General features: G+C 38.9%; 2 protein-coding genes across 2 annotated transcripts in view; one reads left to right on the forward strand and one right to left on the reverse strand.

Annotated features, from left to right (window-relative positions):
* The first annotated feature begins 10,758 nt into the window (after nucleotides 1–10,758).
* Nucleotides 10,759–88,590, forward strand: LOC139723249 (uncharacterized). Its single transcript, XM_071634507.1, has 17 exons — nucleotides 10,759–10,926; nucleotides 15,580–15,669; nucleotides 25,656–25,734; nucleotides 31,066–31,145; nucleotides 40,562–40,679; nucleotides 48,705–48,842; nucleotides 49,363–49,754; nucleotides 53,570–53,678; nucleotides 61,396–61,961; nucleotides 63,638–63,821; nucleotides 68,484–70,303; nucleotides 74,287–74,410; nucleotides 75,278–75,351; nucleotides 76,169–76,195; nucleotides 82,740–82,825; nucleotides 84,830–84,969; nucleotides 85,696–88,590. Exons 1-17 carry the CDS (start codon nucleotides 10,831–10,833, stop codon nucleotides 85,986–85,988), a joined length of 4,416 nt encoding a protein of 1,471 aa, XP_071490608.1. The 5' UTR covers nucleotides 10,759–10,830; the 3' UTR covers nucleotides 85,989–88,590.
* A 9,199-nt stretch (nucleotides 88,591–97,789) lies between these two features.
* The window catches only part of LOC139723220 (codanin-1-like), a 63,746-nt gene continuing 17,356 nt past the window's right edge, over nucleotides 97,790–144,179 (reverse strand). The window contains exons 6-20 of the mRNA XM_071634480.1: nucleotides 110,697–110,769; nucleotides 110,148–110,245; nucleotides 109,217–109,324; nucleotides 107,563–107,614; nucleotides 106,897–106,959; nucleotides 106,139–106,282; nucleotides 105,521–105,687; nucleotides 104,295–104,388; nucleotides 103,719–103,866; nucleotides 102,933–103,060; nucleotides 101,916–102,190; nucleotides 100,711–100,853; nucleotides 99,985–100,142; nucleotides 99,302–99,400; nucleotides 97,790–98,464 (exon numbers count right to left, since the gene is read on the reverse strand). Of these exons, the coding sequence (XP_071490581.1) occupies nucleotides 97,790–98,464; nucleotides 99,302–99,400; nucleotides 99,985–100,142; nucleotides 100,711–100,853; nucleotides 101,916–102,190; nucleotides 102,933–103,060; nucleotides 103,719–103,866; nucleotides 104,295–104,388; nucleotides 105,521–105,687; nucleotides 106,139–106,282; nucleotides 106,897–106,959; nucleotides 107,563–107,614; nucleotides 109,217–109,324; nucleotides 110,148–110,245; nucleotides 110,697–110,769 (2,425 nt within the window). The remainder of the gene's footprint in view (nucleotides 98,465–99,301; nucleotides 99,401–99,984; nucleotides 100,143–100,710; nucleotides 100,854–101,915; nucleotides 102,191–102,932; nucleotides 103,061–103,718; nucleotides 103,867–104,294; nucleotides 104,389–105,520; nucleotides 105,688–106,138; nucleotides 106,283–106,896; nucleotides 106,960–107,562; nucleotides 107,615–109,216; nucleotides 109,325–110,147; nucleotides 110,246–110,696; nucleotides 110,770–144,179) is intronic.

The raw sequence follows: 144,179 nt of genomic DNA on the forward strand, positions 1-144,179 counted from the left end.
TACAGTGACACTGTCACTGGTACACTGTATAATCTAACCCTACAAACTACGATTTTTTAAGATCATGTATGGTAATTAGTGATTTAGGGGCCTGTCTTGCTCTGGCATGATTTGGACTTGGTTGTTTCTGTGATTGGAATGGGGTGGGATGTATGGCCTGGGAGGGTTGGGGAAGTGTCCCAATACAAACTAACGTTAGAAAAGCACTCTGAGAGTGCATCCCTCTGCCTAGCAGCTCATTTTCACCTTGATGACTGGACAAGTATGTCTCATTCCGCAAAAAACTTCTCATCTGTAATGATGACATTTTCTGGGTCAGTTTTTCGCTTCTTAGACAGACAGATACGCTATTGCAACAGTTTCAACCGTTCTGGTTAACGCAACTTCGACCCGGTTCCCCCTGCATAAAAATATATACAGGATTAATCAGTAAACATTTTGACTCGCCTCTTCCACTGTTTCCTCTTGTTTTCTGGTTGTTTCCTCCACTTCTTTGCAGCGCTCCCCAATTCATCGCCACCTTCGTTTTGAAAAATGACCGCACGAACGTCTATGGCAAGCCAAATGCTCCATACAATCACTATATCGGTACACTTACATTTATTGACTAAAGTGCTAGTAAGTTGTTCGAGCGCTAAATTTAACTTCGCAGAGACTCCAACTCTCCCGTTTTCGACGGGAGATCTCCCACCGAAAGCCCATTTTTGCACAATCTCCCGTTCTCCCGTTTGAGATTTGATTTCTCCCGCCCTGGCTCTGTGTCTCCCGGTGGAAAGGATTTCTTACTTATTTCTATTGTATGTTGAAAAAATAAGCCTTAGATAGCACCAGAGAACATGTAGAATCCTATGAACTTCGCGCTTCGCACACATCAACTTGGAGTCTCCCGTTTGCTAGGGGTTTCGGGCGGGAGAATCTCCAGATCAGAAGGTGCTTGGGGTTGGAGTCTCTGACTTCGTAATATTGGGAATGTACTCTCAGTTTTGACAAAACCAATAAAAAGAAAATCATGACGCAAAAAAATGAACTCGGAAGTCTGTATCTTGTCGTTGGGGATATGTTCCACGGAGACTACATCTAGCTTCACAGAATCCCCCCCATACAGACTGAAGGCCATCCTGGCCCCTGTAGGGCTGCTCTGCCCATTGTCATGCATGGACCGAACAACCCCATATTCATACAGCTTTTTTACATTCAAACAAGTTTGACATGACATGACATTTTATGCAGCAATATTCGGGGTAACTTTGTTGTGCAATCGAAATACAGTAACTAGCTTAGATCGCAGAAATTTGTATCCATATCGGTGATAGTTGCAGAGCTGTTATGATCGTATCGACAGGCTGGTAGTTGTATGTTCTTCCATAAAAATTTCACCCAAATCTTGGATGTTTCAAACAGCTGATGAGTGCATTGTATATATGAAATGTTGATTTTACTGTTAAAGTTCAAATTTGCCAATCTAGAACTGTGGATTAGATGCAGTTGAGAAGGGTGAGGTACCTTACCCAATTCTCCATAGGGACAGTGGTTAAGAGTCCCCTACAGTGACATGTACTGCAGGGCTCGATACTAACGGTGGCCTGGTGGCCCGGGACCACCAAAAATGAAAGTCAGGCCACCAAATTTCAAAAAAGTTCAATTTTTTTTGAAAAATAGGGGCCTATGTCAATAAATTGGTAACTTCTTGTGCCGGAAATGCATAAATGCATGCAGTGACTGTGTGACTCATTAAAAAAAAAAAAAAAAAGGCTTTTATTTTTTTTTGGGGGGGGGGGGGCACCAAATTTTTCTCTCGGGCCACCAAAAATTTGAAATTGATGATGGGGCCACCAAAATAAAAAGTTAATGTGGAGCCCTGTGTACTGTATGACATGCTTCCGTCTGTGTACGGAGGAGAGCCGTAGGAGAGCCGTAAATATCAGAAAATTATTAAAAACTTTTCTGGACAGACAGATTTTTCTGTCTTTTGTATTTTCCATCATCGGCAAACCTCTCAAATACGCACAGCTTAAAGGGATGGTGTAGTATTTGTTGTGATGGGGCTTCAGGTTTCCAGTATTTTTGTGAGATAATGAGAAATTTCCTATGAAATCTCCTAAAAGATATGAAAGAGCCTACAATTCGAAGAGAAATTCAAAGTTTATTTGATGAAAATTGGTTTTGAAATGGCTGAGATGTCCAGAAACAAAGAGATTCTAATAAAAGGTTGGACCCACCTTTTATTATTACCACTTGGTTTCACTTTGTCTCTCAATATCTCAGCCATGTCAAAACCGACTTTCATTCCTCTAGAATTGTATGCTCTTTAATAGAATTCATATGAGCAGTTTCTAATCATCTCCCAAAAAGTTAAAACCCAAACCCCATCTTAACCAAAACTATACCATCCCTTTTGGGATGGTAAAGTTTTTCCCATCCCTTGGGATGGTGAAGTTTTGGTTTAGACCTGGCTTCAGGTGTCTAACTTTTTTAGATGAGATAATGAGAAACCTCTTATGAAATATGAAAGAGTATTATATACATATAATTCCAAGAGGAATTCAATGTTTATTTGATGAAAATTGGTTGTGAAGTGGCTGATGTACAGTGTAGCTAAAACAGAGTGATCCTAATAAAAGGTGGGACTCACCTTGTATTAGGATTTTACTTTGTTTTTCAATATCTGAGCCATTTCAAAACTGATTAGAATGGTATGCTCTGTAGCATTAACATAAGTGCTTTCTATACATTGTAGTATCTCGCAAAATGTTAAGAGCTCAATCTTCATCTCCACCAATACTATATCATCCCGTTCAGGTACCAAGTTCAGTGACCTCATCTGGGAAAAGATTTTAAAAAATCTTTCAAAAATTCATAAAAATTCCCAGAGCACTACCAAAATTTCATCATCTATTCTAAATATCATTATCAACTCTCCTTTAAGTTTTGTTCAAATGCGTTTACAACTTTTTGAGTTATTTTGCACACGTACAAACAAATAAACAAACAAACCAATGCCAGCAAAAACATAACGTTCTTGGCAGAGGTACAGTGTAATTGTACAAATGGTTGCTTCATCGTGCGGGTTTATCAACATCATTACATAGTGTTTAACGTCATGCTTGTAGAATACGGGTCAAATTAAAAAAATGTAGATGAATATTGAATTGAAATATTGCAGGTAATGATAGAAATCTCTGTATGAGATCATTTATAAGTAAAGTCATTTCGATGATATTTAATCCGGGATATTAAGACTGAGCTGATAATTGTTTGACTGTTCGATATTCTAAGTTTAGTCTTTTTAGTGAGGTGTACTAGCATTTTAAGCTTATCTTGTATGAATAGTATATGGCTAAGTCATAATATGAATATTTTTGAGAGAGCGTTTTCTGTCACTGGAAAGGAAATATGGCTGTAAAATTTTACCTTGAGAAAAGATAGTTTAGTTAAATTTGGCCATAAAGTAGACTGAATTTGGCCGTGAAGTCTTGTGGCAATCTGGCACCCCTTGGTCGTGACAGTTAGTTGAAATGCACACAGTTGTCAGATACTGAACCACCAGTTATTCTCCCCTCTTCTGGATGAGAGAAAAAACAAACAAACAATGTACGAAGTACACACTCACAATATTTTGGTGACCCAATTTTGCCACCAAAACATATCATTTCTTCAAAAGTGGTGGCTCGACATCTTTTTCTTGGGGCCCCAGGCAACCTCTACAATGTAATGTCAGACCTTTCAATGTATGATAATAAAGTGTTGAAATTGTAATTTTTATGAGCAAGATTTTGTATCATTGAACATGAGTCTTTGTGTTTTTTGCTTGACTTCAGATTCAGATGAGATTGAATTGTCAGGTCCATTGGAAGTGATTAGATCAGTTAGCAGACCAAAAGTACATCTAGTACAAAGAACCCTCAAACTAATTCAATATTTAATCAAGTACGAGTGATCAGAATACTTAATGTGTAGTACCGTATTGTATATTTTGTGATGATCACATGTACATGTACATTGCAGTCGCAGATGTAGTGCAATAATTTTTGCCAGAAGATGTCCTTCCTGGTGTACTTCAAGCTGTATGTGAAGCTTCAGTGCTATACTTCACACACATCTGCCTAGAATAGCGTGTCTTGCTCTGCTTGACAGCTGTAAACCTCCACGTGTAAGTTCAGTGTGACAGACTGCATAGCACACAGTCTGTGCGGTAATGTAAAGTAGGAGGGTGTGAGAGAAAGGGTATTAGACAGAGAGGGAGAGAGAACGGGGGAGAGAACACCAACATTCATGATGTCCTGATTCCGAGGGGCCTCGCTGCTGAAGCAGGTAGTCGGTCTAGACTTAGCCTTTAGTCAAGGCATCCGTTGTAGGTCCATGGTTTTATCGTTTGTGTAACTGTGGGATGGTCAGAACCCTCTAATGACTGCTAGTAGTGAACGGCAAGCAACATTGGACTCCTTTTTTCAACTGCGTGCAAAAAGCATGTATTTAAACCAATCTCTTGTAATTGAATGAACTTAGGTATTTTGCTGAGAATGAATGTTGGCTTTTTACTCCCCTTCTTTGATAAAAGAAATAGATTATTTGAGTGCTTTGTACAGATATACATTGTATAATGAGATTGTGTTTGTAGTGTATTAATATTTCCAAGACTTCCTTCTTTTGTTGGTCAGAGGCTTGTTTGACCGAGCGCAAAATATATCGCTTTAAATAAGAAGTCAGAGGTAAGCAGAACTTGAGAGAAGTGGGTTTACTACTCAGCAGATCAGCATGTTTTAGCAGAAAAAGTTATTCAAATATACACTGTACATTGATATAGCTCAGTATTGTTTTGATCTGTTTAGGTCACTCACAAGTCATTTGAGATCCTCCAGGGCTCCATGAATATCTTTGACTGTACCTAGGGGAAAACAATCATGCAACTTATGATGCAAGTGTGCCTTGATAAAAGGCAAGCCGAGATTCTACTGGGTAGAAGAAATCGTTATAGCACTGCTGACGTCAAGCAATCACGTTGGAGTAGAGAAGGCTTAAAGAAGGCTGCTGGGAAGTTAAGATCTGATACAGTATGGAACCAAAAACAGGACTTATTTTTCACAAATATGCTGTGTTCATATTCCATGGCCCAGTGTTGATGCAGAGTGGTCGCACCCCCTCCCCCCAAAAAAATCCAGGGTTGATAAAATTGATGCTGATGATACGGGCTCTCTTTCTCTCGATACCTGTGCCCTTGGCCCCTTTTGCTTAGCCGATGCAGTGTGATGTCTTGTGTAGAGTCATGCTGGATTAGTTTGCCGACTCACGATATCGGTATGTGTTGTTGGGAGTGCTCAATGAATTCATGTGCAAATATTTACAGAGAGGACAGTGCGATGTCACAGTCAAATCATTCGTGCCCTGGCCCATGAGGAAGTGATGGGAAGCATGGTACATCAAGGCCTCGCATTACTGCAGTAGTATTGCACTACTGTACAACCCCTTGGTCATCGGTGCTGATGCTATGTAATCACAATATTATAACGCAAAATTCATGCCATAATGTTGCTGTCCATGCAGAGATACGAAAAGAAATGCCATTTTTAAATTATACACTGTATACATATTCTACCGTCATTCTACATTGAAATGAAGTGTGATTGTAATTTATGCTGTGGTTTGTCATCTAAAAAAAGATGCCAGTAATATCAAAACAAGTATAATCAATAATTGGTCAAAAAAAGCCACACACAATTTTTCTCCTAAAGGAGACCTCCAGATGATTTTCAGACTTTTACATTTGAACAACTATACATTAGTTATACTGAGTACAGAGTTTAAGAATTTATAGTGATTGGGATTAGGAATAAGAATGTTTTCAAAATTTATAACAAATTGCAATGAACAAGGATGATGACATGCCAAAAGAAGATATGCATAGATTCTACACAGGTGAATTTGTTAAGCAAGCAGTAGTGTAATGGAATTACACTGCTACATTTCTGAAATATGTGAGGCTCCTATGTCATCACCATTGTTCAGTGTAATTTGTTTTAAGATTTTTCAGAGTATTGGTTTCTCTGTTCAAGGACCACAATAAATTCCACAAATCTATACATGGAGCTGTTGATTTATGTACTGCATGATGAAAATCGTCTGGAATGCTCCTTTAATAGGTTGAATCTTGCATTACAAAGATTGATGGGAGAGGGCAATAGCAATGGATTATGGTTTCATACTGCTCTGAAATTTACTTGGTAGTGATAGTGGGAGTCTAATGTGTGATTGTAGCCAGTGAAAATGAGCAAGTTGTATTCTGTACACGACATACGAGGTAATAGGCCTATGTCTTTTGGTTGTCTATGACTGCAAAATGAATGTGGAATGTCATAAACAATGGGCATTTTTTCATACCTAGACTTGATATCATCCCATTTTGTAGTTACACATATATGTCTTGTTTTGTTGAGACCATGGTATGTTCTATATTTGACACTCTAGGTACAAGGTGTATAGACAAAACAACAAAATCATGAAATAGGTAATATGTTATTGTCAAAACAGCAGAATTTCATGAATACAGGGTTGAACCTAACAAGATTAAATGACGTGATAACTATAAAAGGAAGATTTTTATTTCGGCATGAACACTATACATATACCTGTATGTGGTAGATGTTAAAAATTGGATGAGCAATGGCTCAAAGTACAGTTGTAGGAGATGACTGAAAGTACCCATAACAATACAAAAATATTGAAATGAAATGAATGGGATCAGAAAATGTTGAGAGCAGTTGATTTCAATGTGTATTTGTACATACCTTGTTACCAATTTCAAACCTACTGGAAGCTGAATTTGGGAGTATTCTCCCAGTTTCACTTAATACTTTCAATTATTTCAAATAACATAAATTATAACTTAGAGAAAATATACAGAGACCACTGAAAAAAAGTTTTGCATGGTCATTGTAATTCATCAAACATTACTGTGACATACATTGTACACGTGTACAGAGTTTGCATGTTTTAAAGGGATTGTATAGTTTTGGTTGAGACCTAATTTCAGGTTTCTATCATTTTTTGGTGAGACAATGAGAAACCTCTTATGAAGCATGTAAGTCCATGAGGAATTCAGTGTTTATTTGATGAAAATTGGTTTTGAAATGCCTGAGATATCCAAAACAGAGTGATTCTAATAAAGTGTGGGACCCACCTTTTATTTCGATCACTTTGTTTTACTTTGTTTTTGGATGTTTCAGTCATTCCAAACCCGATTTTCATCAAATAAACATTGAATTCCTCTTAAAATGGTATGCTCTGTACTATATCATGAGTGTTTTCTTGGTATCTCGCAAAAAGTTAAAAGCCCAATTCTCATCTCCACCAATACTGAACAGTTTGTATCATCCCTTTAAGTAGCCAGTGCTCTCTTTCAAAAAAAGTGTTGATGCTTGTTTGATATATTTCCGAGGTTTCTGCGATCTTCCTTACATTCTTTTTTTGTGTGAATATGAGAAATGAAATGTTTTTAAAAGACCATTTTTTCCCATGATAATGATGACAATAAGAAGCATGTATGCACAATAGCAATTCACTGTAGATTAGGCATCTGGAGATGACATCATGTGATACTCCCATATCTCTCTGTCATGCATATGTCTGCAATATTGATCAGAGTCCAGATGGTGACCGGAGAAAAGCTTCTGATTCCGTTATTAGTTAGGGACGTTGAGCAGGGAGCAGGGGACAATGCCTCCACGTTGTGCCATCGTCGTCAAGGTGTATGCCCCCGTATGACTCATCAGTGATTCATGCAAGCAAAAAAGAAAGAAAAAAAGAGCTGTTTTGCGTACTGCACTTAGACTTGGTAGGTGACAATGGGGCAGCGTGCCAGTGTGGTATGTCGATGCAGTCACACGGCTGTTGTGTTTGCACATTAAACCCAGAAATGATGTGGAATGCTAAAAATATATCTGTCGATGCAGAAAATATGCACATTCCAGTTTTGCATGCGAGTTGACTAGAAACTTATGTCACATTTGAGATGGAATGACAGGGACAAGCAACTTGACTTGTGCCGGGAAGAGAAGGAATGAGTCTGCGATCTTGAGACTAGGCGTGAGTTCATCCTGTTAGGGCGTCTTAATGGAAATATATCGTGCAATTTGTGATGAAATGTGTCCCGCAGGGAAGGGGATTAGGCTAATGTGCTTCTTTTGGCAATAAATGAATGGGCAGATCCCATTTACATGCATTTCTCTCATAAAGCTCACAATTAATATGCAAGGAAGTAAAAACTGCGTGAGTCTCGTCATAACTTTCATTCGGATAAGGGAGGCTTTGTGAGGCAGTGCGACTTTACACTTTCTCCAAGCAAGATCTCCAGCTTGTCACTACGTGCAAAACTTTGCTGTCAAATGAAGATTTTATTTTTAACATATGACTGAGAAGGGATCAAGTATGGTGAGATATTCTTTGTAATCTTGCTGACATTGTCATTGCATACGTAAATTGTTTGTGAATATTAGCCAGGAAGTGTTATGTCACAACTGCGAGACATTAAAGTAATTTTAGTATTTTCCCTTTTTGCCGAGAGGGTTTATGGATAGCGTTGAGGTCCCATTGTTTTTTAATAAATCTGGCAAATGAATACTAATTTCCCTAATAGAGAGTTTTACTTGCCCTGAGCATGCAGGCATAAAGTGGGTTTGTTTGTAGGACCTTGAATGAATAAATTATGATTTGTTTCAGATTTGTATTCGTCATTGTTTTTTTTTTTTCATTTAGGTTTGCTTTTTGTTGTACGGCGAATATTGGACGTATGCCACTTAAAGATTTAAGATTTTGTTTTAAATAGAGGATTACCGGTATGTTTGGTGCAGTGATGTACTTTGTACAAGTACTGTACATCACTACACGTACATACACGCTTGCGTTTATCTGTGAATACAAAATTGGATAACAACTCATACAATGGTTTGAAAATTGTATGAAATTTGTTCTTCGGAAGGTTGAAGCAGATTCTCTATGCGTGCCCTCGCAGTATAGTATACCATATTTGTAGTTGTGTACAAGTCCTGTACATGAAACAAAAAGTGGTAAAATTGCTGAATTGTGCTATGTTTCAGGTATCTTGTCCATAGTGACAGACCCTATGCACTGGTCTTTGCCTTTTCCATTTTTTACATATATATTCCTTTATGTTACAGTGAAAAGTTGTGTTTTCGTAAATGTTTTTAAAGGTTTCTTTGTGTGGGCATTTTTTCATTGTACTGTAAATAGTTTAGTTTGATTCATCTTTTCTCTTTCAATGTGAGAGAAGCAGTTTACAAAGAGAGTGACAGTCTTTTCCTCTTTTTTTTGTGTGGAGATTCTTTACTGTATTTGTACAAATTATACAGGTATTGTAGTGACATACCATGTGTGATGATATGACATTCTCTACCATGATCAAAATGGAAAGTTGCTGCATATAACGGTCACTGTTAATATGTTTACACTTTATATGACCCTGTAGTGGTACAGGAATGTTTACAGGATGTTCAGTGTGGAAGTGGTATAGACCTGTTTGGTTTCGGTGCTGGTTTTGTTTTTTGTTTTTTTGCTTTTTTTTTGGTTTAGTTTTAATGTTAATGTCTATTTTACCAAGTCACATACACAAACTGGGGGCTTCAGTATGTCTCACGATAGTTAATTTATGCACGCACATTTACAATGCACCTGACTCATTGCATAACCTGTTGAATCATCTTTTCTTCTTTCGGAAGTCCCCTAGTTATGGCCGAGGTTTACAATGTAGGCCTTTACAAACTTGTACCGAGAACTTGTTCAAAACTGTATAATGCTTGTAGTGCAGCGTAGTCTGGTGCATGTATGAATCAAAAGGCATTTGTTTCTTTCAATGACATACCAGTCAATACACAACAAAGGCCAACATTGCATAATGTGAACACTTACAAGTAATACAGCATGACCTGCAACTCTGCTTTTAATAAAGTGCATTGTGCATGTTTGAGAATGAAAATGAATTGCATGTACTTGTGTAGAGATAGGTGACTGTTGGTTGTGTGCTTCAATGATGTGAGCATGTTCACTCATGGGTCACTCATGAAGTTTGTGACCAGTGTTGGTACAAGAAATAAGTTTTAATATCAAAGCAGTCAAAAGTCATTTGTTATTTGTACATGTATGTAGTACTTAAAATGCATGGCTAAAAGAATGTATGTTTTGTTTGTTTCCTGTCTTTGCATCACAGCTTGTTCTTGTGATTGGTGTATTGTGTAAGGAATGACAGCATGATGGCAACACTGACAACAACAAAGCTGACCCCAAAGATAAAAGTTCATTGACCTTGTGTGGTGTTGCCCTAGTTTTGGCCCCAATCTATGCTCTTACTAGTAGACATGCACTCTAGACATTCTGGGCCAGGATCAGCCGAGGGGGATTTCATCTGGAAATGCAGATCTGCCACAGTCAGCAGCGCAGGAAACAGCAAATCTGCACCAGGTCGCTGTAGCAGTAATCACAAGCTGAGGGCAACTATGTGTGGAATGCAAGGAGACTGCGAATAATGCATGTTTCTTATAGGACTGATTTCCATGACTTGGTGGCACACAAGTTTGGTTGCATATGACTGTTTAACCAGTCCCCCCCCCCCCCCCCTTGCATACTGTGTATGTGTGCCTAGATGTGTGCATCCATGAAAACTGTGCCATAGAACCTACACCATAGTCCCCAGTTCAAGCTAGCAGCACTGTTTGTTAGAAGTTTCGTGGAGTCCCCTAAAGGAGGCCCACCAATCCCTGTTCTTTTTTTTTTCCTCCCGCTTTTCCCACCCTCCTTTCCTTGGATTTGTGGCATGTCGTTGTCATGGCATGGTGCTTGGTTGCCAACACGGGGATGCTCCACATCCTCCAGCAGGACTTGATGCTGATTGGCCGAGGTGATTGTGACATCACTGTCCAGGTGAGTGCATGATTTTTGTCTTTTGAAAGAAGAAGTGCTAGAGATGTTTGTTTGTCTTGTCTGTGACTACTACACTGCACCCACTTTTAACATACCAAAAATGTAAGAAAGTACAATAGGGTAGAACTGTGTGCTCAGTAACATGTACGTTCTGCATGATGCGTGCCCACCACAGTGACTGTGAAGAATGTAACTAAAGATATGTACTATTGCCATTTTAAAGCAAAACTCCATTCTATGTGGAAGTTGACTGTAACCAGTAGAGTCAAGCCAAAGAAACATACTGTAACAACAAATCAACAAAGAGTCATACATTTTCATATACACTTGTATGCGTACAGCTGTATGCATCAGTTTAATCTAGCATGTAAGGTAATCTGATAGTGGATCAAGATGATATCAAACATAATGGATTTTAAAAAAAGATATGATTGAACTATGATGGATATTTGCACCTGTGGATATTCATACCATTTGCTGTAAAATCGCCTCCAATTCAGCCTGGGCTACAATGATTCTGTGAGAAAACGGCTTAACCAACCACTGAGCCAACACCTGAGACATGGCAGTGACAGTATTTCTCGTGTGGACTAAAATTGTACAAAACATAAAAATGATGCTCACTGAGGTCATACATGCACACAGTGGAAATAACATTTTGTTTATAAAATGCCAATGTGCTTTGTAATGATGCATACTGTATTGTATTCTGTCAATTGCATAGTGATGTCTTTATTGTAGATTGTGAAGGTGTTATACTGTATCGCAGGCATAGAGCTCGTGGGTCATGTGTTTGTCTGTGCGTGTGACAATTGACGCTGCACACATTATTCACCACCAGGATATTGAATATCCCACAGCTGTTGGTTTGCATACAACAGAAGCCTGCAGTGGACCCAACGTGTTTACAGCACTGCTGATTAGCAATGCCCTTATTGTATACATATGTATCACTCAGCAGTATACTCTAATGGTCTTGACGAGGAAACTATGGTTGTAAAATGAAAAATCATGGTCTTACGTCTGCAGTACTTTCTGACCATTCCTCAGTACTTTTATAATTTTCCCCCCACTAGCTTGTGAATTCAAGCAGTTACCCAAATTTCAAGTACATATTATACGTGTATATCAAGGTAGACTACTTGCTAGCTGTACTCATTCTTTGCTCATAATGACTTTACTTTTGTAGTGAACTTAAGTCACACTAATTTATATAATTTATTATTGTCATAGAACATTCTGTATACAGGTAAAACTTGCAAGATTTGTGTTTTTGTTTCTTGTAGGGCACTGACAATCATACCTGAAAATCAGCATAATTATACCCAGTATAATGTATGATGTAGCATTCTGTGGCCCATGATTTATGAATGTTCATGATATGATTGTATTGAGAAGGAAAAGAATATATCTAGATTTTTTTTTCTTTCCCTCTCTTTCTGTGGATGTAAAGAAGTCGCTTTGAGTGTATCCCTCCAATTCTTTTGAAATCTTAACTGGGCAGTCCTGGGTTTTAGGGGGCTAAATTATATTCAACTGTTGTAGAGTTATGTTGTAAGGGAATTACAAATGCATTTGATGGTGACTGATCTTTGATTTTCCAATTATGCTTTCAATTGTAAGACTTACAGGTCCATGTTTTGCACAATAGATTGCAATAACATGTAAAGAAATTGTGTTCATAGCATGATTTGACTGCAAAGATTTGTGAACCTGTTGAGGACAGGGCTGTTATGGCTATCCTTAACACACATTTTCCATAGACACCTGCTCAAGTATTCTCGGGACTAGTCTTCAGTGGGTTAATAAGATGAGTGGCAATGGACTCATTTGATTTTGGCAATGCCCACCTTAATTTATGAATGAGGAATTGTTACAAAATGTAGTTGATTGAGCAAATTGAGAAAATTGAGATTGAGAAAATGTGACATCTTTCTGTGCTTGTACAGAATTGAGTCATCCTGGCAGCAAGATAACCTTACTTGCACCTTTTACTTTTGAATGTGCATATCTATTCAGAAATGAAACTGTTCTTGTTAAGAGTTCGGAGTTTTCTAATAGCACGGAAGGGCTGTGGACTGGCGCAGACGAAGACTACGAAACATAATCCTGCATATTATCAGCTTCATGCTGCAGACACATGGTGCATCAACAAAACGCGCACATGAATCATGCTTCCGTTTCTAGCTCTTGCTCAACAGTAATTATCTGATATGCGGCCAACAAAAAAGATTTTTAATCTCATTCGATGATTGAATTTGCTCTGCAATGTCATTGACAGGAAAGCTTGTCATGCAATGGACTTAAGATATTAAAGGTTGGAATCTTCATTTGACAAATTTTTATGTTATTGGAGTATGCTGTTTGTTGTGCTGTATTAATATGTGTTTTATTTGTATTTGTCCAGTAACATTACATGTACAATGTATTTTAGTGTACTTCTGCAAATGGCTACCAAATGTCAGAGAATTGTACTTTAAATCAGTCATGATAAAGCTGCAATCATACTGTACAATCAATGTATGTTGTGTTTTCTCTGTTTTTTTAAGCATATAGGGTTGCTGTAATGTCTAGCATTCCTTCACAGAAATGAATTTTTCTTGATAGCAATGAAGTACTGTAATTAAAGGTGGGGCACGGCTGATAGTGTGCCAGTAAATCTCAATGTTGAATTGACATTTTCTATCCAACTTCGTATTTGTGATGATCTATTAGATGTTGAGTTATCATGATTTTGTAAATACAGTATGTATTATTCTCTGCAATAAAATACAGAAAGTACAGAAAAAATGCATTTAAACTCAAAATTGAATGAGCTGATATCCAAGTAGATTCTTGCAAATAATCTCAAACGCAATTTAAAACTGTTTAAGTATTCAGTTCTAAATTATTTCTGTGGGTTATAGCCACATGAATACAAAGTTTAACACTAATTTAAAAATTTCAGGGCAATCAAAAGCATCAATGTTTTGTTGATACAGCATGAATAATCTACAATATGGGCACTGTGTAACATCTGTTGACTGTAGGAACATCACAGGAACATTCTTAAGTCATGTTTGTTAAAAAATAAGATGACCCTTTTACTGTGAAAATTTCTTATCGCTAATTCCTCAGCTTCTATCAGTATGAGCATTTTATCATTTATCATGGAAACATTTTTGCCTAGTAATTCAGATTTGTGTATGAAAAATACTGTATGAGTATAGTTTTACATGCCAAGTGTTTGATGCCCATATAGTGGAGTATTGAGAAGTTAGCTGTGCCTTTCAATTTAACAACTGTTAAAAATTTGCAGAGTATGGTTCACTTTGCGGCATTTTGTTGTAAAGGGTTGGGCAGTGGATCAACTCACTCCTGAATGAAAAGTGTTTGTAGAAGCAATTAAATGGACACAGTGTTTGAGCTTGGCTTGACATTGTGTACAGACTGTCCCAATTAAGGCCAAAGTGTCAACATTTCCTGGGAGCCTTGTTCACATATGCAGATGAACGAGGTGTGCATACACTATACCTTGTGTAGAATGTGAAAGACAGGTATTAGGAACTGTGCAAGGAAGTGCAATGTATAATAGTCCTCATCAGCACAGAGACAGATAACGTTATGCTAGAACCAACTCAGTGATGGACACTTTACCATCGGAAGCCAACATGTTCAAATGTGGTGTATACGTGGGTCCCTATATAGGATGGGACCAAGTTCACCACATTCGCTAGTGTTTCTACGCATATGTAAGTTTAATTCACCATCATACGTTGCAACTCACATCAGTGCAATAGTGATACAGTAGTACAGAAATAGTGGTTTGGTAATAATTGCTGAAATAAACAGCCTGTAAAGTATTGCTCCATGTGCAATAAATATCACATGCTGGTCTCATAATACTACCACATTTGACTGTTTTTATGTTGCAGGTGTTCTTTTCACTGCATAGACAAAAAAGCTTACATACAGGTTATTACTTTGTAAATATGGATGCCTTTTGTCATACAAGAAGCTTTTAATGCCACATTTTTGTAAGATTCTTTTGTTTTCCACCACAAATAAAAACTGCAAGTATGCAATCTCATATTTTACATGTGTACAATATGCAGTAAATTTATTGGTTATGGTTAATAAAGTGCTCAATGGAGATTGATATTAATGTTGGGTCTGTACATCAAGTGAACCAGTGGGCATTCATATTAACAATTCATTTCTCTAGATGAATTTTGCAACTTTAAAAGATGCCTTGTTCTTCATACCAGGCTTTTATACAGAAAATAGGATTGTTATGATATGTTCTACAAGTGAGCATAGTTTTTCCTATCAAGTTTACACGTACGGGAATATGTAAGCCCTGTCACAAGACTTCAGCAGTTGTCTGTTTCATCAGTACATCAGCACTTATATTCATTACACTGTATGTAATATACCGAAAATGTATTTCAGATATTTCAGCATACTCCTGGTGTGCGTGTATCATGTGCGTGTGATTTGTTTTTCAGTCGTAACTTGTAGTGTTGATAGAGTTGACCTACTCTATCCTGTGCAATTATCCCGGGTGTTAGCGCTGATTATTTTCTCTTTCTCTCTACATTCTCTCTACATTTTCTCTCTCCTTCTCTGTCTGTCTGTCTGTCTGTCTCTCTTTCCTTGCTACCTAATTTCCAGTCAAGGAGTGTGGACAAGCAGCATTCTGTTATCGCCTACGACACTGTTGAGGGCACACATTCCATCAAGGACGTAGGAAGCCTGAATGGGGTGAGTTGAGAATTTTGCCATTTACCCTCACTAGACCACTACGAGGAAAACATTATCGACAATTCACGCTGTGCAGTTGCCTGTAGTAATGATAGAGTAAACGGCGTGAACTTTTTCATTGCAGTTATGCTTGTGTATCACAATATATCAACATTCTGTGACTTTTACAATGCGTATGTGTAATTAATTGACACTCAAATTGCTTTTTTCATAAAAACCTCTGTAAAAGCAGGTTGCACACCTTGGAAATTATCTGTGAAGAGCTTTATATGTATGATGTTATTCTTGAAGATGCAGACAGTCTTATATCAGACTGTGCAAGTGGGACAAATATTTCCTCTTTTGCCTTTTATAGCCTAGTATTTGATCTTTGATTGGGATCCTTTAAAATGTGACTGATGCTGTCAGCATGGTTGCCGGGGTGAGGGATATCTCACCACGGCCTGTCTCTCACACCTCTCTGGATAGGCTTCACAGTGGATAGAATTTCTGAGTTGCAGTGTGTCCCCTCCATGACCCAGGGGCTAGCTGTCGGGACTTGATGTTGTGATTTGCAACAAGCGAGGTGTTTTTATTCAAGTCTTTCCAGTATTAAATTCAACCCCCACGGTGTTTTCTCATGGTGTAAATCCAGTAATGTCTGTTTATTATGTGCAATAACTTAACACTTCTTTTGTTGTTGTTGTTGTTTTTGTTGTTGTTGTTGTTGTTACCGTCGTTGTTGTTTTGCATTTCATATAGTTCAAAAATTTGAACTCATCCTAACCCCAAGGATGAATGCATCATATCAAGCATACTGCAAAGTTAAACATTTTCTGGTTGATCACTAGCCATCAATGTGACTGATTAACTTACCATTAGAAGAAAAATGTGTGGAAGTTATAAAATCATAATGATTAAATATATATAGTTGTGCTCACACAATTTGTGGTTCAGGTGGGTTCATTTGAATGAAATAATTGCATATTCACAGACAGGATTGATTATCTTCAACTAGTGACATTGCATGTCTATATAAAGTGCCTTTAGTTATATAAGAATTACTGGATTCAAACTCTACAATAATGTAGACTGTTACATCTTATCATTGAACACTGTGAGTGTGATCATATAGGCCTATACTTTCCGTTGGGAAAGAAGTCTTTCATATACATCAGCTGCTTGATATCGCATTGGATTTTGATTTTGATTTGATTTATTCTCTGTATGACATTGCTTTACAATTACATCAATTTTTAGCAATATCAGTATTAACATAGTATTAGAAATGTGGCATTACACAGTATGGTTATTTTGTACAATTTCAGCAGTTTGTGTTAGATATACAATACATGTAAATCTGTAGTAAAATCATATAAGTGTTATATCTGAATTTCCATACAGAACAATTGCTGAGAATAAGCACAGAGCTTGACTATTTGGCAACAGATAATGCATAACATTTACGCAATAAAACAGGGGGTTCCAGCATGATGATGTGGATACACTATCACTATTTTCCATCATACCTACAGTGCACAATGTATAAAACATGATGCTCAGGCAGTACACTGTACCTCTTGACAATACCTGTGGGTAGCTATACAGTCATCGATTGTCATATTCAATCAGGATAATCGCAGTAAACAGGGATCGTCATATGTATAACTGTTGTTGGGCTTTTTTTTATTTATCAATGTACAGTATACTGTGGTTAGTTCGTCCGTGAATGATGAACATGAATACTGGTACAATGTACTTGCATGTCTAGCTTCTTTTATCACAGGAATTATGACTAAAGGGGCAGTATTTGTACTTTATCTTAAGCCTTATTGGCAAACCTCTCCGTTTTCGTTTTAATTTACAACTGTTTATCTCTTCTTTTTTATTGGGGGGGGGGGGTAGTAAATGCTTCCACACTACAATGAATAACCGCAATCTTACTGTAAAGCCAACACATGCTTGGATATCCGTGATCAGCTGTTGGGCTCTTTAATTTCAGTGAGTGGATGATTGATATCGATTGGAATAATTAAATCAAGGACAAGTACCTCCTAGTCTCTGATCTTGGACACAATGACATGATTTATGTGCAGTTGTGCAAGTGGCTTGCTGATTGAAAGTGAAGATTATTGTTGACACATTGATTTATGTAGTCTCAATTATGATGCTCTTCATTTTACTTCCTTTATTAAAGCTCAGTGATATCAACTGAACTGTATAGTGTTCAAAGAGCAGGCAATGCTTGTGTAGATGTTGTAACTAGCTTACTGGTAACTAACCAGCAGTAATGAGAACAAGCATTTTATTTGCTTTGTCACCTTGATGGATTGGATTGGGGGTAAAAGTAAGGAGCAAGTATAGGGGATGATAAATTTAGATTCAAATCTCTTTAAACTTATGATATTTTTCCCTACAGTGTATCTATAGGCATTCATGTACTCTGTCAAAATACTGGTCATTAAACTGTAACTGTAAGGGTGAGGCATAACTTCCTTCCACCTAAATATATTTATTAAAGGGAGATATGACTGACCACGTTCTAGGAGGTAGCCTTAACTCAAGACTGTATACATGTATTTACCCACCTCCAAATTGAACATCATGCAGACAGGGCAAAATAGCCCAAAGATTGTGAGCCAGGGAGACTCGTTTGTTAATGAGTGCTGCTGCATGTTCCTTCTTTCCCTTTATGTGTCTTTGTGGGAGGGGGTGTACCAGTACATAGGGAAGGGGGGGGGGGGTACCCATGCCCAGGGTCTAGTCCCACCTTGGGTACAGGAAATCACTGCTTTCCCATAGAAGTTTGATTTTTAGGCAGGAACCCAGCATTTAGCAGAACTCCTGCAGAATATTCATCCCAAGATGATTTAGAATGTTGAGTTCATTTCTGTTGTTATTGTTATCACTGATTCTTAGTACTGTAAAAGTGGTTTCTTTCGCGTACAGAAACTTTCGCGGTTTCCATCGGTGCCGAATTTTTCGCGTGTGTTTAAATTCGCGGTCGGTAATGATAGCGTTGTAACAAGCGACGAGTTCAAAACATTTTCGCGTGATGTTAAATTCGCGGTTCAACCTCAAAGCGCGAAAATAAAACCACCGCGAAAGAAACCACTTTTACAGTACATGTAGGCCTAGATATTGACAAGTTACAGTTCTAGAGCTGCATTTTTTGGCTCAATACACACATACGATACACTATCAGGCAAATCATAGATCAATCATGTTACATATAAGAGAGCTCCCTTTGTAGACTAGGTTCACAGTTGTTTGAGTGAAATAGTTGTAATCAATGAGAAATGCATTTTTAATTATATGACAAAAAGAAACATTTTATGTCTAATGCATCACAAATGCTGGCTGCCATGCAGAATATCAATATGGATGAAAAGATTTCTGATTATGTATCAATGAGGATAGTGATTATATCAATATTTATGATGATAATGCCAAAAGAATCATTACATAACTTATGTTCATCACTTCTCCTAAAAGTCCTCCTTGGCTTCATGTTGCGATTGTATTTACACCACTAAATTTGTGTTTAGCCTTCTGGGTAGTGTGTCATGAAATTCAGTGTAAACATAACCACATGAGGAGTTTTTTGCTGCCTCTTTTCATGGACAAATCAGCATTCACCATTGGTGTGTGGGTGAGAAAGGCACAAGGGTGGGTGAGGGAAAGGTGACAAATGTACTGCCTATCAAGGTCAGTGCACTTCTCACATCAGTATTATTTCATCAATGTCATCACTCTTGGCTGCACCTGAATGCATGCTAGTGTATTATAGCAACACACAGGCATATACACACACAAATACACACATAATGTACGATCCTTGTGTATTAGCAAACATGTGGGATGCTAAATGATTGTAGGCTGTGTACAATTGAACCATCATGAATATGCATTATTTCTTTGTGACATGTTGCGAAGAGAACAAAGGAAAGAGAATGGCCATGGTGATGATACCCTGATGACGTACATGTATTATTGTCATGGTTGACCAGTTCTGGCAGATTCAAAGAACAAAGCAAAAGGTTATGGGTTGTTATGGTGATATAAATATAGGTGTATGTGTATTTTTTTTTTCATAAACGAAGGACTTTGCCATGTCTGAAGTATATATTCAAGAACTTTTCTTCTGTGTATTTATTTTGTCATGCCTGGCTGAAGACAGTTGGGTAGCAGTCAATTTTGCATGCGATGGCAGAATACTGTATACAAATATTTCATGAGGTTTTCATTTCGCAAATTTTGCAAGTCATGTGCTATTTGTGAATTTAAAAACATGCAAAAATATTAACTGTAATCCCTACACAAATGTGACATGCACGCATACATTTCACCATTCAGTACGATACTCCAGACTCACTATTAGTGGGGCATTTACAACAGTGCGTATTCTATCTTAACATGTTTGAAACTGTTACATATTCCTCTAAGAAGAGGAAATATCTTTCAATCAATTCAATTCAATAACTCAAAAGCACTTTAAATAGAATTGAGTGAAATCTTCTGAAGTGTAAAAGCAAGGTCCGTAATCCCCATTATATCTCCCTAAATCATACAGCTGTGTGATCAAAATGAGGCCAAATTGAGATGCTGCACAGTGTACCAGCATTCTCAGAAGTTTCATTTGTGTGATTTACAGTTACAGTTTCCACCTATTTGATCTGATCTTGCAGACTGATAAAGATTTTCATTAGTTGCAGATATATGTTCACAAAACATACTTATGCACTGAAAGTTATGTCTCTCCAAAGATCCAGTAATTTGGGGGAGCATGGGTGGTCCAATTGATTATCAATTGTCATTCGCTGCCTGCCGGGATACATTCGAAAACCATAAAGAGCGCTCATCAGCCATGTGTCAACTTAACATGTGCACCAAAACATACGCTTATGGCAATGGTCAACTTCTGTTGACATTCTTGAGCTGTACATAAATGTACTCTATCTGTTCCCTGTGGGAGCGTCGTGGCCTGTGTATTAAGTCTATGGGGATTTCAAAATTCAGTATGGAACGGGTTATAAATGAAGATCAGTGACAGAGCTGTGCGTAATTCATTACAGGGATTCTAGAATGTATTCGAGCCAGGCCAGCCTGTCCACTCCCTGGTATCCCCACACTACCGAGTCTTTAATTCATTAAATATTCTCTTTGGAGGTGACAGTGAGACAGTGTGGCTCAGCCTTGATCCACGAAGAACATCCATGAGAAACTCTGGGGAATTCCCAGTTGATGTCATTAATACATTTTCCCAATATTGTGGCGACACGAATGATTGGGTGACTCACTTCTGTTCACACCCAAACATTGTGCTAGCTCATTCATACATGTGCTCTGTTTTCAATTAAGTTATCTTTTTTTCTTCCTTCCAATGTACCATCCAGTTGTTACTGGAAAAGAGGAATTATTCATCATGAGTTTGCAGTAAAAATAAAGATCCTCCTCAGATGCAAATTGATGTCTAAAGTCATCTTTTTTCTTTGAAGTCGTCAGTGAGGTGGAGAATAAATGACTATTTTAAAGAGAAGTTTCTTTTTTAACCTGATAGTATATTACTGAATTTGTGATTAACTTATGCAAACATATTGCACAAAGCTGCCAATATATAGATCTGTCACTAGGCTGTTTGCGGAAAACTAAGCATAAAAAAGAACATACAACTGACTTCGCCCATGTCGAATCCAAAGGGACCAGAGAAATTCCTTCAGATTATGTTAATTTCGACTTATACGATAGAATTAACACGTGAATGTTTATGTCCATCCTAGGAAAAATTTTTCCCTCGGCTTTGCCTATTTTTCGGCTAGAGTAAGGTTGACTTACGCGAGGTTGACTGTACGTTGGGTGTGGCTCAAAGAGGTAGAGTCTGAAAACAGACCCTCACAGAGGAGCAAAGCTTCTTACTTAATCCTGGCCAGATTAATAGATGTTTGTTTGGCCTTGTGTTCTGTATAGGCATAATAAGCTGGAATAAAGATAAGTAATCCTTGTACATTTAATGATATTCTAAACTTTGTATCAACAAAAAGATATTATCAGGGAGATTTTTTTATTCAGATCAGAAGGTCAGGAGACTAATCCATTTGAGGAGTTTTGTTGAAAACAAGGGATAGATGGCAGCTCTGCCCCCCCCCCCCCAAAAAAAAAAAAAAAAAAAAACCACATGTATGTTTTTATTGTATTTTGGTAGTACAATGTAACAGTTTATAGCTGTCTCCTCTTGCCCATGTAATGAAGTACATGTAATTTAAAGTACAATTTCCATAATTAGATAAATAAAATAAGATATTGAGAGGATTTTTTTTTTAGTAGATGAGGTTGCAAACAGATGTTTGAATTAACTCCCATTCATCCAGGTCAGCAAGGACTGCAAGCTAAGGCCAGAGGACACACCTACATTTTAGTCCATCATAGGATCTATGAGTCATACAGAGAATACCCTTCACATTGTTTCTCTCAGCTGAGCTATCAGACCAGTGAGTCTGCACAGATGCCACCTTTAATCAGTGGAATTTACTCCTGATTAGACATCCCTGCTCAGCCGTTATGAAGATGTCTCTTGTTTCTGAGGCCAGTTCCTTCCTTGTGAAATCAATCCGTTTTGTCTTGAGCAGCTACAAATGTACAGTGTGTTCCCCACCTGCCCCCCCCCCCTAAAAAAAAAAAAAAAATCCTAACCAACAAACTGAGCTACAAATGCATTTTACTCCTGCAGCAGTGCATATATTATTTTTCTTTGTACTCATGTGCTCTTAAATATCACATAGATGCCTTTGGCTATTCATATGATTTGATATTAGGGTGAAAATGCATGTACTCAAATACAACCTTGAAACTGTGAAAGCAGCTTTACAGGAGAAACATTACATAATTTGCACATCCAACGTTTGTATCTGCAGCATAAACCTGGTTTGATCATTACAGAGCAATGTGGAATATTACAAGAAATTTCAAAAGTATGACTGACTAAACAGACCATTTGTGACAGAAATTTGTACTGTATTTTGATTTTCAACCCTTTCCACATTTAATTCAGAGTACAGCAAAAATGTTTCCATAGAATTATTCTTGTTTTTTCTGATGGTCTGTCTGCTGCCAGCAGTATTAATTGTGATTTTGAATAATTTACAGTAGAATTTGGACTTTTTAACACCATGACTCTGATTGTATAGTCCCTCCTGTATGTGTAAGTGTGTTTTTGTGTAGCTCCGAGAAATGAGGCTATTGCAGAGTGATTTTTTTTTTTAAAGATGAATGCTTTCATGTTGTCATAGGGATATCCTCTGTAACCCCAGATATCTAGAGATACATTATGTTATCAGCTGATGTTTTATCTTGCAACTGTAATTAAATACAAAACTTGTCCTACAATCCTTGACATGAATGTCCTGTTTTGGCTTGCTAATAGCATTACACATCTCATGAATCCACAAAATATGAAATACTAGTGATCTATTAAGCAATAAAGCATTTTTACTTATATATTTAATGCAAAATATATTCTTATGATAGCTGATTAATTCTATGGTCACCAAGAAGTATTGTCTGTAAAAGTAAAAGCCTTTGAAGAGAATGTCCAGAATATTTCACTTTGTAGATTAATTCCAATATTTGTAAAATGATAGTAATAATAATGATAATAATAATAATAATAATAATAATAATAATAATAATAATAATAATAATAATAATAATAATAATAGTAATAATGATAATAATGATAATGATAATGATAATGATAATGATAATAATAATAATAATAATAATAATAATGATAATAATGATAATAATACATGCGATAATGATAATTGCATTTATGTGACGCTTTTATTTATTTATATTCCATGCATGTTTTTATGTCAAAGGACTACAATGGCAACCCCAACACTTGTCAACTTTCTCCAAGATGTGCCTGACAAGAAAACAGTGCAATATTAAAGCAATCTGTAATCCATGTATATGTATGAAATTTACTATTGTGTTAGTGCAAAATGGAAACAAATTCAATGTTTTTGTTACCATGTAAGGAAAGAAGGAAAGTCAATGAATTTCGGTACATACTAAAGTGGGATGTGTGTCTAAAAATCATAGAGCTTTCCTTGGTAGGTATTATGAATTTTGTACTCATATATAGTTACTCGTGTATGATATTTATAGTCAGTACAATCTAGCAAATTTTTACTCTAAGTTTTCTTTGTTCTTTGTACAAAATGTAGTTCTTCTATTAGTCGTAGTACCCCCCTCCTATCATATTTTTTCATTTAAAAAAACTATCAAAGTGTGTGTGTGTGTGTGTGTGTGTGTGTGTATGTGTATGGGTGGGGGATGGCTATAACAACAAAATGCATGACCCTGATTATAATGCCTTCTGCTCTGCATGGTGGTTGCAGATTTGTGAAATTCCTTTTCTACAGTCACTCTTGGAAAGATGAGTGGTGTAAAGGTGAGAAAGTCAAACCTTGCATTTTTAGACTCTAAAACCAGGCATGTTGACATCCATAGTCAAGACGAATACCCACATGCACTCTCTTTCTCTGCAGTGAGTAAATAAATACCAACACCATGGTAGATTATTCACAAGGACTGAGCCCTGAAGGCTAGGCCCTATTAGAGCTAGACTAACTCCCATCTGTTATGAAAAGTTTCCATTATGTCCACAAAAAGGTGTTGTTAAATCATGCGCGACTGCCAATGGATTCATCTTCGAAGCGACATTTTTCTCTGTCTGTTCTGATCATTTAGTGAATAGGAAAAAATCTATAGCACAGAGATTGTACATATTCTTCTCTAGTGACCTCTATTTTATGCGTGACATATCAGTTTCTGCCTTTTCTTCTGTGGAATTATGTGATTTGCCAAGAGTATTAGACATTCATCGCTGTTGGCAGCAAAGTCGTGATGTCCACATTAAACGGGCCCTGCTCAGTCACGGTAGTTGGCAATTCGGGGGGTAATGACTCGTCCGGAAAGGGTTCTTGAGGCTGAGCTGTTTTACCTACTTGCTATCAAATCCAGGTTTGGCTGGGGTCTGCCAAGAACCGAGCGTATGGAGCTCTGCGGTTTGTTGCAAAGCATTCAGAATCCACTGGACTCATTTTAGAATGTCCTTCCATGATTGTCTACATGTATGTCACCAGGTTTGAACATTGCAGTGAGACTGTGTGCAGAGGTGGAATACAGGGGGTGTTTTGGTGTACCCCTTTGGATGCTTTAACCAGGGAGGTGGAACCTACCCCCTCTACCTACAGCTGTATACATGGTACTGTAGATTGGTATGGAGCGCTGTTCACCTCGTGTGACCCCTGTTTATTGTCTGAAAGGAATTGAGTTCAGGTTTGTGTTTTGTTTTCTAAAGGGGACCACGCCTCAACTGTTCTGTGTTTGTTTCTCGAATCTGTGTATGCATATTTGTGTGAGTTTTTCTTTTTGTTGTGTTTGTTTTTAAATTCTACTCGTGATTCTTGACGTAAGAAAAAGGGAAATGGTGGGTGGCTCATTTGCATGCGTGACTCAGAATCTAACGAGTGTAATCACTGGAATGTGAAGAAAACATTCTGTGTGGTGAAGCTACTGTAGTGTGTGCTACTTCTTGCCCTGATCGATTCATCGGAAGACTGTAATTGTGTTGTGCTTGAGCTTGCTGAAGTGCAAGGAGCATAAAATGGTGCAGTATTTTCTTCTCTTTACTACCCAACCACTTTTTGTTTGCCATGAGTGGCTTTTTTTTTTCTCTGTATTTTACAGTTTTAAGGACACAAGTGCTCTGATGGTCTCTGTCACACTGGTGAAAATTGTTTCAGACTTAAGGCATGTTTGCTGTTGAATACTTTGTTACGATATGATACACAGAAGTGTAATCACTATAATGGTTGCAGCTGCTAACAATGCAGCATGTATAAAGTCAAGAACAGAATCACGGTATGATGGTCATGATGATGTTGATGGTGATACTGATGATTACAGCTTTCTCTTATTTTTCTCCTTCTGTTTTCCAGACCTTTGTGAATGAATCCAGGATTCCAGAGGAAACATACATCACACTGAAACAAGGGGATTCCATCCGATTTGGATATGATATCCTTTTACTCTGCTCATTATATAGTACATTTGTATGTCAACTATTTCTTTTTAAGTCCGAGCACGATTACTAGTAGATGAAAGTGCTGGAAAAAGTATGTACCTAGAACTTATTGTGTATGGTCATGAAAATGACCACATATAGCAGGTTAGATTTCAACAAGAAATCACTTGCAGATCATAGTTTGATTTATCTTACAAGGTGTATTTCTCCTTCAAAAGAGAAAAGTTTGCCTTCTTGCCTAGAGTGTATTCTTAGGCATGCTAGTACCATTAAGAGTTCATAGTCTATAGCAAATGTTGATGTATTTGTGTTATTTCATTCATCTACACCTACATTGTGTAATTGTGTATTGGAATTTATAGCCTGCTGTCAAAAAACAAAGTTTGGCCAGTTTCTCCTCCAGTAACTTGCATATTAATGACTTGAACACCTTATGACATCATCTGTTGCTTGTTTAGAATGAATTAAGTATAGAGCTCTGTTGACCACTCTTGATGTGATCGAATGGCGTAAACTCTTCACTTAAAGAAATCCCTACCTTTACATGTGATGGACCTAAGGAATTCATAGTCTCACTGATTTGGCTATTTGATTATGTTATTTCACTGATATGGCTATTTGATGTACTTTCTGTGGGATACCATTGTATACATACAGTGATACAATGATACAGTTTAGAAGCATTTGTGTGAATGAAAGACAGCAATGTAAGAGGCAATGTGTAAAATCAGCTAGTCATGTACTGCAGTTACTGTCCAATTAGCACTTCTTTTCACTTCGCAGCACATCCGCCTATTATTTGCTGCATTAGAAACATACTACATTCTCTTCACACAAATAAATGAAATGATCATGAGGTGACAAAGGTCTGCACACATGTATTGACATACACTGTAATGTGGTAGGTCATACACACACTGTCAGACACTGATAGGAGATACATTTGTAGGAATTGAGTTTATGCACCAGTCCATATCCAGGCATTGCTGATGTATGAGGATTCAAGGTAAAACAAAAAAAGAAGTGCAATGTACAATGTAGATTTTATCACAGGCATTCCAGTGTAAAAACAAACATAAATTCTACTCACAAACATAACCCTATCCCTAATCCTAATCTTCACATCAAACTAAACCTAAAACCCTATCACAACCCTAACCCTAACCACAACCCTAAGTCCTTGGAGAAAATAAGACTGGAGCATGTTGGTTTTTAAATTCACAGAGATAAACATCCATTATATGATGGCTATTCATAATCCGTATGAATGGTGCTTGCTAGTACATCCACCTGACAGCAAGCCCGGTATTCAGCAATATTGATATTAAAAAAAAGGCTGTTAATGCATTCGATACAAAACAATGAAATGGATTCATTGTTTGAACATGAATTCCATGAATTGTTACGTCAGACAGACATATGCATCATGCCACTTTGAAAAACCAGTGCCTAGGTGCTCGACCAACTGAGAAAAAAAGAAAGATTATTTGTACCTATGTTCACATGAGCTAATTGTGAACTGGCTTATTGTTGCAGTCAGTACATTGTGAAAGGAAGTTTTGGCATAGCCTTTCCCATGCACTTGCATTTTCCTTGTTCATTATGCTCACGTGCATCAACGATTGATGTGGATGTCATGTGCTGGATTTTCTCTTCCTGAGCTGGGAGCTTCAAATCTCAAATCTAGGACATGATTCTCCCGTGCAAATTTGCAGAGCTGATGTAATTGTTTGGGAGTGGTTGGACTCAGTGACATGTCTGCATGCTTCCAGATCTCCATTTTTCATCAGCGAACCTGAAAAGAGCCTGTGGCGTTGGGTTGCCACAGCGCTTGAGAGCTACATACGTTGTGTCGATGGATATTAAAACGTCAAGATCGGTCTATTTCACGATGCTGTCACCCCGCGGGGACCTGAAGATAGAAATATGAGCATTGGAATCTCCTCCCCCCCCCCAAAAAAAAAAAAGCCAATTTAATGAACGGCCTGACCAAACCAATGCACCTGATTTCTTGCTTTTCTTCATTTGTCAGGAGCAATTATTGCGAATTCCATGCCGTCATTGTTTTGGAGGAGGCATACTGGGATGTCTGCCTCCTGCGAGCCATACTCTGTAGTTTTGATTTTGGCCACACTAATAACCTCTATTTGACTGACTAACAGTCCAATTAAGCTTTAATGTCTATTTTGGTGCGTGCTTTGCGTAATTTATATTGTTAGGGTAATATGCTATTCTGTAAGAAGTTTACTGTTTTGAGTACTGTAATTGTGAATCAACCAATGTTTCTAGCACAAGTTTACAATAATCAATGCTGCACACTGGCACTAGTCCGACGGTCCCTGACCAGTAAAAATCACTGTCGGACCAGTAACTTTTTCAGGAATGGACCAGTAAAAAATAGGAACCTACTGGTCCGACAGACGGGTCAGACCATTAGAAAAAATGAATTAGTGGCAGCCCTGCAATAATAGACTGAGTGTATACAGTACGTCAAATGATGCCATATCTGGTGATCTGTCAACAGTTATCAAATCAAAAACAGTAATAAATCATTCATAATTGACTAAATGCAAAAGATTAAAGCATACAAAAGTCTCAGTTTTTACAATATGATTTAGTGTTTATTCATTTACCAAGTACATTTTCCAGTTATTTGTAGTGATGATGGCAAGATCTCAAAATTAGATAACAATTTGTCTACATGAACCAGTTTCTTCATACCTCTGAGTTATACAGAGAGTGTTGTTTGTGTTGATTTTCTTTTCTGAAATTTATCTTTGAAGAGGATTTGCAACCGGGTAATACATGTATGATGTGTAACACTGACTTACAAGTAAACTACTCAAAGATGTTACTTTTCATTGATAGAGTACCCATCTATCTGATACATAGTTTTTCTTTTATAAGCACTCAACAACTTTGTTGTTTGACCAGAATTTAAGTAATTGGTTGAGGACTTTTGTTGGTGTAAACAAACAAAAACATACTTCTTACATTCACTATCATCATGAACAGCATCAATATCATTGCATGTACACGCTGTTTGTATATGAATCGCTTAGACATAATATGTGCCTGCAATCAGTAATCTGAATTGCTCCCTTAATTCTTTTAATCTAATGCACTGGTGAGTTCATTATAGTGGCCTTGGGCTAATATGGGTGACAGAGTGCATAGGATTCTATTTGCTTTGCCAGTACCTAATAAAATCCTGGAGAGAAGTGTGATCAACACTGGAGAGAGTGTGATAGTTTGAAGGTATGCCTGTGGCAGGCAATTCGTATGACTGCAGGGCATGGCCAATTTGACACACTCCTTCTGTGCATGTGCCATATTTCGCGGCAGACTAAAAAAAAAACAAAAAAACAATGGGATTCATAATTGTTGCATCAGTGTAAAGGCAGTGATCCCAAACCAGTACTTCACAAAATAGTCAATTGCTTTGCAGTCGATGGCGATGACAGGGGGCTAAATGAAATATTCATGACAGAAGTGTTGCAAAATTGATTGAATAAGTAAATTCATGTCGTGCCTGAAATTGGGAGTGACTTTGGCATGCAAGTTAGTTTTATTAACCTTCCTTTCTTCTTTTTTCCCCCCAAAACAAGGCAATATTTGCTCTAAATTTTGGATTGGTGAATAATAGTATATTCAGTTATACTATGTATTCATATTTGTGTGCGTGTGCATAAAGAAATACATAGTCTTGTCTGATCTACAGTTGTAAAGCTATTCTCTTCCAAAGTACATGTTTATTTTTCATATATCTGAAATGATGTGATCTTTTATTCCATCATAGAATTTAGTTAAGTAATTAGTATGTACACCTGTATTTAGTGTATTATTTTAGAATACTTAAGGTGTTTTTGTTTAAATAAGCACCCACAAAAAGTAGTGAAATGGAAGAAATACATGCAGCAAATACATAGTCAAGAACTATTTGTAAAATAGTTTTACTGCATACTGTGTATTTGCCAAATAGTGTGAAAATATCAGGATAGGCTTATCACACACAATTTAATCTGCGAGGACAAATTTCAATGAGTGTGCATATGGTAGTCAATACAGTTTGCCTGCATGGGATTGATTCCCCCTTTAGTTCGTTCAGCGGGCCTCAACAGACTAAATATAGTTTACCTCCTTCCACAACAAAGTGGCATACTGCATGGTGTACAGAATCCCCCCTGTACAAATTCTGTGTGCCTAATTCCAACACTGGACTTGTACACTGTGTGTATGAATAAAACTTTTGTTTGTCTCTTTTGCTGTTTTTATGTTCGTTTGTTTGGTTTGTTTGTTTTCTTTTTCTTTTTCTTTCTTGTGACATAGTTTCATCAGTAACTCAATCCTGCATTCGCATTCGAGAGCAGATTACTTTTTCAATGCCTACAGTGCTGAGGGTATTTTAAGCATTTCTAGTTTTGGGCCATGCAAAATTTTGGAAATCAATCAAGAATATTATACTTCTAGAGTTTATGTCATGTTATACACCACTTTAAAGAGGATGAATTGAAATTTTCCACCATCAAAATAGTATTTTCATAAATTTTAACTGTTACTACAGTATTTTATGCCAAACATAAAATTTCTTATTGAAAAATGCCATAGTTTAAAAAAATGAAGAATAATATTTTCTAATTTTACTGTTAGGTTTTCGCATTTTTCCTCCTGGATGAGTAGATTGATATCTTAAGAAACCTATGCAGAAATTTCGAGGCCTTTATCTCTTTTCATTGCATATAATTATGAAGCATATCTGCAATTTCTGTGGTACAGTTGTAGGCCCTACTTTGTTAAAAAATGCATGATTTGACATCATTTGTAGGTTGTGAAATTTCATATCTATGGTTTTAAAGACTTATTTTGTCTGCAGTTATTTGATGTGAATTAATATGTTCCAGTGAAATATGAGTTTTCACCCAAATACCAGCTGATATTGTCAAAAAAAAGTATAAAATGTACCCTTCAGGCAACTAAGTGGCCTGCAGCAGTTTATGGGTAAAATGCGTCATTAATTTGCCAGTAAAGAATATTACAATGCTCTTGTATTTTTTTGTTGTTCTTTCAGGCATTTTAATTCAACCATTGCGAGCTGTGATTCTCTGCGAGTGCTTCTGCATTTGGCAGAACTAAATGCAATACTGTACCATGTATTACGTTTGATGTAGACAGACTATTACTTGACCTGTCACGTATGATTTCTGTGGTCACTTCACCATCCTGTGATTTAACCTTCATTGTGACAGTGCTGGAAATTCTTTCTCTCGATGCCCTTTCTATGCAAGTACCTTTCCTTAACTCTATGGCTGCCTCCGCCTGCCCACATCCCATCACCTATCGTTTTGACAGCATCCAGCTAGACAATATCTCTGTGGTCAAGGGTCCAGAGGGAGTCGTACGGAAGGTAAGTTGACCAGGGGGAACCTGGGATACATACCATGTACAAACCACGGTCAGGATAGTTACAGATCAGGGTTGGTGATATGGACAATTTGTATCATATGGATTAATGCCAAGGGTTCCAGAGGCATTAGTAGAAGTTAAATGGTTTAATGCCAAGGGTTCTGATCATGAACATATTTCTCATTGTCTGTTTATTACATATGTCTTTCGAAGCAATTATTTCAGAACATTATTTTGCATGTGTGGGGAATCCACGTATGGTTAGCAATTAGAATCCTCAGCAGTGTTGCATATTGTAATAAAAAATGCCCATCTAATGAAATTATCTTCTTACACTCAGAGACATATCTAAAAAAAAAAAAAAAAAAAAATGGTGATAACATGCCTCATTGATTTTGAACCTGCCTGTTCTGCCTCTATTTAATGTTGAATTAATATTGATGAATAAGAAATCATAAGTACATACAGACTAACAGAACTTGCAGCATGGGGAAATTGTCAATGGCATATATCAAAAAGTCACTTCTTGCTGTACCCTTATTGTATTGATTCACTTTTGATCTATTTGATGTGACTTAAGTGATAGAGGATAATGAATTAATACATCGTTTGATTGTACGTTACAGTGTTCAGCAGACTATGTCTGTAGCCTTTCTATGTAGGCAATTTTGGACCGCATTTTTGTTGATATTTTTATATTTCTTTTTTATATGCATACAAGGACAATTAAAGGTGGAAAGGAAGAGTTTAAATGTTTAAATGAAATGAATGCCTATAATTTTATTTGTTTAGATTTCATATGATGATTCAATAATACAAAAGAAAAATAAAGTATATTAAAAAGGACAGAAAATTAGTCTCGAGGAAAGAAATTTTTATGGCAGTGTCTTAATACATAGATTGTTCAAGTTCACTTAATAATATATATAAGAGCGAAATATCCTCACAGTCTGTGAGAGATGTGCATTGTTTTCTGTGTGCAAAGAAACAAATCACCAGCAGAAAAACTGTAACTCCCTATGTGCATGTGCTCTTTTTTCATGCTTTGTGCATCATCTTATCTGAAACAAAGGAAACGCTGGTAAAGTGTGATTTCAATTGTGTGCTGTGTCACAACTAATTTATTATCCATGTTTATTATCTTCAAATTTATGTGGATATCAGTGAAGTGTTTATTTCATTTTAAAGTGCATACTATCGTATAAAGGTTTAATATGGCAATGAAAATGACATGCTGCATGAGAGATGGAAAGAAAAAAAATGCCTGCAGAACCTGTCTGTATGGCATTTCTCTATGTTTTCTATATAATATTACAATGTGATATCATCACAAAAACAAGTCAGAACTGTGGAAAATTGTGCAAAACCACAGTCAGAGAGCAAGTATTGGATACAGGATTTATTTGGAATTCATTGAATGTCTATAATCAGACTTGCAGTGAACTAATTCCATGTTAAGCTCCATATTCTGAGAAATATTTTGTGGTGGAGTGTCGTGGTAAATAACACAAAAGCTGAATTATTTGTTTCAACTGCCTCCCTCTCATTCCCTGCATTAAATTTTCACCACATCTGAATTGCACTATTAACTCATTATCCATTCAAAGGAAAATTTATGTGAAGTAGAATATGTTTTGAATGTACTTTACAAAATCAAGCGCAATTGATGAATTAAATTTTAATGAAATTAATTAGGTTAGAAACTTTGACTATTTGAATTCCATTCCGGCAGCTCGGTATGGTATTCAAAGGGACTTGCATCATCACTAATTTTACATATCTTTGTTGTTTGTTTTGTGGAATTATGCAGAAAGTTCTACTTAAATGTACGACATTAATGCTGTATTATGTATACACATATACAACAGATGAGCTGCATTACTCATGGTGCTTCCATTAATTCATGATTAATAGTGGGACCTATATGTGTCAATACTTTGACTAACCTCTCTAATTTTTCCAAATCAGCCAAATCAAAGGTTTGACGCTTTTTGCACTTGAACTGTAACTGTTGATGAGTTTGCACCAAGCAAGTCAAAAATGGCGAAATGATTTGCAGTCATATGTGAAAGTCATCAAATTTGGGGATTTATTCCTCTCCTATTCAGATCTCATATTACTCTACAATGGAAGAGAGTCTAGCCAATAATCTGTCGCAGACAGAGAACTAAAATGCCCCAAACATTAGCAGGGTCAGAAGAGGGAAAGACAGACGGGGAGACCTCCCTGGGGGCCTTCAGGAGTGTGATTGATATGCAAAATGAAACATCTGCTGCCTGCAGAGCACAAAAGCGTTTAATAATGTCTTCATGCAAATTTAGCAGTCTGGCAGAGAGGAAGAGTTCAGGGGGAACATACATGTAGTTAACGACCCTACAGGTTTACACTTGCATTATTATTAGCTTTTGTTGACTGATGATGTTCTCACTCCGCTTCGTATTAATGTAGCCCACAGATGGTTACACTACATACCATTCATGCCATACATATATTGTTTCATTAAGATAATGTACATTTCATTAAGATATGTGCATGTGTATTTCATGTTGTGTAAGCTATATTTCATTGAAAATACATATGGTGTGTATTAACTTTAAGAATATCAACTTGAAAATATGTTTTTAACTTTCAAAGAGTTTGATTATGTCATTGTTTTGTATGCCACTTTAATGCTACCTATTGTACATGGAAAGGAGTCTCAGGGGCCCAAAGTTGGGTGTGGTTTGAGAGAGAATGGAGAACAAAATGGACAGGTGGGAAGTGGTCCCTTTTGTGCCCTTGGGTCCAACAAAAAGTTTTGTGCCTATTTGTCATATAGTACTTCATAAAGTATCTATGCACAATTATAGTTTGTATTAATACAATCGTATGTTGCTATAGTGAGTGTGACAGTAAATCTTTGACCTTCATTTCTCTTTTCTCGTAATGTAAAGTGCAAGTTGCATTTGATTTACTTTAGCAAAGTTTGTGTGGTAGGGAATACAGCTGCATGCTTAAATATGCTGGATACCTCAATGTTGCCCTTCTACATGTTGTGACATACCCCCTCTACTGTTGAGATGGTGTACAAGGTGTGGTTTTGTGGTCATGTCATGCTTCACTCCCTCTCTCTCTTTTTCTGTGGTACGTTGGCAGGTTGGAATCAATTGTAGTCTAATGTAATATGGAATGTACCCTATCTGTCATTGTTGTTTTTTTTTCCCCATCATCCTGTATCTGCAATGCAAAGCATAGATGTAAAAAATGTACCTAGAATCATTGTCCATATGTTGTGTTTTAATACTGAAACTCATCCTGTGTGAATAGTCCTTATTACTCAGTCATCATTCACACACAGTCATGCTATCATGAGAGCTCATGATCAAGTCCCTTGTTAACCCTTTGTGTGTTTTGAGTGCTTACTGACACAGAAAACTCATAGGGTTGTACACACCATCCAAAGTCCCTAGTACAGAAAGGGCTAAAGCCACAAGTATCCCCCTCCCTACCCCCCCCTCTCCCCCCCCCCCCCGAAAAAATAATGAATAAGAAAGAAAACAAATAAACAAGGAGAAGAAAAAATAGGCACTATGATTATAAATCATTGATAGCCTCAATTGTTGTTTTATCAGATGATTCATAATTTACAACAGAATGTGGTATTATATCAGTAGAAATCATTTGTGCACAAGTTTCTAATACACACATAGTGAACAACCATACATAGCGATGTCGTGTATGATATGTGGTGGACGTAGAGCTTTTTAGAACCCACTAAGACACGCATTGTCCAAGCTGTGAATGTTTGAAATATTAGTTTTTCTGATATTTTGATAAGATTATTTCAATCGTGATTTCAGAGTGGTAATTCATTTTAGATACGATGTAGAGAGAAATCTGACCCTCATCACCTGTATCAGCCAGCACTCTAGTGTAATTAAAAAAGAATTCATTAGGGAGGGATATCCTTGATTAACACTCACCTGTTCTGATCCAATTAGCATGAGGAAGCACGTAGAATGAATAATTCATGAAGATTTATTAGAGGCAACAAATGAATCTCAATACGCGTCAATCAAAAATGAGGTGTTCAGGATATTTGCAGATAATGGAATAGGGCTCTGGAGTAAGGCTGTATTTGTGATAGCGTCCACAACAAACAGCATGTTACCTACAAGATAGACATGACAATCTGCATTTTTTTTTTGTCAGTCATCACACCATTACCAGAAGCATGATCAAGACTGTTGTTGGAAAACAACCCTTTATAAAAAGCTTCATGCAATACTGTAAAAGCTGTTATTTTCGCATACTGATATTATTTGCAAATGAGGAGATCACGGACATTTTCACAAAATTTCATTTTCCTGATTTGATATTGAGGCTATCAGAAATGCACTAATGCCCGTCTATTCACAATATTATCGCATGTTCTTTTATAGATTCATGGCTCAACAGTGAATCGCGAAGTTGATGATAATTAAACTGTCGTGAAAATAACAGCCTACTGTATACAGGCACTCACGTTATAACGAACACGGTTATAATGAAATTCGGTTACAACGAAGTAAAAATTCGGGTCGCAACGTTATCCATGCTATGTATTTTTATTGTTTATTTGTTCGGTTATAACGAAATTTCGATATAGCGAAAGAAAACTGCTGGTCCCGAGGACTTTGTTATAATGGGAGTCCACTGTACAACATACTACATTGTAATTGTATGAAGTCTGCTTTGGTTGTGCCTCGTACAGTACTTGTGCACTGCAAGTGAAATCTTATGCTGTGAGTTGATCCCATTTATGGACAAATGTTCGGACCCTAAACGAACCCCTGCGCTCCCTTCGTCGAATCTATGCCGAAAGAGATCTAGCCATCTTCTCTCGCCAGGATGTTTACACATCGCTGTCTGTCGCTTCCGTACCAAGGGACTAGTTGCATTTATTTGAAGGAGTTGACCTTTGTGGTATATTCTATAGTATCTATGGCTTTGTGATACAGATGTCATAGCTTTTTACATGTTGCACTGTATTGTTTGCTTCTCAGTTACACTGTAAGCTTGTTGGATTGCTCTTAGAATTTAAATTGATACAAAACTGCCGAATTTGATGGTATGAAAGCATCAATGAGAAGAATGTGGTGTAAATATTTACTATTAGAAACAGACTGAATGCTACTCTTGCGTTATTCACCCAAAATACGAATTATGCTAACATGAAGTGATGGTATAACGTTGAAGATACATCTCAAAAGTAATGGAAATTACATGATCATATGTAGTGACAGATAGATGAATGTTATTTGAAGCAATTTGACACAAAAAGTTAAAAGTGTTTGTGTGAAATTTACAAGTATTTTTTTTTTAATGGAATAATGATATTATTTTTAGATTATGGTTTCATTGAGTCTCTCATATTTTAGTCTTTCAGTAATGTCTGCCAAAACCTAATCTCTATGTGTAGATTTTGTGAATGTGTTGTGAAAAGGTTTCACACAGTTGAGCATGGTTTAAAAATTAAAGTTATAGTAAATAGCTGTGCATTGCATTGTTTAAGTATAAATTTGTTTTATGTCCATATTTAAGCCACTGCCATGCAGTTTGCATTTTATGTGCTTTCCTTTTGCAGTGTGTGTTTGCATTCCTTCATGGTTCTTAGCAAAAATTAAAGCAAAAGGCCAAAACCAGAATAACAAACTTATAAACAAACAACAACCCTGCCTTGAGGTCATAATGTCTCCCTTCCCCTTCTTCCCCACCCCTAACTGTTTTGACCCCCCTTAAAACATGTGCCCCCCCCCCCCTCCCCTTGACGACTTCCCGGTACAGGAAATGAATGATTTGAGGGACCTGTATTATGATTACCCCGTGGAAGAGGAGGAGGAGGAGGAAGATGAGGAGGAGGATGTGAGTGTGTTGCACCGTGGACTAGACCCGCATGGTGACTGCTTTGCTGACTGCTTGCTGCATGCTGACTGTTAAGCTTACTGACTGACTACATGTAGCTAGCATGTCCATGCATTGTAGCTGGCAGGCACTCTTGTTATTACAGCATTGAATGGGGAAAAACATGGAATTTAGGCCTATAATAATTTGTGGACAGATTTTGCCATCTTGTTCCCAATGTCTGATATGTCAGTTGGGGCATAGAATCTAGCTTTGGGCATTGCATGTTGTATATTTAATAGCAATCATGGGGCATAGAATCTAGCTTTGAGCATGCACCTTGTATAGTAGCACTCATGAATATGAGTTGATGATTGATACCGAAAGAAAAGAAGAGAAGGAAAATATACTGGTAGAGATATATTTTATTGCAATATTCTTCTACAGTCTACTACTGTAGATCTGTTTGTTAATAGCAGGGTTTGTTTTTTTTACAGTATCTAACAATGGTCCAAGGTTTGTGTGATAATTATAAATTACAACTGTAGGTGGTGTATCAAGTGCATTTCTTTGTAATATACCAGAATACAGTTGTAGTATTACAGAGGCACAAAATACTAGGATAACAGATTTTTTTCTTTTTCAATAACTGTCAATGCATTGTATTGGCAACTGCATCTTCATGAAAGAGAGAATCAGGGGGGAAAAAATGATACAGGATATGCCGTGTGGAATATGTATCCCTGTGACTTTTTGGTTATTTGCCATGGTAACAGAATTCTGCTAGTGTCAGCCAAGATGAGTCAAAGAGAGGAAAACATGTGTTGGAGCTTGTGGTTCCTGTGTGCCTTACCCCCTGTCTCTGATTGTGCTTGTGGAACTTGTATTGACTGTTAAATGCTTGTTTGAACTTTGCATCTTGATTAGCAAAATGTAATTGTTTTCTATGTGAAAATCTATTGTAGTTGACAGAATATGCTTTTCTTAGGGTTATTTTTTCACATTGTATGTATTTTTGATATCCACAAGAGCACAAGGCATGAAAGATGCAAAACCTTGAAATGCATCCTGTCCAAAACTGCAATAAAAAATGAGACAAAAAAGGAGAGAAAATGAAATTGACTGAAATCACTGTTAATGATCATATCCCTTTGTTTGTTTGTCTCTTGCTTGTCATGGTAACGATATCTTGCAAGTGTTAGCCAAGATGAGTCAAACAGTAATGGACACACATGTTCTGGCTTGTGATTCCTGTGCTACCTTGCCCCCATCCATGATTTTGCCTTAAGAGCTTATGTTGACTTCCCCTGGCATGTTCATGCATCTTGTTCAGTGATATGTACTGTAAAAGTGGATATTTTCGCGTAACTAATTTTTCGCGCTCGGCCAGGCAAGAAGAGTTTCGCGTGTTTTTAATTCCACGGAATCAAGACGGCCACTACTGAAACATACAGCAGGCAAAAGTATTCGTGTGCTTTTATTTGTTGCGCTAGGTTCTGGTTGCGTGAAATGCGCGAAAATTTCAACACGGCGAAAATTTCCACTTTTACCATAATCATTATCTGACAGGGGAGGGGGTTGCTTTTTAGTAAATGTGCTTGAATTGACCAGTAGACAGACTAATGGTTAACATAAGGATAATAAAAGTTGTGCTACTTTATGCAGGTCCATAGGTATCTGTAGTACTAGAATAATAAAATAAAAGCTCAACACCAAGACATTCTACTTGAGTCACAACATTTACTTCATGAACAAATTGAAACTCACATGAATACAAATGGAAATTACCTGTTATGTTTTACTGTTGAGAAATTGACAAATTACTGCAAGGGTGGGAGATTAGCATATGTATATATAAACAAAATATTATTTGGCAGGTGCTTCCATCGCTCCTGAAGCTTGGGAGAGGCATGATGTAATTTTGAAATTCAAGTTATTCAACCTAATATTTGCAGGACTGAATTCCTCCAAAGTACTTCAAGGTTTCCTTGCTTTTCTGTTTGTTCCACACTTGTTTTATTTGCTGCATGAAATTCAGCCTTTGCTAAAAATTATTTTTCATTCACTGCAAGACTTCCATAGTGTAAATTGCAGTGATATTATATAGCATGTTACATGTCATGAATGGTGTGTCAATGTTATGTCTGTTTAAATACTTTTTCCCAGTGTTAAGTTTCCTGCATGTCATTAAGTATTCCAAGATCTATAACAGGAAAGAACTGTCAGGTAGAGCTAGACCTCTCTTGTATGATAGTTGTTATTTTATTCCTGGGTGGAATCAATAAATAGGAGGGTCACTTTTCAACACTTCATTTTAGTACTCAAACATTGATGTTATCTGTGTTGCTTAATATGTATCTTGATGTTTGTTTGTTTGTTTGTTTGTTTGTGGTTGTTGTTTTTTGTTTTTTTTTTTTTTGGGGGGGGGGGGTTTGGTCTCCAATGACCCAAACCGTAAGGTTTCTTTCTTTCAAAATGTTCACATTATGCTTGTTGCTGAATGATGTTAAAAGACAGTTGTTTAAAAAAAAATAGAGAGAGAGAGAGACAGTGGGATATCTCATAGTTGTCATGAAGATAGTTGTTATCAAGCAAGGGATCCTCTCAGACTTACAACATGTCAGACACAAACATGACTACAAGTATGACAAGAATGTCAGTGTTCAGTGTGGCATTTCACTTTTATTGTCATTGTGGTCCCGAGACAATACAACACTTGGCAAGGAGTTGAGACACTAGCATTGAAAAAGGGCAGGTGATGAAAGAGAGCCACTTCATGTTCATGTAGTTAAAGCCTCAATTTGAGCTTCTGAGGTCATAAAACTTGCAATCAGATCGGATTAGAAATTTGCATGTACTTTTAGAAAATTCAGACATGTTGTACAGTTTATGGAAATGTGCTCTTTTTTGGTCAGTTTTTAATTAGTCACTATTAAAGAAACAGATTATTGCTTTTTCTCTCCTCCACATCTTCAGACAAGAAGTATGCATGCCATTGATTGCATGGTTGAACAGTGTACTAGCTAGTAGCTAGAATGTTTTCCCCCATGCCCTAATGTTTTCAAATCCACACAATAATTTAAATGCATGTATGTATGCCAGTAGTTGAGAAGAACATTCAGGGTCATGAAGTAAGTGAAACATGAAGCATGTGCAAACAAAATTTGCTGGCAGGTGGTTAAGTTGACAGAAGTTAATTGACTAATCTCCCTGAAGTAATACCTCTTTGAAGTAGCATTTGTATCCAGAGGGATTTGAAGTGTTAATACCTGTTGTCTACTACCTTTAGGCAATTGATAGGCATACAAGCTACAAGCAATTATGACATCAATATTACTTTTTAAGTCAAAGCATTTTGAGATCAAAGTAGAGTTGAAGTTGACTGGTGAGTATCATGGTAATATAAATCCCAAGATTGTAGCAGAGTGTGCACTTTGTTTGTACAAAGTTGTCATATTCAGAAGGTATTTCATGGAAAAAAATTATTAGAACAAAAGAAATAACGTGTTATGATTAATTTGTATCTCTCTTTCTCTCTCTCTCATTGAACAATAGGCTTTCTTGAGTAGGAGCAACTCAACAGGCCACAATTATTCTCATCGGAGGGCGATGCAGCAGAGAAATGCGAAGGAAAGCAGAAATATTTACGGCCAACAAGCAAGCTTGCATCAGGGTATGTCCCACATCTTGTGCACATGTTGTTAAGTTCGAGTCATAATGATGCTGCTGATGATGATGATGATGATGTGATGATGATGATGATGGTTTTGGTGATAATGATGATAAGAATAATGATATGGTCTTATTTATCTAGCTTTGCCTCTTCAGTGTTGCCATTGTTCTTCCAGAGAGTCCTGCCATTATTAATGCTCTAGCATTGTCAGGTACCAATTTACACACCTGGGTTGAGAGGGACATGATAGATAAAAACATCTTGTCCGAGGATGTAAACACTTGATGGGATTTAAACTCAGGACTTGTGATTGAAGCACAGGAGTCTTACCACTATGCCACTGTGCCCCCACACAATGACTAGTCTGGCCATATTTGGAATTATTTGTGTACTAATACATGTTTGTATTACATATACTTTACAGTGTATATGTATGACTATTTACATATCAGTAACAGTTGGTTGTTAATCTCGGGGATGGATTGTTATCTCCTCAATTCTGATTGGTTAACTTTGAAAAGCAGGGTTTCTTTTGTTGTTTTTAAAGGCTCGCAACTAAAGTGATATTGGAAGTTTAGTCTCATTGCAAGGACCTTGGGAAAGATGTGTTGTCCTTACCTCTGTATCAATCAAAAGTCATACGTAGAAAGTAGGTCTTCAAAGCATTTATTTCATTTTTTAAAGAAATCCCATGGGACCAGTTCTGCATAATCTGGCTGATGATGTCAGTGGGAAACTGTAAATTAATGTCACAATGTATGTCTTACTAATGTGCTAGGAAGGAGGGAGAGAGAAAGAAACTCTTCAATTTTAATTTTCCACTTTCAGTGATACCGAAGGACTAACTTTCGGGGGGGGGGGGGGGGGGGGGGGGGAGAAATAAAAATTATTTACTATTGGAAATATGCACAAGAAAATTATTCATTTATCGCAGTATTTGGTTAGCAGTCTGAACCCGTTGCACTTTTAAAATAGACCTGGCAACCAATGTGCCATCAGACAGGATTGGCATAAAGGCAGAAGAAACCAGGAAATAGGTCTAATTGATTGTATGAGTGTAGGAAATGTGGACCAGATGAGATGGGGTTGGGTGGTGTGTGGGGTGGTGGGGGGGGGGGGGGGGATGGTGTACCATTGGCAACAACAGATACATAAAATTTGAATTTCTGCCTACACAGTGTTCAGTTGTTGGATAGGATGGACTAGGATTGTCAGCATATTATCCACTCGTGATCAGATGTGTCTGCTGTCATCCAATGGCAGAAATATAGACTTATACTGACATACTCAGAAGTTCATTGCAAATATAAGTCTTTCAGAACTTTGTGGTTTGCCTTTGAATGCATGCTCATCTACAAGATGGCATGTTCTATCTGTTTCCCTTGTTGTAGCCTGGCGTGTTCACATGTTTCTTTCCTGAGTCTAGAAGCAAAGTAGGGCTAAAGTGCAGGAAACTGCCGCGACAAAAGGAGTTTTCTTTTTTGTATGAAAAAATCCCAGCATCCATTCTTCTCGGCACTTCCTGCTTGGTAACTTGGTGCCTTTCACTTGCGGGAATGCCGAGTCTCGTCACTCTGTCTGCCATTAGTTAGTCATGCTTAGCTGTCGGACAGGTTGCAAAAAATTTGATGACGGGTCCACACCCACCCCCACCCCCACCTCCAAATGACTTTCTCCTATACCCCCTTGTGTGAAGTCCGGAAGGAGAATTTTTTTTAGGGATTATGCGTGATATGATAGAGCCTTGCGAAGTGTAGCAGTTGAGACGTTTCTTGTGGGGTAAGCCTTCCTTTCATTATCACATCGTGTGTTTGAATGTTTTCATCCTTGGTGCTGTAGGGAAACGGCAGTTTAATCTTTGTACTTGAAAATATGGACACATGTTGTATATGATCTACTCCTCTATCTTTGCTGTAAGATTAGAGCAGAGTTGACAGTATAGATGATGCCTGATTATATTGCATTCCACATAGGTTATGTATCAGAATGGGCCATTTCAGTTTGCAGTGTATTAAAGACAGACAGATATATAGATAGATATATAAGAGATGGATTGATAATATAGAAATAGATACATGTAGCTTACAGATAGATTAAAAGAGATAGAGACATAGATCATAGAAAATAGAAAGATAGATAGACAGATATATAGAAATAGAGACATGGAGCTGGAGAGAGGGAGAAAGAAAAAATATGATCAAAGGGAAGTGTGTATGACATGAAGTGACAGAAAAGGAGGGAATAGGATACTCGTGGATAAAGGAACATGTATGTAAAAGTGAGATATAGATAGGTATATTGATATGGATTAGCAGTGCAGTGATGAACAGTGTGGTAACTGAAGTTGAGATAAAGATGATTGGAAAGAAATGAAGTATAAATACTTTCTTTGACATTAATTGTTTAAATATGAAATATTAGGGTGCTTCTAGATGGATATACATTGTATCATTGATGGTTACATAGGTGTATTGGCAGGTAGAAATGATTTCGAAGATATTTTCAAGGGGGGGGGCACCAATTCAAATAATGTACATACGACATATACATGTATTTAGCGAGTCTAATTATTCGTGAATCGGAACTCCCCAACAATTTCATGAGTGGTTAAATTCGCTATCGTGGAGTACAGTACCAAAAGGAGGAATGTATGCGTGCACGTCACATTTATATTGGAATGAGAGTTAATATTTTCTCTCGCTTTTGAATATGCAAATAGCATCCCGCTCACAAAATTCACAAATATTATTCCGCTCACGAAATTCACGGAAAAAAAAACCCTCGCAAAATATTTGGCACATATATTCAGGGTTTACAGGGAAAAGTGCTTTGTAATAGATAGGCAAAGAGAAGCACATAAGTTCACGGGGGTGCCATTTATAGGTTTAAAGCTGGAAAAAGAAAGGAAAGGAACAGACTGTTTGACAGGATTGAATTACAGCGTGGAGTATGTCAAAGGTGGGGAAAAACAGATAGCCATATTTGAAAGTGTTAATAGCTTTATCCTAGCAGTGTATTTAAGCACATATGATATGATAAGAGTTTAGCATACAGTCTCATGGTGAAACCTTTTATAGGATGAAGTGGTTGTTAGAGCTGTGGAGTGATAAAGTGAAGCAGGCAGGTATAAGCTCATTAGAGGGGTGTTTTAAGGTGATTTATCAAAATCGTCAGCGTGGTATGAAAGGAAAGGGGTGAATGCCTTCTGCCACATTTACACTATGTTCTCAGTGGCCACACAGCCCCGTTTGCCTGAAACATAGTGCGTTATGGGTGGATGGGACATTTTCCTGTTTTTCTCCCTCCATATTCTAGTCTCATCAGCACTGGGACTGCCGTGGCAAATTTTTTGATAGTTCAAAAATCTGACACAGCATCCAAGGCAATCGCGGCTTGTCACATTTGCCTATTTGCCTATCCTGTCTCACAGCGTTTTCTCACATCCATCCTGCTTCGTCCACGGTGGCCTGAAACGTGACTGCCGTGGCCGCCTGGAACATGTTGTAAATGCAGCATTAGACAAATCAGACGATGCATTTGGTACACTGAACAGTAGAGGCATCAGACAGCTATTTGAAAGTGTTAAAAGAATAGCTTTAGACTGGTGATGCATGGAGGGAGAAAAAAAAACGAACAAGAGTTTATTTAAGCAATTGTGTGGTGAAACCATTGTCAACTGAAGTGGTCATTATTAAGGTCTTTGGAGGACAAGAAGGAAATGGGTATCACTCACTACAGGAGTGAAGTGAAAATTTTTATTGTAAGACGACAGCGTGATCTGTTCAGTGCTTCAATGGGATTATGTTTATAGGTTAGTAAGAAACTACAGAAATAGAAGAGAGGAATATATGACAAGAATACATGGAAACATAGAGTGCATTGAACACTTGAAAGAATGTTTGATTACACCCATACTGCTGAATATTGGAACAATGTAGGGCACTATTGATACGTCTAATACTCCAAAGGTGGAAATTTTTGCAGTGTGGATATTTTTGCACATTTCACAAAATAAATAACTAGCCTGCAACTTTTTTGCTTGTTACTCAGTGTATGTAACACTATTTTATGTTTTGATTCTGTGGAATTAAAAACACATGAAATATATCATTTGCGACCGTGCACCACAAAACAAACAAACAAAAAGTTGCACCCATTGCTTTTACGTGAGGACTCAAAACAGGTGAAATGGGTCAACTTTTCGAAGTCAATCTTGAGTTTTTCATATTTTCTGAAAGAGCTATCTTTCTTCCACATTATTTTTTGATTTGGGATCATAAACAAATGGGAAAGTGTGTTTTCAGCAGTTTTTCTACAACCCTTTTTTTTTGGGGGGGGGAGAGTAGAATGATCAGGTATGTCTTTGAGGTCCCTTTTCATTTCTTGAAATCCCTAGCACACTCTTCACTTTCAAGTCTAATAACTTTTGAAAGGATAGTGCCACTACTTTGTAAGTTCACATTAATCATGGACAGAATGTGTCCATAGAACATGCTAAATTCCAGCTTAATCTGATAATCCCTTCATTGTTGTTGCTCCAGTGGTTGACATTGTGTGTTTTGTCCCTTTCATTGCGCAGCTAGCGCGGCTTTGTAAAGATTAAGCACTTGAATAGACCCTGTACTTCAAAGCCCCTTTTCTCAGTTCACACTTTTCCAGAGTGTGTGCTTTCTTTCCAGTATTCAGGCAGGTTAGGGGAGTCCATTTGAATTGAGTTATACATAATTTTAAAGCTTAGAGTCTGCTCTTTCAGAATCTGCCCTTAATCAAAAATCCATGTCTGGCGACTTTTTGTTGGTTTTGTGATGCAGGGTCACATTTCCGGCCGAGCGCAAAAATTGCCCGTGCAAAAATTTCTGCTTTTACAGTAGACATTATATGATTTCCAAGGAAAAACATGTGTTGGGACTTAGCTTTTGTGCGGATAAATTTTTGTAGGAGGTAGTGGTCATAAGGACTCTATAAGACGTGAAGCACGTAGGTTAAAGCTTCTCACAGGGGGCGAGTACAACATCTAGAAAGATGACGGACTGTCTTATCACTTAATCTGTGAGTCAGTGTGGCTAATTACCAGCTAAGTGTGTGGAGCTGCGACGCTTTAAGTGCTGGGTATCATGTTTCGTCATTGTGAGAAGATTGTCTCATACACGATTTGTTCTGTATGCTCTATTGTGCGCATACAGAAAGCGTAATGTGAAGACAGTACAAATTTTCTCATCAGTGGTAACGTCATATCTAATGTGTGCATTTGATAGTTTAAGAATGTTACTGTGTTGACATTTCTATTAGAACTTAAAGGGATCATATAGTTTTGGTTGAGACCTAATTTTAGGTTTTTAACATTTTTTGGTGAGATAATGAGAAACCTCTTATGAAATATGAAAGAGCATGTAATTCCATGAGGAATTCAACGTTTATTTGATGAAAATTGGTTTTGAAATGGCTGAGATATCGAAAACAGAGCGATTCTAATAAAGTGTGGGACCCACACTTCATTATACGATCGCTTTGTTTTACTTTGTTTTTGGATGTTTCAGTCATTCCAAACCCGAATTTCATCAAATAAACTTTGAATTCCTCTTAAAATGGTATGCTCTGTACTATTTCATAAGTGTTTTCTTGGCATCATGCAAAAATTTAAAAGCCCAATTCTCATCTCCACCAATACTGTACCATCCCTTTAATTTTGCAAAGTGCCATAGGAATTGAGCACTATGTTTGAAATTAATCATTTATATAATATTCAGTTTCACTCTTTGATAGCTGTGCAGGATCCACCATTTAGGACACATATTTAGATCACATCCATGAATTCTATGTTCACTCTTAGTTAGCATTTGTTTAGGTTTTTGCAGCCCCCAGGGCCGAGATCATAATCAGCATTACATGTATATGTGACTGTGATATCAGTTTTAAGAGAAGCAGGCGAGAAAAAAAAAATACAGGACATTTGATGTCATGTTCCAATGACTCATGATGACTGATAAGAACATCCTTCCCTTTGATATGATTTTTATATGATATTCCTACAAGTGCACATCACTTTATGATATCTTTCAGTTTGTTGCAGTGTTCCTGCAGTATTTTCTTTTGTCTTCTCATAAAGACTTGATGTTAGACTAGGCAGATACTTTCAGTTCCAGTGTGCAAGGCATGGTTCTCAAGTATATTAATTTTGGTTCCATCTGAATTTGTTGGCTTCACACCTCCGTGTTCTGATGGTGTAACAAGTCAAATCGTCCAGGGCATCAAGTGTTCAAAAGTGACAATTCAAACCACTCCAGTTGCTATAGCGACAGGCTTGGCTCCTGACTGTTTGAGACAGTTGTTGAGCAAACAAGATGGGTATGACTGGGGGGGGGGGGGGGGGGGGGGGGGGGGGGGGGGTACCTGCATTATAAATTACTGTGCCCCTGATGATATTATCCCTCATGATTAAGTCTCCCCCTACCCCCTCCACAATACTAAATTATCTTCTGTTGGTAGTGTGTAGGCAGGCAAGTAGCATTGTCATTGCTTGCTTATTTCTTGTCTTTACCCTTTTGAAATGCAATTATTCCATGTTCCGATGTTTTGCCATGAAGAGTCAACCTACAAAATGTCTCTGTGCAGTTGCCATATATGACACGTGGCAATGTTTGCCTGAATAGGCTCCTACCCTTCAACAAAGCACATAGTGCATACTGTACTTGTCTAAATACCAGTAAGACTGATAATAGTCTTGACCTTTCACAGATCCTATTGAGCAATGCATTGACAGGATGTCAACAATTCTTGCACAATTGGAATGATCCAGGGCTGTACATCCTTGTATGCTGTGAGAAGTTGAAAATGGTCATGATCTTTAAGACTGTGTCATTGACTCTTTCTTCAGTTTTTAGAACGGAAGGAAACCCTGGCACAAAAAGCAAGTCCTTGTTTTTAATGTTCAAAGAAGATTCCCCTCGTTTTCTGGAGAATGTTAGGGATTTGAACTTGCAAATTGTTCATGGTGAAGTGAGTCAAGAAGCAGATGTTTAGTCGTCTGAGTGGAGTGTTGATATGACCCATGGGGGGAAAAAAAAAGAAGTTGGTAAATCATATTCTTTGCTGTGGAACAGACATATTTAGATGGTTCAATTGCTCTGCATGGATTCACAAAAATCCCTGTAAGAGCAACGATAATAGAGTCTTGGAATATCAATTAAGAAACTGTGCATATCAAGTGCAGATGACCCTAGCATTGGATGTTTGATAGCTTCTCCCTCTTGACTCTGTGTAAGGTGAACAATATCCCCATCATTGAAAACTGCCAAACATAGTTTGTATTGATGTCATGTTTCTGTATATTTATGGGCAAATGTATAAGACATATCCAAGTTCATGGATATTTTCAATAACTTTTAAGAAAATAGCTACTTATCACTTATGATATTGAACAAGAACTGACATAGATTTTTTTCTGTTTGCTTGATCCTGATTGTGTTACCAAAAAAAAAAAAAAAAAGAAAAAGAGGTACACCTCTAGTACTTCCACGCAATGTTAGGTTTGGGCCTTCTATAACAGTATGTTTAAATAGCATGTACACTGTACATTGTGTGTTCTGCACTGTACATAAACCTTTGAACTACAACACTGTTTTAGTACAATGTGTGTGTTAATAGATTGATGTGGATATCAGTTGTGTAATTCAACAGTGTAGCCCAAGATTTCTCCAGTTGTATCGATAAAGTGAATTTGACCTCTCCTCTCCTTGTCAAGCAGTTGTTTAGACAACAATCTTTGTAAATGTTCATTGATAAGGAGGCATTCGAAGAATCAGAGTATAGTTGCATTGACAGATTAAATACGTATGGAAGCAACTGCTTAATGGTTTCGTAAGAGACAGGACGTGTGTTAGAGAGTGTGTGGTGTAGGGTGAGGGTGGGGGAGATGAGAGTAGGGGGAAGTACCAAGGTCATGCTGAGTTATCAGTTCATCAGTGAGACATAGCTCTGTACGTGACATTGAGCCTATGTGCTGGCTTGTGATCTCTCCCCCTACAGATCCTAGACCCCAGTCCCATGGTTCAGCGCTCTATGGTCAACCGGCATGGTGGGGTGACCAGGAGGACCATCCTTCCCCAGAGGGCAGCGCTACGCCGGACGACGTGAGACCCCGAGCAAACACGTATTCCACTCAAGGTGTGTCTGTCTGTCTGTCTGTACGTGTGTCTGCATGCCTGTGCCTGTGCCTGTGAGCGTGTCTGTCTCTGTGGTGTGTGTGTGTACAGTCATAGGCCGTCCAGGGTTCAGAGTTTGTGTGCTGCCTTGTCGGATTTATTTGTTCTTCATTCAAAGTGTTAACCATGTGACACCAAAAGGAGAGGCTTGCACACAAAGATCTTGCTTCTCACATGAGGCTTGTACTTTTACAAATAGCATTGCTCTTTTCTCGTTTTGGTCATTTATATAGAATCTCAAACTAATCTGTGAATATGTTCAGTGTTTTTCCCTTCAAGCTTAATATGATAGAAGTTCAAGATTGCCGTCATAATGGACATCTCCGATTAGGTGTCAAACACCTAGTCCAGAGGGTACATGTGTGTCCTGTTGACTTTGTTGCAAGGATGCAGTAGTTACCTTCAGTAATTGCCTGTATAGAATTGTCTTCACCAGTCAGTGCCAGTCATGATGGATACTGTTGATCTTCGTCAATCTCCAGGTTCTTCAGAGGAGAACCACCCTCTTGGATCATCGTCCCCCATTGAGAGGCCCACGAAGCTCTCGGCTGCAAGCCACGAGCCGGAGCGCGACATCCCCGTCGTCATCTACAACAAGAAGTCGTCGGACCTCCGCCCGACCCAGCCCCCCTCCAGGACCATCCCCCAGCCCCAGGAGCAGGCGGAGATCACCCTCATGGCGGCCAACGAGAAGTCCATCGGCTTCACCATCGACTTCGGCTCAGACGACGCCCCCAAGGTGGCACGGCCGGACAGCCTTCAGAACTGCATCCCGCAGAATGTGCGGCAGAAGATCGAGAAGAGCACGCGCATGATGGAGGAGCTGAAGGCGGAGAGGTTGATGAAGAAGAGTCTGGAGGAAGAGACCATGCAGGTCAGTGGTTCAAACAACATCCATGTACGTCTCACCTTGACCCAGTCGAGTTGAACTCTTTCAGGCCCTGACCTCTGTTGGGGGGGGGGGGGGGGGGGTGACATGACATTTGCTCCTGTGACAATTTCTCCAGTCTTATTTTATCCAAGGACTTATGGCTAGGGTTTAGGGTTGTGATAGAGTTTTAGGCTTAGTTTGATGCGAGGATTAGGATTAGAGTTAGGGTTATATTTGTGGGTAGAATTTATGTTTGGCTAAGCATGCAGATATTTATGGGAGCAATTGTCGCTGGAATGATATTGACATTTCCTTTTGTTGTGTTTTATGACATATGTTAGAGTCATATCCCCTGGCAATTCTGATCTGCTACTGTTGCATGAGTTAAAAGATTAAAAGATGTGAAAAAAAGTTCTACTTGCCAAAGTGCCTCTTGCCATTTATACATGTTCGTTTTTCTGTCTTTCTATGTAGGAGAATGAAAAAAGACCTAGCCTAGTTGTAAGAAAATTAAGGTAGTGGAAAAATGAGCAAAGAAAATGGAATTCCATCGGGATTTCCGATTCGAACCTGAGACCTCCGGATGCTAGCCCGGTGCTCTACCAACTGAGCTGTAGAAAGCCCTAGTGCAGTGTTTGTCCCAGAAACCTTTAATTCTCAATGATCGATGGTATGTTAGAAAGGGACAGAGTACAGTGTATCGTTTTATGATTAATATTTTGAAGGTTAAATGTTTGTATTTGATTTACAATGAAATAGTGATTGTACCGGCCACCTGGAGCCAACTTGTTGTTCGTATAAAGCTGGTTACAAGATCACAAAGTCTTGACATTTTGTTGTAACTGACTGGATAGTCTATGTGATTTGGAAATGTGTGTGATTAGCCACCACATAGAAAATCAAACCAGTTCCTGACAAAATGAATCCAGCTACCAAATACACAGGCTTTGCTTTCTACAGGCAACAATGGCAGTTTCCTCAATAATCACCAACTTTCATCCACAAACAAATGTCATCAATGCACACACATTAATTCAGTGATTTTGCCATTAATGTCTTGTCTTGCAGGGGTCGCACTTAACTTTTTTTTTAACTAGCCAGGCGGACTACTTAGAATCAATTTTGATACTGAAGCGATTTTTTGGCTAGCCAGACGGACTAGTAACTTCAGAATTTTATGATTTTTAGCTAGTCCGACGTGATTTTGGGTGGCCAATGGCCAGCGGACCATCGCCAATTTCGAACCCTGTCTTGATACACTGGAAAATACCAGAGGGCTTGTCTCACAAAAGGCTGGCAACTTCCAACACAAGATACAAACGTATGCAGAGGACACTGATTGCATATTCTTTCTTGCCTAGTATGCAAACTGCTAATTGCTCCTTCACACATGGTCAAGCCTTTTCTGTATGTTCGCAGCTTTTCTCATACAGGATCCTTTGATCCTTTCTGTAGTAGCCCATCAAGGAGATGGATATACAGCCATTTTATTTATGGGTCATGTAAACTCACAACAGAAATGAAATGTGAATTCAGAAGCAAGTGTGAATTCAACTGTCATCACAATGTGAGGTGCCCTGTAAACCTCTTAAGGGGATGTATTTACATTATTTTTTTTATAACATTTACGAGTCATGTGAACTCACAATAGAATCAGAGTTAGTGTTGTGACTCATCAGTCAACTGATCAGTTAATAGCACCAATTGGATGAATATGAGGTGAAAGGAAAGTGCACACATCTTGTCATAACGTGAAGTTTGATGGAAGCACTCTGCAGTCTTCTTACAATTAAAGCTAATCAAGTGAGTAATTGATGCAATACGCAGTGTGTCGCCATGTTATGACTTGGTGAAAAACAACCAATTCATATTTGAAAATTAAACTTCCCCCCAAAGTTAAGCCTGCACCTGTTCTAAGTGCTTCCTGGCGAGTAAATCATTTGAAGACGTGCTATATACCCATCTGGATCTTACCCTGGCCTATTTCACAAGTCAGAATAAGGTGACAGATAGATTTTGGGGGAGGGGGAGGGGAGTTTAAGGGGAGGGATAGAGTGTCTCTTGTGTCAGAATAAGAATGAGAGGGGAGTAATTTTGGCATTTGCAGTCAAAGTGGGGAGAGAAACAAGTGCAACTTGGTGCTCCTAGTTCTTGGAAGGAGACATTCATGGATGCTGGAGAACTTGAGAATACTTTTTGGGGCCTTTCTGATAACAATCTGTGAAAAGTTCATGCGCCTCTTGGGTACTGCTGCTATTTGTCACGAATTGCATGTTGCGAGTTTAAGTCATGATGCAGATGTTTTGTATCAAAAGGGTAAGTGCTACTGATTTGTTTTGCCATTGGCCATTTTGTTTTTGTCAAGCTAGTGCATTGAAGTTTAGTTTCGGTAATTTGTGCTGGTATTATGTATTCAGATTTCCCAAATTCAGATGCTTTACTTGAGTTTTGTAAGTTGTATTTATTTCTTATCGACATAAGGGGGAGGGGATCATAGCCAGCTATGCAATTTTGTCATTTGTATCTTCCAGTTTTGTTTTTGTCTATCTTGGACATATGCTTGCAAAAACTTTCAGCTCAGATGAATGTCTGATACTCTTAGTGGTGACTTCATATCTATACATTGTCATTGGTGAAATTTAGTTTTAGGCATAGCACCATGTAATACACTGTTTAACAGTCTTTGAACAAAGAAAAAAAAAGAGTTTATAGCATGGAATGGTCTACTTTGAACTTCACATGGTATGCACGGAGGTGCCAACTGATACTTTTTGCAGTATTATGCACTTTTTTTTTGCCAGATATGCTGCAGGTTTCATGGAAAATACTGTCTTTGCAAAATTGTATAACTACACAGGTCTGTCTATTGTATGAGAGGTAAAAAGACTGTTTTCCACTGAAAGTACAGCTTTCTAGCTCTCAGAATGCTGCAGTGCTGTTCACAAGGTTGTCATCTCTGCATGCAACATGTACAAAGGGTATAGCCAGAGAAGGGCAGAAAGAGAGAAGATGGAAAAAAACAAAACAACAAACAAACAGTAGCAGCAGTCACGCATTATGAGTCATGGCCTAAAAAGCATCTTTAAGTTTATGGTAGAAAGATTGCTGGTCTGCGTCAGTTGGGCAAACTGAGTCTCACAATGTATTTAGGACACGGTGATGATGTTGTGAGCCATTGTATGTGACTGATGGTGTGACATACTGTACATGAGTGTACATGACTGTTATCACACATACAATGTAGTGTTGGGCCAGCGTATTGATGATGCACCAATACTGTAATGTGACTGATAGTATGACATAGAGCACATGATTGTACATGAACGCTAAATCACACACATTACTCACTGGGTATTGCACGGACGATACATAAAGGCCAGCGGTAATGTGACTGATGGTGCGACATAGAGCACAAGAGTGTATCTACTGTATGTGAATATACATCACACACATTACTGAGTCTGCACGTTGACAATGCATTGAGAATTTCTGGATTCAAATCACACATACACACACATACACACACATACACACACATACCAGTATCCTGAGCTTTATTGCCACTCTAGAATGTCCTCATTACCACTCCCCTCCTCCCCCCCCCCCCAAGAAAAATAAGGAATCAGTACTTAATATCAAACATTGTCATTTGTGATCGCGCAAAATATCTAATTTGTTGTGCAAACAGTGTGTAAGCAACATACATTGTATCCATGCATGTATTCAGTATACAAGGTATGCAGATTCACACATCTTTCATTGAATGTGGAACTCAATTCAGAAACTTTCAGTTGCAATTTGTTTGTGTCTTCCTACAGAGCCCCCGTGCCTCCCCACTGTCTTCCAGGAATGAAGCATGGCAAGGTGGAGGGGGTAGACGCACCCCCAAGCAGGCCACCCCAGACGCCCCTCCTCCCAACTACTATGGTAAACATACACCCCTCAGGGGTAACAATCTAATCCACCCCCCCCCCCCAACTAGAGTTTTGCTTTAAAGGGAACACAAACCCAAAAAGCAATGTGGATTGAGATGCTTGGTGGTACAAAACTTCAAAATTGCGTTAAACAAATACTCCGAACTTTCTACTCCAAAGAGTACACGTCGAAAACGTTCAGTAGCAGTATGTATTTGTTTACGCAATGTGGATTGAGTGAAAGCAGCAACATTAGTAGAATACATCAGTGAAAGTTTGAAGAAAATTGGACAATCGATGCAGAAGTTATGAATTTTTAAAGTTTTTGGTGTTGGAACCGCTGGATGAGGAGACTACTAGAGGTTATGACGTATGAGTGGACAACAATACAAAGAAAATATAAAGGAAATTACGAAAATTCATTTTTCTAGAATTTTGAAAGAGCACTTGACTAACCGCTTTCAGAAAGCAGAAGGAACGAGACATGAAAACTCGTCACATTGAGGACGAGTTAGGTGATACGCTTGTGGTCATCAGATGACGGTCATCTGTGATCGACAAGAAAAGAATGTGATATAGGCACCTTGAAGTTATATTGAGCGTGCATGCGAAACCGTTTCTGTAACCACTCGGCCACGGGTCATACACGGAAATGGTAAGACAAAAAAAAAAAACAATGTATAGATGTAACAGGGGGAAAGTCAATGCCCACTCAACTAACGTGGCCGTGTGACCATCTATTGGATTGCTAGACGGAAAAGCGGCCTTATAACGACTGAGGTCGCTATGCCATTTCTGGCAACTTGGGAAAAATACGTCCCGCAGACATCAAACCTATAATCGGCTGGTTTTGATACCTTGCCTTTAATCACAATTTTCAGTGTAATGACGTCATCAAATTACAAAACAATGACATCGTCTTGAAAGACAATTGTTCAAAGTACAACACCTCAGTCGTCGTCATTACATACTATGATCGGTTTGACAAAGTCAACCTGGAAAATTTTGCTGCAGTCGAAGCAATGTGGTCTCCAACACACAAAAAAGAGGGATATGGCGTGTGTGTGTGTCTGTGTGTGTGTATAGGTGCGTTTATATACGAACGTGATTTCTACATGGACGAATATGTAATACAAAATTGAAGAAAAAAAAAGTAAAATAGCTAAATATTTTGTTTCGTGATCTTGTGGGGTTCGAACCCGCAACCTTACGTCTCTGAGACGTCGCCTTTAGCCACTCGGCCATACGTCTCGACGAGAAAATATGGGGAACGTAAACTTATGTATGTGAAAGATACATGAGGAATCGTTTTGTCCACATTCCATTTTCATTTTCAGTTTTAAACTGCAAAATTGTCAATCTGATGAGGAGATTTCAAAGAATAAAATGCATGATTACTGCAGCTTATTGTCTCAGCTACAACATACTAAAGTTTCAGAGGAAATGAAGCAAAATCAGCTGAGATAGAGGTGCTTAAATGTTGTCAAGTCAATGCATGGTTTAAAAAAAAATCACCTCCAATAGACATAACACGTAAACTTGTCCGATTTTGTGTCTTTACTTTTATCACAATTTAAAGTATGATGACGTCATCAAAGTAGAAAACATCGATATGGATTTGAAAGACAGTTGCTTAATGTATAATGTATTAATCGTACGTTGTCAGTTTGCTATTGACATGACGATCAATCACACGAATATGAGGCAGCTATTAGTACCTGTATGAAATTATTATAGGTATGGTTATCAAATTCCCTTAAAATTTCCTTATTATTGCTTTATTTTTACACACAGTTAAGCTATCTCTTTAAACTCGTCACAGTTTAATGAGAATCATGAACATCATACATTAGTACCATATTCAGTTCCATAGCTGATCGCGTTTGCTAATTAATTAAGATTTATTGTCTAGAATGTGCCATATGGCCAACCTGTATACACACGTGGACACACAAACACAATGCTAAATGTATGTATCAAACCTCTGTAACACAACTTTGAACTAACTGTAGAAAGTATCGCTGCACTTATCATACATACTTTTTATCATTATCTGAAACTCCACAAAAACCACTAATTGACAAATAATCATCAATACAGAAGACTGACTTAAAGGAACAATTCAAATACCTTTTTTACAATGTATAGCTTCTTACATGTATAAAATCAGCACAAAGTAACCACGACTACATTGTGTTACTGAATTGATATGAACAAATTTCATTTTATTACAATATACCATGATCAGCTTGAAAAGCCCAGCCTGCAATATTTTGCAGCAGTCGAAGCAATGCAGTCTCCAACGATAAACAAAGGGATACTGTGTGAGTGTGTGCGTATAGGTGTGTTTACATGCGAACGTGACTTCTACATGGACGAAGGTCTAGTACTCCATTGAAGAAAAAAAGTAAAAAAAAAATTATTATTTTCTTTCGTGCTCTTGTGAGGTTCGAACCCGTACGTGTGCAACCTCACGTTTCTGTGACGACACCTCTAACCACTCGGCCATACGTCTCGACGAGAAAATTAGAGGAACGTAAACTTATGTACGTGAAAGATGAATCAGGAATCGTTTCGTCCGCATTCCATTCTCATTTTCAGTTTTAAATTGCAAAATTGTCAACCTGATGAGGAGATTTCAAAGAATAAAATGCATGATTACTGCAGCTTATTGTCACAGCTACAACATACTTAATTTTCAGAGGAAATGAAGCAAAATCATCTGAGATAAAGGTGCTTAAACGTTGTCAAGTCAATGTATGGTTTTTAAAAAAATCACCTCCCATAGACATAACACGTAAACTTGTCCGATTTTGCGTCTTTACCTTTAATCACAATTTAAAGTATGATGACGTCATCAAATTTCAAAACCATGACATGGACTTGAAAGGCAAATGTTCAAAGTAAAACATATCTGAATTTGGGGTAATATTAAGCTTAAACAACAGAGATACGAGCAAATGAATGTCAGAAACAGTACCTCAAAAAAATTAATTCCACTTTTTTGATTTCAGATGATGATATGATGACGTCATGAGTTTTCCTGGCAATATCGGTACTTGAAACGTTATTTCCAATTCATATGCTTTTGTAATATGCAAGAGAAATATAGGGTCAATGGACGATTTAAAGAGCTATGGCGAAATAAACAAAGACATGTTTTTTCACTATATTTGCAGAAAGACGCGCGCGCGGAATTTCAACTTTGACACCAGTGCATTCCTTTGTTATAGGTCAAAATCGATCGGAAATCAATGAATATTGTTACTCAAAGTATCAGAAATCCAAATCGGTCAAAAAAATTGCATTTTCATGTTAGTTACGCCCTCTGCGCGCGAAATTGCGCGGACGGACGCGCACGCGAGAAAATGTTTGAAACGCTTAAAATTGTCTGAAACTTCGAGATTTCCCATTGGGAAGTCGTTTTGAGCCTTTTAAAATTTTAACGCGCGCAAACGCGCGCGTAATGATGACCTGGGTAACTAGCGTTAAAATGTAAGATAGAGCGTGACCTGAACTTTATGTCCACCGAAAATGATACAGAAATGATATCTAGTTATGAAGTTATGATCGATCATGTGACAAGGTCCGAAAATCACAAAATGGCGCCTAGATGACGTCATAGATATGTTACTGTCATGAAAACCTTATTGTGGCTAGATATTGTTATGAGACATGTTGACTGAAAATGTCATGTTATTCCGTAATGTCATTGTTGAGATATTGACGACACAAAATGTGGCAGAAAGAAAGAAGAATAAAAAAAAAGAGAAATTTTGACAATCACAATAGGTGATACGCTGATAGCGTATCACCTAATAATTGCTACCCTTAACATATGTCAGTATCAAGTTGATGGAATTTGTAATTTTCATAAAAAGATAAATTTTCATGGAATTTTCTTTATATTTTCTTTTTATTGTTGTCCACTCATACGTCATAACCTCTAGTAGTCTCCTCATCCAGAGGTACCAACACCAAAACTTTAAAAATTCATAACTTTTGCATCAATTGTCAGATTTTCTTCAAACTTTCACTGATGTGTTCTACTAATTTTGCTGCTTTCACTCAATCCACATTGCTCTTTGGGTTTGCCTTCCCTTTAAGAGCTAGAAGTCTCCTTGGAAAGACAGTGACCTAGAATCAGGAGTTCAGATATATATATGCTTTTGGCATGACTGTCTACTTCCTTACTCTTTATATTTCTTCATTGCACAGTTTACTCTGATGTTGTCACTGAACAGAGAAGAAAAAACAAACACAAGCAAAAGTACGAATGAAAGAAATTGTTTAATTATCAAAGCATGTAGAAACTAGCATGGACAACATATTGCATTGTTCAAAGGAATGTCATTTACATGGGATTATACATTTAGGATATGTAGCAAGCATATGAAATGATAGGACAAGTGTAATAAATGTCAGGGTTTTCCTGTTAACAGCTGCTCTTCCGAATTTTCAGGATATATCCCAAAATATCATTGGGGAATCTTTCATGGTCATGTCTACCGATAAATGAAAGAATGTATCCCCCCTATCCAATGTGTCATCTTCTATCTCAAACGTTGAAAGGCTTGCAATGAGAATTCTAAGTTCAGATTGGAAAAAGCACCTAAAAATAAATTTCTGTAACACACAAACTTCACACTTTCTTTTGTAAGCAAATAAAAGAAAGCATGATGCAGTGTTTGTGCAAATGATGTCTGAACAGAGACTTTGAAAGTATGAAATGTTTGGAAGGGAATATCTCTGTTACTTTTTGTTCAAATATACATGGATATCACATACGGCTTTATATTCCCATGAAGGTATTCTTCAGATTATATGACCTTTTGAAAGTTTTTATGAACTTTGGTAGTGATATATAATGCAAATGTTTATAATATTGTGTTTTCAGAAAAAAAAATAAGTGAAAGCAGTTTTTGGAAGGCAGTTTACTTTCAGATATTGAACCGCTACTTTTAGTGAATGATTCGCGAAGGAAATGTATCGCATCATGTGAAATGTTGCTTTGATGACAAGTTGATATTTTATTCTCTTTATGAAAATCTAAAAAGAAAACAAAATGAAACAGTTTTCAAGAAATGTAGATTATAGATGCCTAATATTCCATTTTTAGCTCACCTGAGCCAAAGGCTCAAGTGAGCTATTGCGATCGCCCTTCGTCCGGCGTCCGTCGTGCGTCGTGCGTCGTGCGTAAACTTTTTACATTTTCATCTTCTTCTTGAAAACCCCAAGACCGATTTTCATCAAACTTGGCAGGTAGCATCCCTAGGGGGTTAGGAACTCAATTTGTTAAAATGGGCACCATGCCCCACCCAGGGGGCCCCCAGGGGGGCCCAAACCCCCCAAAATTAAGGAATCTGTAAAAATCTTCTTCTCTAGAACCAGAAGTGATAGAGCTAAGTTAATACTATGAGTTAGTACATTGATGACTGTAGTTTCAAGTTTGTTCATGGCAGAATCAGGGGTGCCCCCCTTGGGACCCAGGGGAGGGGGGTGGGGAAGGGTTCTAATGGGGCCTAAATTGTACATTTTCATCTTCTTCTTGAGAACCCCATGACCCATTTTCACCAAACTTGGCAGGTAGCATCCCTAGGGGGTTAGGAACTCAATTTGTTAAAATGGGCACCATGCCCCACCCAGGGGGCCCCCAGGGGGCCCAAACCCCCCAAAATTAAGGAATCCGCAAAAATCTTCTTCTCTAGAACTAGAAGTGATAGAGCTAAGTTAATACTATGAGTTAGTACATTGATGACTGTGGTTTCAAGTTTGTTCATGGCAGAATCAGGGGTGCCCCCCTTGGGACCCAGGGGAGGGGGTGAGGAGGGGTCCTAATGGCGCCTAAATTGTACATTTTTATCTTCTTCTTGAGAACCCCATGACCCATTTTCACCAAACTTGGCAGGTAGCATCCCTAGGGGGTTAGGAACTCAATTTGTTAAAATGGGCACCATGCCCCACCCAGGGGGCCCCCAGGGGTCCCAAACCCCCCAAATGAAGGAATCTTTATTAATCTTCTCTAGAATCAGAAGTTATAGAGCTGAAATAATACTATGAGTGAGTACATTAATGACTGTAGTTTCAAGTTTGTTCATAGGAGATCCAGGGGTGCCCCTCTTGGGTAGGGGGGGGGGGGGTGGTTGGAAGGGTCCAAATGGGGGCCTGAAATGTACATTTTCATCTTCTTCCTCAAAACCTCATGATGGATATTTGTCAAACTTGGCAGGTAGCATCCCTAGGGGGTCAGGATCTCAATTTATCAAAATGGGCACCATGCCCCACCCAGAGGGCCCCAGGGGGCCCCAATCCCCCCAAATTAAGGAATCTTAAAAAAATTGGGCCCTTATTGTACATTTTCATCTTCTACTTGAGAATGCCTGGTCAAATTTTGGTAGAGCTGTGAATAATATAGATTAGTGACTGCGTGAAAGGTGAACTTGCGATACTCAGGTGAGCGCTAGACCCGCGGGTCTCTTGTTATATCACAAAATTAGATCTGAATGTGATCTATTCCAAGTGTGTAATACCGTTGAGGACGAGTTCCGAGTATACTCTGGCAGGTGTCTATGGGAAATGTGTGTTGTAGCAAAATCAAACCGTCCTCAACGGGCTAATATGCATAGCCATGTACAGGCTTGATGATAGGGAAACTATTAGGGGTTATGAGAGAGGGTCATTACCTTCAAAGTATGGCTTGCTGTACTGCCATCCTTTTAAACCATGCCAATGGGGGCCCCAGTTCCTGTCAGAATGTTTTCAACTGGATGTTCTCAATGAGGGATGAATTATCCCGGCATGACACAGTCCAAAAGGTGATATCTGTTTAGAACAGTTGTGGTGTTGTGGTTGACACTCACAAACAGTCTCGGGTCTGCCATGAATTTTTCTTTGGCATGAGATTACATCACCCAGATATTCTGAAGACACACCCAAATCTGGCTCTTCAATTCCTGAAGGTCAAAAGGAACTGCATTTTTTGTTGTTGTTGTTGTTGTGTACAGCCTTTTAATCTGCCTCTTGTTTGTTTGTTTGTTTGTGTGTGTGTGTGTGTGTGTGTGTGTGTGTGTGTGTAAATTTCTACCTCTATGAATGTCAGTAATTTTGTCAAAATGCCAACAATTTAATAGCTTTAAATACGCAAACCTTCATCCATTACTTAATGATTCAGTCGCTGCTCTCCCCAGCATGATGAAAGTGATATTGTAAACATAGTTGTCTTGAACTGCAGTGCTGAAATTAAGAAGTGTGATTGATATGTTATTGACTTGACAGAAATAGGCTAGACCCTAAATATCTGCACTCTACTGTTGATTGAAAGACAACCACTCATGAGCATGTTTATTCTGAAAACATGACATTTCAATAGGACAAAGTGTAAGTTTGCAATTAAAATGTGAATCACAGACATTTTGCTGGACAGTATGATATACTGTACTTTACATGCCTGAAGGGAGGACATATTTGATTGCATCAGCACTTTACACTGTCAACTACAATGACAAATGGTTAACACATAGTACTACTAAATAAGCCAGTTTACATTTTGACAGCAGACTCCATTCTTACTGTAGCTGTAGATATGTTTGTAGCTGTACATTACACGGACGGTTAATATTACAGAAATCCGAGGATACATTCATATTTTTCTCAGAAGTTGTTTATCAGATCAAAGGACATAATAGAATATTTCTTGTCTTGCCCTTTCGCTTGTGACAATGATAAAGCAGACCCCAACTTTCAGCACCAGCAACGCAAGAACAAGGGTGCCTGTCTGTCTGAGCCATTGCCTCCCACAAACCTGCGGCAGAGGACGTTCATTAAGTCCACCCACAAGTCCAAGCAGACCCGAGGCAGCCCAAGTCCGACCACCCCTCTCAGCCCCCTGGAGATGGACACGCACGAAAACCCCCACTACCAGGAGGAGGAGGATATCGAGGGAGGAGAGGGGTGCGGGGACAACGTGAGCGAAGCGGGCACCTACACCATCGAGAGCGACTCCCAGTCCAAGGAGGTCCAGGAGGCGCGGGAGAAGATCGACGACGTCTTCGGCGTCGGGAGGAGCGCTGGGGAGGAGGAGGGAGCGGTGGATGGGGAAAAGTTGCCCAGCGACGACGACACCGACAAGGATGTCGGGGACGAGATTGAGGAGGAAGAGGTGTTCAGCGGGAAGCCGAACGGGAGGCGGAAGGAGGACGGGATGAGCGGACCGGGAATGAGCGGACCGGGCCTGAGGGTCAGAGGAGATGGGAGCAGCAGGACGGCCGTGGACAAGATTGAGGACATTGAAGGCAAGGTAGGAACTGGTGTCATGACTATGACATCACAGGACTGTCAAGCTTGTGCATCTTTGTTACCCCTTTCTGTGCCATTGAATCAAATGTGCAGAACTTTCTCATACATACCTATGGACAGAAATACATATGGCACACAAATTATTTGTCATGATTTATGTAATTTTCAGGTGAAATTAATCCAGCTAAACGTTTTGAAGCTCATCTAGTAGAGACACTGGATATTATCATCAAGATGCATAGTGTAGAGTCTTGAAATTGATTCATATTTTTTTGATATGATTGAAAATTTTGGAGTTGCTGAGCTTGACAATGATGTCAATTCGTTGGGGGAAAGGGGTAAAGCATTCATTTGTGAACGTGCGTGGGTGATAGATATGTTGGGGATGACTTTAGGGTAGAGATTATTCATTCTGATTCACTTTGTGCAAAATGTCAACACTGTCAGGGTCACTTTCCCATAAGTATTGTCTGCAGTTAACAGTTGAATTATTGCAGACACTTAGGAATGTTCAAGTAAGGGGGAAAGTTCCTCATACCGAGAAATGAGGAAGTGCAGAGGAGGACTTGATGTTAGGCAGGTGGAACTTCTGGCAAAGTCATCGTCTTAGAGGGTTACAATTGTAATGAACTTGGCACATATGGCATGACCTAGACCCGGCTCACAGGCGGCACGGGGGCATCATATGGGGGGGGGGGGATCTTTGGTTGGGAAGTGAGAATTTGTGCAGTGCTGTGCCAATGCACAACTGTAGCAGGCGGTCTTGCTTTGGACATTCGCCCATTTTTCTTCCCTTTCGTAGGGTGGGGGTGGGAAGGGAATTATTAATTTCCATATCACTTGAAGTTAGTATTGGCGAGTCAGAAAACTGAAGTGATTTATGCCTTCATCATTTTGTAATTTCAAGAGTACATACTTTACTCTCTTTGATTAGTTACTTTGTGCATTGTTTGTGATGAAAACCATGCTAGCAAAGTTAGGCAAACTGACAGCAAAAAGTGCATAAGCACTCTTTTTGAAAGGTTGCCATGAAATTATGCTTATTTTTGAAGTTTTCTCTACTGTCAGGAGACTGTCAGTTGTTCATTCCCAAATGTGTGTTTGTCATTCATTGCAAGTCTTGCATTCTAGAATGGGATATAATGGATCCAAGCAACAATGCAAGTTTAGAATTTCTCATTTTTGTATCTGTTTGCATGCATTTGTCTGGTCTACATTGTTGCAAGTTCTTCAACTTTTCAACTGTGGAAAGATATTATGGCTCAAAATGAAAAATACTGGTACTGCAAGCACAAAAACTGTGCATCAAATATCTTTAATCTTATTCACTGATCAATATCTTTGTGTAGGTCAGCATACTTCTGTTTACGTAGTCTGGGTGCTCTTAAATTTTTATGAAATGGGCGTAAATGGTTAATCGGTACCCAGTGCAGTGTAATTACCACTACCTCTTCGTTGATGGTATCTATTTGTGCATGATATGTGAATGTGTATATCATCTTACATGCTCTATGTATAGACAGTGTGATGTAAGTGAGGTATAAGTCTGAGCTGCAGAAATAATTGAGCTTCATTGATGTCTAGATGGCGTTTGGGGATGCCGTCCTGGTGACGTTGTCTCTTTAGTCCATTTTGCCCTTCACAAAGAAAAAAAATGTCTTTCAATTTTACTTTCAGCAGAGACAAGGGGGTCCAGGCACCCCCCACTGGGTCCACCAGTGGGCCTCCATGACCACCAACTCCACCCCTCACTCCACCAGCGGCGACAGGCAGCAGGTTCTCTCTCCCGACAGGCACGCCCCTCCAACCCAGATCGCGGCTGAATTCGAGGATGAGCATTCCTCCAAGATGAATGAGAGAGGTAAATGGGTTCAATTTTTCTCTTAGAATGCATAGTGCATGTTTCAAGAGTACATGCTAGAAAAGAATGTTTTACTCATAAAGTAGCCTTAGTGATACCAATTTGTATACTACACACCAAACTTACCAAATACTATGTATATGTGTCTGAATATAGTTGTGTGATGTATGTACGTACGTATGTATGTTTGTATGTTGTGTATATGTCTTACAATGTGTCTGCATGCATGAGTATATATATGTGTATGGTTGTTGTTTTTGTGTGTGTGTGCCCTTCTACATGACTATTTTCTGCTGAATTTACACATGATTTTCACTGGCATGCACAATTTTCACTGGCATGCTCGATGGTTTTAAAGATGATTTGAAAAAATATTTGCAGATGTCTTTGATTATGGAGTTGCATGATGGATTCAGTACTCAGCAGAGTGCATTCAACAAGCTGAAATAGGCCAAGTTCATGAAGATGGTTCACTTCTGTGAAGTAAATTGCAGTTGTTATCACCAACCAGACTGTATGACCAGTGTATTCTTAAAAAGCTTACTGGTCACAAAATGGTATATGACTGTGCAATGTGAACTCAAGTACAGCAGAAATCATCATTAAGGTTATCTCCAGATCACATGTCAGTATGATATTATAAAATGTTTATAATGCCTCCTCTTCTCTGAGATAAAAGCAAAGTTATACGTATGAATATGCATGGGTGGGACTACATGCCATGATCAAACTGTGCACTTGAACATTGGAGTACACATCCCTTGTCTTAAAGAAAGTGGTGAAATATTTTGTCTCATTCTTATACCACTGTCTCTCATGATGACAGCCAGCAGAAATGATCCAAATTCTGTTGGAATGTCAAAAATATCAGTACTGCAAGCAGCAGGACGCTTCTATGCTGTCATCACAATAATTGCGTGCCATTATAAGCCAGAGAATCTAAGTCAGCCCAGGGAGGTGGGTTTTCCCCCTCCCTTTTCAGCTGGCTACACTGTGCATTTGGTCACTAATCCACCAAATTGTATTGTCATGTTTTCCAGGAAGTCATTGTTCCACAGTATAGTGAGGCATTGTTGTTGACAGATTAATCTGATCTCATAATCTTGCGAGATTACTGTGAGTCAGATTGTAGAAGATTACAAGCTTAGGTTTTGGTTGATGATGATTGTTTATAGACTAAAGCTATTGGCTTGGTGATTTGAGCTGCAATGCAAGAATATGAGTAGTCTGCTTGTCTATTCACTGCTGCATGAAGTGTGTACAGTGGTTTACTGTCAAGTTATTTTTTTAATAGTTTGTGGTTGTGCAGTAAGAGCAGGGAAGTGAGCAAATTTGTGAATTGAATACATCTCAAGAAAGTAAACTGTATTTAAAGACATCTTATTGCAAAGAGATGCAGCATTTTATGATATATTTTAATACAAAGATGAGATTTCGGGCAATGTTGATGACAGATATCAACTGCTAGATTGATTGATATTCGACCTCTCAATGTTCTGCAATTCAGATTCCAGGTGCCCATTTCACAAAGGCATTTGCAGTTATTAAACTGTAGCTGCAACCAAAAAACAACCAACTAGCCTTGAGCATTTTAGGTTGTTAACCATAGGACCTGCAATTATCACAACTTTTAATGGTTGCTGTCATTATGATGAAATAGGCTTCTTGTGGGTTGTGAAGGTGGAATGTTTGTACAGTGAAACATGCATAGAACAGAAGAGAGAAGACCTTTGAAATGTGCCAAACATCTAGAAACACACTACTTTCCTGGCATCCAGCCTCACTGTGGAATAGTTGTGCATTACTCACTCTTCCTCTGTGAATCCTGGAGTACATTGCAACACAGAATTCCTCCTGGTGTAGTTTATTTATATATGCACATTAATGCACTCATTCATGTTGTTTAAAGGTATGACAGACCTTAAACACCTTTTATCTATTAAAATGTGATTATTTGCCAAATATTCTTCATCCTCTCAACTTGTCAAAATTTTTTTTTTTTCAAAGGAGATGTCCAGAGCTTTGCTTAGAATGATTTTGTGATTCCAGGTTTTTCTCTATGTGTGGTAATTTTGCAAGTATAAGTCTTGTTCTTTGTGGTTATACATGCCAACTTCTTGCTGGGTGATTTTTTGTATCTGAACAGTTCAGATGAGAGAAAATTTGTATGACAGATGGTATCACTATCTGAGTAGAACAATGGAGCAGTTTGGCAAAGTAAGGTTTGAAGTTCTGCTCTATCCCACGTTTTAAAAGCATCTGAAGAAGTTCTGGTCTAAGTATGGGTCTCATGGAGTTTGGTGCAAAGATGAAATATTAATATCATTCAAGTCCTTGTGCCAAGAGGAAGAGGGCTGGAGAGAAATCAACAGTACATGTGATTGCCACCTGCAGCTGTTGCTAATTATCTATTTTTGGCCTCGAGAAAATAGATTTTTATCAGGATATTGCTGTGTCATTTTACCTCCTGCATGTTGATGGTCAAAGAGAATGTGCCCTTTGTTGTAGTATAGTAAAAAGCCCATGAATGGTGTCCTCTACACAAATTTAGGAATGGCTTGATCATAAAAGACACTACAAGGACAAATTCACTTCACACTTGGCTTGATTAATCTTAATGACTTAAAGCTCTGATTCAATGCCTGCAGTGATCCAGCAAAAACACAAAAATTCCCTGTTGACAAATAAATGAGGAAGTTTGCCTAAATGATCTAATGAAAAGGTAGTCTCAATTGCGGATGAGCTATTTATAGTTTAAAAGGGAATGTATAGTGTGTTGTTGGAATGGGCCTTGTGAACCTCAAGATTTCTCTCCCGTGTGTATGGAAGTGGGAGCTAGGGTATCACTCGCCATGGCATGGCATGCCGCTGGGCATTAAGTGAGATGCGAAGCCGAAGGAAATGGGTAAAGCTGGTGAGAGGGAGGTTCCCTGACCGCGGCAAGGAGCCTGATTTCCTGTGACGATGCTGCCGTGAATTTTCCATTCCGATATCCATAGTCTCTCTCAGATCTGTGTCCCTCTCTTACTCTCTGTATGGCTGTGTCTTGCTCTCTCTCTGTTGTCTCTCTCGCTGTGTCTCCCTGTCTCTCTGTTTTCACGTCTCTGGAGCGGCACACTGGCAACATGTTTATTGATGCCTTTCCAACATGGACATCGTTGTGGTACACCACTTATGCAGTGAAGCCAAAATTTTTCAGGGGGTACGGGGAGGGGTGAGGTGAGGGGGGAAAGGGGACGGTGGGGAAAGGGATGGGGGGAAATGGAGAGGGACAGAGATAGAGACCGCGATAATTTGGGGCCAGGGGAGAGGACGTGGGAGATTTCCTCTCTTGAGTCAGGGCTTTTTGAGGACATTTGCGGCTGGCTGGCGGTGAGGTGGCTTTACATGGGTATGTGCCTGCCTGCCTGCAGATTGTCAGAAACCTGAGCGTACGTACACCTGTGCCTGACTCGTATCCACTGCTAACTGGGTGACCATCTTTTCTCTGGATTATATATTTGGATAGTCAATTACAGAAAGACCTTCACTGGTGCTTTTAATTTCTGTGCGTGTAAGTGTGTGATATATTCAATGTCTTCTAGTTTTTGCTTTTCATCCATCTACATTTTGTATGTCACTGTCGTATACTAATAATTTTTTTTATCTTGTAATGGAGATCTTGGACATACAGTTGTATCGTAAACAAACTCAATTTGCAGTTACTCAACACTGACACAATTTGAGGATTTTTTCTCTCGGTTTGTTTAGCAGATCTATACAGAGAACACTAAAGCATTATTTGCTTTTAAGTTTGCACAAGCTGTTATACTGTTGTTTTTCCACTTGTGACATAATCTTTTCAAAATGTTTAAATCATTTTTTTAATAAATTCTTCTCTGTCATTGTAATTACTTAAGACTGTTCAAAATAGGACTTGCAAATGAAACTTCTTTGGAGGTGATAGGAAGAAAGGATATCAGGAACCTGCTAGGGAGTGATGAAAATTTAAGTGATATGAAATGAATCAACTGTGTTAATGTTAGTAGTAGCATTTCAGTCCTTCAAATAGACTTACTCGTGCCATCATTACATTTATGACATTCATGAACTTATCTTAATTTGCCCCTCCGTGCTGAAATAGCTACCAGGTAACTGTTGAATTTTGCAAACCTTTGGTTCGTGGGTACTGTTTCAGTGTTTGCGAAGGAGGACAAAATTCTTCCATGGACCAGGAAACTGTTGGCCTTAAAACATGTAATGATTGCATAATCTTTGATAGATTAATTAATTTATGCATTCATTCATGAACAAATTGAAGGATGAAGGAAGGAATGAATGAATATCTATAAATGTTCGCGGATGAATGAATGATTTGATAACAAAAGCTGTAGGGCTCTGCTAATTTGTAAACTTTGTATCAGTTAGAGCAACTTGGTGGCCTTCAGAAAGACCAACATCAATCTTGTGTGAATATCAGTAAAAGTGAGCATTTCCTACAAAATGAAAGATTATTTTGTTTCTCAGTCAGACATATTTTGCTGCTATCATAGTGTGCAAATTATGTCACCGTAAGTAATGGATGGTATGTAACAGTGAACAGGAATTAGATCTTAGTAATACTAAGGCAACATAGAAATGATATTAAATCTCAATTTGTTTTGCTTCACTTCAAAGGCTCAGATGATCACATAGATAGGAAGCCTCCAGCAGGCTCCAGGGCATCATCCAACCAATCCCTGGAGGCGGGGAGCCAGAAGGGACAGCGTGGGAAGCGTATCTTGCCATCGACACCGTCCAGCGACCGACCCCAGGCGCGCCAGTCCTCCACCTCCAGCAGCTCGGAGCAGACCATGCGGCAGAATGGCTTCGCAGCCTCCAACACCAGTGCCTTCCACAGCCCCCGCAGCCACCTGACCCAGCAGGACCAGCAGCACCCGGACCGCCCCTACAGCCAGGAGATCCCCGACAGGAGGATGGAGCAGAAGGCGTTTGGACAGCTGTCGCGCAGGCAGCTCCATGGGAGCTCCGACCCCATCGTCCCCCGTGGCTATCGGCAGGAAGAAGACCCCAGAGAATACGAACCGGAGGGTAGCATGGACACTGACGTCCTGCTGAAGGACACTGAGACACTGATGCGGAATCTGGAGGAGCGCATGCGGACAAAGCGCCATGACACGCCCTCTCCGGAGATGTCGGACTCGCACGAAATGTCACACGACATGTCCCAGGATCTTTCAGCAATATCATTTGAAGCAGATGTGGACACTGATGTGGATGTGGGAAGCAATGTGAGTTTGGTGGGAGGCAATAACACATGGGGAGGAAGCAAGTCCAGGCATTATTCCTGCCCTGAAGACAATAGTAACATGGAACAAATGCACTATAACAATGGCAGACAAAAGACACCGAGAAGTGGTGAGAAGCCTCGTACAACCCAGGCTGAAGCTTCCACAAGAACAAGCAGTAAATCCACCACTGCTTCCAGCAATAAGGGAGGTATATGGAGCAGGTTGTCCACACCGAATAAACACAAAATGACCTCTCTGGAGAAAGATGCAAATGCAGATACTGTCAGTGATTCAGAGCATTCTTTCAGGCGGAACACTCATTTAACAGGCTCACTGCCTTCTGGGAGGATAACGGGCCGCTCATCGCAAAAGACGAACACTGCTGCACCAAAGTCCACAAAAAAGCCAAAGAGCACCAAGGCACCAAATATATCACAGCCTCGCCAGACCCGCAGCACCATGTTGCGCAAGAGTCGCTTCAGTGAGGACTCAGGTGCAGACCACAGTGATATTAGCCCCAGTTCAAGCATGTCCGACCTCAGCTCTTCCAGGAACTTCCGCCGAGTGGGTTCTCTCCGCGAAACCTCCACTCGCAGCAGCGGAGTCATGTCAGATTCGGGTCGTCGCACTCCAGTGGACAGGACCACCCGAGTCAGATCATCCACCCCAACTGCCAGAAACGGTGGCGATTCGTCCAGTAGGACTGATCACAGCTTGGGATCACAAATAGTCAGACACGCCCGCACCCAATCCCTACAGGAGCAGAAGATGAAGGGGGCGGAACCACGTTCAAAGCTGCCCACGGCAGGTTCCCAGTGTCGGTCGGGAGCGTTGTCCCGGAAAAGCTCCATCGGCTCCACAGACGGAAGCGTGTCTGGCGTCCGCAAAACAACTGGGGGAGCCTGGCGCAGGTATGACGCCGCCGAAGACTCAGAACCAGACGTGGAGTCCTACATCAAGAACGTCAGTTCCAGGCGCTCCTTGGTCCAGCAGCAGAGTGAGGATAGGCAGTCCTTGGCCATCCAGAGGCAGAAGTCCAGCTCCCTGCAGAATCTCCAGGCCCCGGGCCCCCAGCGGTCCCAGACCAAGAAGGGAACCAACCTACGGGTGGAGATCGCTCAGGCCAGCAACACCCTGGCACAGAATCTGCAGAGGCTAGCCCAAGGAGAGTCTATCAATCAGATTCAGATTGACCGAATACCTAAAGAACAGGTAAGCAGCAGATCCTTACACATTTTTCAATAGTTTTCAGGTTCATGGTTATCAATGTTCATGTCCTCCTGATCTCTTTGATTGCATTTGCAACCATTTATGAGATGTTTAGTGTTTTCATCATTTTGACAATGTTATCGGCCTTCTGTGCAGCAACAATCTGAGCATTTCTTCATTTGAATGAATATTCATGACAACTAATTAGACATGTTTCAAGATTCTGTCCAAAATTTTGAAAAGAGACAGTGCATTTTGCATCTAACACAACTCTGTGAAAGGGATACTATTCTAAATGTAGATTTAGAACGATATGAATGATTCATGGCTGTTATACGTGATGAATTATTCTTCATTTAACAGTTTCTTTTGTGCCTTTTCACACTTCTCACATGACCATTCACGTAAACTCAGCTCATTTTTCATTTTGTGGTAAGTCTCACTCTCTCTCTCAGAATCAGCTGTGCTTGGTTGTGGTAGTGCGTCCTGTATGCATGAGTGTAGACCACCTCCGTCTATATGCCACTTGTAGCGTGTAGTTTGTGGATGTTATCTGTAGCGGACCCTCGCGACTGCGCGCTCTTCTCAGGACATAGCATTCCTTGGCAGGACCACCGTACTTATCTAATATGTTTGCAAATGGTTTATGGGTATCCTAAATGCTTTTTCTACTCAGATGGCACTCCCATGTTAACTGTATGCCAGCATTATATATATGCATCTGATGCAATATATACTGTAGCCAAGTCATAACACTATTTATCCACATGCTGAAGCAATACAAAGGCACACAGTGTACGCGCAAAGCCCACGTGAGCATTAGCCATTTATAGAAGTTCTAGAACTAAAAAATCCTGAACATAATGGTAACAGACAGCTATGTGGGTGTGACTGTGAATTCAAAACAGGTATCATATAATCCATGATATTGGCACAAAATTCTCAAAAACAGACCATAGATGAGCACTATGCATGCCATAAACTTTACGACTATTGATACCAACTAACAAGGTATGTGAAAATGTCACCAAATATTTGCGATGTCAGATGGCCTATAACAATCCCTACTATTCCCAATTTCCTTGTTTGATTTTGTTTTTGTTCTTTGAACTCTTAATATACTTTTGTTTCTCTTGGTGTGAATATAGGGTATTTAGTTCACAAATGTCAAGGTGGCTAGGACAAATCTCTGGTTAAGATTGTACAGCAGTTTTGTGAATTTGTAAATTCAACTACTATTTGGGTGTTTGTGAATTATGTGGTGTGTGTTGTGTTAAATATCTGGTCAGGTAGAATGAATTTGGGAATTTCGTCACTGCCTCTGGGTGGTTTTTTTTTCTCTCTCCTACTCACCTTCTTTTGATTATGGGTATAGCAGAAAAGAAAATTATTGACAGTATTGAATTTATTTTTTACACCTTACATTGTTCTCTTTTGTGAACATTGTGTAATTTCAACATTGCCATAATTCAAGCAACACTGAAAACTAGTTGGGATATTCTTATCTGAATATCTCCTGTAGTAAAACAAAAAGTTTTGTGAGAGTATGCTACTGTGATAGTTATAAAACTTGTGTGGTGGACAGCTAAAAATCTTGAAACACATTCTACAATTACAAAGCAACAAGAAATCTTTTCTTGGTCCTCCTTTTCTACCTCTTCCTCCTCTGAGCACTCCCTCACCTTTCTTCTTTAATAAACTGATATTGAAATTTAACTTAAAATCTTGAAACTTATTTTAATGTTTCTAAATAATGAGTTTTTGGTTGCACTTTAATGCATTGTGAGTTACACGATTTGTCTGTGTGTGTTGTGTTTTATATTTGACTTCAGTATGACTTTGGGGGGAAAATAATTTTTTTGCATGATGTGCAAGTATGGTTATTTATTGTGACCTTCTGTGCAAATTTGTACATTTTTTTTGTATTGCCTACACTTTAAAATCTGTTGTTTAGTTTTATGATGACTGAGCATCATGCTCAATACAACTAACATGAGCATGTTCTAATTATATAAAAAAATGCCAGTTTTCAGGCAAAAACCTGGATTCATGCCTTGATAGTACCAGGGAGGTGAGACACCTCCCTGGTAGTATCAAAGTTTGGGTCCCTGTGTGTACAAAGTGGATTGATGTAGATGTATTTCAGGCCCTCTTTCATTCTAAACTGGCATCCCTGTTATATACGTGTACAGTGTTGCATCCAGCTTAAATGAGTACCTATAAGAGTATCGAAATTACTGAGCATTATGGATTCTTTAAGCTACAAGATGCCCTAGTATGGGATTTCAAATGGAACCTTTTTATGGCATACCTTAATCAACAACTACAGGCCCTAGCATTCTTGTTTTTTGCTGCTGTATTTAAAGCCACTTTCCAATTTTGCTGATTATAACTTCAGTGATAAATTTCTTACCACTACTATTTGCCTATCTTTAATACTCCAAACACACTGTACTGGATGGTATTTCTGTGAGGTTGCCTTATACCGAGGGTCTCAAAACATTTATTCTTCTTTATATGCAAACTCGTCACAGCTGCCATTCTTAACAGCCTATTTTATTTCAACCATTTCACAGGCAATTTTAGTACTTGTTTGATTCTTTCTTATTCAACTAAAATTACCGGGAGGGTGGTTATGTAGGTTTTTGTTCAATTTTTATTGTTTTTTGTTATAAAATCATTTCACAGAGGCTTGCTCCTAATTATCAACTAATAGCCTGATGTATTTTGATCCACTTGCATGGGCAGAACTGGCTCTGCATATGGGTTGTCAGTTTTAAGTCTTGGCTTCATATACAGATACTGTGGAAGTATCCAATGTATTAAAGAGGGGTTATTTGAGGATTTGTATTGTTTGGGAAGGTGTAAAAGGATTGAAAGAGTACTTTCATTTGTCATATCCACAATCAGAGGCATTTTAATCTAAAACCTGCCATTTCGTATCTGTATGCTAATTTAAACCACTGATGTAGAATGCCTTCATCACCAGGAAAGATCATTAAGATAGTGTCATGATTTAAATAGTACATATTGCATAACTCTAATCCATATTCTGCCGTACATGATGAAGCTCTGGCTATCAACATTGTAATGTTGAGTTGATGAATGGACAGCAGAATTATGGCTTTAAAAAAACAACAACCACAACAACAAATCCTGTGGAGTCTGCGTAGTCCCACAATGCTAGGCTGTACATGTCAGATTGTAAGGATTAAGATTCAGTGCATCAACAAGTAGATAATACTTGAAGTATATAATGGAAATCAATGTAGGAGATTCAACACTGGATTGAAAACAACAATAACAACAACTAAAAAAAAACAACAACAGCTGTCTTCTTACAGTAAGTTGCTATAAGTGGTAAACTGATTTTCTTTGTCTAGGAAATATTGATGTCCACGTTGTCTGTTATGTCTTGTTTTAAATTAGTCTTCTGTATTATTTTGCAGTGGCATGAATCAATGTCTGTGATGTTCTCTATGTCTTCTCTGATTTCAGTTTTAGTTGGTGAATTGAAAAAAAAAAAGTGATAAAAAAAGCCCCAAAATGACTTCTGTCCTTTCATCACAATGAAAACAACTTGCGAAAATTAAGAACTGAAACACAGTCCCAGACCTGAATAAAGTCTGTCAAATATGTGGAAAATAAGTATGGCAGTGAGAAAATGTTATGTTTCCCCCACCAGTGGAAGGCAAGGGTATTAAAACCTTTAATAGTTACAGTGTATTGCTCCAGGCTGAGATAGACAGTCTTAGAAGGACTTATTTCGCAGATGTATGAAGCTATGATGTGGAATATTCTATCAGTATTTCTATCCATTACACCAGTGTGTCTTGAACATGGGATGATGACTTCCACTTTGAACCAATGCTGTTTTGAATGGTGTCAGTCTGACATCCACTTTGAATTTGTTTTATTTAATCTGATTTGATTTGATTTGATTTTTTTAATCTGATTTGATTTGATTTGATTTTTTTAATCTATAGCAAGTAATGGATGAGCTACTGGGCGAAGACTCAGTGCACCTGAGTCGACAGGACATCTGGCAGGGGGAGCGTCGACACCCTCAGGTGCCCCTCCAGAGGTCCTCCTCGCTAAGCTTCCAGCCAGGTGAGATTCCAGGAGAGTTAACCTTTTGTGTGCTTTGGATGCCAATTGGCACAGAAAACCCTATAGTGCTGTACACGCTGTCCAAAATCCCTGGCACAGAAATGGTTAAAGTGGAGCTGGTGGGTGTTGGGATGGGGGAAGGGTATATAGGGAGAGTTTGTGACATGATGATTAACCCTTGGAGTACCCCACACTTACAAAGTTTTCTCTCTCTTTTTTCTTTTTCTAGCATTGTGTCACATTATACTTGCAAGAAAGGATTTGAGTTCAGTGGTGGTCCTACAGTAAAGCCTGTCATCACCATGTCACACACTATTTGACAGTCTGAAAAATACAAATTCAAATCCCAGAGGTCATGCAAAGAGGGAAATATTTTGCTCTTTTATCTCCTCATTGTTTAAGTTCTATTTTGTGCCTCGGTTTATTAAACTGACAGCTTTGTTAGGGGTGAGCTTTCCTCTGACCAACAGTTAGAAATGCTGTAAAAAAGAAAAAAAAAAGTTTTTATTCATTACAGATGACAGAAATTTTTAGCAAAAGTAGTTTCCTTGTATGTGAAGATTAATTGATTATTGTATGATACAACTTTACATATGATTCGTGACCCAGAACTATTCTGATGATGTGTATGCATACCAATTTTGGTCTGCATAGCTTTTTTATTGTCATTACATATATTGTATTGAAAAGCAGGAATAGGAATGTGAATTTTTTCAATGTCAATCACAACGTGATGCAATGTAGCTTTAAGATCCCATAAAATCTCTATGAAAAAATCTTTCCATGCCAACATTTTTGGTGAAAATAGGAGAATAATACAAGCAAAATTTCTTTTATTATGTTGTTATTTTGCGTCATTTCTTCAAGATCAAACATCTCAAGGGCTTCTTCCAGGCAGTCCACCAGGATACATCAAGAAGAAGCAGTGGAACAAGTCTGAGGTAACAATCCCCCATGCTTCTTCACCTCAAAAATTCAAACTATGAATATTATAGAATAATTCTTGACTACCCCAGTGCATTCACATTAAATTGCGGCCAAAGCTGTAACAGATAACTGTGTAAAATAGTGCTTTGAGAGTTAATTTATATCTTTTATGATTTTTGTTGCTTTCTTTTGCTTGAATTAACACCACATTTCCTCCCAAATTCCCTGGCTTATTTTGATTTGCTTTTTTTTTTTCATCAGTTGAGTTCAGCTTTTACAGAAGACAACATTGCTTTTTCTAGAGTTTCTTTATTATTTGTATCATATGAAGTTTATTAGATAGTATCTTTAAAAAAGAAATAAAATAAATGTATGACAAAGTAGAAGTAGTATTTTAATAGTCAATCATTTTTTGAATATTATGCAATGAATAAATCTATTTCTTAGCATAAGATGCTTAATATAATATCAAGTAACTGTGACTGACATATAGTAACGGCACTGAGCATATTGCCACCATTAAAAAATGGCATTAAGTTGGGAGGCCTTTTTCGAAATTTATCTAAAAGTCATAAGCAAGCTTCTATGCTGATTTGAGTTCTTGTATAGTCTTGGAACAAACTAGATGTTTCAAAGAGCCTAAACACCAATTTTTATTCAGGTGCAATTTTCCTTTGCGGAGACATGATATATAACACCAACGTATATTTGAATGCCTGGGACTGTGGTGCCTTGTGCATTTTGGTGTTCATTTGATGCACAATATTACAGCAAAACGTTTTTGATTTTATTGTACTTTGTTGCATTTTTTTTTCTCACTCATGCATTCAGTCTGCGAGTAATGTGTTCATGAGACAGGTTATTCCATTATTTTTTGCTTCTCTTTCATACAATGCCCCTTTTGTGCATGGATTGTTGTAGAATAGTCAAGTAGAATACACAGTAGTCTCTTAAGGCTACTATAGCATTGATCATTCAGTCTTGATTTGGATTGCATATAAAATCTACTTATTTTTGGACAGATCTAAAATCCAACCGTTAATTACTCGGTACGTGGCAGTTCATAATATTCCAGACAAGAAAAGTAGCCATACATTACTTTTTCTGTTCGTACCTGTTTTGTTTCAGATATTTCTCTATGTTTTATTTATGTTTTGTCTTCACTCATACCAATAATATTGAAAAAAAAAATCAGATTCTTATCCTCAGTTTTGTATCATGATCTAAACTTAATACACCAAAAAGTCTTCGTCCTTTTTTCCTGTGGAAAACCTCAGCAACCTTTATGCAATGCCCAAGTCTGTTGATAGGTGATGTGTCTGAGGCAGAGGTCGTACATGCCATAAATGTGCTCGATGTGAAGTACATTTTGAAATCATGTAACCACATCCCCGTTATTTATTGGTGTGTTAGTCATGTCTTACCTCTAAACTGTCAAAGCGAGAAGACGCTATCTCGTCTACAGCCAAAAAAACAAAAAACAAACACCCCAGCAGGGCACTGCCTTCTCTGTGTTGTATTAATCTCTTTTGTCGTACATCTCGCTGAGATCAATTCGGGTCCACGAACAGAAATGACCACAGAAAATGCTTATGTCTCCTCTGATCTAGCTAATCTTGAGGGCGTCTAGGGTTTATGGTGTCTCTCCCTACCTTATTTACAAGGTAAAGCAAATCTGAGTTGGCCTTGAATGAGCAAAAGTATCATATGCATCGCCGTGGCAACGTGTGCAGGGTGAGGTTCACTAATTAACAACACTGGAAATAACAACGGCAAAACACAGCAAAAATTTGGGTTGCGAGGCTGTACCTTCCACCTGAATGCCCATCTGTATTTCTGTATCAGTAAGAAAAAAAAAATGATTATTTTATGATAAAGATATGATCTGTATTGATGCAAATTCTGCCACCAGGCAAGTGTGATAATGTACATTGACCCCTGTATTTGATCTGTTTTTCATTCCATTCAAATTTGTTGTTTTTTGGATCATTGTAGAATCAGGATCAGGATTATGTAGTGAGTACCCCCTCGCATGATATTTTTTTTTCCTTTTTCTTCTGTGGGCCCCAGTTTCATGTCTCATGCATGAATGTTTTTTTTTTAGCATGGCCATTTCATCACAGCAAACTCTTAAAGGCAGTCATCATCTGTTCATCAGTGCACTTAATATTCATCAGATAGTAAAAACCTGCTGCTTTTGGAAACAAGGAAAAACTGGATGAAAAAAAAAAAAAACAACCTCAAAGTAGTGTAGCCCCTGACTGCAAGAGACATGACCCCGTATTACAACCATACAGACTAACTGTGAATCATGAAATGCATCAATCATGTTTGTGTTTCTGGTTTGATTATTTGAGATATGAAGTATATAAAGTTTGTGATACTTATGAGAGAGGTGTTTTTGCTCATTGAATGTTACCATACCTACTTTGGTGGGTTAATTCAAGAGGTTAGTGATCAAAGCTAGGAAAAAGCAAATACTTGAAACTGAAGCAAAGCAAGAAATTAAACTTCATACTTCATGTTTTCATACATATTCATAGTGTTACTATCCAACAATGTCATGCAAAGACAGAAAAAAATGACAAATCATGTAGTTGCTTGACAGGGCACAGTCAGTAACTGTATGTTTCTTCATACTTTTATACTCAAATATTACGCAATCATGAAATTATACAAATTTCATGTTCATGTGCACCTGTGGAAGAAGTGTTCATCAATATAAATGCAATTCAGACAATCACCCAGAAACATGCTACACATTCCCTTCAATCACAGCTCATACAATCAGTAGTCCACAACATTTAGTTACAAATGTTATAGCAGCAAGATAAGTTATACCGTATCATATGCTAAATACTGGTATATGGCTGAAGCATTTGAAGGAACTCATGTTTTCTTTTCATGCTGTAGAAACTTTAAAAGTACTTTCAACTTTATAGAGTAGACCAGGTTTTCCTGAAGCCAAATAAACTTTGCTGGAAATTGGGAGCACTGAAGTTAGATGCCTCCTGCCTTGACAGTGAAATACCACTCATGTTTAAGGTAACTTTAATCAATCAGGTAAATTTAATAAACAGAATTTCAGAAGTTTACACTGAGATCAGACATGCAGTAAGAAAGCAATGGAATTTTAAAGTTGTCTTACAAGCCTCCGATAGACCTGCGGACAAGTCTTTCCTCTATTCTCTTCAAATGCTTAACATGAGATTAAAAGGAAATATATATTCCTTTACATTAGCCTTGTAGATTTGGTAATGTTGTTTTGTTTTTTTTTAAGGGAAAAACATGGTTTCTATTCTATTCTTTTTTCTTTGTGCAAATCAAAAGGAGAATAATTATTAAGTAATGGCACCATTGCCTTGTCTTATGTGCATATATGGTTTCTAGTAATATCACAGTTTCATTTAAAACACTGAAAAACAGAAATGACTTCCAAAACTCATATTAGATCAAAAACGAGAAAAAAAAAGAGGAAAAAAGATTCTTCTGGTCCGATGTGTTTGATTTTATTCTGATTATCAATGCCAACTCAAGCATGGAGAGGTATTTAAGTCAGAGGAAGCCTAAAAAATGGATAGTGTCTATGTCATGTCAAACCAAAGTTTAAATCGCAAGATTAATTGTTATTGATCTTGGGGATTGAATTGTCACAAAGTGTATGCATGTTTGTAGATCAGAAAAATTGGAGTTTAGACTCAAAAGAGGTTGTGTGTAGTTTGATGTAGCTGCCTTGCTCCTATTTATGAGACACTTGTTGTATTTAGAGTTCAGAGGTCAGAAAGGGTCAGAAAGGGTCATCTTTCAGCTCAAGTTCAGTGTTGCTTGAAATTATGATAATTAGATTATAGCCAGTGAGTAGAGCATACCATTCATTTCATCTAGCCGGAGGGACATTGTGAGAAATAAACCTGTCCATATCTTTATAAAATATAACATGAGAACCGAGAAAACAAATTTGGATACCTGGGGTTGACCTTATTGTCAAGTTCACACTTTTTTCATCTCATGTCAATTACCATTAATACAATGTGAGTTAATTTTCCCATTTTTTTTTTAAGATCAAAATCTGTAGTGTTCGCAAAAGAGTGCTTTCGTGATAAAAAGTTTGCTGTGAGGAATCTCTCAATCAATAATTGTATCCAATGCTAGGTTAAAAAAAACAGGAATCATCTTCGTATTTCCAAAGAAAGCATTGCAGTTTTTAAATTCATAAAGCCCATAACTGTGCAGTTTTCATACACAATCATCAGAACTATCATTGAGTGACAACAATGAATGATATGTACAGTATATCTATCATAAACATATTCATGGGCTATTGAAACAACAATGATTATCTATCAGTAACAATTATATCTGTATGTATTTTAGTGTTCATTTTGTTTGGAAAAAGAAGCCTGATTAGAATAAAGTGCTGGCTGTTGTGTGGACCCCATTCAGTTTTAATTGACTTTTCATTTCCCATTGATGGACACAGTAATTTTGTTCGTCCGTGTGCAAAGTTTTGAGTTGCGTGTAACATTGTCGTGTAATATTATTTTTGCTATTGTAACTGTCGCTCTTTTCAAGCACCATTTCTAGCATTTGCTGATCCCCTTCCATTATTCTCTCAGTCATCGCTCATGTCACGCAAATTGCTTCTGTTTTTGTTTTCGTTGTCATGTTAATGGTGCCATTCTTGTGCAGCTGTCAGTTGTTTGTGCGAGTTTAATGATGATGTCATTGCTAGTGTGCATTGTGCGTGATGCCGCGTGACTAGGTGCGAATGTGTCACGTTGGCCCACTGTACAGTATGGCCTAGATACGGCCAGGCAGAACTCTTTGCTTGGCTACACACCTGCAATATAATGTACGTGTGAAAGTTTGAATGCTTGAAAGTATGTACATATTGTCATGCCTGAATTTCAACAGGCATAAATTCATGTTCATTTATGATACTTATATGGATGCATACACATACATACCTACATATAGTGTATATACACAAAACATACATACCTGCATGCATTTATACAGGTAGAAACATGTACACACATGCATGAATACACATGTGAATATATGTGCAGAAGTACGTTTAATAAGCATTTAATTGAATTTGTTCTCCATGACTTACTGACAGAATGCGCCTTAGCCTTTACTTTATAACAAATATTAGCATGCTTAAAGATGCTCTGTTTTTTATGCTCCCTGCATCTGCTATGCGCAAAGTATTTTCTAATGCATGAAAAATGAGCATTGTACTGCTTTTGTCAAAATACTGTATATACCATACATTTAGCGAGTCTAATTTTTCGTGAATTTGGGCTTCTCCACAATTTAGTGGTTCAATTTACGATCGTGGAGCACAGTTATGAACAGAGAAATGTACACATGCAGGTCGCATTCATGTGGGGATCAGAGTTAATTGACATTTTTGCGCGTTTTATAAATTTGCGAATGGCACCCGACTCACAAAATTCACGAAAATAAAATATATGGTGTATACAGTATATGTTCTTTTTTTGTAGACTTTTGCAGTGACTTGATGCAAAAGGAGTGCTTTATATTCTGGTAGCCTAGATGATTTAATAAAGTGGTGTATTGAAGGTGACTTGTGCTAGAACATTTTTTTTTTTTGTGGTAATGTCTTTACCTTGTGTATTATTACAACTGTTTAAAGATGCTTATGGGTATATCTTATTTTTGTTAAGTTTAGATTAGATTTGTTTTGGTACTCATTGGGGTATGTAGATGTTTGTTTTGCCACTCAACCTTCAAAAACAGGGCAGGACCTACAAACTCTGCATGAGGCCATAACATTACAATGCATTTCTGCCCCTAGTCTTCATCATGACTGGAAGTTGAATTAGTGTAAAGAGAGAACAAAAACAAAGATTGCTTGTAAAGTATACCTTGGCTTCATTTCAGCTTTGATTACTACTTGTAGTTCACATGATTGTGCCTTTAGCTGGCAGACACCCTGTGACCTGATTCAATGACAAGGTCATACTGCCCTCTATAGGAGAGGCCAGGCAAGGTCATGTGACAAATAACTGCCAATGAGTTGCAACAAATGTTGCATGTTTAAAGCCTCCTGTCCATCCTCTTCAACTTTTTTTGATATATAAACAAGAGTGTCAGCACTGATTCTGGATTAGATTACAAATTGTATTGGAAATTGTTGGAAATTGGAGAAAAAATATGAATACATTTCTGAAGCATTTATACCATGTAAAGACTTCAGGTTGCACTCTCTGATGAAATGCAGAAGACAAATATTGAATTTCCTCCCAAATGCAGAGCTTCCGTTTATTTTCATGATGGTGTTCATTTACATGTGAGAGTCTTCAGTCATGAGCATCTGGAGATTATTTTAGTTATGTTCTTCTCTGTGAAAGAACCCTAGCAATTGTTAATTTTATGAAAGCATGCTTTTATTTGGATACCGTGTAGATATTACAGTGCATCTTACATGTTATATATCAGTTGTGGGATATGTTTTCTTGTGTTTTTACTTTGTAGTTGAGTATGGCATTGTTCATTACCTTTGTGCCTGACATGTGACCTTATTATCCATGTATTCCTTTAGAAACACTCAATATAATGAGCATGCCAAGTTGATGGAGGGGAAAATGCCTCCTTTGGTAGTATTAATGTGAAGCATTTGCCAGTGTAGTGAAAAATGCTCTGAATAACAAGATTTCGGGATTCTAGGCTAGCAGAATCTATATTTCTTCTTCTTTTTTCCGTTGACATTGGGGGATATGAAACATCTGTTAAGCTTTTGCTAGTGTTCTGCAGAATGCTTCAAGTAACAAGATTTCCGGATTTTAGGATAGCAGAATATGGTCATATTTTTCTTCTTTCTTCCATGGATGTTGGAGAAGAAAGAAATGTGTCTCATAGCAGTTTCCTTCTCCTTACTTTCCATAACTGGTTTGCAAATGCCTTTAATTTCTATATGCATGCTTTCTATGCAAAAGCTATCCATGATGTTGCCAAAAATGACTTAAGAGATACCTAAGACTTGCCTTACCTAGCAACAGTGTAACATTTGGTTACAGTGTTTACTGTAGTTATAGATTCAGAAAACACGTATGGGCAACTTATCAGACTCTAGACAGGCCTGTTGCAGGTAGATGAGCTCATTCCACTGAACAATGCTCTCTCACTAGCGCTTCATCTTTTATGAATAAAATGGAAAATGTACAATTTGGTAGAGTGTTTTACACAAGAGGGAACTATTTAACATTCAGCCATCATTCATTCTAAAAGAAATCTCCTCCTCCTTTTTTCAACTGTGATAAATTTTGCAGCCCATGTTGCTACATGTCGTAATTAAACGCCCTACAGAAAATGCCTTCCCCAGGTGGATGGAATCTAAAATCTCCATCTTGTTCTCCCCAATCCTTTCCTGCAGTCATTTGACAGCCTGGTACTGTCTTCCATCCACCACCTGTCCATCAAGATGAAAGATTCGGCGGACAAGATTGCCTTCAAACTCAAGTAAGCTGAACTCTTGCTTTATTTCAGTTTCTTTATTATGATCTTGTGGGTCCTTCCCTTTCTATCTGTTTTTTCTGCAATTCTGGCCAGTTAAAATCTTGTTTGAATCCCAGAGTGTGAAAATACTAGGTGGAACTTTTGTTTTGCTGGTATTAAACTTCTCAGAGGCTCAAAGAAAGTATTGATATAGATATAAAGTGTGCAAGAGTGGTACAGATGTTGTTTGTAACCAGAAAATAGAAGGGTAAAAGAAAAATGAATTGGTATTTGAATTGAAGTGATCTTCTTGTGTTGATTTCAGCAGCAGACATATCATGCAACATCTTCTGTAATATGGTTTTGCAAATTTTCTTTCAATGATTCTATTTTCTTGAACTCTGGTTTCCCCTGTAATATCACCTCTGATAATAAAAAATGACACATGGCCCCATAATGGTTCATTCCTTGGAGAAAAATAAAACCCTCCCCAAGGCTTGACCAAAAAAATAAAGAATAAAAAGCTACAGCTTTTAATTTTCCAGTAGTAAAGTATTATCACTCTTTGCCCTGGTTTTGATTCTTGTGTATGTCAATCCTCTACAAAGCAAAGGACTTAATTGCGAATCCATCAGTCAATGTGCTGGTTGCAATTTTAACCTTATCAAAATGTCATGTCATACAATGCGTCATCCCTAACTTACACTTTTGTCTGCACTTGGTCTTTTGTGTGTGACTTTTGATAAGATGATTTTACTCATGCTCATTTGAGGGCCAGTGTCACATTGTGAAAGAGACAGGGGGGGGGGGGGGGGGGGGGGGGGGGGAGGAGGGGGGGGGGGGGGATGGAACAGAATCCAAAGAGGAAGTGTGCCTTAAGAGATGTGTGCAAGAAACATCTGAAATCTCTTTATCCCAGAAATGACTTCAATGCAAAAATGCTGTAAAAAAAAAAAGAAGACAAAAAAAGTAGCAAAAACAAAAGTTTTAAACTGCAAGAGATAGAACCTAAAAAAAAAAAAGAAAAAAAAAAAGAGAGAGATATTTTGAGAGGAAATCCTGGCCTATTTCTGTAGAGTTTTCATGTCTGTGATATTGTAGACTGTCGTCACTGATGGCCATCTTAGGATACACAGTGCCATTACTGATTTCATCTCTGTAGATCCTGACTAGAATCCTTGTGTGTTGCTGCTGCAGGATGTTGATCAGTGAAAGATAGAGATATTTTAGGTTTCCAAGGTCCACGCATGACTGCCTATCTGATGCTGCCCTGTCTTGATTTACGGCTCAATGATGAGTGAAATGTTTCAAGGGGTTTCTGTGGCTGTGAACAGACTGTTGCTTTGTTCATTTGTGTGTGTGTGTGTGTGTCATTCGCTGTTACGGTAATGGCAGTTTTATAATGGTGATAAAAATAATGATGATAACAATGAATCAGATAATGGTAATTATGAATAATGATGACAACAGTGTTGACGATAATGATGGTAACAATGATAGTGATAACAGTGATGATAATGTCATTAATGTGACCATCATCACCATGAATATCATTCTCGTTATTGTAAAAGTCAATATTCTTGCACAATTAATTTTTCACGCTTAGTGGCTCAAAAACATATTCGCGGGTTCTTGAAATTGTGCTCCGCAATTATCAACCCATTCAACTTATGCAGAGAAAAGTGTGATATTCACTGGTTTTACAGTGTACATTCACACTAGCCAAAAGTAGAGTGAAATGTACAAAAATTAATGTACCGTGAACATTTTTGCATTAACAATATTGCTTTTATATGATTGTTACATTACTGATACCATGAATCAGACCAACTTAGATGGAGTGTGCAAGAGTGAACTGCTGATTTTAGCATTTTGTGAGTCATTTCACAAGGGCACCACCAAGTCTCGCAGCTTCAATAGAGAGAGCTACAGAGTATGAGCCGTGGTATTTTGATTCAGAAGTCGAGGAGGTTTGTATGGCACGTGTCTGCTAAAAAGCTTCTGGGTCCTTTGATCTGTCTTGTGCAGGAAGCTGCAGCAGCCCGGTGCCAGCGAGGAGGAACTGTCCCGCGTCCTGAGGGACTCCGAGTTTCCGCTGCTCAAGACCAACAACAAGGAGGTCGCTGGCATCCTGCAGAACTTACGGAAGATGGAGAAGAGATTAGAAGGTGAACTACTTTAGACTTGAATCCCTCATCATCATTCTTTCTCTCCCACATATTGAGGAATAAATGAGAAATGCTGTGTTAAAACTGCCATTGATGTGTCTATCTCCAAATCAAATTGAAGGTTATGTCTCTGCCGTACCATACAGTGGAGAGTTATCGATATTTAACTCGAAAAAGATCTAGTCGAAAAAGAGAACTGTCTTTAATTTAGCAACCTGTAATGTCATTGCATACCAAACACACGAAAGATGGGAAATATGCCCTTTTTAGCAAATAACAAATGGAGTCATGTCATTTATGGCCATGAACAGTTTAACATTCGACATGATATATAATTTTATCTTATTTCTTATTGAATGCTTTCACATGTTCTGCTGTAAACAGTTGATGTATTGTAATCAAAGTGAAGAACCTAATGCTCAGTGTCATTGCCAATTTATAAGAATTTAAAAAGAGATGTTTGGAGTGTGATTAGCAGTTTTATAAAGGAGAGGTCAAGACAACAGTACCAGCTGGCAGTCCTCAAAACCCTCAGATTGAAGTTTGGATACAAGTGCATAGTTTTCAGTTGTGTTAGGTCTGAAAAATATCATTTATTTTGTGAGGGGACTTTCTCATCATTTTGATATATAAAGTTGAGGAGTTCTGAGTAATTTACATTTGTATGTTTTATCTGCATTACTTGCAAGTTGTAACATCTCTGTTTTACCCTGGTATGCATCACAGAAATCCACAGCATGGTGGACCCTCGCAATGAGATCAAGCTCCCTGAGCAACTCTCGCCCGTCAACCAGATGCGGCGGCAGTACATCAACGAGTTCAACTTCGGCACCGCCTCCGACTCGGAAAGCCCCAGGTCACTGCCCCCGTCCACACCCCGGGGCCACGTTGGGCGGGCGGGCGCAGTCAACCCGGCCCTCGCACGGCCCAGGCATCCCCAGCAACAGCAGCAACAGCAGCAGCAGCAGCATCCTCAGGCCCACTACCAGCATGAGGAGGGGGAGGAGTATTACCTCTGAGGGGGTTTGACTCCACCCCCCTTTGAGACCACTGGGGTAGCATATCCCAAGTGATTGGTATCATCTCTCAATGCACATTCACATCTTCCTCTCTCATGTGATGTGCTGCAAACATGAAGTCCCCATCAACAGAAGATGGATAAACAGCATCTCTGTCTAATCCAGGAGCTGATGAGACTGCATCACTGGAAGATGATGATGAGGTCATTAGGGAGCAGTCTGAGGGACAGCTCCAGGACTGTGATGTAGACAAGAGAAAAAATAGTGTAATTATTTACCAAGGTTTTAACTTGCCATTCTAGTATTTCCAGTGACTGAATGAAGTCGAGGACGAAAGTGAGAAAGCCCTCGGCAACAAAGAGGGGAAGAAGTCACACCAGAGCAAGCTTGGAGGAGGAGGAGGAGGAGGAGGGGCTTGTCATGTGAGAGTTTTAATTCTGGACTCTATCAGTGACATGTGATATTAGTTTTGATGGGGTGGCCAAGCTTTCTCAAACTCATCCAGCTCAAACTTCTCAGACTCCTCAAACTCATTCAGGCCGTCAGTGATCAATGTTTGGAGGGAAATGAAACGCCGTCATTCGCTCATCAAGTGTGCTGATTTACTTGGACTGTTCAACTCTCTCTATCTGGAGCCTGTGTTACTCATCATCAGCTGTATCAGACAAACTATTGCCAAATGATGATGAAGGAAGCTGTGGTGGATTTTGATAAGTGTAGTGGGGGGTTGTCAGAGGCAAAGCACTGCGTGTTTGCTTCATCAGCCAAGGATAGATTCTATCTTCAGCAAGAACAGACACATGGCATCTGGAGACATTTCTCTCAGTAATTTAAAATTCCTGTTTTTAAAAGTCTCTCTCTAGCAAGAATTGAACTCTTGATATTTTGAGATGTTACAATGTTCAAAGAGAGACAGACAGATACAGAGTGAGAGAGAGGGAGAGAGAGAGAGGGAGAGGGAGAGAGATAGAAACTAAGTGATGGACTGTTGGGTAATCATATTTTTCTTTTATAAATTTTATCAATTTCATTCATCTCATATCATCACACACTCCTGAAAAAGACAAATAAATATCTGTAGCCCACCAACAGTGTGTTTGTGTGTGCATATACGAATGTTGTATAAGCAATATGTGCTATGAGAGAGAAAGTCAAATCTAGCAAAATATAAGAACAAAGAATCGAGAGAGAGAGAGAGAAAATAATAACTAAGTATTATAAGACAATCAAGTATTTTTTTCCTGAAATACACTGCTGTTTTTTGGCCTTGCAAACGAAGTGTGGCTGACCTTGTAGCATTTGTTGGAATGTCTTACTATCACCATCTCAAGTTCAAATATGTCCCTGTGAGACAAAATTAGATGGAAAATAAAATTGAATTTTTCATCTCAGTTAACTTCCTTAGTTTTGCTATGGTTGTCTGTAGTATATAGTGAACAAGAATTCCTACATGCCTCAGTATGAGTCAGATTTATGCAAGTGATGAGTGTATTCTTTCTGTTAATTTTTACATCTAAAATGTGGTAAAAAAAACAAAATAAAAAAGTGAAACACAACAAGTAAATTGTGTTGAACTTGAATCAGGGTAAAAACTGATATAGGTAAAATATTAGTATTTGTAATTTTGATTTGATGAAGAGCAAACAATGTAACAAGAGCAAAATGATACATATTTTTTTTTTTTTTTTTTTTTTTGCAACAGGCACATGACATACATGTACAGGCATATAAACTCCACTCAATGCCATGGAGTTGTCTGTGATATATGTATATGTTCACAGACCAGTTATTCCATGTTAGAGCAACATGAGCAAAGTGTGCAAGTTTGACCAGTTTGTTCCAACAGAAGTTTGACGGTGCTCAGGTGTTTGTGAAATCTGGCGTGCATCAAATTACCCCATGATTGCAATAATAGCATGAACTGATGTTGGCCCAAACTTGGTGTATATTTAGTTCTGAGATGATGGAGAGGGCGCGGACTCCCGTTGTATATAGCCTAGAGAATTGAGAGGGAGCTAGCATTCCTTGGTAGAACGATATTGCATACAGCTATGGTACACCGAGGAAGGAAATGCAGCAGAACAACCTATAATTTAAACTTACAAGATATGTGTAAAACTGCCAAAGTTGTAACAAATGGGCTGCAGTGTCTGCTGTTATCGTAAGTTACCATTATCTTCAATGAATTGAGCTCCTGATGGGTTTTTTTTTTTTTGTAGTGTAATCACATGCATGCCAAATATGAGACGAGGAATCCATGTTAAGTCATTGTGTTGATCCAAAGGGAGTACCGTTACTCATAAGTACGAGTTTGCATGGCAGCTTATCGATTAATTAATATGTGCATGAAATATCCAACAGTAAGTTTGACCTATCGAGAGGTGTTCTTTAGTTGTATCGAAAGGTTATTTCTCCCATCATTGCAATGTGTAATATATACCAAGAGATAATTTATCAGACATAATTTTGAAATCGTACACTACAGAGTATTTGTGACTTGTTGGCATTTATGTAAAGGAAGGAATGTCAAGGAGTCAACTCTAATATTGTTCATACACTGCTTGTCAATTCAAAGTTAAACATGGTTTATGAGTTATCTCATTTGAGTCAACATGATTTTTTTGTGTGTCATCTTCATGCCTTGCTTTACAGTTGGACTTATTCAAATACCCAAATGAAAAGTGATAACGAAATTCCTGTGATGTCCATGTCGCTGGCTGAGAATGATAAGGGCGTAAGTTACCACTACAGCCATAGTGTTTGAGGCACCTTAATGACATTCTCATTCTCAACCGATGATGTAGTCATCAATATTAAAGACCTCTGGAAGATGCGTTTACCAACTATGATAATAGATCTGTTGATTAACCACCAACGTTCTGTTTATCTTTTTTCATAAGCTGCAATGGTTTTGTGTTTGTTTTATCTGTTGAAAGGAGATTGTCAAATTGTCAAATTTTTATTTATGCTGTATATTTTCTTTGAAAGTTATTTTTTATGTATATTTTTGAGTCTTATATTTACTTTCCCCCGTATATAAAAACTGATACTTCAGATCTTAATGAATGATCGCATTGTTGAAAGAAAATGTATGATATGAAGTTTAACATATAATAAATAATTCAAGTAATTTAAAAAACCACGTACCAGTTATACCAGGGATTTCTGGTTAAGAAGTTACAGTGTTTCTTGTAATGAAATAAAGACAGATATTGATAAAAGTTCACCATCTTTTGACAAAATTGTTATCTGGGAACAATCCATTATGCCAATAACATCTGCAAGTGTGCCACATGACGTTTTCATTTTTTTGTCAAGAAACCGATGTCAAATGTCAGAAAGAACTTTCTTCAAAACCAATTGGCCAAAGTGAGATCTGACTGAGTAGAATCTTACTGAAAGTGAAGATTCTGGATAGTGATTTTAAACCAAAAACAAAGTGCTTGTTTATTGATGAGGTAATCTTTCATTTTGCTACACCGACACGTTTGCACACGATTTGTTTGGAATTTGAGGCGTCTCTCCTCGCATCCAAGTGCCTTTACAATCGTCCATATTTTCGCTTTCTTTTGTGTGCATCGGCCAACGCTTGATACACTGTCCTGTTGTCGCTGTAAAATGTGGTGAATTTAAACCATGACCTGGTTAATCTAATTTGCCATATGGATGATAAAGAGAGTGTGATTGTGGAACAGGATGCACTAAACTTGTTGGTAAGCAAATCTTGAATGCCGTGTTGAGATACTTCTCATTTTGCAAACATAAAATATTTTGATTCTTGCCTCAGGCAAAACCATGAATGTCAACTACTCATTCATACCCTGTACGTATGACTGTCTTTGTACCACATAGCCTTTTTTAAGTTGAGTATTTAAAGTCTGATGACGCATTGCACTGCAGTGTATAAAGGATCGGATTATAGACACCTTTGTGAGCACGCAATATTAAATGTGGCACATTTCAAGTCGAGTGACGAGTCTTCTGTATGTATTGTAACTGCCAGACTCGCCTTTTGTGTTTACTCTTCTGCAAATCTCACCCAAGAGAGTATACAATTTGCAAGCACGCAAAACTGACGTTTTAAACTTGAGAAAACTCCGAGTACAACTCGAATAAATTGCATGAATGCAAAGAATATGATGCAAAATTATCTCCTCCGCATCTGTGAGTCCTAGTATGGTGTCATTGTTTGTCAAGTTTTTGTACCGATGTCAAAGTTTGCCTAACCGCTAACTTTATCCTCCCAGTTTCCACCTGATCTTGGACAAAACAAGCTCAGAAGTGTGACCTGTCATTGGTAATGATGCACACACACACACACATACACACGCATATGTGTCTATGGTGGAAACCGAGGACCTGTTTTACCCATAAGAACTTTACCACATAACCGAGGACCTGTGCGTCAGTTGGACTCTTGTCAACCGAGGATTCATTCGTATATTACCATCCAACCGAGGACTTATTACAATAATGCTAATTGAGGACCTACAAACATGTACCCCTACATGCAAAAGCATGCAAAAGCAAACCGTTTGGAATGGTCTGTGTACCTAGGACGTCCTCGGTTCTCTGTGTCCTCGGTTTAAATGTAAAGTTCGTATGTGTGTCCTCGCTTTACACCATGGGTAAGTGCACACACACACACACACACATTCTTGTGTGATGCTTCAACCAGGAATATGATAGCTTGCCCTACGTTAAAACCAGGCATATTCCATTATTTGTTTTTAAGTTCATTTTTTTTTTTTTTTTGATAAACGAAAACCGTAAGAAACAATACTTAAACTCAGTTTGGTTAGTAAAAATTCAGGCATAATGTAGTAATACACAACATCAAGGATATGTGTACAAATTTTCACATTTCCCCACTTGAATCGTGTGAAAACCATTGACCTTCATACAGGTCGTAAATATGCAGAAAGGGCAGGTGCATTATACATATGTACATGTATACCCCAAATGTAGTCCTAGGGCCTTCACCCTAATCAGGCCGTTTTGTTTTGTTTTGTTTTGTTTTGTTTTTTAATTGGCTATGCTAAATCGGGGGGGGGGGGGGGGGGGGAGGCAGATTCCGCAGAGAACAAACAGACACACGCACGCACACACACATACACACACAATATCTTTTTCTACATTACATACCTGTACACATCAAGTGTCTTCATATCAAACAGCTGAAATGAGAATCTTATTGAAACAAAAGCATCTTTATTCTTTGCATTGTACATCTGATATATTTTTGCTTTTTACAAAGGAAAAGAATATAATTTGAATTGCAGGTACATTCAGATTACATCTATTAAATATCTCATCTGGTTTAATATTTCTGACTGGAATACACAAGAATCTGACATATTCCACACACGATCACACACACACACACACACACACACAATTCAAGCAATTTACACAGATTTTTCAGACATACAAGAATTTCTTGCAAAGTATCATTGAATGGAAGCAGTGGAATGAAAGAAATGTCTTCAAGAAAAAAAAAGTTTAAGTGAAATTAGTCACATTAAAAGAATTCTTTTTTGGCACCATTAGATCATCAACAAAGCCTTAGCCAGGGCACGTCGGTGGCACTACACTGTATCTTGTCGAGGCTTCCAATTTTACCATTTTTACATCCAGTAAAGGCAGCAACAAATCTACAAGCATTGATAATAGTAATAGTGATGATGGTGCTGACATCGACGACAACAATAATACTTACCAAGTACATGTGTTAACATAAGCATTTAGGGAACTAACTTTCGGCAACTTGTGTGTGACTTCGAGGTTTGAGGCAAACTATTTTGTACACAAGGAGGTAAATCTCAGTTGAACACAAGATAATATACTATTTGGTGATTGCACAGTGAAAGTGAATGCCCTCCTGTGATTTTGACACTTCAACCTACTTAAGCTCCATTCTGGGGGAATACACATCAATAATACACACAAAATGAAGATAATGATGATATACATAATTGCTTGGATTAATACTCATGCTATTGCTCAATGTAAGACAAGTTAGCAGCCAGAGCGTACACTCATGCATTTTACTCTGATACCAAATACTGTCATCAGGAAAGCTAACGTTGATCACAAAGTGCAAAAGTTTGTCACGGAGAGGCTTCTTCATAAACACCAACTCAACAATCAAGGCACTTTTTGCAAAGCATGCATTTGCCTGCAAAACTGAACTGGTGTACCTCAGAGACCATTAAATAAGATTACAAATTAGTCAGGAAAATCTATGTTGCTCTCTACAATCATATGTCACAGGGTGGCAATGACATATTACAACAGCTTACTAATAGTAAAGGGCTACTGTGAATTGATGTTTTATGCATTCTACATGTGAAAAGTCACAGTAAGTCGTTGTATGTCATACAAAACTTGTACCTCCATATGGATTTGAGTGCTTAACATACCTTTTTTTCCCTCGTCAAGCAATACTCTGTATACGCCATATATCTAAGGACTCTAATTTTTCACGAATTGGGAGTTCCTGATAATTTTGTGAGTAGTTAAATTTGTGATTTTGGAGTATAGTACTGAACACAGAAATGCATGGGTGCATGTCACATTCATCTCATTATCAAAGTTTATAGTTTCACATGTTTTTGAATTTGCGAATAGCACCCAACTTGCGAAAAATGGAAAAATAAAAACCTCACAAAATATTTGCCGTATACACTGCTGTGTCTAACGAGTATATTTGCTACAGAACAAAACAAAACAGAGGAAAAATCAGCTGCATAAAGAAAGTGGTTCAAAGTATTACAGAATCTCAGAGAGTTACCCTCATCTGCTCCTGTTATATTAGCATGACATCTCTTAAAGTGGTTCACAACCAGTCATCATTCCACCATAGCCTCATCTATCAGGGAAGCAAATTGTCATTTCTGTTTATCAAAGAAATTCATTGGCAAAGGTTATTACCATTACTTGGTAGTCACTTCCATATTGTCAAAAGATGAAATTCATTCTACTTATTCAGACATTAAATAAAAAATGATAACGCATGATGACTGGGGCTGTACTTCTTGATGTTTTTTTTTTTTCTGTGAGCTTCGAAAGGACAATTCTGATGAGTACATTCATTAAACTTAGAGTGAACTAGAAATGCCCTTAAAAAGCACCTTGTAGTTTTACTTTTCTTCCATACATGTCTCAAGACCCTGTTTAAAAATTCATATAACCAAGTTCTGTACATTAAAACACAAACAAAACAACCCCCCCCCCCACAACAACAACAACAACAAAAAAGCAAATATTGACAATAATGGTGTTTGGGACTGTGTTTGGGACATTAACATGATGCAATGAAGAGTTCATGCTTTTCTGAGGCATATGTTTCAGGCGAGCTGACATCTAGAATATGTTTGTTTTACTGTGTCTTGAAACTTGAAGCAAATTGCTGGAATATAACTCAGAATAGTAACTTCTTTTTAAGTAGATATTTCCTATATACAAGACACATTGCTACATAACCAAGTACGCATTATTATCTGGAAGTAAATGACATAGAAGTACGGAAGCATAGAAATATAGAAGGAAGAGCTTTTGCATGGCAAAAATAGTAAACTTTGCAACAATGCACAGTTGGTTATACAAGATTATCATATGCTACATAGCAAAGCAAGTTAACTCACACAATGAGAATCAATATTATGCCAGTGATAGCAACCAATCAATGTTCAACATAGGTATAAACAAACAGGACAAGTCACACATAAAGAGCAGTAGATGTTTGATTACAACCAAGAAAAAAAAAGAAAAAAAAGAGAGAAAAAAAGAATGATATGGAATTCATGAATACGTAAATTTTACGGAATTCTCAAGTTTCAGCTGTTAAAAAAAAAAGGAAAAAAAGATATTGGCCAAGATCACATACACAAGGTGGATGAGAAATGCCTCACAAACTTTCCAACTGGTCTGGACAAAAAGTCATTTATTAAATTCCTTGCTTGAAATGAAACCAAGCAGAATAGATTGAATCATATGTGTCAAATATTGCAGAGTGGCAGCAACCTCCCTAAAACTTTTTAAGGCAGTTGGGGTTGCAGTTGAGCAGAATTACTGGCCAGTCACATGACTTTGTACAAACCAATGGGAGTGCTGTTAGACAATGACATCACCTCAGCTAAAATGCGGTTGTAACCAGCATCATTTTTCTTTATCCATGAAATTTCAGAAACTTCCATTACCTTCATCCTTTAAGTACAAATTGAATAAATATACCATTCTTGTGACTCCAATATACTCTTTTTTCCTTACACTTGACATTTTAAGTGTTTCCCTTGATTGGGAAATATCAGGTACTGCTGATAGGCATTTCATGTGCTCGCATGATTAATTCATTGACATACAAAATATAGAATGGCTATAGTGCAACATTTATACTTAGCAATTTCTCTTTGCACAGATTATCTAAATGTGCCTTTAAAAGGGGAAAAGGTCAAAGAGGAGGTCGATTTAATAGAAAGCAGAGAACTAAAAGAAAAGGATCAGTGACAATATACACTAACTTGGGCTTTGCATGACAACATTAATATGAGCAAATCGCCATCGCCCCAAAACATTGCGTAATTACACAGCTTTGGTGGATGCTATTTACATCCTATGCTGCTTGTTTTGATCGCAGCAGGCCTCAGAGTTAGATTTTTTTCCAGTTACGAGAGAGGATTTTCCCCTATGATTCAGATACGTAAGAGAACATAAGGTCCCTGTTACATCTTTGCCAGTGTCACAAGAATTCATCTTGCTTCATGAAAATGTCAAACAAGTTCATGTCCAAAAAAAAAATAATAAATAACAAACAGGTAGTTTTAAGCAAGCAACATTCAAAGATGCTGAGCCCTTGAAAACTAAGCCCTGTTTCATAAAACTATGGTAACTTTCACCATTAATAGTAACTCTGCAATCACAATGAGTGATTTCTCAGCTTTGAATGGCTAGGGAATAATGTTGCTATGGTAGTTACCACTTACTGCAGAGCTACTGTTAATGACATTACATTTATCATGGCTTTAATGCAACCGGGCCCTGAATTTCCTAATGCCCTTTCAGCACCATGACGTGAGATGTTGTTCATTTCACACACACTTCTTTTCCATCCTCAAGCAGACTAGCTCTGCTTCTGTCAGTCATCTGTACTCATCCTCTTTTTCCAGGACCTCTTGGCAAACTTGATAGAGAACATCAGCCACCTTCTCTTGTGACCCTGTAAAGTAACAAAAGGTGGAGAAATCAAACTCTATCTTCGACCTTGTTCTCTCATTATCACTTCTGCATACTGATTTTTTTATGAACGTTATGACAGTACAATGTGCTGCCGTTATAACAAACACGGTTATAACGAAATTACAGTTACAACAAAGTAAACATTTAGGCCGCAACATTATCCACTCTATGCTTTTTATTGTTTGTTTGTTCGGTTATAACAAAATTTCGACATTGCAAAAGAAAACTGCTGGTCCCAAGGACTTCATTATAACGGGAGTCCACTGTATTGTGACTAGAATGTGTGAAGCATAAGGCAGCGACACTGTTATCATTTGCTTTGTAGCACATGCTGTAAATGTATACCTTGTTATTTCCTTACAAAATACATCCAATGTGGAGATGAGACCATGTAGATATTGCACATGTTATATCAAGTTGGTATTTTTTTCTGGAAAAGTAATTCCAACAAAAAATAGGCTTGCGCTGGAGTATCAAAGTTTGTTCATTGTGATGGGAAAGCTCTTCACATTGGTTGTATCTTGAATAAGGCACATACTGTAAAACACAATATTTTCGCAGCATGAAATTTTTGTGAATTGGAGCCGACGGCCTTTTTCTCAGCATGAAATTTTCGCGAGTTGCCTCTAACGTTCAATGCATATAGTGTAGACACGAACTTCCACATGCATCTTAATTTTGCGAATCTTGGCTCTCGCAAAATTCACGAAATCAAAATGTACGCGAACATTCCTTGTTTTACAATATGTAGTAAATGCAAATTATCCATATGTTTCAACATTATTGCACTTCAATGTTTTGTCTGATCGAGGCAGTAAATAAATATGCAAACAGAGGCCAGAGTAGCAGTCAGTTACTGACAAACATTTGATAATGACACTGTTTCAACATTTGACTTCCTGCACATTGGTGCATCAGTCAAACACGTGGATTACCATTGGTCTGTGCCAAAGACTACTCGGGTGACTGCAATGGGCCAGTTTAAATTTTTTTTTTTTCCTGTCAACATCTCATAATAACAATGGTAATGGCTGAGCAGATTTGGTTAGATTTGCAAGAATTGCCTGCCAAACCTAAATACTGCCCTCTAAAACTCCAGGTGGGTAGTTTTAGAGGGGTGAACCATGGAGGAACAATTATGTAATAAAATCATGAGCTATGAAAATAGTTCTGGGCCAAGCTGTTTTATAAAGCTGTTCGTAAAGTTATGCAAGACTTTAGGAACGACTTAAATATGGCAAGCCAAGTGGGATTCCTAATTATTGTTAACTTCAATAGTTAAAGTTAAAATTTGCAAATGATAATGATTATTCTTACTTGTTAACACACATTTGTAGTTGAAAGTGTACTTTTGCCCCAATGTAGATGAAATATTGACATACAGTCGTACTTTGTTAAAACACAAGGGGAAAAAAAAAGGCACCCATATTGGCACTTCATATTCCAGTCGTTCCTAAAGTCTTCTGTAACTTTACAAATACCTTCATGAAACAAGGCCCTAGTCCGCTATCGTGTTAGTCATTACATCTGCAATTCTTACGGCTGAAGAAACTTACCCACACTCCGTGAGGTAGCGAGGGGCAGGATGACTCTAGCAATCTCCTCATTGATGTCCGATGACATCACAAGTTTACTCAAGGCTGATTGGACGATGCTCTCACTGGCAAGATGGTGCTCGCACAGTTGCAGTGTAATTTCAACAATAGACTTCCAGCAAGCCTACAAGAGAGTCAGAGAGAGAAGAAAAAAAATGTTTCTCACCCGTCTGTTTATCACGATGTATGTCGGTAGTTTCATTATAGCGTTTTGAAAATATCCAGAATACTGTACGAGCTGAAACTTTCGCGGTGGTTTTATTTTCGCGAATCTCGCGAAATCGCCTTTGAACCGCGAAAATAACAACACGCGAAATATAACAATGCGCGAATGAGTAAGTTCAGTTCGACCCTCGCAACCGCGAAATTAACAACACGCGAAAATGTCCTCCAAGTAGCAATTCGCGAAAATATCTGTACGCGAAAATTTCAGCTCGTACAGTAGCTCTCCTGAGCAGGTGTCTGAATTGAATATGAAGTGATGAACATTTCAACAGCTTTTGACTGGTGATATTTTTCTCTGTGGTTTAAACCATAGTAACTTCTATGATAAGTCAGCATAAAAACACACACACTTGGCTCTACTGGCAGTATGCACTTTTTGTTGTTTGGCACATTAGACATATATCCTTTTTCTCCCTCTCTCTCATTCAACAATCACAAGAATATGTGAAGATGCAGCAAGTTTGATAAAAATCAGGACAAGACAATTACCAAGCTATTTTCTTTTTTTAAAGCAAAGTTTCCTTCAGAACAACAACATTCTTTGTAGTACTAGCCATCTGTCTTTAAAAATATATGCATATCAAACAAAAACCGAGTAACTTCATTCACAAATGAAGGAATGGACTGATGAATAAATGAGCTGAACTCTTCTTTTATGATGGCAAACTAGATTACTCAGTTAACTGAATCATAATATGACTGTCCATAATTGTTGCCTTGGTAACATCATATCACTTGGTAACATCATACCACTTGGTCCTGGTTTCTTGAGATCATCCATGCTGTTCTACCACTGATGAAAGCCTCTATGGGGACCTTGGGTGAGGACTCTTCTTGCCACATGGACACCAGTCTCTCCAGTAGGGTGAGGCGTGTCAGAGTGGTTGCCATATCTACGGCTCCAGCTGAATCTCCCACTGTAGCACCGGCAGCTGTGATGTGGTCACCATTCACACACACTACTGCTTCTCTCTCACTGTGCAGACTGGTGCCCACTCCTTTCTCAACCTTAGCTGCACTGTGTGCCACATTACTATTGCATTGCTCCCCTGGTAGATCTCTCAGCCCCCTGGCATCAGAACTGTCCCACGTTGACTTGAGCGATTCACCAGTCCGGCTGAATATATTGCACTGATTGCCCATCAAATCACCGTCCGAGTTAGATAGTGACTGAATCGAGCCATTAGGATATTGTGTAGTCTCTTTCTGTAGATCTCTTGTCTTCTGTCTACAACCTTGCAAGTGCACATGTGTGTCTTCAACATTCACACCAGCATCCTCGACTTCTTCGTGAGCATCCTTCCGCGGGAAGGTGACTGGGCTAGAGGCGGAGAGATATTGGGGGTACCTTGTGGCCAGAGCCACACACAGCTCAACGGTCAGCTGGTGAATGGACTGGTAGGCCACTGGTGTGAGGTCCTGGTGTGGGAGGGAGCAAAAATGATACACTGATTTGTCAACGCAGAGCTACGGAGTATAAAGATTGGGAATCTAAATTATAAATTGGGTATAATATAAAATGGGAAGTCTAACTGCAGGGCTGTCTCCTGCCCAGCCATCTGTATTTGCCTCAATCACTGGGGTGCATTCAATCTAAGATTATTTTACTTAATTATTTACAATATCCTCTTAACAAGCAGAAAATATCTATCGTAAAACCAGGAATGTTCGTGTGCATGTTAATTTCGCAAATTTCGCGAGCCAAAACTTTGCAGAATTAAAATGTACGCAAAAGCTCTTGTCTACACTGTACGCATTGAATGCCAGTGACAATTGTGGAAAGTTTCATGCCAAGAAAAGTCTGTTGGCTCCAATTTGCAAAAATGTCATGCCATGAAAATGTCTTGCTTAACAGTATGCTGAAAAGCAACAGCTGCACTGAAAAATGGTGGTCAGTTTATATGATGTGCTTGCAGGAAGCTGCAATGACACTGACATTTTTCTTGGTATTATTTTCATTCATTGCGGACAGAAATGAAGTGAAAAATGCTGATGAAGGTTCATCAAGCGTACATCCACTGAACTGGAAATCTACAATAATTCTGCACAACCATATGCGATATCGACAAGATATTGAGTGTAGTACACATCAATGACATTCTAATATTTTCCAATGCATAGTTTCTCTGGTCAAGTTCTTCAACAGCCTCCATCTATTTCTCAGATTAAGACTACTGAAGTCTAATAACCTGGAGTGGAAGACTAGACATTACTGTGAAGGGCTCCAGGCTTAAAGTAAGAAAGTTTCCTACATACCTGACGAGATTGGATCATGGACTGAACGTGGCTGACTGTATCATGGAGGCTGTCCACAGAGATTGCCTCAGAGCTCGTTAGCACTCCAAGGATACATTCCTGCATTTTGAAAATGAAATGAAATGAAGTTACTCCAATGAGGAAATTATCTAAAAGAGTTGCAAATCGAGAATATAACAATAACGGAAGGGCTTTCATTATACAGGAACTTTGCTTACTATGATGAGGCTAGCATATAGAGCAGGATCAATCTAATATTTTAGTAGAGTTGAACAAAGCACAGGTAGATAGTTTTGACTGCTTAAAAGGCATTAAATATTTTTGATGGAAGCTGCTCTTGGCATCTCAAGTAGTCATAACAAAAAGATTAAGACAAAAAAAAAAACAAGAAGTGTACACACTACCATTTTAACAGCACTAATAATTGCAGGGTTGTAAATCAAAATAGGACACATACAAAAATGTACTTCAGCATACATGTTTCAAAGCCAACACGCAATGGTGCACCTCCACTAGGTTTGGACAATATAAACTTTATGACCTTGAGTATAAAATGAAATTAATGGAATGTGATTTCTGCTCTTCATCAATCCTATAGCCAAGTATGGATTTGAAATTTGGGAGCTCTTCAAAGGGGAGAAAAGAAGAAGAAAAAGAAAGAAAGGTGGAATTTGCCTCGTTACCTTGAGGTGTTGGATGACAGCTGACGGACACAAGCCTGCTCTATCATGACTCTCTGGTTTCCTAGGTAACTTCTTGGCCACGCCCTCTCTCTTGGGCAGACTAGTCTGTGCTCTCAGACACTTTGGAAGCTGGGACTTCACCTCCTGCTGCAGGGCACCTAGTTTGAGTGAAAACAGCAAAAATGAGAAAAATGACTAAATTAAACATGGCCATGTTGCTTTAAAGATGCACTATTTTATATCATCTTTCCTATAATTTGCATAAATGTTTAGGTCTACTAAAATGCTTATCAAACCAATTTTCACATGTTTTTAATGTCCTACATGTATTTCACACCTCACATGTCAAACGTCTGAAGGCATGATTTGGGGGGAACTATTCCTACTCTGCATTAATATACAGTACTCTTGATGAAACTTAAGACTGTTCTATAAATGCAGATTTCCTTCTCTTTGTTGTTAGACAAGTTTACAGAGGAATATGTAAAATCCCAAATTAATAAACATCTAAACTTTTTTTCTTTCAAGCACTATAATTATTCATATATGTTTAGGATGAGCTTTGTGATGTAAAATGTAGTTGTCTCACTTGAGTCAATGAAGAGATTAATGCTATGACGAAAATGCATGCATGCTGGTAACAGTCCATGAAGGAGAAAAGTGTCTGTAATTCTATCCATCTGTTCTGAGAAGGATGATGACAGATAAACTATTAAGCGATCTCACCAGGAATCTGGGTGGAGATCCACTTCTCCGTTCTCTCCAGCGCCATTCGAGAGCTGATGGCTGACGCCGTCTCAAGCACGGACTCCAATGTATCGCAGGACAGCAGCACCTCAAGAGCCAGACGGCACTTCCTCTCCACAAACCTTCAACAGGTAGAGAGTTTGAATCCAAAGTCAATTGCAGTTGTTACAGTCTGCTTGGGACAAGTCTGGAACATATGTCAGATGTGGATCCACTGAAAATATTGTATTTCCAGAGGGTCAGTACAATACAAAGAGATCCAATTACATTTTGTAGAGTGCAGCCATGATGAGTAGCTTACATTATGTAGAGTACAGCCATGATGGGTATAGTTTACTTTTCACATGATTGACTTTTCATACTTACTGGAGCAAAAACAATTCTTTGTGCTCTAAAGCAAAGTACAGAACACATTGATATTGCATTTTCATGTCTGTGCTTATATCAAACTGTGCAGAATGTACATAAAAAAATTGTAAACATTTTGCAGAAAATTGTAATGTTTATGGTACAGAGGGACAACTGCTGTTTATACAGGCTACCAAAATATCTTTCCCATGTAAAATCTGCATCAAGATGATGATTTCCTCTGTGTACAACTAGAAATGTCTTGTATGTCTTACAGGTTTCTTGTAACAGGATTCTTTTGACACATGTATCAGGCTATACACTAATGTGAGACTTTTTCTCTACAGGTTCTTTAAAACAGTATTAATGCACATGCCGTTGCTGATATTGTTTTTGTTCTGTAATGTTGTGTGGCATAATATTTTGTTGATATGCTATAATTTTGTCGCGTCTTTCACTATTTCTGTCCCATAAATCATTCAACATTATCTGAATTGTGTTTACATTGTTAGTTCTACAAGCTGCAGTCATGCATAACTCGTGAAGCATCACTCTTTCCTTTTCTTCCTTATTTCATAACTTGTTTTTCACTTTCCACTGGCTGACAACCAACGTAAAACATACCACACATTTGCATATTCTTGGTTTCTAAACAGTTTTTCTGTACGCTTGGCTTGACATGCATTGCAAATAAACTAATAAAGTGTGCTTCATTGATTTAAGAACAATGCTGCATCCAATTTCAATATTCGGAAACAGACAAGATGGAGACAAAATCCATTAAAAAGGTCATCTCTGTTAAGGAGAGGAGATAAAACCACCAAGCTTGAGCTTACCTCTTGGCCTCTTCTCTAGCCAGGGCTTGTGTCTCCTGGCTCAACTTCGCTCCAGCTTCCGCGGCCCTCGCCGAGACGGACCCAGCCTCTTTCTTCTTGCCGCTGCCGGAGGCCACCACTTCCCCAAGCTCTCTTACCACTCGCAGCCTGGCTCTGGAGACTAGCGAGCCATCTATGAACTTGATGCAGTTGGAGGCCACCCGCCCACTGACAAACTCCACACTCTTCTTCAGGGAGGTGGAGTGCGTGTGAAAGAAATTCTGCTCCAGCTCAGCCTGGGACATTAAAAACATTCAAGAGACATTTTTTGATCCCTCTCATGAAACAATCACTTTCAGCCCACCATGTATATGTTGCGTTTTACCTGTTACACCCATATTTTGTCTCATCATGTTCAATGGTATTAGAGAATAGATAATTAGCATACGATATTCATATCATAGTGGCGACTCTCCCGTTATAATGACATCCAAAGGACTGGCAGTTTTCTTTCATTATATAGAAATTTAATTGCATCAAAATTTCATTATAGCCAAAACGAATATTAAAAGCATACAAAGATACATAGATAATGATTTTTGGGACCTGAACATTTACTTCGTTGTAATAAAATTCCATTATAACTGTGTTCGTTATATCGAGAGTCCAGTGTACACTGTAATGTAGAATTTGTTGATGCAGCTGATGGAAGGGACCAGTTTATTGATTGCTATCTCATATAACCTGAAAAACTATGCAGAGCACAGAAAGGAAAAACTAACAAAGCACTTCTACATCAGTGCATACAGTATGTCACACTACAACACACTTTCGTCTTTCCCATGTTTTGTTCACCATTGTGCATAAATGTCTGGAGACTCAAATAGCAATGAATCTGAATTACATGAACTCTATAATCTCTATTGTTTCAAAGTGGTTCTGCTCAACTTGCACTGAGAGTCATCTCAGTATTGCAATGTTATGCACATTGCAAAAGGGCATTGCCCACTATCCTATACACATGGAAGTTTTCTTCACCTGTATTTGGTTCTCACTGATGACCGGTGTGCTTGGCAAGTCTACGGCCACTGGTGTGATCTTCTTGACCTGTGTGCTGCGGTTACTCATGCCTAGATTGGCCTCGGACAGCAGGCCCCTCAGGTCACCTGAAGTGGTAGATTTAAATAAACAACTTTTGACCTTTAATGTAAGGGTCAAAGTTAGGTGACAGATGAACTCATCCCTGTCATAGAGGCAGAATCCTCACTTGTTAAAGCAGGGGGGGGGGGGGTTGTAAGGATACACCAGACTCTTTGTAATGCAGCATAGTCATATTTCAGGCACACATAGATATCATGTATACATATATCAGCACCTGCACCATGACTGTAACATAATGTGTCATGAAAGGGTGTCATTTTTTTAATGCTACAGGGAGTTGATTCAAGAATTGAAATGATTATTGGATACCTACATCACCTGTCAGTGGCTGAGATATTAACCACTTGAAAAAATCAAACACTATCTGTCAATCATTTCAAAGAGATCTAAATCACCCATTCTTTTCAACAGACAAGGGGATGGCTTGCTATACTAGTATATCATATGACATATGCATATAGAAATTCTGTATGTCTACAGGTTTAAAAGCAAAAACAAAAATAAAAGTGAATGTTTAAGTACAGACAAAAGATTATAGTAGCATATAGTCAACTGTTACGACATCTTTGCAAATGTTGCCATTGGTATGCTGAATCATACACAAAAATTATTCACAGGCCAAGCAACACCACAAGTGCTTGTTCCGAGTGAACAACCTCTCACCCAGGAAGGGGCAGCAGGTGTAGAGAATGTGTCTGTCCACCAGTGGGAGGTGGTCCAGACACTGATCCGACCCCGGCTTGTTGCCATGGTGACTCCTCTCCAGGACGGGATTACTCGTCAGGTGAAGATCAGCAGGGAGGGCAGGGTTCTTGATACATGGAAAACAAGAAGGTAAAGACAGCGTTGAGCTGCTTGCGCACATTCATATCGAAACAGGATACAGACACTTCTATCATTTTTTAAAAGATCTCTACTCAAGGTCTGGTATTTCTGACCTAGCTTCACTGTTTTTCAAACAAGTTATCTCTCCTGAACTGTACGGAAATCAAAGTCACAGTGCTCAATAATCATAAGCTCAACCATCCTTGATAAAAAAAGTAAGTGAGAAAGCTAGTGACATCACAAGAGATTTGATTTCAGCTTTCTCCCATATTATTTCAATATTTTTTCCACACATGCTCTATCAAGTGCTTTCATCTCAATGTCCCGATAAACCATACATAGATGGTTAAATGAGCAACACTGTGGTAATCCAGGTCAAAAGGATCTTTGGTGTCATTTTTGTTCCTCACTCACCTCAAACAACCAGCCAAGCAGTAGAAGAATCAAGACGAGGTTGTGGTTGACAACAGGGTTGTCAAGGGCTTCAGACCATTGGACTGATATTCTCCTGGAAAGAAAAGAAAAGAAGATTATGAACTTGAAATTATATCAAACAAACATTATATCAGCATAGACATGAATAAAATGACTTAAAGGCCATGTATTGGTACATCAGGTCAGTGCACAGCATAACTTCTGAGGGAGAACCATGTATAATTCTGTCCATACGAGCATTGGCAATCCTACCAACGATGAGCACAGCACAATCATGGATAAGTCTGCCACACATTTGGCAGAGAGGTCCAGCATGACAGATAACACAGCCATTGCACAATCTCCAGGGACCATGTCATGCCCACCTTTGTTGAATACCAAGGTCAGAGTTTGCTGCATACTCCCATAACCAAGCCAACCAGCAGATAAACTCGACTCCATTCCATGCCCTTCAAACTGATTTACGTAAACACTGGGAAACGCCCGAGAAGATGCATGCTAGTTAATATTAATACATGAGGACACTGACTTCCTTTATCCCAAATCCTCATTCCTTACCCTTCCCAAAATCCTTCCCTACCCTACCCTCACCATTATGCCCTCTCCTGTCCTTTGTGTGCTCTCACTGTGGATATCGGCCACGAGGCTGAAGGCCTGGTGGTAGTGGTGGATCCCACAAAAAGAGTAGTTAATGATAATGTGTGAAAGACAACGACTCCCTGCATCCCAAATCCTCCCCCTTCCCCAAAATGCTGCCCCCTCCCCAAACCCTCCTCCACCCCAATCCTACCATTACACCATCTCCTGTTGCCTGTGTGCGCTCTCACTTGTGGATATTGGCAACGAGGCTGAAGGCTTGGTTTTAGTTGGTGGATCCCACGAGCAGAGAAGTTAATGGTACTGTGTGAAAGACGCTGATTCTCTTCATTCCAAATCCTTCCCCCACCCAACCCCCTTCCCCCTCCCCCACACCCCTACCATTACAACATCTCCTGTTGCTTCCCTGTGCTCTCACTTGTGGATGTCAGCCAGGAGGCTGAGGGTCTGGTGGTAGTTGGTGGATCCCACAAGCAAAGAAGTTAATGGTACTGTGAGAAAGACACTGATTCCCTCCATCCCAAATCCTCCCCCTTCATAAAATCCTTCCCCTCCCCCATCCCACCCCTACCATTACATCCTTTCCCATTGCCTGTGTGTGCTCTTACTTGTGGATGTCGGCCAGGAGGCTGAGGGCCTGGTGGTAGTGGTGGATCTGGGCTGCCAGCGTGTCCATCATGCTCAGGTACTCCACGACCCAGGGCAGGGTCAGGATCAGGCGCTGGTGGTCATCTGCCGTTGCCAGGCAACCGGCAACATCCACACCCGGTGGGGTCTGGGACACACAGAGAGCAGAGATGAAACAATTGGAGAGAGAGTGAGGAGACTCGCTTTCTATGAAAGACAAGATCACATGAATATGACAAGATACGTGCCTAAAAATGTCTGGACAACTACATGAATACACGACAATATGAATGCATGACTATATTTATGATGACATCACTATATAAACAAATGAAAACATAGATATAAAAATGTACATGTATTTGCACAAAGAAATGGAGTAGCGGCTTAGAAGTAAAAGACAAAAAAAAATCATCAAGAAGCATATATGAATTTACATACTCAGATATCATCTTGTAGTACCATAGGATATTACAACTGGAAGAACTTGATACCGCAAATTAAATGAGGCAGAATGAAGGCAGATTGAATAATGAAAGGAGGCATTGTCTCCACAAATTACGTCCTTTTTGCTCTCACATCTCAATGCTCCTACTCACTTTGTTGCGCATGATGAGGACGTTGTCTTTGACAGTGTCTGGTAGTTTGTCTCCACCTTGGTATGGCACAAAGGAAAGGAATCCCAGGAATTTGGCCAGCACACGGAGGGCCAGCAGGCAAGAACTGAAGTTTTCACGCTGCTCCTGAAGTCCAGACAAATACCAAAGAAACAGAAGTGAAAACAACTCACACAGTAACCAAGAATATTCTGATGAGCACAGCTTCATGACAAAACATACATCATTTTCTCTGTCCACCTACACAAACAAAGTAACAGACCATAAAGCAGACACCACATGACTGACAACTTGTCCCTTCCATGCTTTCTTTTCAATTTCTTTTTTTTTCATTCCAGCTCCAATCTACATAGGCTTTTCTTAATGATGTGTACATTCAACAGCATTGAGCCTCTTTCATTAGCGAGTTTATCACTTCCAACGAGAAGTCTATTTCACGTTTTGCAAACACATTAAAATCACAGAATATCCCTAGACATGGGTCAGTTTATGCCATTAATCCAAGTTCATCTAGGTAGCACACATAAAACTTGACAACTACTCTCATAAAGGTAACATTTCCAAAATCATTTCCAAAATCAAAGGCTCCAGAAAAAATAAAATGTCAGAACAGAGGTATGGCCTTTTCTAGTATTAAAATACGGGTGTAGGTTTCATTTCTCTTCTCAGAAAAATTGCACAGCAAAGACCTGCTGAACTTCGTTGTTTGGTTGCATAATTTATGTCTTTGCTAAACTCACGTTATCAATGATGACTGGTGTTGTCTGCATCTGATCGTTCACTCCCAGCTGTATCTCATTAAGCTGTAAGATTGGAAGACATAAAAAAAAATTGAGTTAAACCATGGGACTGATGAACAGCATTGTTAAAATCCTATTTCTTTAGGTTTGCATATTTTGCCAAGTTAGTCTGATTCATCACATGCAGCTAAATGATGCTGGTGACAGCTGTTATCATCAAGATCACTCAATCATCATCATCATCATAATCATCATCATCATTATCATTATCACAAGTCATTACCTAATATATTACCATTAATCTCATCATCATAATTCTAACACAATGTTAACATGCTCTTTATACTATTTCAACTTAAATCTACAATAGTCAATTATCCAAATGTTATTGCTACAATATACCAAGTGTAAAGAGTCATGTTAACAGCAATTGTATATATCATTAGCTACATATTCTCCATCTCAATGGTATTCAACTTTTTAGTTTTTTAGTTGAGGATTTGAAAAGGCCCATATAGGAAGTTGGCAATAGCTCTATGGTGTGGGAGGAACAGGGTGAATGTTTCATTAGTTTGAATAGGGTCTACCTTTTTGATGGCTCATTGCATCGTTTATCAAATTTGTGTGACTCTAGAAGTTTCTGTGTGTACGTGCATATATACATACCTCAGTGATCTTGGCAGCAAAACTGTCCATCAAGTGCTGGTTGAATGTGAAACTAAACAAGAAATGACACAAACATATCTATGTGAGTATTACTAAATCAAAACCAACACAACCAAACCAAATCTAACCAAACCAGACTTCCCGATAATGTCCAAAAGTTTGAGCACATGGTAACACCACAGACAAAATCACATATAGTTTCAGTGATGTGTGACAACTCATAGTTTTGGGGTCATAACATGCATGCCTCAAATGGACAAAAAATATCAAATAATTAGAAATGTCACTACGGCGACTGGTGTATGCCTCCGCCATAATGCATGGTTCTCCTAATAGGTCTATAGTACAATGTCTTGACAATGTGTGATGACAGTTTCACACAATTGGCAAAATATTAAAATGACAGGTTTGCCACAAATGTGCTGAATGTTCACTTTCCCAGAACTAGGTTCAATTGGATGAATGATTAAAACGTCAGAGTGCAGGTATTTGGGGGAACTGATGATTTTTACTTGACTTTTGACCCTTTTATAAGTTTATGCATTGAGTAATTTTCAAGGTATTGAGAAAAAGTATAATTTTAGTATCAAATGGTAAAATAGTATTATCTAAACCTGGCCTTTGACCTTTGACCTCACAGTTCCAAAGAGAATCACTGTTAGGTAGAACATGCATAAATATGTAAGTTTCATGATAATACCTGGAGTTACTTTTGAGATATGGAGGAAGAAGTGCAATTTAGCACTGTCACTTGACCTTTGACCTTTTGACCTTTGACCTTTTGGCAAGAAACTTCCCACAGAATATATATTGGGTTATACATGCACACATCAAGTTAAAAAAAAAATATCCTTCAGGCATTGCATAAATATAAGGAAAGTAGTGATATTTTGAGGAGTTGACCTTTGACCCCATGACCTTTGACCCATGACCCCCAACTTCCCTAGATAATCACTGCCCATCGATACATGCATATATACTAAGTTCCAAGAAGATACCTTGAACCATTTGCGAGATATGGAGAAAAACATGAAATTTCAACCTTTTTTTCACAAAATAACCTGTGACCTTTGACCTTTGACCCCGTGACCCTAAAATCCAAACAAAGTATCATTCCCCCAGGGTATACCCTCATACCAAGTTTGATGCAAAACCACCTCACGGTTCTTGAGATATCGACAAAAACAAAACGGGACGGACGGACGTACGTACGGACGTACGGACGGACGGACGGACGGACGGACGGACGATCCGAAAACATAATGCCTCCGGCCACTTCGTTGGCGGAGGCATAAAAACACACACGTGCAAAAGCAAACAAAAGAATGTGCAATGCACATAAAAAACAGGAAATGGATCTACTCATGTGACAAATTTCTTGAAGCTTCAGCTGTGTGCATTCACACCACACAAAACGATGAGTAGTTATGTGAGAAGAGAGCAACTTCCAAAGTATATGCAGGAAGTTTATAGGGAAGTTTCGTGGTAATTTCTCAAGGAGTTTGCAGTCATACTGCCAAAACAATGTGAAGCAAAATACCGGGTAGTAAAAGTATGCATGGTTTCGTGTCACCGCAGCTAATGAGTTATCTCTCGTATGACGTGGAAAAAAAATTTAAATGTGCATTACTGAAAGACAAGCTACTACATGTACCTGTCAGCAGCAACGATGAAATCCCGAAAGAATTCCTGGCAGCCGTGGAATGCTGGAGGGGGACAGGGACCACCCAGTGACGCTGGGGTGGAGAAACGGTCTTCCAGTCTGGACAAGAATACAAATTAAATGATTGATCAATCGACTATACTGAGGTTGTTTTTTTTTTTCATTTCATATTTGTGCACACATTTTAATTTCAGCAATGCAACAAAACATTTACACCAGGTCAGGTCAGGTCACCTACTGTAATAAATTTCAGCATAATAACGTTGAACAGCACATCTCTATTATTTTTAGAGGAAATCGGACAAACAACATTATTTTCAAGTGACAAATTGAAGAAAAACACATGCCGATACTATGCTTTTAACACTGCCACTGTTGGTTTTATGATATTTGCATATGAATATGTACACATTTTTATCACAGCCAATCTTGCTTTACCTTTTTAATATGAGATTAAACAATTATCTGTGACTTGCAAAAACTTATTGCTATCTTTAATGACTAGCATGGAAATAGGCTGCTTTGGGGACTGTTTACCTTCACAAGTTTTTGACTTTATACTTAGGTTTCAAGCCATACAACACTGATATTATCAACTACAATAGACAAGAGTCTGTTGACACAATCACAAACCATTCTTTTGTCAGTTACGGTTACTTGGTTCATGTAACACATGAAGAAAATATTCTTGAAGTGTTGCAATACATCTGCAGCTTGAACATATCAATTATACAATATCATTTTTTTTTTTTTTTGGTCATGAAATCTGTGCTTTCTCTAACTTTGCAAGCAAACAGTTTGCTCACTTGCAGAGAATATTGAATTATCTTATGTAAGAATACCACCTACTGCTGCTTAATGAAGTTTTGTGATGTAATTCTATCAGGTTTGTACTATGAGCATTCTTGGATGACCCACTTACCTCTTGAACTTGCCCGGATTTGTCCTTTTCAAATGCTGGATGAAGCTCAGTTCCTGTGAGTCTCCACTGTCAATCACTGAACTGTCCCCTTGACACATCTGTTACAGAGGTAGAGCAGATCTTGTTATCATTGGAACTCACCTTCTCCACTTAAGTCGCAGCAAGCATCCCTCCATCTGAGATCTTGGCAACAGTACTTTTTACTGGTAGATTTCCATACATTATGTCATAATCCCAAATTATGGTTCTCAAGCATAATTTCTTTATAAATGAAGAGCATGCATGGTGGATTTAATTGTTGGCTGGTATGTTTCTTTTTTTTTCACCACAATTCTATTTTAAATTGCAATTTGGATAAACCATCACAGAATTCACATTTCATATCACCACTAATAAGTAAATATCATCCTTCAATGTACTGTACAAGGTGGATACACAACAACAACAGCTGCAGCAGCAGCAGCAGCTATGATGACGACGACGACGACAACAACAACAACAACAACAACAACTACACAACAAACAATTCTAGCATCTCCACATGCTAACCTTCACGAGCTGAGACTGAAAGAGCCTGGCGAAGTGGGTGAAGTTTGTGACGTCCATCTGCCTCACCAGCTCCCTGTTTGACAGAATGAATGCAACGATTGCAACAACCATTAATCCACGATGATAGTTTGCCCACATTTGTATGGTATCATGGAGAATCTAACAAATGTGAGATATAATCCACAAGTTTTTCATAAGATAAACTTCACAAACTGGTCTAAGAGAAAATCAAAAATCATTTTCTGTCATAGTAAAAGGCTAAACTTTAATCTTTCATAGCTGGAGTACTCTGAGACCTCAGAACCTTGACAGCAGAATAATTCCTCATCTCATTCATCAGAAGTCCAACTCTTCTACTGAAGATTCAATACTGTGAAAATCAAATTTTGTACAATAAAAGGGTGTCAAGGTGTACTGACATCCAAAAGGTTATGAAAGGAGTTTTGCCTAATGAAAGGGTGTACAGAGGAGATGGCTGTAAGAGGGTTATAGAAATAGATCTGCAAACTGACCTGGGAATAATAGGGAATCTAAACAATTTTTCCACATTAAAGGGGTCACAAAGGAACTGGGAATAAGAGGGTTATAGAAACTGTCTTGCCAAATGAAAGGATTTACACAGAGCTGGGAATAAAAGGATTATAGAAACTGACTTGCCAAATGAAGGGGTTTACACAGAGCTGGGAATAAAAGGGTTATGGAATCTGCCATGCCAAATGAAAGGGTTTACACAGTGCAGGGAATAAAAGGATTATAGAAAATGTATTGGCAAATGAAAGGGTTTACACAGTGCTGGGAATAAAACGGTTATAGCAAATGTATTGGCAAATGAAAGAGTTTACACAGTGCTGGGAATAAAAGGGTTAAAGAAACCGTCTTGCCAAATGAAAGGGTCTCCACTGAGATGAGAATTAAAGGATTATAGAAACTGCCCTGCCAAATGAAAAGGTCTATACTGAGCTGGGAATAAAAGGGTTATAGAAACTGCCATGCCCAATGAGGGGGGCTACACTGAGCTGGGAATAAACAGGTTATACAAAATGCATTGGCAAGTGAAAGGGTTTCCACAGAGCTGGGAATAGAAGGGATATAGAAACTGTCTTGCAAAATGAAAGGGTTTACACAGAGTTAGGAATAAAAGGGCTATAGAAACTGCCATGCCAAATGAAAGGGTCTACACTGAACTGGGAAAAAAAAGGTTATAGAATCTGTCCTACACAAGGAAAGGGACTACACTGAGCTGGGAATAAAAGGGTTATAGAAACTGCCCTGCCAAATGAAAGGGTCGTCACTGAGCTGGGAATAAAAGGGATATAGAAACTATCATTAAGGAATGAAAGGGTCTCCACTGAGCTGGGAATAAAAGGGTTATACAAACTGTCTTGCCAAATGAAAGGGTTATGCAGAGATGGGAATAAAAGGGTTATAGAAACTGCTATGCCAAATGAATGGGGCTACACTGAGCTGGGAATAAAAGAGCTATAGAAACTGCCATGCCAAATGAAAGGGGCTATACTGAGCTGGGAATAAAAGGGTTATAGAAACTGTCATCCCAAATGAAAGGGTTTGTACAGAGCTAGGAATAAAAGGGATATAGAAACTTCTATGCCACATGAAAGGGGCTATACTGAGCTGGGAATAAAAGGGTTATAGAAACTGTCTTAACAAATAAAAGGGTTTGTACTGAGCTGGGAATAAAAGGGTTATAGAAACTGCTATGCCACATGAAAGGGGCTACACTGAGCTGGGAATAAAAGGGTTATAGAAACTACCATGCCTAATGAAAGGGGCTACACTGAGCTGGGAATAAAAGGGTTATAGAAACTGTCTTCCCAAATGAAAGGGTTTGTACAGAGCTGGGAATAAAAGGGTTATAGAAACTGTCTTTACAAATGAAAGGATTTACACACAGCTGGGAATAAAAGGGTTATAGAAACTGCAATGCCACATATAGAAACTGTCTTCCCAAATGAAAGGGTTTGTACAGAGCTGGGAATAAAAGGGTTATAGAAACTGTCTTGCAAAATGAAAGGGTTTACACAGAGTTAGGAATAAAAGGGATATAGAAACTGCCATGCCAAATGAAAGGGTCTACACTGAACTGGGGAAAAAAAGGTTATAGAATCTGTCCTACGCAAGGAAAGGGACTACACTGAGCTGGGAATAAAAGGGTTATAGAAACTGCCCTGCCAAATGAAAGGGTCGTCACTGAGCTGGGAACAAAAGGGTTATAGAAACTATCATTAAGGAATGAAAGGGTCTCCACTGAGCTGGGAATAAAAGGGTTATAATACAAACTGTCTTGCCAAATGAAAGGGTTACGCAGAGATGGGAATAAAAGGGTTATAGAAACTGCTATGCCAAATGAAAGGGGCTACACTGAGCTGGGAATAAAAGAGCTATAGAAACTGCCATGCCAAATGAAAGGGGCTATACTGAGCTGGGAATAAAAGGATTATAGAAACTGTCATCCCACATGAAAGGGTTTGTACAGAGCTAGGAATAAAAGGGATATAGAAACTGCTATGCCACATGAAAGGGGCTATACTGAGCTGGGAATAAAAGGGTTATAGAAACTGTCTTTACAAATAAAAGGGTTTGTACTGAGCTGGGAATAAAAGGATTATAGAAACTGCTATGCCACATGAAAGGGGCTACACTGAGCTGGGAATAAAAGGGTTATAGAAACTACCATGCCTAATGAAAGGGGCTACACTGAGCTGGGAATAAAAGGGTTATAAAAACTGTCTTCCCAAATGAAAGGGTTTGTACAGAGCTGGGAATGAAAGGGTTATCGAAACTGTCTTTACAAATGAAAGGGTTTCCACACAGCTGGGAATAAAAGGGTTATAGAAACTGCAATGCCACATATAGAAACTGTCTTCCCAAATGAAAGGGTTTGTACAGAGCTGGGAATACAAGGGATATAGAAACTGCTATGCCACATGAAAGGGGCTACACGGAGCTGGGAATAAAAGGGTTATAGACACTGCCATGCCATATAAAAGGGGCTATACTGAGCTGGGAATAAAAGGGCTATAGAAATTGTCTTTAGAAATGAAAGGGTTTACACACAGCTGGGAATAAAAGGGTTATAGAAACTGCCATGCCAAATGAAAGGGGCTATACTGAGCTGGGAATAAAAGGGTTATAGAAACTGCCATGCCAAATGAAAGGGGCTACACTGAGCTGGGAATAAAAGGGTTATAGAAACTGTCTTCCCAAATGAAAGGGTTTGTACAGAGCTGGGAATAAAAGGGGTATAGAAACTGCCATGCCAAATAAAAGGGGCTATACTGAGCTGGGAATAAAAGGGTTATAGAAACTGTCTTTACAAATGAAAGGGTTTACACAAAGCTGGGAATAAAAGGGTTATAGAAACTGCCATGCCAAATGAAAGGGGCTACACTGAGCTGGGAATAAAAGGGTTATAGAAACTGTCTTCCCAAATGAAAGGGTTTGTACAGAGCTGGGAATAAAAGGGTTATAGAAACTGCTATGCCACATATAGAAACTGTCTTCCCAAATGAAAGGGTTTGTACAGAGCTGGGAATAAAAGGGTTATAGAAACTGCTATGCCACATGAAAGAGGCTACACTGAGCTGGGAATAAAAGGGTTATAGAAACTGTCTTCCCAAATGAAAGGGTTTGTACAGAGCTGGGAATAAAAGGGTTATAGAAACTGTCTTTACAAATGAAAGGGTTTACACACAGCTGGGAATAAAAGGGTTATAGAAACTGCAATGCCACATATAGAAACTGTCTTCCCAAATGAAAGGGTTTGTACGGAGCTGGGAATAAAAGGGTTATAGAAACTGCTATGCCACATGAAAGGGGCTACACGGAGCTGGGAATAAAAGGGTTATAGACACTGCCATGCCAAATAAAAGGGGCTATACTGAGCTGGGAATAAAAGGGCTATAGAAATTGTCTTTAGAAATGAAAGGGTTTACACACAGCTGGGAATAAAAGGGTTATAGAAACTGCCATGCCAAATGAAAGGGGCTATACTGAGCTGGGAATAAAAGGGTTATAGAAACTGTCTTCCCAAATGAAAGGGTTTGTACAGAGCTGGGAATAAAAGGGATATAGAAACTGCCATGCCAAATAAAAGGGGCTATACTGAGCTGGGAATAAAAGGGCTATAGAAACTGTCTTTACAAATGAAAGGGTTTACACAAAGCTGGGAATAAAAGGGTTATAGAAACTGCCATGCCAAATGAAAGGGGCTACACTGAGCTGGGAATAAAAGGGTTATAGAAACTGTCTTCCCAAATGAAAGGGTTTGTACAGAGCTGGGAATAAAAGGGTTATAGAAACTGCTATGCCACATATAGAAACTGTCTTCCCAAATGAAAGGGTTTGTACAGAGCTGGGAATAAAAGGGCTATAGAAACTGCCATGCCCAATGAGGGGGGCTACACTGAGCTGGGAATAAACAGGTTATAGAACATGCATTGGCAAATGAAAGGGTTTCCACAGAGCTGGGAATAGAAGGGTTATAGAAACTGTCTTGCAAAATGAAAGGGTTTACACAGTGCTGGGAATAAAAGGGCTATAGAAACTGCCATGCCAAATGAAAGGGTCTACACTGAACTGGGAAAAAAAAGGGTTATAGAATCTGTCCTACGCAAGGAAAGGGACTACACTGAGCTGGGAATAAAAGGGTTATAGAAACTATCATTAAGGAATGAAAGGGGCTACACTGAGCTGGGAATAAAAGAGCTATAGAAACTGCCCTGCCAAATGAAAGGGTCGTCACTGAGCTGGGAATAAAAGGGTTATAGAAACTATCATTAAGGAATGAAAGGGGCTACACTGAGCTGGGAATAAAAGAGCTATAGAAACTGCCCTGCCAAATGAAAGGGTCGTCACTGAGCTGGGAATAAAAGGGTTATAGAAACTATCATTAAGGAATGAAAGGGGCTACACTGAGCTGGGAATAAAAGAGCTATAGAAACTGCCATGCCAAATGAAAGGGGCTATACTGAGCTGGGAATAAAAGGGTTATAGAAACTGTCATCCCAAATGAAAGGGTTTGTACAGAGGTAGGAATAAAAGGGATATAGAAACTGCTATGCCACATGAAAGGGGCTATACTGAGCTGGGAATAAAAGGGTTATAGAAACTGTCTTTACAAATAAAAGGGTTTGTACTGAGCTGGGAATAAAAGGGTTATAGAAAATGCTATGCCACATGAAAGGGGCTACACTGAGCTGGGAATAAAAGGGTTATAGAAACTACCATGCCTAATGAAAGGGGCTACACTGAGCTGGGAATAAAAGGGTTATAGAAACTGTCTTTACAAATAAAAGGGTTTGTACTGAGCTGGGAATAAAAGGATTATAGAAACTGCTATGCCACATGAAAGGGGCTACACTGAGCTGGGAATAAAAGGGTTATAGAAACTACCATGCCTAATGAAAGGGGCTACACTGAGCTGGGAATAAAAGGGTTATAAAAACTGTCTTCCCAAATGAAAGGGTTTGTACAGAGCTGGGAATGAAAGGGTTATCGAAACTGTCTTTACAAATGAAAGGGTTTCCACACAGCTGGGAATAAAAGGGTTATAGAAACTGCAATGCCACATATAGAAACTGTCTTCCCAAATGAAAGGGTTTGTACAGAGCTGGGAATACAAGGGATATAGAAACTGCTATGCCACATGAAAGGGGCTACACGGAGCTGGGAATAAAAGGGTTATAGACACTGCCATGCCATATAAAAGGGGCTATACTGAGCTGGGAATAAAAGGGCTATAGAAATTGTCTTTAGAAATGAAAGGGTTTACACACAGCTGGGAATAAAAGGGTTATAGAAACTGCCATGCCAAATGAAAGGGGCTATACTGAGCTGGGAATAAAAGGGTTATAGAAACTGCCATGCCAAATGAAAGGGGCTACACTGAGCTGGGAATAAAAGGGTTATAGAAACTGTCTTCCCAAATGAAAGGGTTTGTACAGAGCTGGGAATAAAAGGGGTATAGAAACTGCCATGCCAAATAAAAGGGGCTATACTGAGCTGGGAATAAAAGGGTTATAGAAACTGTCTTTACAAATGAAAGGGTTTACACAAAGCTGGGAATAAAAGGGTTATAGAAACTGCCATGCCAAATGAAAGGGGCTACACTGAGCTGGGAATAAAAGGGTTATAGAAACTGTCTTCCCAAATGAAAGGGTTTGTACAGAGCTGGGAATAAAAGGGTTATAGAAACTGCTATGCCACATATAGAAACTGTCTTCCCAAATGAAAGGGTTTGTACAGAGCTGGGAATAAAAGGGTTATAGAAACTGCTATGCCACATGAAAGAGGCTACACTGAGCTGGGAATAAAAGGGTTATAGAAACTGTCTTCCCAAATGAAAGGGTTTGTACAGAGCTGGGAATAAAAGGGTTATAGAAACTGTCTTTACAAATGAAAGGGTTTACACACAGCTGGGAATAAAAGGGTTATAGAAACTGCAATGCCACATATAGAAACTGTCTTCCCAAATGAAAGGGTTTGTACGGAGCTGGGAATAAAAGGGTTATAGAAACTGCTATGCCACATGAAAGGGGCTACACGGAGCTGGGAATAAAAGGGTTATAGACACTGCCATGCCAAATAAAAGGGGCTATACTGAGCTGGGAATAAAAGGGCTATAGAAATTGTCTTTAGAAATGAAAGGGTTTACACACAGCTGGGAATAAAAGGGTTATAGAAACTGCCATGCCAAATGAAAGGGGCTATACTGAGCTGGGAATAAAAGGGTTATAGAAACTGTCTTCCCAAATGAAAGGGTTTGTACAGAGCTGGGAATAAAAGGGATATAGAAACTGCCATGCCAAATAAAAGGGGCTATACTGAGCTGGGAATAAAAGGGCTATAGAAACTGTCTTTACAAATGAAAGGGTTTACACAAAGCTGGGAATAAAAGGGTTATAGAAACTGCCATGCCAAATGAAAGGGGCTACACTGAGCTGGGAATAAAAGGGTTATAGAAACTGTCTTCCCAAATGAAAGGGTTTGTACAGAGCTGGGAATAAAAGGGTTATAGAAACTGCTATGCCACATATAGAAACTGTCTTCCCAAATGAAAGGGTTTGTACAGAGCTGGGAATAAAAGGGCTATAGAAACTGCCATGCCCAATGAGGGGGGCTACACTGAGCTGGGAATAAACAGGTTATAGAACATGCATTGGCAAATGAAAGGGTTTCCACAGAGCTGGGAATAGAAGGGTTATAGAAACTGTCTTGCAAAATGAAAGGGTTTACACAGTGCTGGGAATAAAAGGGCTATAGAAACTGCCATGCCAAATGAAAGGGTCTACACTGAACTGGGAAAAAAAAGGGTTATAGAATCTGTCCTACGCAAGGAAAGGGACTACACTGAGCTGGGAATAAAAGGGTTATAGAAACTATCATTAAGGAATGAAAGGGGCTACACTGAGCTGGGAATAAAAGAGCTATAGAAACTGCCCTGCCAAATGAAAGGGTCGTCACTGAGCTGGGAATAAAAGGGTTATAGAAACTATCATTAAGGAATGAAAGGGGCTACACTGAGCTGGGAATAAAAGAGCTATAGAAACTGCCCTGCCAAATGAAAGGGTCGTCACTGAGCTGGGAATAAAAGGGTTATAGAAACTATCATTAAGGAATGAAAGGGGCTACACTGAGCTGGGAATAAAAGAGCTATAGAAACTGCCATGCCAAATGAAAGGGGCTATACTGAGCTGGGAATAAAAGGGTTATAGAAACTGTCATCCCAAATGAAAGGGTTTGTACAGAGCTAGGAATAAAAGGGATATAGAAACTGCTATGCCACATGAAAGGGGCTATACTGAGCTGGGAATAAAAGGGTTATAGAAACTGTCTTTACAAATAAAAGGGTTTGTACTGAGCTGGGAATAAAAGGGTTATAGAAACTGCTATGCCACATGAAAGGGGCTACACTGAGCTGGGAATAAAAGGGTTATAGACACTGCCATGCCATATAAAAGGGGCTATACTGAGCTGGGAATAAAAGGGTTATAGAAACTGTCTTCCCAAATGAAAGGGTTTGTACAGAGCTGGGAATAAAAGGGTTATAGAAACTGCTATGCCACATGAAAGAGGCTACACTGAGCTGGGAATAAAAGGGTTATAGAAACTGTCTTCCCAAATGAAAGGGTTTGTACAGAGCTGGGAATAAAAGGGGTATAGAAACTGTCTTTACAAATGAAAGGGTTTACACACAGCTGGGAATAAAAGGGTTATAGAAACTGCAATGCCAACTAAAAGGGGCTATACTGAGCTGGGAATAAAAGGGCTATAGAAATTGTCTTTAGAAATGGAAGGGTTTACACACAGCTGGGAATAAAAGGGTTATAGAAACTGCCATGCCAAATGAAAGGGGCTATACTGAGCTGGGAATGAAAGGGTTATAGAAACTGCCATGCCAAATGAAAGGGGCTACACTGAGCTGGGAATAAAAGGGTTATAGAAACTGTCTTCCCAAATGAAAGGGTTTGTACAGAGCTGGGAATAAAAGGGTTATAGAAACTGCCATGCCAAATAAAAGGGGCTATACTGAGCTGGGAATAAAAGGGCTATAGAAACTGTCTTTACAAATGAAAAGGTTTACACAAAGCTGGGAATAAAAGGGTTATAGAAACTGCCATGCCAAATGAAAGGGGCTACACTGAGCTGGGAATAAAAGGGTTATAGAAACTGCTATGCCACAAATAGAAACTGTCTTCCCAAATGAAAGGGTTTGTACAGAGCTGGGAATAAAAGGGTTATAGAAACTGCTATGCCACATGAAAGAGGCTACACTGAGCTGGGAATAAAAGGGTTATAGAAACTGTCTTCCCAAATGAAAGGGTTTGTACAGAGCTGGGAATAAAAGGGTTATAGAAACTGTCTTTACAAATGAAAGGGTTTACACTTTGTACAGAGCTGGGAATAAAAGGGTTATAGAAACTGCTATGCCACATGAAAGGGGCTACACGGAGCTGGGAATAAAAGAGTTATAGACACTGCTATGCCAAATAAAAGGGGCTATACTGAGCTGGGAAGAAAAGGGCTATAGAAATTGTCTTTAGAAATGAAAGGGTTTACACACAGCTGGGAATAAAAGGGTTATAGAAACTGCCATGCCAAATGAAAGGGGCTATACTGAGCTGGGAATAAAAGGGTTATAGAAACTGTCTTCCCAAATGAAAGGGTTTGTACAGAGCTGGGAATAAAAGGGTTATAGAAACTGCTATGCCACATATAGAAACTGTCTTCCCAAATGAAAGGGTTTGTACAGAGCTGGGAATAAAAGGGCTATAGAAACTTCTATGCCACATGAAAGGGGCTACACTGAGCTGGGAAAAAAAGGGCTATAGAAACTGTCTTCCCAAATGAAAGGGTTTGTAAAGCTCGCTGGCAATAAAAGGGTTATAGAAACTGTCTTTACGAATGAAAGGGTTTGCACAGAACTGGGAATAAAAGGGCTATAGAAACTGCTATGCCACATGAAAGGGGCTACACTGAGCTGGGAATAAAAGGGTTATAGAAACTGCCTTTACAAATGAAAGGGTTTGCACAGAGCTGGGAATAAAAGGGATATAGAAACTGCTTTGCCACATATAGAAACTGTCTTGCCAAATGAAAGGGTTTGTACAGAGCTGAGAATAAAAGGGTTATAGAAACTGCTATGCCACATGAAAGGGGCTACACTGAGCTGGGAATAAAAGGGTTATAGACACTGCCATGCCAAATAAAAGGGGCTATACTGAGCTGGGAATAAAAGGGTTATGGAAACTGCCATGCCAAATGAAAGGAGCTATACTGAGCTGGGAATAAAAGGGCTATAGAAACTGCCATGCAAATGAAAGGGGCTATACTGAGCTGGGAATAAAAGGGTTATAGAAACTGTCTTGCCAAATGAAAGGGTTTACACAGAGCTGGGAATAAAAGGCTTATAGAAAATGTATTGGCAATTGAAAGGGTCTACACTAAGCTGGGAATAAAAGGGTTATAGAAAGTCTCCTGCCAAGTGAAAGGGACTACACTGAGTTGGGAATAAAAGGGTTATAGAAACTGCTATACCACATATAGAAACTGTCTTCCCAAATGAAAGGGTTTGTACAGAGCTGGGAATAAAAGGGCTATAGAAACTGCTATGCCACATGAAAGGAGCTATACTGAGCTGGGAAAAAAAGGGCTATAGAAACTGCCATGCAAATGAAAGGGGTTATACTGAGCTGGGAATAAAAGGGTTATAGAAAGTCTCCTGCCAAGTGAAAGGGGCTACACTGAGTTGGGAATAAAAGGGTTATAGAAACTGTCCTGCCAACTGAAAGGGGCTACATTTACTCGGGAATAAAAGGGTTATAAAAATGTATTGGCAATTGGAAAGGGTCTACACTGAGCTGAAAATAAAAGGGTTATAGAAATTGCCATGCCAATTGAAAGGAGCTATACTGAGCTGGGAATAAAAAGGGTTATAGAAACTGCCATGCCAAATGAAAGGAGCTATACTGAGCTGGGAATAGAAGGGTTATAGAAACTGCCATGCCAACTGAAAGGGGCTACATTTACTCGGGAATAAAAGGGTTATAGAAAATGTATTGGCAATTGGAAAGGGTCTACACTGAGCTGGGAATAAAAGGCTTATAGAAACTGCCATGCCAAATGAAAGGGGCTATACTGAGCTGGGAATAAAAGGGTTATAGAAACTGCCATGCCAAATTAAAGGGGCTATACTGAGCTGGGAATAAAAGGGTTATAGAAACTGCCATGTCAAATGAAAGGGGCTATACTGAGCTGGGAATAAAAGGGTTATAGAAACTGTCTTGCCAAATGAAAGGGTTTACACAGAGCTGGAAATAAAAGGGTTATAAAAACTGTCTTGCCAAATGAAAGGGTTTACACAGAGCTGGAAATAAAAGGGTTATAGAAACTGTCCTGCCAAGTGAAAGGGGCTACATTTACTCGGGAATAAAAAGGTTATAGAAACTGCCATGTCAAATGAAAGGGGCTATACTGAGCTGGGAGTAAAAGGGTTATAGAAAGTCTCCTGCCAAGTGAAAGGGGCTACACTGAGTTGGGAATAAAAGGGTTATAGAAATGGTCCTGCCAACTGAAAGGGGCTACATTTACTCGGGAATAAAAGGGTTATAGAAAATGTATTGGCAATTGGAAAGGGTCTAGACTGAGCTGGGAATAAAAGGGTTATAGAAACTGCCATGCCAAATGAAAGGGGCTATACTGAGCTGGGAATAAAAGGGTTATATAAACTGTCTTGCCAAATGAAAGGGTTTACACAGAGCAGGGAATAAAAGGGTTATAGAAAATGTATTGGCAATTGAAAGGGTCTACACTAAGGTGGGAATAAAAGGGTTATAGAAAGTCTCTTGCCAAGTGAAAGGGGCTACACTGAGTTGGGAATAAAAGAGTTATAGAAACTGTCCTGCCAAGTGAAAGGGGCTACATTTACTCGGGAATAAAAGGGTTATAGAAAATGTATTGGCAATTGGAAAGGGTCTACACTGAGCTGGGAATAAAAGGGTTATAGAAATTGCCATGCCAATTGAAAGGAGCTATACTGAGCTGGGAATAAAAGGGTTATATATACTAATGTATTGGCAATTGGAAAGGATCTACACTGAGCTGGGAATAAAAGGGTTATAGAAACTGCCATGCCAAATGAAAGGGGCTATACTGAGCTGGGAATAAAAGGGATATAGAAACTGCCATGCCAAAATGAAAGGGGCTTTACTAAGCTGGGAATAAAAGGGTTATAGAAAGCCTCCTGCCAAGTAAAAGGGGCTACACTGAGTTGGAAATAAAAGGATTATAGAAACTGCCATGCCAAATGAAAGGGGCTATACTGAGCTGGGAATAAAAGGGTTATAGAAACTGCCATGCCAAATGAAAGGGGCTATACTAAGCTGGGAATAAAAGGGTTATAGAAAGCCTCCTGCCAAGTGAAAGGGGCTACACTGAGTTGGGAATAAAAGGATTATAGAAACTGCCATGCCAAATGAAAGGGGCTATACTGAGCTGGGAATAAAAGGGTTATAGAAAGTCTCCTGCCAAGTGAAAGGAGCTACACTGAGTTGGGAATAAAAGGGTTATAGAAACTGTCCTGCCAACTGAAAGGGGCTACATTTACTCGGGAATAAAAGGGTTATAGAAAATGTATTGGCAATTGGAAAGGATCTACACTGAGCTGGGAATAAAAGGGTTATAGAAACTGCCATGCCAAATGAAAGGGGCTATACTGAGCTGGGAATAAAAGGGTTATAGAAACTGTCCTGCCAACTGAAAGGGGCTACATTTACTCGGGAATAAAAGGGTTATAGAAAATGTATTGGCAATTGGAAAGGATCTACACTGAGCTGGGAAGAAAAGGGCTATAGAAATTGTCTTTAGAAATGAAAGGGTTTACACACAGCTGGGAATAAAAGGGTTATAGAAACTGCCATGCCAAATGAAAGGGGCTATACTGAGCTGGGAATAAAAGGGTTATAGAAACTGTCTTCCCAAATGAAAGGGTTTGTACAGAGCTGGGAATAAAAGGGATATAGAAACTGCCATGCCAAATAAAAGGGGCTATACTGAGCTGGGAATAAAAGGGCTATAGAAACTGTCTTTACAAATGAAAGGGTTTACACAAAGCTGGGAATAAAAGGGTTATAGAAACTGCCATGCCAAATGAAAGGGGCTACACTGAGCTGGGAATAAAAGGGTTATAGAAACTGTCTTCCCAAATGAAAGGGTTTGTACAGAGCTGGGAATAAAAGGGTTATAGAAACTGCTATGCCACATATAGAAACTGTCTTCCCAAATGAAAGGGTTTGTACAGAGCTGGGAATAAAAGGGCTATAGAAACTGCCATGCCCAATGAGGGGGGCTACACTGAGCTGGGAATAAACAGGTTATAGAACATGCATTGGCAAATGAAAGGGTTTCCACAGAGCTGGGAATAGAAGGGTTATAGAAACTGTCTTGCAAAATGAAAGGGTTTACACAGAGTTAGGAATAAAAGGGCTATAGAAACTGCCATGCCAAATGAAAGGGTCTACACTGAACTGGGAAAAAAAGGGTTATAGAATCTGTCCTACGCAAGGAAAGGGACTACACTGAGCTGGGAATAAAAGGGTTATAGAAACTATCATTAAGGAATGAAAGGGGCTACACTGAGCTGGGAATAAAAGAGCTATAGAAACTGCCCTGCCAAATGAAAGGGTCGTCACTGAGCTGGGAATAAAAGGGTTATAGAAACTATCATTAAGGAATGAAAGGGTTTACACACAGCTGGGAATAAAAGAGCTATAGAAACTGCCCTGCCAAATGAAAGGGTCGTCACTGAGCTGGGAATAAAAGGGTTATAGAAACTATCATTAAGGAATGGAAGGGGCTACACTGAGCTGGGAATAAAAGAGCTATAGAAACTGCCATGCCAAATGAAAGGGGCTATACTGAGCTGGGAATAAAAGGGTTATAGAAACTGTCATCCCAAATGAAAGGGTTTGTACAGAGCTAGGAATAAAAGGGATATAGAAACTGCTATGCCACATGAAAGGGGCTATACTGAGCTGGGAATAAAAGGGTTATAGAAACTGTCTTTACAAATAAAAGGGTTTGTACTGAGCTGGGAATAAAAGGGTTATAGAAACTGCTATGCCACATGAAAGGGGCTACACTGAGCTGGGAATAAAAGGGTTATAGAAACTACCATGCCTAATGAAAGGGGCTACACTGAGCTGGGAATAAAAGGGTTATAGAAACTGTCTTCCCAAATGAAAGGGTTTGTACAGAGCTGGGAATAAAAGGGTTATAGAAACTGCTATGCCACATGAAAGAGGCTACACTGAGCTGGGAATAAAAGGGTTATAGAAACTGTCTTCCCAAATGAAAGGGTTTGTACAGAGCTGGGAATAAAAGGGGTATAGAAACTGTCTTTACAAATGAAAGGGTTTACACACAGCTGGGAATAAAAGGGTTATAGAAACTGCAATGCCAACTAAAAGGGGCTATACTGAGCTGGGAATAAAAGGGCTATAGAAATTGTCTTTAGAAATGGAAGGGTTTACACACAGCTGGGAATAAAAGGGTTATAGAAACTGCCATGCCAAATGAAAGGGGCTATACTGAGCTGGGAATGAAAGGGTTATAGAAACTGCCATGCCAAATGAAAGGGGCTACACTGAGCTGGGAATAAAAGGGTTATAGAAACTGCCATGCCAAATAAAAGGGGCTATACTGAGCTGGGAATAAAAGGGCTATAGAAACTGTCTTTACAAATGAAAAGGTTTACACAAAGCTGGGAATAAAAGGGTTATAGAAACTGCCATGCCAAATGAAAGGGGCTACACTGAGCTGGGAATAAAAGGGTTATAGAAACTGCTATGCCACAAATAGAAACTGTCTTCCCAAATGAAAGGGTTTGTACAGAGCTGGGAATAAAAGGGTTATAGAAACTGCTATGCCACATGAAAGAGGCTACACTGAGCTGGGAATAAAAGGGTTATAGAAACTGTCTTCCCAAATGAAAGGGTTTGTACAGAGCTGGGAATAAAAGGGTTATAGAAACTGTCTTTACAAATGAAAGGGTTTACACTTTGTACAGAGCTGGGAATAAAAGGGTTATAGAAACTGCTATGCCACATGAAAGGGGCTACACGGAGCTGGGAATAAAAGAGTTATAGACACTGCTATGCCAAATAAAAGGGGCTATACTGAGCTGGGAAGAAAAGGGCTATAGAAATTGTCTTTAGAAATGAAAGGGTTTACACACAGCTGGGAATAAAAGGGTTATAGAAACTGCCATGCCAAATGAAAGGGGCTATACTGAGCTGGGAATAAAAGGGTTATAGAAACTGTCTTCCCAAATGAAAGGGTTTGTACAGAGCTGGGAATAAAAGGGTTATAGAAACTGCTATGCCACATATAGAAACTGTCTTCCCAAATGAAAGGGTTTGTACAGAGCTGGGAATAAAAGGGCTATAGAAACTTCTATGCCACATGAAAGGGGCTACACTGAGCTGGGAAAAAAAGGGCTATAGAAACTGTCTTCCCAAATGAAAGGGTTTGTACAGAGCTGGGAATAAAAGGGTTATAGAAACTGCCATGCCAAATAAAAGGGGCTATACTGAGCTGGGAATAAAAGGGCTATAGAAACTGTCTTTACAAATGAAAAGGTTTACACAAAGCTGGGAATAAAAGGGTTATAGAAACTGCCATGCCAAATGAAAGGGGCTACACTGAGCTGGGAATAAAAGGGTTATAGAAACTGCTATGCCACAAATAGAAACTGTCTTCCCAAATGAAAGGGTTTGTACAGAGCTGGGAATAAAAGGGTTATAGAAACTGCTATGCCACATGAAAGAGGCTACACTGAGCTGGGAATAAAAGGGTTATAGAAACTGTCTTCCCAAATGAAAGGGTTTGTACAGAGCTGGGAATAAAAGGGTTATAGAAACTGTCTTTACAAATGAAAGGGTTTACACTTTGTACAGAGCTGGGAATAAAAGGGTTATAGAAACTGCTATGCCACATGAAAGGGGCTACACGGAGCTGGGAATAAAAGAGTTATAGACACTGCTATGCCAAATAAAAGGGGCTATACTGAGCTGGGAAGAAAAGGGCTATAGAAATTGTCTTTAGAAATGAAAGGGTTTACACACAGCTGGGAATAAAAGGGTTATAGAAACTGCCATGCCAAATGAAAGGGGCTATACTGAGCTGGGAATAAAAGGGTTATAGAAACTGTCTTCCCAAATGAAAGGGTTTGTACAGAGCTGGGAATAAAAGGGTTATAGAAACTGCTATGCCACATATAGAAACTGTCTTCCCAAATGAAAGGGTTTGTACAGAGCTGGGAATAAAAGGGCTATAGAAACTTCTATGCCACATGAAAGGGGCTACACTGAGCTGGGAAAAAAAGGGCTATAGAAACTGTCTTCCCAAATGAAAGGGTTTGTAAAGCTCGCTGGCAATAAAAGGGTTATAGAAACTGTCTTTACGAATGAAAGGGTTTGCACAGAACTGGGAATAAAAGGGCTATAGAAACTGCTATGCCACATGAAAGGGGCTACACTGAGCTGGGAATAAAAGGGTTATAGAAACTGCCTTTACAAATGAAAGGGTTTGCACAGAGCTGGGAATAAAAGGGATATAGAAACTGCTATGCCACATATAGAAACTGTCTTGCCAAATGAAAGGGTTTGTACAGAGCTGAGAATAAAAGGGTTATAGAAACTGCTATGCCACATGAAAGGGGCTACACTGAGCTGGGAATAAAAGGGTTATAGACACTGCCATGCCAAATAAAAGGGGCTATACTGAGCTGGGAATAAAAGGGTTATGGAAACTGCCATGCCAAATGAAAGGAGCTATACTGAGCTGGGAATAAAAGGGCTATAGAAACTGCCATGCAAATGAAAGGGGCTATACTGAGCTGGGAATAAAAGGGTTATAGAAACTGTCTTGCCAAATGAAAGGGTTTACACAGAGCTGGGAATAAAAGGCTTATAGAAAATGTATTGGCAATTGAAAGGGTCTACACTAAGCTGGGAATAAAAGGGTTATAGAAAGTCTCCTGCCAAGTGAAAGGGGCTACACTGAGTTGGGAATAAAAGGGTTATAGAAACTGCTATACCACATATAGAAACTGTCTTCCCAAATGAAAGGGTTTGTACAGAGCTGGGAATAAAAGGGCTATAGAAACTGCTATGCCACATGAAAGGAGCTATACTGAGCTGGGAAAAAAAGGGCTATAGAAACTGCCATGCAAATGAAAGGGGTTATACTGAGCTGGGAATAAAGAGTTATAGAAAGTCTCCTGCCAAGTGAAAGGGGCTACACTGAGTTGGGAATAAAAGGGTTATAGAAACTGTCCTGCCAACTGAAAGGGGCTACATTTACTCGGGAATAAAAGGGTTATAAAAATGTATTGGCAATTGGAAAGGGTCTACACTGAGCTGAAAATAAAAGGGTTATAGAAATTGCCATGCCAATTGAAAGGAGCTATACTGAGCTGGGAATAAAAAGGGTTATAGAAACTGCCATGCCAAATGAAAGGAGCTATACTGAGCTGGGAATAGAAGGGTTATAGAAACTGCCATGCCAACTGAAAGGGGCTACATTTACTCGGGAATAAAAGGGTTATAGAAAATGTATTGGCAATTGGAAAGGGTCTACACTGAGCTGGGAATAAAAGGCTTATAGAAACTGCCATGCCAAATGAAAGGGGCTATACTGAGCTGGGAATAAAAGGGTTATAGAAACTGCCATGCCAAATTAAAGGGGCTATACTGAGCTGGGAATAAAAGGGTTATAGAAACTGCCATGTCAAATGAAAGGGGCTATACTGAGCTGGGAATAAAAGGGTTATAGAAACTGTCTTGCCAAATGAAAGGGTTTACACAGAGCTGGAAATAAAAGGGTTATAAAAACTGTCTTGCCAAATGAAAGGGTTTACACAGAGCTGGAAATAAAAGGGTTATAGAAACTGTCCTGCCAAGTGAAAGGGGCTACATTTACTCGGGAATAAAAAGGTTATAGAAACTGCCATGTCAAATGAAAGGGGCTATACTGAGCTGGGAGTAAAAGGGTTATAGAAAGTCTCCTGCCAAGTGAAAGGGGCTACACTGAGTTGGGAATAAAAGGGTTATAGAAATGGTCCTGCCAACTGAAAGGGGCTACATTTACTCGGGAATAAAAGGGTTATAGAAAATGTATTGGCAATTGGAAAGGGTCTAGACTGAGCTGGGAATAAAAGGGTTATAGAAACTGCCATGCCAAATGAAAGGGGCTATACTGAGCTGGGAATAAAAGGGTTATATAAACTGTCTTGCCAAATGAAAGGGTTTACACAGAGCAGGGAATAAAAGGGTTATAGAAAATGTATTGGCAATTGAAAGGGTCTACACTAAGGTGGGAATAAAAGGGTTATAGAAAGTCTCTTGCCAAGTGAAAGGGGCTACACTGAGTTGGGAATAAAAGAGTTATAGAAACTGTCCTGCCAAGTGAAAGGGGCTACATTTACTCGGGAATAAAAGGGTTATAGAAAATGTATTGGCAATTGGAAAGGGTCTACACTGAGCTGGGAATAAAAGGGTTATAGAAATTGCCATGCCAATTGAAAGGAGCTATACTGAGCTGGGAATAAAAGGGTTATATATACTAATGTATTGGCAATTGGAAAGGATCTACACTGAGCTGGGAATAAAAGGGTTATAGAAACTGCCATGCCAAATGAAAGGGGCTATACTGAGCTGGGAATAAAAGGGATATAGAAACTGCCATGCCAAAATGAAAGGGGCTTTACTAAGCTGGGAATAAAAGGGTTATAGAAAGCCTCCTGCCAAGTAAAAGGGGCTACACTGAGTTGGAAATAAAAGGATTATAGAAACTGCCATGCCAAATGAAAGGGGCTATACTGAGCTGGGAATAAAAGGGTTATAGAAACTGCCATGCCAAATGAAAGGGGCTATACTAAGCTGGGAATAAAAGGGTTATAGAAAGCCTCCTGCCAAGTGAAAGGGGCTACACTGAGTTGGGAATAAAAGGATTATAGAAACTGCCATGCCAAATGAAAGGGGCTATACTGAGCTGGGAATAAAAGGGTTATAGAAAGTCTCCTGCCAAGTGAAAGGAGCTACACTGAGTTGGGAATAAAAGGGTTATAGAAACTGTCCTGCCAACTGAAAGGGGCTACATTTACTCGGGAATAAAAGGGTTATAGAAAATGTATTGGCAATTGGAAAGGATCTACACTGAGCTGGGAATAAAAGGGTTATAGAAACTGTCCTGCCAACAGAAAGGGGCTACATTTACTCGGGAATAAAAGGGTTATAGAAAATGTATTGGCAATTGGAAAGGGTCTACACTGAGCTGGGAATAAAAGGGTTATAGAAATTGCCATGCCAGATGAAAGGGGCTATACTCAGCTGGGAATAAAAGGGTTATAGAAACTGTCTTACCAAATGAAAGGGTTTACACAGAGCTGGGAATAAAAGGGTTATAGAAACTGTCATGCCAAATGAAAGGGGCTATACTAAGCTGGGAATAAAAGGGTTATAGAAACTGCCATGGCAAATGAAAGGGGCTATACTAAGCTGGGAATAAAAGGGTTATAGAAAGTCTCCTGCCAAGTGAAAGGGGCTACACTGAGTTGGGAATAAAAGGGTTATAGAAACTGTCCTGCCAACAGAAAGGGGCTACATTTACTCGGGAATAAAAGGGTTATAGAAAATGTATTGGCAATTGGAAAAGGTCTACACTGAGCTGGGAATAAAAGGGTTATAGAAATTGCCATGCCAGATGAAAGGGGCTATACTCAGCTGGGAATAAAAGGGTTATAGAAACTGTCTTACCAAATGAAAGGGTTTACACAGAGCTGGGAATAAAAGGGTTATAGAAACTGTCATGCCAAATGAAAGGGGCTATACTAAGCTGGGAATAAAAGGGTTATAGAAACTGCCATGCCAAATGAAAGGGGCTATACTAAGCTGGGAATAAAAGGGTTATAGAAAGTCTCCTGCCAAGTGAAAGGGGCTACACTGAGTTGGGATTAAAAGGGTTATAGAAACTGTCTTGCCAACTGAAAGGGGCTACATTTACTCGGGAATAAAAGGGTTATAGAAATTGCCATGCCAAATGAAAGGAGCTATACTGAGCTGGGAATAAAAGGGTTATAGAAACTGTCTTACCAAATGAAAGGGTTTACACAGAGCTGGGAATAAAAGGGTTTTAGAAAATGTATTGGCAATTGAAAGTGTCTACACTAAGCTGGGAATAAAAGGGTTATAGAAAGTCTCCTGCCAAGTGAAAGGGGCTACACTGAGTTGGGAATAAAAGGGTCATAGAAACTGCCATGCCAAATGAAAGGGGCTATACTTAGCTGGGAATAAAAGGGTTATGGAAAGTCTCCTGCCAAGTGAAAGGGGCTACACTGAGTTGGGAATAAAAGGGTTTTAGAAACTGTCTTGCCAAATGAAAGGGTTTACACAGAGCTGGGAATAAAAGGGTTATAGAAACTGCCATGCCAAATGAAAGGGGCTATACTGAGTTGGGAATAAAAGGGTTATAGAAACTGTCCTGCCAAGTGAAAGGGGCTACACTGAGTTGGGAATAAAAGGGTTATAGAAACTGTCTTGCCAAAATGAAAGGGTTTACACAGAGCTGGGAATAAAAGGTTTATAGAAAATGTATTGGCAATTGAAAGGGCTACACTAAGCTGGGAATAAAAGGGTTATAGAAAGTCCCTTGCCAAATGAAAGGGGCTACACTGAGTTGGGAATAAAAGGGTTATAGAAACTGTCCTGCCAAATGAAAGGGTTTACACAGAGCTGGGAATAAAAGGGTTATAGAAACTGTCTTGCCAAATGAAAGGGTTTACACAGAGCTGGGAATAAAAGGTTTATAGAAAATGTATTGGCAATTGAAAGGGTCTACACTAAGCTGGGAATAAAAGGGTTATAGAAAGTCCCTTGCCAAGTGAAAGGGGCTACACTGAGTTGGGAATAAAAGGGTTACAGAAACTGTCCTGCCAAATGAAAGGGTTTACACAGAGCTGGGAATAAAAGGGTTATAGAAAATGTATTGGCAATTGAAAGGGTCTACACTAAGCTGGGAATAAAAGGGTTATAGAAAGTCTCCTGCCAAGTGAAAGGGGCTACACTGAGTTGGGAATAAAAGGGTTATAGAAACTGCCATGCCAAATGAAAGGGGCTATACTGAGTTGGGAATAAAAGGGTTATAGAAACTTTCCTGCCAAATGAAAGGGTTTACACAGAGCTGGGAATAAAAGGGTTATAGAAACTGTCTTGCCAAATGAAAGGGTTTACACAGAGCTGGGAATAAAAGGGTTATAGAAAATGCATTGGCAATTGAAAGGGTCTACACTAAGCTGGGAATAAAAGGGTTATAGAAAGTCTCCTGCCAAGTGAAAGGGGCTACACTGAGTTGGGAATAAAAGGGTTATACACACTGTCCTGCCAACTGAAAGGGGTTACATTTACTCAGGAATAAAAGGGTTATAGAAAATGTATTGGCAATTGGAAAGGGTCTACACTGAGCTGGGAATAAAAGGGTTATAGAAACTGCCATGTCAAATGAAAGGGGCTATACTGAGCTGGGAATAAAAGGGTTATAGAAACTGTCTTGCCAAATGAAAGGGTTTACACAGAGCTGGGAATAAAAGGGTTATAGAAACTGTCCTGCCGACTGAAAGGGGCTACATTTACTCGGGAATAAAAGGGTTATAGAAACTGCCATGTCAAATGAAAGGGGCTATACTGAGCTGGGAATAAAAGAGTTATAGAAACTGCCATGCCAAATGAAAGGAGCTATACTGAGCTGGGAATAAAAGGGTTATAGAAACTGCCATGCCAACTGAAAGGGGCTACATTTACTCGGGAATAAAAGGGTTATAGAAAATGTATTGGCAATTGGAAAGGGTCTACACTGAGCTGGGAATAAAAGGGTTATAGAAACTGCCATGTCCAATGAAAGGGGCTATACTGAGCTGGGAATAAAAGGGTTATAGAAACTGTCTTGCCAAATGAAAGGGTTTACACAGAGCTTGGGAACAAAAGGGTTATAGAAACTGCCATGCCAAATGAAAGGGGCTATACTAAGCTGGGAATAAAAGGGTTATAGAAAGTCTCCTGCCAAGTGAAAGGGGCTACACTGAGTTGGGAATAAAAGGGTTATAGAAACTGTCTTGCCAAAATGAAAGGGTTTACACAGAGCTGGGAATAAAAGGTTTATAGAAAATGTATTGGCATATGAAAGGGTCTACACTAAGCTGGGAATAAAAGGGTTATAGAAAGTCCCTTGCCAAATGAAAGGGGCTACACTGAGTTGGGAATAAAAGGGTTATAGAAACTGTCCTGCCAAATGAAAGGGTTTACACAGAGCTGGGAATAAAAGGGTTATAGAAACTGTCTTGCCAAATGAAAGGGTTTACACAGAGCTGGGAATAAAAGGTTTATAGAAAATGTATTGGCAATTGAAAGGGTCTACACTAAGCTGGGAATAAAAGGGTTATAGAAAGTCCCTTGCCAAGTGAAAGGGGCTACACTGAGTTGGGAATAAAAGGGTTATAGAAACTGTCCTGCCAAATGAAAGGGTTTACACAGAGCTGGGAATAAAAGGGTTATAGAAAATGTATTGGCAATTGAAAGGGTCTACACTAAGCTGGGAATAAAAGGGTTATAGAAAGTCTCCTGCCAAGTGAAAGGGGCTACACTGAGTTGGGAATAAAAGGGTTATAGAAACTGCCATGCCAAATGAAAGGGGCTATACTGAGTTGGGAATAAAAGGGTTATAAAAACTTTCCTGCCAAATGAAAGGGTTTACACAGAGCTGGGAATAAAAGGGTTATAGAAACTGTCTTGCCAAATGAAAGGGTTTACACAGAGCTGGGAATAAAAGGGTTATAGAAAATGCATTGGCAATTGAAAGGGTCTACACTAAGCTGGGAATAAAAGGGTTATAGAAAGTCTCCTGCCAAGTGAAAGGGGCTACACTGAGTTGGGAATAAAAGGGTTATACAAACTGTCCTGCCAACTGAAAGGGGTTACATTTACTCAGGAATAAAAGGGTTATAGAAAATGTATTGGCAATTGGAAAGGGTCTACACTGAGCTGGGAATAAAAGGGTTATAGAAACTGCCATGTCAAATGAAAGGGGCTATACTGAGCTGGGAATAAAAGGGTTATAGAAACTGTCTTGCCAAATGAAAGGGTTTACACAGAGCTGGGAATAAAAGGGTTATAGAAACTGCCATGCCAACTGAAAGGGGCTACATTTACTCGGGAATAAAAGGGTTATAGAAAATGTATTGGCAATTGGAAAGGGTCTACACTGAGCTGGGAATAAAAGGGTTATAGAAACTGCCATGTCCAATGAAAGGGGCTATACTGAGCTGGGAATAAAAGGGTTATAGAAACTGTCTTGCCAAATGAAAGGGTATACACAGAGCTTGGGAATAAAAGGGTTATAGAAACTGCCATGCCAAATGAAAGGGGCTATACTAAGCTGGGAATAAAAGGGTTATAGAAAGTCTCCTGCCAAGTGAAAGGGGCTACACTGAGTTGGGAATAAAAGGGTTATAGAAACTGTCTTGCCAAAATGAAAGGGTTTACACAGAGCTGGGAATAAAAGGTTTATAGAAAATGTATTGGCATATGAAAGGGTCTACACTAAGCTGGGAATAAAAGGGTTATAGAAAGTCCCTTGCCAAATGAAAGGGGCTACACTGAGTTGGGAATAAAAGGGTTATAGAAACTGTCCTGCCAAATGAAAGGGTTTACACAGAGCTGGGAATAAAAGGGTTATAAAAACTGTCTTGCCAAATGAAAGGGTTTACACAGAGCTGGGAATAAAAGGTTTATAGAAAATGTATTGGCAATTGAAAGGGTCTACACTAAGCTGGGAATAAAAGGGTTATAGAAAGTCCCTTGCCAAGTGAAAGGGGCTACACTGAGTTGGGAATAAAAGGGTTATAGAAACTGTCCTGCCAAATGAAAGGGTTTACACAGAGCTGGGAATAAAAGGGTTATAGAAAATGTATTGGCAATTGAAAGGGTCTACACTAAGCTGGGAATAAAAGGGTTATAGAAAGTCTCCTGCCAAGTGAAAGGGGCTACACTGAGTTGGGAATAAAAGGGTTATAGAAACTGCCATGCCAAATGAAAGGGGCTATACTGAGTTGGGAATAAAAGGGTTATAAAAACTTTCCTGCCAAATGAAAGGGTTTACACAGAGCTGGGAATAAAAGGGTTATAGAAACTGTCTTGCCAAATGAAAGGGTTTACACAGAGCTGGGAATAAAAGGGTTATAGAAAATGCATTGGCAATTGAAAGGGTCTACACTAAGCTGGGAATAAAAGGGTTATAGAAAGTCTCCTGCCAAGTGAAAGGGGCTACACTGAGTTGGGAATAAAAGGGTTATACAAACTGTCCTGCCAACTGAAAGGGGTTACATTTACTCAGGAATAAAAGGGTTATAGAAAATGTATTGGCAATTGGAAAGGGTCTACACTGAGCTGGGAATAAAAGGGTTATAGAAACTGCCATGTCAAATGAAAGGGGCTATACTGAGCTGGGAATAAAAGGGTTATAGAAACTGTCTTGCCAAATGAAAGGGTTTACACAGAGCTGGGAATAAAAGGGTTATAGAAACTGTCCTGCCGACTGAAAGGGGCTACATTTACTCGGGAATAAAAGGGTTATAGAAACTGCCATGTCAAATGAAAGGGGCTTACTGACTGGGAATAAAAGGTTATAGAAACTGTCATGCCAAATGAAAGGAGCTATACAGAGCTGGGTATAAAAGGGTTATAGAAACTGCCATGCCAACTGAAAGGGGCTACATTTACTCGGGAATAAAAGGGTTATAGAAAATGTATTGGCAATTGGAAAGGGTCTACACTGAGCTGGGAATAAAAGGGTTATAGAAACTGCCATGTCCAATGAAAGGGGCTATACTGAGCTGGGAATAAAAGGGTTATAGAAACTGTCTTGCCAAATGAAAGGGTTTACACAGAGCTTGGGAATAAAAGGGTTATAGAAACTGCCATGCCAAATGAAAGGGGCTATACTAAGCTGGGAATAAAAGGGTTATAGAAAGTCTCCTGCCAAGTGAAAGGGGCTACACTGAGTTGGGAATAAAAGGGTTATAGAAACTGTCTTGCCAAAATGAAAGGGTTTACACAGAGCTGGGAATAAAAGGTTTATAGAAAATGTATTGGCATATGAAAGGGTCTACACTAAGCTGGGAATAAAAGGGTTATAGAAAGTCCCTTGCCAAATGAAAGGGGCTACACTGAGTTGGGAATAAAAGGGTTATAGAAACTGTCCTGCCAAATGAAAGGGTTTACACAGAGCTGGGAATAAAAGGGTTATAGAAACTGTCTTGAAAAAATGAAAGGGTTTACACAGAGCTGGGAATAAAAGGTTTATAGAAAATGTATTGGCAATTGAAAGGGTCTACACTAAGCTGGGAATAAAAGGGTTATAGAAAGTCCCTTGCCAAGTGAAAGGGGCTACACTGAGTTGGGAATAAAAGGGTTATAGAAACTGTCCTGCCAAATGAAAGGGTTTACACAGAGCTGGGAATAAAAGGGTTATAGAAAATGTATTGGCAATTGAAAGGGTCTACACTAAGCTGGGAATAAAAGGGTTATAGAAAGTCTCCTGCCAAGTGAAAGGGGCTACACTGAGTTGGGAATAAAAGGGTTATAGAAACTGCCATGCCAAATGAAAGGGGCTATACTGAGTTGGGAATAAAAGGGTTATAGAAACTTTCCTGCCAAATGAAAGGGTTTACACAGAGCTGGGAATAAAAGGGTTATAGAAACTGTCTTGCCAAATGAAAGGGTTTACACAGAGCTGGGAATAAAAGGGTTATAGAAAATGCATTGGCAATTGAAAGGGTCTACACTAAGCTGGGAATAAAAGGGTTATAGAAAGTCTCCTGCCAAGTGAAAGGGGCTACACTGAGTTGGGAATAAAAGGGTTATACAAACTGTCCTGCCAACTGAAAGGGGTTACATTTACTCAGGAATAAAAGGGTTATAGAAAATGTATTGGCAATTGGAAAGGGTCTACACTGAGCTGGGAATAAAAGGGTTATAGAAACTGCCATGTCAAATGAAAGGGGCTATACTGAGCTGGGAATAAAAGGGTTATAGAAACTGTCTTGCCAAATGAAAGAGTTTACACAGAGCTGGGAATAAAAGGGTTATAGAAACTGTCCTGCCAACTGAAAGGGGCTACATTTACTCGGGAATAAAAGGGTTATAGAAAATGTATTGGCAATTGGAAAGGGTCTACACTGAGCTGGGAATAAAAGGGTTATAGAAACTGCCATGTCCAATGAAAGGGGCTATACTGAGCTGGGAATAAAAGGGTTATAGAAACTGTCTTGCCAAATGAAAGGGTTTACACAGAGCTTGGGAATAAAAGGGTTATAGAAACTGCCATGCCAAATGAAAGGGGCTATACTAAGCTGGGAATAAAAGGGTTATAGAAAGTCTCCTGCCAAGTGAAAGGGGCTACACTGAGTTGGGAATAAAAGGGTTATAGAAACTGTCTTGCCAAAATGAAAGGGTTTACACAGAGCTGGGAATAAAAGGTTTATAGAAAATGTATTGGCATATGAAAGGGTCTACACTAAGCTGGGAATAAAAGGGTTATAGAAAGTCCCTTGCCAAATGAAAGGGGCTACACTGAGTTGGGAATAAAAGGGTTATAGAAACTGTCCTGCCAAATGAAAGGGTTTACACAGAGCTGGGAATAAAAGGGTTATAGAAACTGTCTTGAAAAAATGAAAGGGTTTACACAGAGCTGGGAATAAAAGGTTTATAGAAAATGTATTGGCAATTGAAAGGGTCTACACTAAGCTGGGAATAAAAGGGTTATAGAAAGTCCCTTGCCAAGTGAAAGGGGCTACACTGAGTTGGGAATAAAAGGGTTATAGAAACTGTCCTGCCAAATGAAAGGGTTTACACAGAGCTGGGAATAAAAGGGTTATAGAAAATGTATTGGCAATTGAAAGGGTCTACACTAAGCTGGGAATAAAAGGGTTATAGAAAGTCTCCTGCCAAGTGAAAGGGGCTACACTGAGTTGGGAATAAAAGGGTTATAGAAACTGCCATGCCAAATGAAAGGGGCTATACTGAGTTGGGAATAAAAGGGTTATAGAAACTTTCCTGCCAAATGAAAGGGTTTACACAGAGCTGGGAATAAAAGGGTTATAGAAACTGTCTTGCCAAATGAAAGGGTTTACACAGAGCTGGGAATAAAAGGGTTATAGAAAATGCATTGGCAATTGAAAGGGTCTACACTAAGCTGGGAATAAAAGGGTTATAGAAAGTCTCCTGCCAAGTGAAAGGGGCTACACTGAGTTGGGAATAAAAGGGTTATACAAACTGTCCTGCCAACTGAAAGGGGTTACATTTACTCAGGAATAAAAGGGTTATAGAAAATGTATTGGCAATTGGAAAGGGTCTACACTGAGCTGGGAATAAAAGGGTTATAGAAACTGCCATGTCAAATGAAAGGGGCTATACTGAGCTGGGAATAAAAGGGTTATAGAAACTGTCTTGCCAAATGAAAGAGTTTACACAGAGCTGGGAATAAAAGGGTTATAGAAACTGTCCTGCCAACTGAAAGGGGCTACAGTCTCCTTGAAAGGGGCTACACTCGGGAATAAAAGGGCTACATTTACTATAGAAAATGTATTGGCAATTGGAAAGGGTCTACACTGAGCTGGGAATAAAAGGGTTATAGAAACTGCCATGTCCAATGAAAGGGGCTATACTGAGCTGGGAATAAAAGGGTTATAGAAACTGTCTTGCCAAATGAAAGGGTTTACACAGAGCTTGGGAATAAAAGGGTTATAGAAACTGCCATGCCAAATGAAAGGGGCTATACTAAGCTGGGAATAAAAGGGTTATAGAAAGTCTCCTGCCAAGTGAAAGGGGCTACACTGAGTTGGGAATAAAAGGGTTATAGAAACTGTCTTGCCAAAATGAAAGGGTTTACACAGAGCTGGGAATAAAAGGTTTATAGAAAATGTATTGGCATATGAAAGGGTCTACACTAAGCTGGGAATAAAAGGGTTATAGAAAGTCCCTTGCCAAATGAAAGGGGCTACACTGAGTTGGGAATAAAAGGGTTATAGAAACTGTCCTGCCAAATGAAAGGGTTTACACAGAGCTGGGAATAAAAGGGTTATAGAAACTGTCTTGCCAAATGAAAGGGTTTACACAGAGCTGGGAATAAAAGGTTTATAGAAAATGTATTGGCAATTGAAAGGGTCTACACTAAGCTGGGAATAAAAGGGTTATAGAAAGTCCCTTGCCAAGTGAAAGGGGCTACACTGAGTTGGGAATAAAAGGGTTATAGAAACTGTCCTGCCAAATGAAAGGGTTTACACAGAGCTGGGAATAAAAGGGTTATAGAAAATGTATTGGCAATTGAAAGGGTCTACACTAAGCTGGGAATAAAAGGGTTATAGAAAGTCTCCTGCCAAGTGAAAGGGGCTACACTGAGTTGGGAATAAAAGGGTTATAGAAACTGCCATGCCAAATGAAAGGGGCTATACTGAGTTGGGAATAAAAGGGTTATAGAAACTTTCCTGCCAAATGAAAGGGTTTACACAGAGCTGGGAATAAAAGGGTTATAGAAACTGTCTTGCCAAATGAAAGGGTTTACACAGAGCTGGGAATAAAAGGGTTATAGAAAATGCATTGGCAATTGAAAGGGTCTACACTAAGCTGGGAATAAAAGGGTTATAGAAAGTCTCCTGCCAAGTGAAAGGGGCTACACTGAGTTGGGAATAAAAGGGTTATACAAACTGTCCTGCCAACTGAAAGGGGTTACATTTACTCAGGAATAAAAGGGTTATAGAAAATGTGGCAATTGGAAAGGGTCTACACTGAGCTGGAAAGAAACTGGTCTACACTGAGCTGGGAATAAAAGGGTTATAGAAACTGTTTACACCTGGGAATAAAAGGGTTATAGAAACTGTCCTGCCAACTGAAAGGGGCTACATTTACTCGGGAATAAAAGGGTTATAGAAACTGTCTTGCCAAATGAAAGGGGTTACTTACTCAGGAATAAAAGGGTTATAGAAACTGTCTTGCCAAATGAAAGGGTTTACACAGAGCTGGGTATAAAAGGGTTATAGAAACTGCCATGCCAACTGAAAGGGGCTACATTTACTCGGGAATAAAAGGGTTATAGAAAATGTATTGGCAATTGGAAAGGGTCTACACTGAGCTGGGAATAAAAGGGTTATAGAAACTGCCATGTCCAATGAAAGGGGCTATACTGAGCTGGGAATAAAAGGGTTATAGAAACTGTCTTGCCAAATGAAAGGGTTTACACAGAGCTTGGGAATAAAAGGGTTATAGAAACTGCCATGCCAAATGAAAGGGGCTATACTAAGCTGGGAATAAAAGGGTTATAGAAAGTCTCCTGCCAAGTGAAAGGGGCTACACTGAGTTGGGAATAAAAGGGTTATAGAAACTGTCTTGCCAAAATGAAAGGGTTTACACAGAGCTGGGAATAAAAGGTTTATAGAAAATGTATTGGCATATGAAAGGGTCTACACTAAGCTGGGAATAAAAGGGTTATAGAAAGTCCCTTGCCAAATGAAAGGGGCTACACTGAGTTGGGAATAAAAGGGTTATAGAAACTGTCCTGCCAAATGAAAGGGTTTACACAGAGCTGGGAATAAAAGGGTTATAGAAACTGTCTTGCCAAATGAAAGGGTTTACGCAGAGCTGGGAATAAAAGGTTTATAGAAAATGTATTGGCAATTGAAAGGGTCTACACTAAGCTGGGAATAAAAGGGTTATAGAAAGTCCCTTGCCAAGTGAAAGGGGCTACACTGAGTTGGGAATAAAAGGGTTATAGAAACTGTCCTGCCAAATGAAAGGGTTTACACAGAGCTGGGAATAAAAGGGTTATAGAAAATGTATTGGCAATTGAAAGGGTCTACACTAAGCTGGGAATAAAAGGGTTATAGAAAGTCTCCTGCCAAGTGAAAGGGGCTACACTGAGTTGGGAATAAAAGGGTTATAGAAACTGCCATGCCAAATGAAAGGGGCTATACTGAGTTGGGAATAAAAGGGTTATAAAAACTTTCCTGCCAAATGAAAGGGTTTACACAGAGCTGGGAATAAAAGGGTTATAGAAACTGTCTTGCCAAATGAAAGGGTTTACACAGAGCTGGGAATAAAAGGGTTATAGAAAATGCATTGGCAATTGAAAGGGTCTACACTAAGCTGGGAATAAAAGGGTTATAGAAAGTCTCCTGCCAAGTGAAAGGGGCTACACTGAGTTGGGAATAAAAGGGTTATACAAACTGTCCTGCCAACTGAAAGGGGTTACATTTACTCAGGAATAAAAGGGTTATAGAAAATGTATTGGCAATTGGAAAGGGTCTACACTGAGCTGGGAATAAAAGGGTTATAGAAACTGCCATGCCAACTGAAAGGGGCTACATTTACTCGGGAATAAAAGGGTTATAGAAACTGTCTTGCCAAATGAAAGGGGTTACATTTACTCAGGAATAAAAGGGTTATAGAAACTGTCTTGCCAAATGAAAGGGTTTACACAGAGCTGGGTATAAAAGGGTTATAGAAACTGCCATGCCAACTGAAAGGGGCTACATTTACTCGGGAATAAAAGGGTTATAGAAAATGTATTGGCAATTGGAAAGGGTCTACACTGAGCTGGGAATAAAAGGGTTATAGAAACTGCCATGTCCAATGAAAGGGGCTATACTGAGCTGGGAATAAAAGGGTTATAGAAACTGTCTTGCCAAATGAAAGGGTTTACACAGAGCTTGGGAATAAAAGGGTTATAGAAACTGCCATGCCAAATGAAAGGGGCTATACTAAGCTGGGAATAAAAGGGTTATAGAAAGTCTCCTGCCAAGTGAAAGGGGCTACACTGAGTTGGGAATAAAAGGGTTATAGAAACTGTCTTGCCAAAATGAAAGGGTTTACACAGAGCTGGGAATAAAAGGTTTATAGAAAATGTATTGGCATATGAAAGGGTCTACACTAAGCTGGGAATAAAAGGGTTATAGAAAGTCCCTTGCCAAATGAAAGGGGCTACACTGAGTTGGGAATAAAAGGGTTATAGAAACTGTCCTGCCAAATGAAAGGGTTTACACAGAGCTGGGAATAAAAGGGTTATAGAAACTGTCTTGAAAAAATGAAAGGGTTTACACAGAGCTGGGAATAAAAGGTTTATAGAAAATGTATTGGCAATTGAAAGGGTCTACACTAAGCTGGGAATAAAAGGGTTATAGAAAGTCCCTTGCCAAGTGAAAGGGGCTACACTGAGTTGGGAATAAAAGGGTTATAGAAACTGTCCTGCCAAATGAAAGGGTTTACACAGAGCTGGGAATAAAAGGGTTATAGAAAATGTATTGGCAATTGAAAGGGTCTACACTAAGCTGGGAATAAAAGGGTTATAGAAAGTCTCCTGCCAAGTGAAAGGGGCTACACTGAGTTGGGAATAAAAGGGTTATAGAAACTGCCATGCCAAATGAAAGGGGCTATACTGAGTTGGGAATAAAAGGGTTATAGAAACTTTCCTGCCAAATGAAAGGGTTTACACAGAGCTGGGAATAAAAGGGTTATAGAAACTGTCTTGCCAAATGAAAGGGTTTACACAGAGCTGGGAATAAAAGGGTTATAGAAAATGCATTGGCAATTGAAAGGGTCTACACTAAGCTGGGAATAAAAGGGTTATAGAAAGTCTCCTGCCAAGTGAAAGGGGCTACACTGAGTTGGGAATAAAAGGGTTATACAAACTGTCCTGCCAACTGAAAGGGGTTACATTTACTCAGGAATAAAAGGGTTATAGAAAATGTATTGGCAATTGGAAAGGGTCTACACTGAGCTGGGAATAAAAGGGTTATAGAAACTGCCATGTCAAATGAAAGGGGCTATACTGAGCTGGGAATAAAAGGGTTATAGAAACTGTCTTGCCAAATGAAAGAGTTTACACAGAGCTGGGAATAAAAGGGTTATAGAAACTGTCCTGCCAACTGAAAGGGGCTACATTTACTCGGGAATAAAAGGGTTATAGAAAATGTATTGGCAATTGGAAAGGGTCTACACTGAGCTGGGAATAAAAGGGTTATAGAAACTGCCATGTCCAATGAAAGGGGCTATACTGAGCTGGGAATAAAAGGGTTATAGAAACTGTCTTGCCAAATGAAAGGGTTTACACAGAGCTTGGGAATAAAAGGGTTATAGAAACTGCCATGCCAAATGAAAGGGGCTATACTAAGCTGGGAATAAAAGGGTTATAGAAAGTCTCCTGCCAAGTGAAAGGGGCTACACTGAGTTGGGAATAAAAGGGTTATAGAAACTGTCTTGCCAAAATGAAAGGGTTTACACAGAGCTGGGAATAAAAGGTTTATAGAAAATGTATTGGCATATGAAAGGGTCTACACTAAGCTGGGAATAAAAGGGTTATAGAAAGTCCCTTGCCAAATGAAAGGGGCTACACTGAGTTGGGAATAAAAGGGTTATAGAAACTGTCCTGCCAAATGAAAGGGTTTACACAGAGCTGGGAATAAAAGGGTTATAGAAACTGTCTTGAAAAAATGAAAGGGTTTACACAGAGCTGGGAATAAAAGGTTTATAGAAAATGTATTGGCAATTGAAAGGGTCTACACTAAGCTGGGAATAAAAGGGTTATAGAAAGTCCCTTGCCAAGTGAAAGGGGCTACACTGAGTTGGGAATAAAAGGGTTATAGAAACTGTCCTGCCAAATGAAAGGGTTTACACAGAGCTGGGAATAAAAGGGTTATAGAAAATGTATTGGCAATTGAAAGGGTCTACACTAAGCTGGGAATAAAAGGGTTATAGAAAGTCTCCTGCCAAGTGAAAGGGGCTACACTGAGTTGGGAATAAAAGGGTTATAGAAACTGCCATGCCAAATGAAAGGGGCTATACTGAGTTGGGAATAAAAGGGTTATAGAAACTTTCCTGCCAAATGAAAGGGTTTACACAGAGCTGGGAATAAAAGGGTTATAGAAACTGTCTTGCCAAATGAAAGGGTTTACACAGAGCTGGGAATAAAAGGGTTATAGAAAATGCATTGGCAATTGAAAGGGTCTACACTAAGCTGGGAATAAAAGGGTTATAGAAAGTCTCCTGCCAAGTGAAAGGGGCTACACTGAGTTGGGAATAAAAGGGTTATACAAACTGTCCTGCCAACTGAAAGGGGTTACATTTACTCAGGAATAAAAGGGTTATAGAAAATGTATTGGCAATTGGAAAGGGTCTACACTGAGCTGGGAATAAAAGGGTTATAGAAACTGACATGTCAAATGAAAGGGGCTATACTGAGCTGGGAATAAAAGGGTTATAGAAACTGTCTTGCCAAATGAAAGAGTTTACACAGAGCTGGGAATAAAAGGGTTATAGAAACTGTCCTGCCAACTGAAAGGGGCTACATTTACTCGGGAATAAAAGGGTTATAGAAACTGCCATGTCAAATGAAAGGGGCTATACTGAGCTGGGAATAAAAGGGTTATAGAAAGTCTCCTGCCAAGTGAAAGGGGCTACACTGAGTTGGGAATAAAAGGGTTATAGAAACTGTCCTGCCAACTGAAAGGGGCTACATTTACTCGGGAATAAAAGGGAAAATGTATTGGCAATTGGAAAGGGTCTACACTGAGCTGGGAATAAAAGGGTTATAGAAACTGCCATGCCAAATGAAAGGGGCTATACTGAGCTGGGAATAAAAGGGTTATAGAAACTGCCATGCCAAATGAAAGGGGCTATACTAAGCTGGGAATAAAAGGGTTATAGAAAGTCTCCTGCCAAGTGAAAGGGGCTACACTGAGCTGGGAATAAAAGGGTTATAGAAACTGTCCTGCCAACTGAAAGGGGCTATATTTACTCGGGAATAAAAGGATTATAGAAAATGTATTGGCAATTGGAAAGGGTCTACACTGAGCTGGGAATAAAAGGG

This window comes from Diadema antillarum, unplaced genomic scaffold, assembly GCF_040938485.1.
Source record: "Diadema antillarum isolate AM-2024a unplaced genomic scaffold, OU_Dant_1.0 scf00000183, whole genome shotgun sequence".
NCBI classification, from domain to species: Eukaryota; Metazoa; Echinodermata; class Echinoidea; order Diadematoida; family Diadematidae; genus Diadema; species Diadema antillarum.

Bases quoted from the DNA above. Each gene is read 5' to 3' on its own strand.
- LOC139723249 (XM_071634507.1), top strand. From the start codon at position 10,831: ATGGCATGGTGCTTGGTTGCCAACACGGGGATGCTCCACATCCTCCAG. The intron at 63,822-68,483 runs GTAAATGGGTTC...TCAAAGGCTCAG, and splicing joins CTCCAAGATGAATGAGAGAG to ATGATCACATAGATAGGAAG. The intron at 75,352-76,168 runs GTAACAATCCCC...TCATGCATTCAG, and splicing joins AGCAGTGGAACAAGTCTGAG to TCTGCGAGTAATGTGTTCAT.